Genomic DNA, 144,179 nt, shown 5'->3' with positions numbered 1-144,179 from the left:
GATTCATGTTTTGGAACCTTGTTTCATGCACAAATAAAATATATTGTGTGTATTTCATGTGTTTATACAACACAAATGCAAGATACCTCAAGATACATCATTGAAATAAAAAAATATTCTGAAATATGGAATAATGCGTTATCCAAAATTCTTCTGGTCCCAAGCATTTTGGATAAGAGATACTCAACCTGTAGTCTTGAATGGTGTGCAGCATGGCAGACTGGAACTTGAATTACATACTGGAGTTTTAGGATAGTGGTCTGGGTAGTACTCAGCAGTACTGACTTGTACTAGAGAAATACTTTACATGAGTCCTGAATGTAGTACAGCAAAAAGGTCTGGAACACGAAGCATTCAATAATGCAAAGGATCTCAGAATAGTGCTAGAAAAATGGGATAGTCCTAATCCTTGCGCCAGAAGATAGCAGCTGGTATCCCTTTGGAAGAAGAATCGCCACACTTCAATAATACAGATTATTAGACATAGATAAAGGTAACCAGCGCTTGGTGCCTGATGGAAAATAAACTCTATCAGGGAAGGTTGAATGAGATTTCCACCCTCTGTATGGGTCTGTGGTCTTACTGGCAGTGAACTCACATTAAAATACTAATCTCGCATACACAAAAAGGTTTCTTTTACCACTCTCCCCTTTATCGATCTCAGAATAGTGTTCAGCAAGGCTGGCTAGTGCTAAAGAAACATATGGCAGCTTGGTAGAACACGCTGAACTTTGGAGTCCAAATCTGAATTCTACAGACTGGAAATAGCAATCAGGATATAGAAGATGCTCTGGCAGTGACTAGAGGGCACAGAGATTACTTATATAGGGAGCCCTGGCTGCTGATAGGGCAGAGATCTGGACTAGAATTGGTTGAACAGTGGTAAGCTGATCTCAAGCAAGGTGGCACCCATATCCTGGCATGAAGTCAACAGCTATTATTATGGCTTTAAACATATGCTCCGTCTAGGTTAGTGATACATTGCAACAGTGGTTCTAAAACTTTGTCCTCAGGAAGATCCACATGTGGAGCTTATTATTTTACTTGATTCTGTGAGGAGACCTGCGTGGGGACCGACTTTGAGAACCTGTGCACTACAATGAAGCAACAGTGCTTTGTGCAGAAATGGGCTTTGATAGTCCGGCGGGACATAACTATTAAAATTTCTACAATAAAAAAAAAAGAGACAATGATGATGTAAGATATTAAAAACATAAACATTAGTGTGTTTGTTTTGTTGTATGTTCAGGAGTCTGTCTATAGTATTTGTCACACAAAAAAATGATATACAATTATGGGCTTAAGACAGGGGTAGCCAACTCCAGTCCTCGAGAGCTACCAACAGTTAACGTTTTCCATGTCTCCTCACAGAATCACAAGTGAAGTAATTAGCTCCACCTGTGGATCTTTTAAGATGTGTTAGTCAGTATCAAGTGCACCTGTGTATCTGCTAGGTGAATTGGAAAACGTGAAATGTTGTAGCTCTCGAGGACTGGAGTTGGCTACCCCTGGCTTAAGACTTGTTTTGAATCATTGTATTTAAGATTTTGTTTCTTTTTCTCTAGTTTCCACTTGGGATTTGGGGAGAAAAATAGTTAAAATAAAATTGTTATTCATGACATGACATATTTTAAAAGACATGCGCACATTCAGAGGAGAAGTGTGGGTATGACTGTAAACAATTTGTGATCAAATGACAAACTGTACTAAGGGAAAACAAGAAGAAGGCAAGGGTACAGGACTGCCTTCATGCCAGTTTTTAAATTGGTTGATATTAAGGGGTGTGAGTTTGTAAACAACCATTTGACATTTTTTCTCCATGGGTCTTTTACTTGAGTTTCACTTACTGTGGGGGTAGTAAAAAGGATGTAGCCATATTTACACCATCACTATGGTGTATGTGAGGACACCAGTACTTTAGGACGCTAGGGTGCCTAATATATGAAGTGCATAGTTGATAAAGTGTCAGCTTAAAATCAATAGCAGCATTATGCCGGCATTAGACCAAAGAAAAACAGAAGGTAAACAATCACCAAACCAACATTACTACATAAGGAATATGCTACAAATAGAGGGAGCTACTGTGCATTCCCCATGTTGTTCCTTCAGGGAATAACATGAATATGGTTTATAATATAAGAACTACATATGCATGGTACCATCTTGTTACTGTGTAAGAGCACCACAGTAGTACAGTATATGGCTGTGTACCACTTAGCTCCATAATAGACCTATTATATACTTGCGTCTCTTCTTTTTGAGGAGATTGAGGGCAGCCAATTTTTCCCAGGAAAACTTAGTCAGATTTTACAGCTGTGTTATTGAAAGTATTTTATCCTATTGTATTACAGTATGGTTTGGAAATAGCTTAACTAAGGATCTGAAGAAATTAACCAGGGTAGTACATACTGCTAAAACTATTATTGGCTGCGACCTGTCCACTATCTCAGATATTTTTGTAAAAAACTGTAGACGTAAGAGAGATAGCATTATGCGAGATCATTATCACCCTTACAATTATGCCTTTTCCTTTTTACCATCAAACAGACGGTTGAGGAGTATAAAAGCTAGAACCTCTCGTCTGAAAAATAGCTTCTTTCCTACCGCAGTGTGTGATTTTAACTTAAACTGTTAACACTGTTGTCTTCTGTTGTATCTCCTCTGGGACTAAGATTGTAATTTCGTTGTGTTAGCAACTGTGCTGGTTGTTTTTTACAATGACAATAAATTATCTTATCTTATCTAAATGTTGTTTCAGTATCCTGCACTGCTGCCTGCATCCACTTGCCGGCTTGTGAGCTGTACACCCAGCTCCGCCTCATCCTAATTAGTGCATATTACAGTTAGTATGATTGCGCCTTATCCGCCTTTAATAAACCACTCCGCCATCTTGTGAGTGGCTGGGTGCGTTGGTTTGGTAAAATAATCCCAAACCATACTGAATTGCAGAATTATTATGCTTCTGAATAAATTGTATTAGTGTGTTTGTGTTAAAGACGATAGATTGTAAGTTCCAATGGCGCTCAATGGTTTGTACATCTGTTTACGGCTATTTAAGAGTAAGCTCTTATTATTCTATGTTAGAATACAATTTTGGCTCTTTTTTTTAATATGTTTTTATATTGCATTAAAAAAGGTAAGAACTGTGACACTTGCACCTCTGGTATGCACACAGGAGAGTGAGACGTGAGAATGTTTATAGTAAGGGATTCCAACATTACATAAAACATTAGTGATGATTATTTCAAAGTTGAAAAATGTACTTGACAGGTTTTCAGCTTCCAGGTGGGTAAAAAGAAGTTTAATTGATAAACACATACATTTTGCAATGGCTATAAATGTATTCTCCCTTTGGGAGGCATTCCGCATTTTCACAATACTGATGCCAGGCAAAAAGTGTCATATGTGATCCTTAAGCAATGCAAATGCAGCAGAAGATACATACCACCCCCTAAATTAAATTTTAGATTGTATCGAATTACGATGTGATTGCAGTACAAGAGGGACAGTGACTGCAAACTGAGTAAGTCTAACCTTACTCAGGCTGCCCAACACAAGGTCAAGGAACCTAGTGGCAAAGTCCTTGGCCCAGCCACTCCTGGAAAACGGAGTCAACACTCCTCCTGCCCCTGTCACTTCAGCACCCTGTCTTTCTAACCTCCTGTCCTGTCACCTCCAGACCTACCCCCTTCATGGTCTCCTCCAATTTACTTTCTTCTACAGGGCCCGATTACAGGTTCCAGGTACACATGAAGCTCACATTGTAATACCTTGTAATGCTGCTGAACACGTGTATGCGCACTCAGGGACTTGCCATTCATACTGCCCATGTGCATGTAATGAAGGTTATCAACTGACATGTACAGTATGATCTAATGCTTGTGAAAAAGACATTGGCTTTATGCTGCCCAGCTGGCACTGTAGCGCACTGTACATAAAGTAATGGTTCCATCAGTAATTTACATTGGCACAGCCACCTGGCAGTCACCTTAATAAATTCACTCACCACAGTACATCGGGACTGGTGATACCTAATAAGCATGGAATAAATTAGGCCTTCATTTTATTCTATGGCTATCACCTGCAAGGTGCATACCCAGTCCTGGCTCCCTAAGCTGCAGCCTATTGGTTAAGCAGGCACTGTTCTTCTATAACAGAGTGTCTGCTCCATTGCACACTCCTCATCACCAGTGTAGCGTGATGGCTTCATATTATGAATCATGAATTGCACAGTGTAAACCCCAGAGCCTGAATCAGATGTAGCTGCGGCCCAGCAGACAGCAGCACATCCTGGATGATCATGTGTGCTGGGCAGCGCACAGCAGGAACTTTAACCCCCCGGTAGTGTGCGCCATGCTGGTGGTGTCTGTGGCTGCACCCCCAAACTACAGTGCTTTGGGCAGCTACCCTATCAACCTGCCCCTTGACCCAGCCCTGAAGAGCCCTACTGCCCAAAAACGCTCCCATATTTACTGGCAAAAATGACTTTTACCAATCTTTATTAAGCAAGTCATTAGAGTTGGATGCTTAAAGAGTCTAAAGACAAAAAGGTCAGATAGGTGGATTTCTCAGGAAATATGCAAATCTGGTTTGGCCTTTCCTGTATAAATGTATCTAAAATGCTATTTGTCCTACACGACCCAATATCACAACCTTGAAATTATTCCAGTGTTAAACGTATGAGGTTTTGTCTTCATTTAAAAAGTACTTGTTAATTATAAGCTCAAACGCAGCAGACGTTTTGTCTCCAGACACCCTGGAGTGTGCTCAAATTGCACAGTACGAGCCATTTCTCTCTAATGAAACAATCGGCAGTAATGTGCTGATGTACAGATGGGGTCACAGTTATTCCAGGAATAATCAGATTATTTTATAGGTTAGTTTCCAAACTGTATTACAGCATCATTAGAAAAAGTTTAATCAAGATGCTCTTATGAACAACTTATCTAAGTATACTGTAATTGAACCTAATATTACAGTATATTGGTATCTCAGTTTGCAGCTTGATCTTTATTAAAACTAGGTTATTTTCAACTACTGATCCTATCAGATGCTACTGCCTCCTATACTTTAAATAACTGTTTTACATGGGTTATTATTCTGTTAGCATGTACTTCAGACACTGGGTCAAGTAGCATCCTCACGCTGCATCCCAGGTACATGCATCAAACTGGTGTCCCTTATTCATGTTACATCACACAGTAGTACCACTTTACCTTATATACATTACTCCGCACATTATTCACATTATACCCTTAGAAATAAATCCTGAGAAAATATTGTATTTTAAGCACCTCGATTGCCACACTGCAACCCAGCACAAAGCAGTGTGTGCTGGGCAGAGGAGAAGAGCTGCAGCTGCTGCTGTCACTTAAGGGGAGGGGGCCCAGGGGCCCCTACTGGGCCCTTCCATCAGACTTTGGCCGGGGTAATTTGTACCCCCTACCCCTTTCTCTCGGCACCCCTGATAATACCACACAGTAATGCCCCTTACACATGACACACATTATTAATGTCCTTATAAACATAATGCCCCTTACACATATGCCAACCTTTATTAATGCCCTTCATACACATAATGACACACATAATGCCCCTTACACATATGTTGCACATTATTAATACCCTTATATACGTGACACACATAATGCTCCTTACACATATGTTGCACATTATTAATACCCTTATATACCTGACACACATAATGCCCCTTACACATATGTCGAACACTATTGCACAAACAACCCACCCGTTGACAGCACTCGCACAGCTGCTAACACTGTGACCTCTGCCTCTGCTTGGATACAGATGTTTCCTCATACATCTTGCCTCAATAGGCCATGCAGCTCCTGGCCAGTTCTGCTAATGTTGGGTGCCTTTTTTGCTGAAAATTCATCTTATGTGCATTGTTATGACCAGCACACACAATTAGCTTCTGAGGATTAAAATGATATGCGGCATGCCTATATTCTGTGTGCGACTGTGGCTGTACCTGCATACGGAATGCTATGTTAGTGATTTCCATGAATAAACTATTTCATATGCAGATACAGCCTCACTCACACACGGAATATAGGCATGCTGCATATCATTTTAATCAGCAGAAGCTGCTGGTGCCCCTAGGCATTCCAAATGCCCTAGGCATTTGCCTAGTTTGCCTATACCTAGGGCCGGCTCTGAAGATGAGCCCACAGCAAGTGTCTGTGTACTGCTTCTTCAGGATAATTTCTGCACTGCAGTTCCCGCTTCCTACCGCCCTATATCTCTATTCCCTGCCTACCTTACTGCATCTAACTATACCCATCCCAGCACATTGCATCTCTCTATCCACTCCCTGCATCTATCTATCCCTATTGTACCTCTTTGCGTCTCTCTTCCCCCTTCATCCTTCCATCTATCTATCACCACCCTACCACCCAAGGTCTTCCTTTTCCCATCCTACTGATCTATGTATATTTAGTCCCTCCATGCCACCCCTCACCTCTCCCTTCCATTAAGCATGTGAAACCTTGCTCTGCACCAGTGTGGTGCTTATGGGTGAGTCTGTAGTGCTATGTTTTGGGGTTTTTTTTCACATGTTTTCTCATTGCATGTTTTTTTCTCATTGGGGGAGGGGGGGCTGTTAAGATATTTGCTATGGGGCCCACAATCTCTAGTTATGATGCTGCATACTCCAGCAAGAGATATGCTGGTATAAGTTTAAGTGTTTATTAACTTTATTATAACCTTATAAAGCATGCCATTGGTATGGAAAATGAATTGGCAATCTATTGGCCAAATGTAATTGGTTGTGAGAATCAGAAAGTGAGAGATTTTGGAAGAGTTTTTGGTACTTGTTTCCTAGCATGGCCACACCGATTTGCATCGGGGTGATAGTGTCGGAAAAATTGCGACGGTCACATTGCATGCGACCAAATCGCATGCGATGCGACCGACCCGATTTTTACATTGAATCAAATGTGAATAGGGTCCCTGGGACTCTATTTTACATTGGATTCAATGTAAAGTATTCCCCAGACCCCCAATTTGACCCCCTCAACGCCACACCCCACGATTGACGCCAACCCGAAGCGTGGCGAGCGGCGGCAGTGCGCGTCCTCCGACCTTTTCATACCCCTACTATCCATGTCGGCGTGGAGTTGAGAATATAAAGTGTGGCGAGCGCAGCGAGCCACCGAGCCCGAAGCGTGGCGAACCCCGCGAGGGGACGCGTATAACTTCACAGGTATACGCGTGCGCTTGCCACGCTTCGGGCTCGGTGGCCTATGGCAAAATCGAGGGCATCGCGTCGGTCGCGACGGGGGCCATGCCCCCGATTTTGCCTTTGCCGGCAAAATGGACCTGATTTCAAAGGAAATCGGTTCCATCGCGGGCATCGTGTACCTTAACTTAAAGGTACACGATTGTGGCCGTGCTAGGAAACAAGTACCGAGTTTTTACATTTTTTTTAAAATGGCAATCATTTACATGGCAAAATCTACCTGATTTATCAGTGTGCATGATAGGGGAAAACTCTCCAAAAATCTCTCACCTTTTGGATTCTCACACCCTATTACATTTGGCCCTGTAGTTTTTATCTGTGGAGCATTCGCCACCCAGTGGTTAAACTGTGTATTGCATGGTGTAGTTCTCTCATGGAGTGGCGTACTTAAATGATGTGACTAGAACGCCATGGCATGCTACAAATGTGAGGCATGAAAACCACATTATGATAGATGTATGAGGACATCTGTATGTTTATAGGGATAAAATAATTAATAATTTCCAAATTAATAAATGTTTTGCATATTGTTTTGTCCATAAAGAGGCTAAAAATGAACAATTGACTCATTTAGGTTGTTAGTCTTTTTTGTGTTTTTACTTACCAGGATGAAGTGGGGATGCTGGATGGTGTGTATTCACTACATGCACACCAGGATGATTTGCTTCATAATCCACGCAAATGTGTAATGGACCAGCAGAGGGCTTCCTCCTCCTGTGCTGAGACTTTCATAGCACGTCAGCCATTCTTTGTTTGAGGACCCTCTTGATGTCCCCAAACCTTTCCTTCACATTTTTATATCCTGGCAGCAGGAGCTAACTGTTTTCACTGTGTCCTGCACAATGTCTACTTATGAAATGCAGGGGTCTTGTGTGGTAATACCTGCGTCACGGCAAGGACAAGAATGCAGTTCAACAAATGAGAATCTGACATTGTGCCCCATCCTTCTCTTGCCAGGTTCAGCACCCTCTTCTTCCTCCTCCCCAGCTCCCCATGCTCTTCCTCCTTAGTGGCAGACACAGGCTGCTGCTGGAACATAACATCCTCTACCCTCTTCTCCACCAACTCTCATGGAAGTAATGGCTGGCTGCCCCCCCACCTCCAGCAGAGTCTCAGTCTATGTTTAGCCAAACCTAACCAAGGGCCATAACCGAAAACCAACCAGAAAAATGTCAATATAATCAGACAAGAAGGGCGGGAACGCAGTATCCCCAGATAGATTCTTAGGAAGAGATTTTGTTGGGAGTAAAAAAAACCTATTCCCTCTATCATCCATCTGGGGGACGCTCGCGTCATTACATATGGAAATTCCCCAAAGCAAGCTAACAAAAAAGACAGTTTGGCAACGCGGGATTCCTTCAAACAAAAAGGTATGAAACGGATAAAACTTAGTGAAGGTGTGCACAGATGACCAGGTTGCAGTTCTGTACAGCTGTTCCACAGAGACTTCACGGCGAAGCGCAAGATGCACCTATGGCACATGTCAAATGAGTCCTCAGCAGAGAAGAAACTGTTAAATTCTAAAACACATAAGCCTGATGGATAATTGATGTGACCCAACGAGCAATAGTGTTATTGGAGACCAGCTAGCCATAATTCAATGCATCCACAAGGACCAAAAGACTCACTGTGCGGTGCAATAAAGCCATAAGAGTCAAGTAGATCTTCATAGCCCAAACAACAACCACCAATAAGGCCAGTGATGATGCATCCTGCAAAGACGAAGAATTTAGAGAAAAAGCCAGCAGAATGTAGATGGAATGTAAACACCACCTAGGCAAAAAGTAAGGTTCCTTCCCTAAAACCATGTTGTGAATGAATGAAAAATGAGAAGAGGTGCCTTGCAGAAAGCCCAGCAAGCAGATGCAAATGCCAAGAGAAGTACCAACTTCAAGGTTAGAAAACGCAAGTCCACCAAATCCAGAGGCGAATGGTGGCTTCTGAAGAGCCATAAGGACCAAATTTAAATCCCAAGGAGAAACATAAGGCACATATGGTGGCCGTCTCCTAAGAACACCCTGAAGAAAACAGTGGACATCCAGACAAAAGTCTCTGAAAAAGCATATAGATAGTGGCAGTTGCTCAATTGCTTAGTACAGGTCGAGTATCCCGTATCCGAATATCCGTTATCCGAATTATTCCGAAATACGGACATTCCAGAAAGTGAAAAAAAATTTTTTTTTTTGCTAAAAACTCACTGGGGGCATTTGTAACAGCATCACTGGGGACATGATATGTAACTGGCACTATATATATGCGAGACAATGATTGCTTGGCATTCAAATTCAGTGCTGAGGTAGTACACACATTTTTTTTCACGTTTTGAAACCTTGTTTTTTGAACAATTAAAATATATTTGTGTGTATTTTATGTGGTAATAAAATATATTTGTGTGTATATTATGTGTTTATACAGCATAAATGCAAGATACTTCAAAATACATCATTGAAATATTAAAATATTCCGAAATACGGAATAATCCGTTATCCAAAATTCTCCTGGTCCCGAGCATTTTGGATAAGGGATACTCAACCTGTAATACCATTCAGGTGCATGGAAATGAGGGGTAATACTAAGTAAAAACTCCATGGTTTCCCCCAGCTCACTGAATGGTATTAGTAACCAGTCTTGAACACTATATGATAATATAATTCAGAGATATTGGTTACATATATTTTGTGCAAAATGATGTGTATGCACCCAAGCCAACACTCTGTATATTGGGAGTCCCTAGCGTTATATCTGGGTGCATGGTGTAGAACCCCCCCAAAAAAGCATAAGCTAGAAAGCCCATAGTAGCACACCAATGCTGGGGGCATACAATCTGTGTTATCCACTCCTCGATGGACACTCCCATTAGGGTGAAAATGGACTAGCTAGTTTTACTTTTTCTATCCTTTCTGGATCCTTTAAGATGGTAGATTTTACACCAATGGAATTACCATTGCTTTTGCTAATATTGTAATAGGCATATAATAACCTAAGGTCCAACGCTTTCTAGGGCCTTGTACCTTTTGTATCAGTTTTCAACGAGCATTCTTTTAATTCCTCATTAAAATGAGAAAATGGGGGAAAAAACGCTCACCTGGGCCCTTTTACTTTTGAATACAAAAGTCAACTTCCATGCAGACAAACAGGTGTGATGCTGGTCTGCGCCTCATAGCGGTGGGCCTGAGGGGAGTCACAATTTTATTTAAGGAAGTGGCCATAATACAGGCCAAGAGGGGCTCCTCAGCTGCAGTGTGTTGTAGTAGAGCAGGAGAGAGAAGGGATGGTGTTTGGTTATTGCTTGACAAAAATGCCAATAAAAGAGTTGAAACGTTGCTACACAGCTACTTGTTTTGAGTATTATTTCACTCTCTATTTAGTCCAGAGTGAAATAATACTCTGGCTACAACCACTATACCCAAGAAACAGGACTCTTGTCTTTTTCGGGCTGCCAGACGAATATATATATATCTATATATATATATATATATATATATATATATATATATAGTCCACAGAGCAAACGCACACGCTGACATGTATAGGGGGATCAGGCACAAATACTCAAAGGGGCAGGGGAAAGAGGGGGGAACAGAAATAATGGTATTTAATCTTTCATCTTACAATCCCTCAGAAGCAGAGATGGCTGTTCTGAACAAGGGCTTGTCCTTTGTTCAGACACACACGCAGAAGCCATTTGAATGTGAAACAGAATTATTTCGATTTCACAGACAGCTGAGATTGAAGGATCACTTTCTGAGACAACCCAAAAAGACCCCTGATTCCAAACAGTTACCCTTCCGTGTAAAGAGTGATTTTGATCCCCCATCCCCTAATGCATCTATTGACACATTTATGCGGCTGGTTAAACAGGATGTTTTGCCCATTATCAAGAAACCTGTGAGATACTACTCTAATCTAACACAGGATGAGCAGCGGGCCATTAAATCCTTAAGGGATAATCCAGGTATTATCATCCGCCCCGCTGACAAAGGCGGGGGGGGTGGTAGTACTGGATAGGGAGTACTACATCCAGGAAATCAAAGGACAATTGAGTGACTCTAATTGTTACTCAAAACTCACCTATGACCCTACACAGAAATATAAGGGTGAATTCGACTCAGTCATTAAAATGGGTCTTATGAATAATTGGATAGATGAGTCGACTAGTGATTTCCTGGTGCAAGAGTTCCCCATTATTCCCCTATTATACTGTTTGCCTAAGGTGCACAAGTCTTTGGTCTCCCCTCCTGGGAGACCAATTATTTCCTCTATTGGCTCCATTAGCCAGCCTGTCTCGCAGTATATTGATTTCTTCCTGCAGCCGGTGGTGCAGGAGAGTCCGTATTTTCTGCGGGACACCACTGATTTTTTAAATAAACTCAGCGGGTTTGGCCAACCAATCGAAGGGTGTATACTGGTGACACTTGATGTCGCCAGTTTGTACACCAACATTGCACATGTTGAGGGAATAGGAGCGGTGCGGGAGTGCATCAGTGTCAGTCCAGCATACAAAGGTCCTCCCATTGATTTTTTGTTGTTACTACTGGAATTAGTTTTGAACAAAAATTATTTTTTGTTCGATAACGGATTTTTTTTACAGCGTCGTGGTACTGCGATGGGGTCAAACATGGCCCCATCGTATGCCAATCTGTTTATGTTCCAGTATGAAAAACAACATATTTTGTCCAATCCCATTTTTTCCAGGTTCATCAAATGTTACGTAAGGTACATTGATGACCTGTTCTTTGTTTGGACTGGCACTGATGCTCTTCTTAAGGAGTTTGTAATGTTTCTGAATAATATTCCTGGTAACATTAGATTCACCTCCAGCAGCAGCCCAGTGAGCATACATTTTTTGGACGTACTCATATCCATTAAAGATGACATGTTTGTAACTTCTTTATTCAAAAAGCCAACAGACAAGAATACTCTGTTACTCGCCAGCAGTTTCCATCCTCAGCCGCTAAAACGCGGCTTACCTTATTCTCAGCTCCTGAGAGCAGTACGCATCACCTCTGACGTAACGGCTCTGGATAGTGTACTTGACGACATGTGTCAACAATTTATTGAACGACAGTATGACCGCAAGGAGGTTACTGAAGCCAGAGCCAAATGTAAGGGTCTACAGAGGTCTGAGTTGCTATCCCCCAGGGTGAGGGACGAAAAGGAACAAAGGCTACACTTTGCGACAACCTATTCAGTGGCGTCAAAATCTATAAAGGAGTCCATTTTGCAGCATTGGCACATCCTACGCACCGATCCGATAATGGGAAAAATTTGTCAGTGTCCGCCCCTGTTCTGCTTCAAGCGAAGCCACAATCTAAAGCAGCAACTCACCTTCTCGGATATTAGCCCTAAAGTGGACCAGTCAAAAAATTGGCTCTCCAAGCCTGTTGGCTCACAAAAATGCTCCGGTTGTGTCAACTGTCGACACATGATAAAAACAAATACGTTTATACACCCCATCACAGGCAAGAGATATAGTCTCAAACATACTATGGACTGTGAGACCAGATATGTCGTCTATTTGATTAAATGCCCATGTAACAAACTGTACGTGGGCAAAACCATGCGAATGCTCAAGGAGAGAATAGGGGCACATAGGTCCTCTATAAACAAAGCCTATATAAAGATGGACACAAACACGCCTCCAGTGGCAAGGCATTTTGTGAACAGTGGACACTCGATCAGAGACTTTGCCTTTATGCCGCTGGAACATGTGCCCCCCTTGAGGCGAGGTGGCGACAGACATGCCATACTTATGAAAAAGGAGTGCTATTGGATATATGAGTTAAATTGTATGCGTCCAATGGGCTTAAATGAGGAGTTCTCATTTTCACCATTTATTCATTAAGATATTTTGATGGTAGATATCTGCACCGCTCCTAATAATCCCCTTTGTTGTAAATGCTATATTCAGATTGATGTGTTTTGTACATAGCGGAGTTATGTGATAGTCTGACGTGGGTCGCGTGACATTCAGTTTGCGAGTGACATGTCAGACAACAGCTATGAGATTCCGTTTTTCACATGTGGCATTTTTCTCTTTTTTGTCTTTTTTAATGTCTTGTCCGTGTATATATGTATGTGTATTCTTGTGGAATGCAGTTTTGTATTCCAGATCTGCCTTTATTTGCGTAAGTGACTGGCGTTTTTGGGCTACCATGGTTACTGTTGTACACTTGTGTCACTTCTGGGGACGGGGGAACCTATCTACTGTTCTCCTTCAACATTAGCTGAAGATTAGTTCCACAACGCCGTGTGCACTTCCGGTGCGCGGCGATGGAGGATACTGTCAGCGGCAGTGTGGAGGAGACACATGGAGTGGGCGTCCGTGATCCCTGTGATTAGCGCAAGTGGGAGCAGGTGAGTGTGTCCTGTATGCCCTTTAATACACAGGTCTTTTGCTCAGTATAGTGTCAAACCCTCTTGAAAAAGGTGCTGTTGCACCGAAACGGCCGTCGAGGAGACGGGAGTATTTACCTTGTATCTCTAATGCCTGATGGGTGATGTATACCATATTTATTTCGATCTGAGCTTGAAGATTTGCTTGCATTAAATATGCATTAAGAAATTTCAATTGGACTTCCTTATTTCCTGGTGCCGGTTGTTCTGTACTATTCAGGACTCTACCTCTATATATATATATATATATATATATATATGCAGAGAAAAATGGAGACACTCACCGGACTTGCTTGGAGCTTAATTTATTCTCACCAGTTTTTTAGTGCATTATAGTGGGTACAGGTCTCGGTCCAGTGCAGGACCTTTTTCAAGACCCCCTTCCTGCTCTCTCCAGTGTGTAACTATCCCAAGCCTACTATGGACCTTATATAGCAACCAGTGACACCTGACAGCCACTCCCCCACAATTAGGGAACATGTGTGGTTAATGAGAATCTGCAACATTCATAGAGCTGCACATACAGTATTCAAAACATCCTGATAAATGCCATCATTCCCATTCACATAAAAAAAGCGGAGCAGCCACAAATGTATTTACCTCATGTCCTAATCTGTACAGTATCAGCGTGTCCCCCGGCGTGCGTTCCGCCGAGCGGAAGTGCTGGGACAAAGCCCCCGGCGTGCGTGTCACCAGGCGGAAGTGCTAGGGCATATACGCGTCACTTCCGATTGCTCTGCCTTACTAGACTCTGTGGAGCGCACATCCATTTTCTTCTGCGCTCCACAGTGCGGGCGCTGTATGTGCATCAAGCCACTCTTTATTCAGGCGCATACCCTTACGCATTGGAACGCACAGCCATTAGTTCTGCGTCCCATGGCAACATGAACCATGTATACATAGCAACCTATTCATGTGAGTCTAATCCAATCCTATGTGTCACTGTGCTGGAGCGCACAGTCATCACTTCCGCGTTCCACAGGGCTACTCAGCCTTTATCTGGCTATCACTATAGCTAGATAGGACTAATGAGCCTTTTAGTATTATGGTTCACTGTATGCTATAACAAGGTCCATAATATAGGCACCACCACATTTAAACAAACATATAACATATACAATTAAAAACATCACACAGTGTATATACCAGACGCAATAATCACACTTTGTATATCATGAATAACTCTACAAAAAAGTGCTTAATCACAAAAAGACACTCATAGGGTTAACCTCATTACGCCCTTTTGGGGCAATAGTGTCCAGTCTCATGATCCATTTTGCCTCCTTTCTCAGAAGCAAAAGTCCACGATCGCCCCCTCTCTCCAGGGGGGGCAACCAATCAATGAGCATATATGTCATGGCCGACACCTGGTGTCTCAATTTGAGAAAGTGAGCTGCCACCGGCTTATCCGTTGCGGATGTGGCATAGGCAAGCCGGATTGAGGACCGGTGTTGGTTCATCCTCTCTCTGAAAGTCCGTATCGTTTTGCCCAAGTATACGAGCCCACAAGGGCATTTTAAGATATAAACAACATGGTCCATAGTGCAAACCAGATGATGTTCAATTTTAATCTTCATCCCCGAATGTGGGTGGCAAAACATACTACCCGTAATCAGGGCCCTGCAGGTCGTGCATTTCAGGCATCTGAAGTAACCTGTCTTCTTCTTCAGCCAGTTTTCTACTACACGGGTATACCGCATATTCGGACGCATGAGAATGTCCTTAAGGTTTTGGCCCCTTCTCGCCACCATCAGGGGGGGGGGGGCACCGGCTATTGCTTTAAAGGCAGGGTCGGTTGCCAATACTGGCCAGTGTTTTCTGATAGAACGAGTGACCTTATTTAACCCACTATCGCACTTCATTACCAGCGTCAGACGTTCTTTATTCATGCTGGTCTTTTTGGAGGCGTCTGGGTTTACGTAGATTCTTCTGTCTTTCACCAGGCTACGATCGATGTCACCAGTCTTATAACCTCTCTCCTTGAAGCGATCCTTGCATTCTTCTAGTTGTATCTCTGCTTGTGCAGGGTCCGAATTGTTACGAAGTACCCTCAGGAACTGAGAGACTGGCAAATTTGATTTTAGCTTCTCTGGATGGTGACTGCTCGCCCATAACAGGGCATTCCTGTCTGTTGGCTTTCTAAAGAGGGTATATTCCAGATGTGAATGTCTGTTAATCACAGTAACGTCCAGAAAGTCTATTTTGCAAGAGTCCGCATTAGCAGTGAATCTCACCGGACTTTCCAGTGAGTTCAGCTCACCCACCATCTCAAAAAAGGGCTCCTTTGTCCCCCTCCAGATTACAAATAAATCATCGATTAATCTCTTGTAATGCACTATTCTTTCAGCATACCTTTGCAAAATGTGGACTTCTTCATATTCCGCCATAAACAGGTTCGCGAACCCTTGCGCTAAATTAGAACCCATCACAGTACCAGAGGTCTGCATAAAATACTCCCCCTGGTACTGAAAATGGTTGAGCGTGAGTACTTTATTAATCATGTCACAAATAAACTCAGTAGGCGGTCCTTTGTATGGGCCACGCACCAATGCCCGTCGTACAGCCTGTATACCCACATCATGGGGTATTATCGTATACAGAGTCGAGACATCGAGCGTGGCCAATAAACATTCTTCAGATAAACCCACCACATCACGTAGCCCCCCAAGGAAGTCGCCGGTGTTGCAGATGTAGCTTCCCACCACCTGCACGCATGGCTGCAGATAGTAATCTACCAACTAAGCCAGCGGCTGTAAGATGGAGCCACATGCCGAGATAATCGGCCTCCCCGGGGGGTCCGTCAATGTTTTATGGATTTTTGGTAGGGTATATATCAGAGGGCATTTCGGGTTATCCACTACCAGAAATTTGTACAGTTGTTCATCAATCCATCCCCTAGATAATGATGATGTTAAGAGGCTATCAACCTCTTTTTTATGCGGGGCATAGGATTGTACTCAAGCTTCAGGTAGGTGTTAGGATCCCCCAACTGCCTCCTAATTTCTTTGTCATAATCAGTGGCATTCTGAAGCACTATAGCTCCCCCTTTGTCAGCGCTTCTGACTACCACTGACATGTTGTTTTTCAATCCTTCCAATGCCACCCTTTCTTTACCTGATAGGTTATCAAAAATGCGCTGGTGATGCAATCCAGTATTTACATCCTCGTCCACCATACGCAAGAATGTTTTTAAGCTAGCATTGGATGATAGGGGGTCAAAGGTGCTCGTTTTTTTTAAAACCACTGACCCACCACCATCTTGAACACTCTTATTCTCACAGAAGAATTCTTTTAAACGTAGTTTGCAGCCCATTTTATACTGATTGATCTTCCATTCAGTTTTATTAAATTTGCAGGTAGGAATAAACTTTAATCCCTTCATCAACAATGTTTCCTCAGCTGAGGAAAGTACATGGTCTGACAAATTAAAAATCAGTTGTTCTACCTTCCTCGACCTCTGCCTCCCGTACCTCCCACTCCTCGGGTGCGGTCTCTGCCGCCTGCTCTTCTCCCAACTTTGGGCCTGACGTCCGGGCCTAAAAAAGACCCTGTTGGACATTCACGTCCCAATGGGGGTAGGCTCCCCGAGGTGTCAGAGTCGGCAGAAGAGTCAGAATGTCGAGTAGTGGAATCCTGTTCCCTTCTGTAATTATGGGTTCTCTGTCTATATCTGGTATTTTGTGTTTCACCACTCAACCATCTATACACTGTATGATGTTGGTAATCAGATTCTACCGTCTCCCATTTTTTGCGTTTAAATGCAATTAAATCAGTCGTGTATTTTTCGACCAATCCTTGAATTTTAGACAACCAATCATCCGTTTTGTCCTTAGTGAGGGTGGATTTATGCTTTTTCTCAAAATCTTTAATTTCCACTCTCCCTTTTTTAAGCTCACTACCAACTTCTTCTATCACCAATATTAACAAATCTGCAGAGCATTTGTTTAAAATGCCACACCATTTGATACAAAAGGCAGAGTTTTTACGTCCTATTGTAGGAGCATTATTCACTCTGAAACCCCTCGGGATTCTCTTTTTCCTATAATATTCTGACAAAAATTGCCCGTGAAGTATCAAATCCACTTCACGTTTTTGCAAACGGGTCAATTTATGATGCAGATCCAGAGGGGTTTCAGCTGGTAGCTTGTCAAAATCAACTTGATCAAAAAGGACCTTATCGACCTCATCATCAGTTAAACTGACAAAAATACTCTCAGCCTCATTAAGGGAATTCTCATCCAGGAAACCAGCTAATTGTGACATACCTCCAAAGTCCAGGTTTTGCAACAAGCAGCTATTTTTAAGTTATTGCGTCTGGTTCACAAATACACACACATATATCAACATAAGTCTATATAACTAAATAAATAGCTACACAAACCAAAAAAATGCAGAAAACAATCATAAACTTTAACCAATCAAAAAGAAACATAAAACTAACATTGGGCAATTTATCCAACTGTTTTTAAATGATGGGGTGCCAATCCAGAGAAGCATCCAATGATTCCCTTAGTACATCCATATATTGGGGATAGCAAATGTGTCAACATCTGCCGGGGTGCCATCATCCAGAAAGTCCCAAAGATTTCAGGTACTTCCAAGTACATGCAGAGAAAAATGGAGACACTCACCGGACTTGCTTGGCGCTTAATTTATTCTCACCAGTTTTTTAGTGCATTATAGTGGGTACAGGTCGACGTTTTGGTCCAGTGCAGGACCTTTTTCAAGACCCCCTTCCTGCTCTCTCCAGTGTGTAACTATCCCAAGCCTACTATGGACCTTATATAGCAACCAGTGACACCTGACAGCCACTCCCCCACAATTAGGGAACGTGTGGTTAATGAGAATCTGCAACATTCATAGAGCTGCAAATACAGTATTCAAAACATCCTGATAAATGCCATCATTCCCAGTCACATAAAAAAAGCAGAGCAGCCACAAATGTATTTACCTCATGTCCTAATCTGTACAGTGTCAGCGTGTCCCCCGGTGTGCGTTCCGCTGAGCGGAAGTGCTGGGACAAAGCTTCCGATTGCTCTGCCTTATTAGACTCTGTGGAGCGCACATCCATTTTCTTCTGCGCTCCACAGTGCGGGCGCTGTATGTGCATCAAGCCACTCTTTATTCAGGCGCATACCCTTACGCATTGGAACGCACAGCCATTAGTTCTGAGTCTCATGGCAACGTGAACCATGTATACATAGCAACCTATTCATGTGAGTCTAATCCAATCCTATGTGTCACTGTGCTGGAGCGCACAGTCATCACTTCCACGTTCCACAGGGCTACTCAGCCTTTATCTGTCATGAGCCATACATAATCTTACGATCACTATATCTAGATAGGACTAATGAGCCTTTTAGTACTATGGTTCACTGTATGCTATAACAAGGTCCATAATATAGGCACCACCACATTTAAACAAACATATAACATATACAATTAAAAACATCACACAGTGTATATACCAGACGCAATAATCACACTTTGTATATCATGAATAACTGGTTGCTATATAAGGTCCATAGTAGGCTTGGGATAGTTACACACTGGAGAGAGCAGGAAGGGGGTCTTGAAAAAGGTCCTGCACTGGACCAAAACGTCGACCTGTACCCACTATAAATGCACTAAAAAATAAATAAATAAAATAATAAATTAAGCTCCAAGCAAGTCCGGTGAGTGTCTCCATTTTTCTCTGCATGTACTTGGAAGTACCTGAAATCTTTGGGACTTTCTGGATGATGGCACCCCGGCAGATGTTGACACATTTGGAGAGTGCTATCCCCAATATATGGATATATATATATATATATATATATATATATTGGGCAATAGTATCAGGCGCGCAAGCACATGCAGTATTCTACTTTATGAGCCCGTACTAAAGGCCCGTAATATCGTGAGATCTATGGTGATCACACGTTTGTGTGTGAAACAGCCTAACAACCAATGGCATAGTTTGCGCATGCGCGCACACTTGCCCATTTATCATCATAAATACCAGACTGATCCCATAGTATCGCGGGACCTGAAGAGAGCACACGTACTGTTAGTATACAGCGTGATGCGGCCCCGGACCAACTGCGCATGCGCGCCTTTTGCCGTCAGATATAATAGACAGGTAGGATTGATATAAAGACACCTGCAGTATTGCGGGAATTAACCAACACTCGCGCATGCGCGATAGCCAGTAAACACGGGAACCGGAAGTGCCATACATGGTCTTCCAGACTGACTAAATGCACTATAAATATGCACCAAGGAACTATGTAATTTAAACTCTCCTGATGAAGTCCGGCCCAGAATAAAGGGCATAAGTGACGAAACACGTAGAGGCCCCTACTCAATCACCTATTGAAACATTTCTATTGCTTTATGTAAGTTTTAGCTTATTTTTATGTTTATGCACTTTATTAAAAACTCCTCATTTTAATTTTAATTGGAGTTTCCTACTCTTTTGGGCAATTATCACTGTTGGAATAACTCTGAGGACTCGCTTGGGGGACCAAACAGAAGATCCAAATTCAAAGACAGCCCTAGGCATAGGCAAACTAGGCAATTGCCTAGGGGCGGCTGCCTCTTAACATTGGTGTTAAAAGATCAGTGGGGCATCCTTTTGTCAGTGCTACCGCTACTGTTTCTTAGCTGAACTAAGCGCCTGGAGTCCGCTCGCCAGTGCCGGAACAGTGGTTGGCTTATAGTTGTGGTGCTGCGGCTCTCGGTAGGACTGCTGCTCTGTATATTAGAATATGTCCCTAAGTAAAAATGTCCGCTTCGCAAGGAGGGCTGCTGTGCATAACCAGCAGCAGCCCCTCCTCCCATGGTCCTTTGCGGAGTCAGTCTCCAGGCGCTTGCATTGAGTCTGTGTCACCCGACTCATCACACTGCTTCTCCCACTGCCATGTAATAAAAGGTCAGGAGCAGACGGAGGCGGCGCACAGGCAACTCCTAATGCAGCACATCCTAATGACCGGCAATGTCAGTGCCCCCTCCCCCGGCCGGCTAGCAGTACCTGTGCTGGCCTGGGCTCCTTCAACACAAGTTTTTTTCAAAGGGGGCCACTTGGGGGGCGTTATTAGGCACGCCCCTGACTTTGCCTGTGTCCGGGAGGACTTGTGCAGCTGCAGCCCTGCGTACTGACTGATCGGTGACATGCTGGCTCTTGGCTGAAGGTAATGTAATGTGTGCACAGACTGGGATCCAGCCAGTGAGTAACTGTGTGTGTGTGATATATTGTAAGGGAGTTGGCTGTGTGAGAGAGTGTACTAAGTGAGGGAAACAGCGGGCCTGTTTCAGGATCACTTGCTAAGCAGCGTTCTTTTGCTGCTTAGCCCACCAACCTCCCACCCCTGTATAAAGAGTATTGGTCACTACGCGCTGTGTAATGTGACTATGGGTCACTCTACGTGCGAATATGCGTCTTTATGTGCTATGTAATGTGAATATGGGTCCCTATGTGATGTGTAATGTGACTATGGGTCACTGCGCGCTGTGTAATGCGGATATGGGTCACTACGCACTGTGTAATGTGAATATGGTCACTGTGTGCTGTGTAATGTAAATATGGGTCACTACACACTGTGTAATGTTACTATGGGATAATACGGGCTGTGTAATGTAAATATGAGTCACTATGTGCTGTATAATGCGAATATGGGTCACTGCATGCTGTGTAATGTAAATTTGGGTCACTACGCAGCCATTTTCTCAGTGGTCTTTGCCGCTGCTCTGCCATACTGAAGAGGAGTAGAATGAAATGGGGGCAGGGTGTACACCTGTGAGAGGGGTGCTGGATCAGAGATGGAACTAGCAGCAGTGCTAGGGGGCACCAGCCCAAATTTTGCCTAGGGCATCAAATTGGCTAGGGCCGGCACTGTCCAAATTGGATATCATCTGGGGAGATCCTGGTAACCAGCTTTAACCCAAGGAGGGACACCAATACTTTCATGAGCACTAATTTTCTTTATCATACGGTAAGCATATTTTAACACGGGTTACGGTGAAGTCACTAACCTACTACACCATAGAGCTCGGTTTCGCATTACTTTTTAGAATTTATCACAGTGTCGACACAACAACGTCCCACTAGGAGAATCATCAGCGGCCTCCTGGTGTTCTAGGAGAAGGAACGGTTCCTTCAGATCTGATAATCCAGATCTATTTTGGGGCAGAAGCGCAGGACAGTACCGACCCCTTATATATTTATATATACACTGGAAGAAAGAGACTGGCACTCAGAGGACTTTGTGAAAAACTACTTGTATTGGATTCATGACCAACGTTTCGGGGCTGTACCCCTTATATATATATAATTGGATGTGTTTTGGACTACATCGCATCAATTTGCATGTGATGCGATCCAAAGATAGTTCAAAAAGTATGTGCAGCACATACTTTTTGAACTGTGCGATGGGATGCACACAGAAGTGTGCTTACATCGCACCCGCAAAACATATGAGCACCATAGATAAAATAGGACAATACCATGTACATTATATACAGAAAACCAGGGGCTATGGAAAAAGGACCTGCACTTTTGAGCATACAATTTTCTGGGATCAGTATTTCCACAACAATTTAGCTAATAATATCCAATCATGCTATTCAAGCTGTACTATATAATAAATGCAGTAGAGTATGAAAGGCGTGCCTTTACTTTACTATCAGGGTAATCTCAGGAGCTGCGGGATGTATTCTTCAATATGGATCTGATCAGTGGCGGAACTACCAGGGGTGCAGGGGATGCAGCTGCTATGGGGCCCGGTGGCTGGGGGGGGGCCCGATGGACAGCAGGCACTCCCCTGCACCATGCTTAAAATCTTTATTATTTTTTTAAGAGTGCCGCAGCAGCTTTTAAGAAGGCTGAGCTGCACGGCGCACGCAGGAGAGTAAAGAGCCGGGGGAGAAACGAACACACCCACGCTGTCTGCTAGGAGGGAGGAGTGTTATCGGCGGTGAGGGAAGACTCCTGCCAGTGAGTGTCGAGTCGATATGCACGGACGCGGTGGTGGTTGGCTGTGTCCATGGAGGCACAGCCCCCCGCCGGCTGCCGCCAATACACCCGCTGGCAGCCGCCAATACCTCTGGCCTCCCCTCCAGCTGCCTCCGATACCCCTGCTCCCCCCGCCGGCAGCTGCCGCCGTTACCCCTGCTCCCCCCCGCCGGCAGCTGCCGATACCCCTGGCCTCCCCTGCCGGCAGCCCCCGATACCTCCGGCACCCATCTGTCGGCCATCGCCGATACCCCTGCCCCCCCCCCCCTCCCCCCTCAGGGACAGGTGCAGGAACCTTGAGTCAAGCAGATTGGGGAATAGGCTGGAAGCCAAACTTGTAGAGATAGCGCAACTGCATGTTGAATTTGCCGCTATCCATGAACTAATCACTGCTCGCTCCTGATTGGCTTCTGGTCTGTGAGCTGTGATTAGCTTCAGGAGAGCGGCAAATTCAAAATGCCGCAGCACTGTCTCTACAAGTTTGGCTTCCAGCCCAGTCCCCGATCGATCTGCTTGACTCAGAGTCCTAGGAGCAACAGTGTCAGCAATCTCCTGCATCTCAGGAGCTTTGTATATGGATCCACTGCCATGCCTGTCTTTGGGCCGGACACACCAGTCCCATTTTGTCCACCTCCTGATGCACCATTTTGTCCACCTCCCCTACAGCAACATGCCTGCCTGCCACCCACACCCCCCCTACTCCTATTGTCGCATGATTAAATGGACCCCCCCATGCTCTAACATGTACTGCCCAGCAGTAAGGCAATAGTCCAGAGGCCTATCGTAATCCCGCACCTGTAATCCCGCACCTGTGAAGCAGAGAGGAGCCACGGTGCCTGAGGAGCAGCTTGGGACAAGAAGGAAGAAGGATGGTAAGTTTGTAATTGCTTTGTAAGGCAGAAGGGGGCCATAGGGTGTGTCAAATAATGTGTAATGGCATTGCGGTGTGTCGCGTAATGTGTAATGGGCTTTGCGGTGTGTCGCATAATGTGTAATGGGCTTTGCGGTGTGTCGCATAATGTGTAATGGGCTTTGCGGTGTGTCGCATAATGTGTAATGGGCTTTGCGGTGTGTCGCATAATGTGTAATGGGCTTTGCGGTGTGTCGCATAATGTGTGAGGGGCATTTCCCTTTGAAGCGAGGCCACACACTTTTTTTTCCATTCTTTATTTTTTAAATATCTATTGGAGTGGCACATTTTTTACTGTTCCCAATACTGGTGCGCACTGGTAGAGACCTGAGTTGGGGGGGGGGGCCATTATAAATTTTTGCTATGGGGCCCACAAAGTTCTAGTTACGCCTCTGGATCTGATCACACACTTCTGTGATCTGGCAAGCCAGTCAGGTCACATTTCCAGAAGCTTCACTGCAGGGGGTGACTGGTCAGCTTGTGCATACACACATACACAGTAGCAGCAGACGGCATGCACATTCAGCTGTAATGTTGGTAATAAATCTGGGTAGTGGACGGACCACGTCTAGATCGATAATCACATGGTTGACACCACAAAATGCAAAAAAAAAAACTTGTGCAGATATGGACGATATGGACTGTCTATCATGTCTCGTCTAACTCCCGTTACCGCCGATCGAGACACTGTTGGCCATCTTTATGCATTCATGAGCGGTCAATCACGTAATTTTTGATCTAGATGCGGTTGATCCGGCAACAGTTTATGATAAATCCAGTACCTAAGGTGCTACCGCTTATCAGTGGTTACCTAGTGACCAGAATAAGGCATTTTATCAGCACTGAGAGTGAAGACTTATGACCTCTGCTAAGCAACTCAGATGTCAGAAGATGGTGGCATCTGGTAGACCAGGAAGATCTACTATGTGAGGTCACCTGTTCTAGAATGCTATCTAATTACCTGTCTCTTGTGGGTCTTAGTATTGGTGGGTTGTCCTTTTTATTCTCACATGACCAATACTAAGATGCTGGATATAGCCCATGTTGGTATCCAAGGGTGTGTTCGTATGCTCAGGATCTTATCTGCTTTCTGGTCCAGTTTGAGCCTAAGCTGTCCAGGGATTTCCCCAGTCTGGTATCGTACCGATTCACACTTGCTCATTTCTATGTATATACTGCAGGCCTTTTGGTAAGATACTCTAATGCTTTAGCTACTAATTTGCTCCCAGACGGTTTACCAACTCCGGTATTAGTAAGCTGATAGCTACTGTGCCACACCTTTGATTTGCACCGTTAGTTGGGTTATAGTTCTGCCTCTTATTATTTTGGATTTATTCTGCTAGTTTTGTCCTGTGGGTTCCCTATTCCTTATGACACTTCTTGTCTTGTGAAGCGTCCCATCGCAGCACTGTCCATTAAGACTATTACACATATGTGAACGCATTTTGCAAATAGATTAATGGAGGTGAAATTTGGGCTGACAGGACACTGGTGTTCAGTATACCGACACCAGAGTCCCATGAAGTACAATACCGGCACCTGGGTTTACTCACCACAGGTTACTTTTCCCAATCGGTTGGTGGTGCAGGCCACCAACCGATAGGGAATGCATATATATATATATATATATATATATATATATATATATATATATGTATATATGTGTGTGTGTGTGTATATAGAATCACACTCACCCAATCCACGAAGCAGCAGAAGGGGCAAAGAAGGACCAGTACACCTTTTGAAGTGCACAAAAAAAAAAAAAAGTGTGTTCACGATACAGAGTGCCAGGCTATTATCCATATATTCATCCGAGTCAGCATCCAGTGCAGACACGGAGCCACGGCACCCCCATACTCTTCTTGCCTTGAAGTGACCATATCCCGTTCTTCAAAGACCCATCTTTTTTCCTGAACAGTGGTTATTCGCATCCACAAACCAAGGAATGACAAACCAGGATACAGTACCCGGTTTCAGAGACATTACCCTCCCGGTGGGAGAATCATTGGTACTAACTGACTCTGATGCTGAGCAGATTTTGTTCACAGACAAACTCAAAGACGTGGGATCCGGAGATTCCATTGAACAACTTGTTGCACAACTCATCCATCTGAAAAAGAGAGAAGTAGATTTCTACCTCCACGGAGTTACTCTTTCAGATTACTTCCGCGAGAAAAAATACCCAGAGGCTTCCGGATAAAAAACATACCCACAATAGGAAGAACCAATCCTGACTTTTGCCGCAAATGGACTGCGGTCCTCAATAAATGCTCCTACGATTTAATCCTGCTAGTGGTTGAGGAGTCCAAACGTGAGCTGGACCTAGTACGTTCCAAAATCGATATCTTTGAACATTCACACATCAACAACATCAAAGCTGATAAATCAGCAGATTGGCTGGCCAAATTGACATCACAAATAGACCAATACCGCAAGGAATTGATAGATTTAAAAAAAAAGAAGTGTGAAGTGGTCAACCGCGACTACACTGAATACAAAGTGTACAGTTGGGCCTATAGCCGCGAAGGACCTGAATATAATCAAAGAAGAACCTACCGTCGTAGGCAACCATACGATACTGAGAGATCGAGTGGAGGCCAATCTTCCTCTGATACAGAATGTGCAGGGGCCCCAAACCGGCGAGCCCGGGGCAGAGGAGCACAGAGACCCCCTTTAGGGGTACTAACACGAGCGAGACGAGGCCCAAACGACGAGCTAGAACCCGGCGTGGAGGCCAGTGGGTCAGGATCGCGAAAAAGGGCAGCAACCCAGAGGACCTAGTCTTCAATCTCTCTGACAGAGAGTTAACAGCTGATGAACTTTCAGTTCTTAATAAAGGACTTTCTTTTGTTCCAACAAGCCGACCAGATCGCCTTGAAGAAAAAGTGGACCTCTATAAATTTGACAGACGTTTACGACTACGTGAATACTTTTCAGAGTCCAACAGCCCGTAGATGCCAGCACCTACTATAAAGAAAAAGTCCTCATTTGATCCCAGCTCGCAAAACATCTCTATCAAATCCTTTACCTCGTACATGGACAATTACATAGAACATCTGGATGACAAAACCTCTAACAGCAATATCAACATGACTTCAACTGAATCAGCAGCCCTAAAAGCCCTAGGATCCTACAATGACATCGTTGTGAGATCGGCTGACAAGGGGGGGGGGGGGGGGGGGGCCTTGTTGTCCAAAATCTTGTGGATTACAAAGCAGAAATTCGGCAGCAATTGGCAGATCAATCGATTTATTTGAAACTAAGAGGTGATCCAACAGCGACATACAAAAAGGAACTTGACCAGATTCTGCATGAAGCAGTGAAAAATGGAACTATCCCCGACAAGATTGGTGGACCTCTATAAATTTGACAGACGTTTACGACTACGTGAATACTTTTCAGAGTCCAACAGCCCGTAGATGCCAGCACCTACTATAAAGAAAAAGTCCTCATTTGATCCCAGCTCGCAAAACATCTCTATCAAATCCTTTACCTCGTACATGGACAATTACATAGAACATCTGGATGACAAAACCTCTAACAGCAATATCAACATGACTTCAACTGAATCAGCAGCCCTAAAAGCCCTAGGATCCTACAATGACATCGTTGTGAGATCGGCTGACAAGGGGGGGGGGGAGGGCCTTGTTGTCCAAAATCTTGTGGATTACAAAGCAGAAATTCGGCAGCAATTGGCAGATCAATCGATTTATTTGAAACTAAGAGGTGATCCAACAGCGACATACAAAAAGGAACTTGACCAGATTCTGCATGAAGCAGTGAAAAATGGAACTATCCCCGACAAGATTGGTGAAGCTCTAGAAATTGAATTCCCTAAAACTCCGATATTATACACTATCCCCAAACTCCATAAGGACCCTGTTCATCCACCAGGTAGACCGATCATCTCGGCCAGAGACTCATTGTACTATGTTGTGGCCCAATTCCTTGACCTTTTTCTTCAGCCCTTGGTGCAAAAACAACCCACTTACCTAAAAGACACTAATTCATTTCTTAAAGAGTTAATTAAGTTGTCACCCCTTGATCAAAAATATTTACTATGTACTGTTGACGTTGTTTCCCTCGATACCAGTATCCCCCATGATAGGGGATTACAATCAGTAAGGAGGGCAGTTGTTTCCAGTGAGTGCTTTGGTGGCCCTGATGTTTCCTTTTTTCTACAATTGCTTGACTTGGCCTTGTCAAGGAATTACTTTATGTTTGACGGTGAATATTATTTGCAGTGCTCTGGGGTGGCAATGGGTTCTTGTGTCGCCCCGAGCCTAGCAAATATATTCATGTATGATATAGAAAGAGATTTATTTTTTGCCAATCCCTCTGTTGCCAGATCCATCAAGCTATATCTTGGTGATATTTTCATACTGTGGTCAGGAGATGAGAGCAGCTTCCATGACACCATGAAATTGATCAACACGCAGGACCAATCCATTAAATTCACCTACTCTTGTAGCTTTGAGACACTCAACTTCTTAGATGTTAAAATAACAATAAATGAAGCCCGTGAAATAATCACCACTTTACACAAAAAACCCACAGACAGAAATACAATTCTGCATGGTTCTAGTCATCATCCACCTTCCCTCAAATGGGGTCTCCCCTATTCCCAATTTCTGAGAGCACGCAGGATTTGCAGTAATACTGCTGATGCTGAAATTGAAATAGACAGAATGACCAAAGACTTCCTAGTCAGAGGTTATCCATACAAACTCTTGAGGAATACTAAATTAAAAGTACTCAAGTTAGACAGGACAACGACCCTGAACTCCACTACCAACACTTATAATGACAGCAGGATTGTGTGGACCCAGCGGTACACCACACAGAGTGAAGCGCTGATGCAAACAGCGAAACGAATCTGGCCAATTGTTTCCACCGATAGGAATTTACCAGCCTTAAAAAATACTAAGATCTTGCCTTCTTACAGGAGAGGCAAGAATATCAAAGATAAAGTAGTACACAATGATATTAGCCTGTTAAAACCAACTGCCAATGTCCATTTCCTTAGCCGCAAAAATGGCAACTTTAAATGCCTAGGCTGTATTACTTGCTCCAACCTTGAGGTTGGTGACCACTTTTTCCATCCAAGATCTGGTGAAAGAATTTCGATCAAACATCCTTTAACATGTAGCAGCCGTTTCGTCGTCTACTATATAAAGTGTCCGTGTGGTCTCCTATATATAGGAAAGACCATTAGGCAATTCAAAGAGCGAATAGCCATGCACAGATCAAGTATCCGTGCAGCCTTGGATGGCAAAGGGTCTGACCAACCGGTGGCCAGACACTTTAAAGAATTTAAACATTCTCTGCCCACACTCAGATACAAAATTATAGACTGCATTACACCTAACAGAGGAGGCGACAGAGGCCGTCTATTATTACAACTAGAAGCAAAATGGATATATAGGCTACAAACAGTAAAACCACTTGGTTTAAATGAATATTTTTCATACACCTGCTTTCTGTGAATCTGCCTCATCCTAGCTTCAACATTTGATTCATGTTTTCCGTTTGTAATAAGGTGATTATTGATTACAGCTGTGCAGCCCATTTGCTTAAAGGTCATTGCACTGGTTTGTTCCGATTCCAATTAAGCCCATCATTTACCTCAGCCTGAGCAACATTGTAATTGCTCCTAGTCAGTTTGTGTCATACTGCTTTTCCCTCCGTTAGTGTCTCTATTTAATTTATAGTTTATCTCTATACCACGGACCACTTACTTTGTCTTCATAATATGTTCTAGCTACATAAGTATAATCATTGATGAGTCCGTTTAAAGTGAGTCATTAGAGCATTGTTATACACATGATACTGTTATCCTGCTACTGTCTGAAAATTTTAAATGTATTTGTTATTTTTGTATCACCTAGGTGATGGTAACTCACACCCTCTGACACGCCCACAGGGGGGAGTCCGGACCCGTCGACGCCCAGTCGCATCTATGACGTCACCCGGCTCCCTGCTGCAGCGTGTTAGAGTTAATTGTACAGCACGGGTTTTTGTCACAGCCACAGGCTATATATGTAAGTACCACTCTGTATTTCTTTTATGTCTTGATAAAGGGTAGTAACCCGAAACGTTGACAACTGCAGCTAGTGTGAGCTGTGTCTTATTTTCTATTTGACTGAATGTTGAAAGTGTCCAGAGTGCCTATTCGTTGCAGCATATACCTCCCCCCCAAAGGGACAGAGAGCACCGGACCACAGAGACCTTTAACAAGGAGAGTGCCAGGCTATTATATATATATGTATATATATATATATATATATATATATATATATATATATATATATATATATATATATATATATATATATATATATATATGAATCAGTGGGTCAGCGGCACTCCACCATAAAGTCCATATAAGAAGAATTCAAAAAGAGTTAGCAGGATTACTAGCAATCGCAGTGAATTGGATAAAGCCCTTGCCGACATGATTGAGAAATTTGTTAAAAGAGGTTATGCACTGTCACTTCTATTAGAAGCCAAGAAAAAAGTATTGAGTATCCCCCGTGACAAATTGTTTGTCGCAAAAGACAGGTCACTTGAACAAAAGAAATTTGTGTGGGTGAATTCTTACCATCATGCCAGTGATGCGATTAATCGATCTGCCAAAAAATATTGGCCGATTATCACTGGTGACACATCTCTCAAATCCCTTAGTGATCATAGAATGATGAATGCCTACACCAGGGGTAGAAATCTAAAATCATACTTGGTTAAAAACGATGTTGCACCTCTATTACAATCAATTGCACCAACCACATTTCTGGCTACCCCTCGTGTTGGATGCTTTAAATGTACGGGTTGTGTCACTTGTGGACACATGGTGGCAGGTGACAAATTCTACCACCCTTACTCAGGTAAATGCTTTAACATCAGGCAAAGGGTCACATGTAGTACAAAATTCGTCGTATATTTAATAAGTTGCCCCTGTGGTCGACACTATGTCGGCAAAACAGAGAGGGCATTTAAAGAAAGAGCAGCTGCGCATCGACATACCATCAAAGCCGCACTGCTGGCTGGCCACAGTGATCATCCGGTGGCCCGACATTTTGTACAAGCCAGGCATACCCTGGCTTCCCTGCGTTACCGTATTATTGAGCATATTCCAGAGAATAAACGTGGTGGTGACAGAGGTCTCCGTCTGCTACAAGCTGAATCCAGATGGATTTTCAGACTTGAGACACTTTCACCCCGCGGGTTAAATGAACAGCTCGGTCTGTCTTGTTTTATCTAAGTCTATATTCATGTATGTCTATCATGCTTCGGTCCTAATGTTTATATTACATTGAATTGCTTTATTTCGTTCACATTATTTTTATAACTGTAAACGGTCATTGACTTCTTGTGCAACTGTATTGATATGCTACACAGTTTGTTACCATGGTTCCGTAAATGCTCTCTTCTGATTTGTCTTTATTTATCACATGTTTTGTTCAGACACACCTCGCGTCCCCCACCTGTACGGGCGGATGACGTCATGATTAGACGCAGACCGGCCGGCGGGGAGTGGACGTGCACGTGTGCTGAGGGTATTTAGGTGAGTTATTTGTGTGTATGTTTTTGTATCAGCACGCAGACGAAAATGCAATAAAGAAGCATTGAAACGTTGGCATCTATTTGGGCCTGTCTGAGTCTCATTGGCTGAGTGCCACCTTCCAGCATACTATATATATATATATATAACCCCTTCATGACAGAGCCAGTTTGTGCCTTCATGACAGAGCCCTTTTTTTCAAATCTGACATGTCTCACTTAAGTGGGGATAACTTTTTTTTGCTTTTACTTATCCCAGTGATTTTGAGATTGTTTTCTCGTGACACATTGTACTTCAAGTTAGTGGTAAATTTTCGTCGATACAGTCTGTGTTTTTTTGTGAAAAATACCAAAATATCGTGAAAAAATGGAAAATTTTGCAATTTGCAAAATGTTAAATTTTCTGCTTGTGAGACAAATAATCATACCACTCAAAATAGTTAATAACTAACATAGACCATATGTCTACTTTATGTTTCCATCATTATTTCAACTTCCTTTTAATTTTTTTGGACACTAGGAGGCTTACAATATGAATAGCAAATTCTCAAATTTTCATGAAAATTTCAAACACTGATTTTTTTAGGGACCAGTTCAGTTCTGATGTGACTTTGAGGGACTTGTATGTGAGACACCCCCATAAATGATGCCATTTCAAAAACTGCACCCCTCACAGTATTCAAAACAGCATTTTGGAAGTTTGTTAACCCTTTAGGTGTTTCACAGGAATTAAAACAAAGTGTAGGTGAAATTTCAAAATTTCTTTTTTTTTGCAGAGTTTCAATTTTAATACATTTTTCTAACGAATACAGTAGATTTTACTAGAGAAATGTGACTAAAAATTGATTCCCCCAATTCTTTTGTTTTCAAAAATATCCTATATGTGGCCCTAGTGTGCACGTTGACCAAACCACAGGCTTCATAATAGAAGGAGCACCTACTTGATTTTGGAGCCTACTTTTTATGAGATTTTTTTTTAGGCACCATGTAGGTTTCTAGGCACCATAAGTGCTAAAAGTTAGGAACCTCCCCCACAAGTCACCCCATTTTGCAATCTACACCCCTCAGGGAATTCATCTAGGGGTATAGTGTACATTTCAAACCCCCAGGGGTTTCACCAATTTTGGTACAACTGGGATGTGAAAATGAAAAATTACATTTTTTTACACAAACATGCAGTTCTGGCTCAAAATTTTTCATTTTCACAAGGAATGAAGGAGACAAAGCACCCCAAAATCTGTGCCCCAATTTCTCCCGAGTACGGCAATGCCTCACATGTGACCAAAAAATACCAGTTGGGTGCATGGCAGGACTCAGAAGGGAAGGAGTGATTTTTGGATTTTGCAGCACAGATTTTGGTGGAATGAATGGTGGGTGCTATGTTGCACCAATACAGTGGAACCCCCCCACAAGTCACCCCATTTTGCAAAGTACACCCCTCAGGGAATTCATCTAGGGGTATAGTGTACATTTCAAACCCCCAGGGGTTTCACCAATTTTGGTACAACTGGGATGTGAAAATGGAAAATTACATTTTTTTACACAAACATGCAGTTCTGGCTCAAAATTTTTCATTTTCACAAGGAATGAAGGAGACAAAGCACCCCAAAATCTGTGCCCCAATTTCTCCCGAGTACGGCAATGCCTCACATGTGACCAAAAAATACCAGTTGGGTGCATGGCAGGACTCAGAAGGGAAGGAGTGATTTTTGGATTTTGCAGCAAAGATTTCGGTGGAATGAATGGTGGGTGCTATGTTGCATTAGCAAGACTCCCAAAGCACCAATACAGTGGAACCCCCCCACAAGTCACCCCATTTTGCAAAGTACACCCCTCAGGGAATTCATCTAGGGGTATAGTGTACATTTCAAACCCCCAGGGGTTTCACCAATTTTGGTACAACTGGGATGTGAAAATGGAAAATTACATTTTTTTACACAAACATGCAGTTCTGGCTCAAAATTTTTCATTTTCACAAGGAATGAAGGAGACAATGCACCCCAAAATCTGTGCCCCAATTTCTCCAGAGTACGGCAATGCCTCACATGTGACCAAAAAATACCAGTTGGGTGCATGGCAGGACTTAGAAGGGAAGGAGTGATTTTTAGATTTTGCAGCTCAGATTCTGGTGGTTTTTTGGTGGGTGCTATGTCGCATTAGCAAGACCCCCCAAGCACCAATACAGTGGAACCCCCCCACAAGTCACCCCATTTTGCAAAGTACACCCCTCAGGGAATTCATCTAGGGGTATAGTGTACATTTCAAACCCCCAGGGGTTTCACCAATTTTGGTACAACTGGGATGTGAAAATGGAAAATTACATTTTTTTACACAAACATGCAGTTCTGGCTCAAAATTTTTCATTTTCACAAGGAATGAAGGAGACAATGCACCCCAAAATCTGTGCCCCAATTTCTCCCGAGTACGGCAATGCCTCACATGTGACCAAAAAATACCAGTTGGGTGCATGGCAGGACTCAGAAGGGAAGGAGTGATTTTTGGATTTTGCAGCAAAGATTTTGGTGGAATGAATGGTGGGTGCTATGTTGCATTAGCAAGACTCCCAAAGCACCAATACAGTGGAACCCCCCCACAAGTCACCCCATTTTGCAAAGTACACCCCTCAGGGAATTCATCTAGGGGTATAGTGTACATTTCAAACCCCCAGGGGTTTCACCAATTTTGGTACAACTGGGATGTGAAAATGGAAAATTACATTTTTTTACACAAACATGCAGTTCTGGCTCAAAATTTTTCATTTTCACAAGGAATGAAGGAGACAATGCACCCCAAAATCTGTGCCCCAATTTCTCCAGAGTACGGCAATGCCTCACATGTGACCAAAAAATACCAGTTGGGTGCATGGCAGGACTTAGAAGGGAAGGAGTGATTTTTAGATTTTGCAGCTCAGATTCTGGTGGTTTTTTGGTGGGTGCTATGTCGCATTAGCAAGACCCCCCAAGCACCAATACAGTGGAACCCCCCCACAAGTCACCCCATTTTGCAAAGTACACCCCTCAGGGAATTCATCTAGGGGTATAGTGTACATTTCAAACCCCCAGGGGTTTCACCAATTTTGGTACAACTGGGATGTGAAAATGGAAAATTACATTTTTTTACACAAACATGCAGTTCTGGCTCAAAATTTTTCATTTTCACAAGGAATGAAGGAGACAAAGCACCCCAAAATCTGTGCCCCAATTTCTCCCGAGTACGGCAATGCCTCACATGTGACCAAAAAATACCAGTTGGGTGCATGGCAGGACTTAGAAGGGAAGGAGTGATTTTTGGATTTTGCAGCTCAGATTCTGGTGGAATTTTGGTGGGTGCTATGTCGCATTAGCAAGACCCCCCAAGCACCAATACAGTGGAACCCCCCCACAAGTGACCCCATTTTGCAAACTACACCCCTCAGGGAATTCATCTAGGGGTATAGTGTACATTTCAAACCCCCAGGGGTTTCACCAATTTTGGTATAACTGGGATGTGAAAATGGAAAATTACATTTTTTTACACAAACATGCAGTTCTGGCTCAAAATTTATCATTTTCACAAGGAATGAAGGAGACAAAGCACCCCAAAATCTGTGCCCCAATTTCTCCCGAGTACGGCAATGCCTCACATGTGACCAAAAAATACCAGTTGGGTGCATGGCAGGACTCAGAAGGGAAGGAGTGATTTTTGGATTTTGGAGCACAGATTTTGGTGGAATGAATGGTGGGTGCTATGTTGCATTACCAATACAGTGGAACCCCCCCACAAGTCACCCCATTTTGCAAACTACACCCCTCAGGGAATTCATCTAGGGGTATAGTGTACATTTCAAACCCCCAGGGGTTTCATCAATTTTGGTACAACTGGGCAGTGAAAATGAAAAAAATACATTTTTTTACACAAAAATGTACTTCTGGCTCAAAATTTTTCATTTTCACAAGGAATGAAGGAGACAAAGCACCCCAAAATCTGTGCCCCCATTTCTCCAGAGTACGGCAATGCCTCACATGTGACCAAAAAATACCAGTTGGGTGCATGGCAGGACTCAGAAGGGAAGGAGTGATTTTTGGATTTTGCAGCAAAGATTTTGGTGGAATGAATGGTGGGTGCTATGTTGCATTACCAATACAGTGGAACCCCCCCACAAGTCACCCCATTTTGCAAACTACACCCCTCAGGGAATTCATCTAGGGGTATAGTGTACATTTCAAACCCCCAGGGGTTTCATCAATTTTGGTACAACTGGGCAGTGAAAATGAAAAAAATACATTTTTTTACACAAAAATGTACTTCTGGCTCAAAATTTTTCATTTTCACAAGGAATGAAGGAGACAAAGCACCCCAAAATCTGTGCCCCCATTTCTCCAGAGTACGGCAATGCCTCACATGTGACCAAAAAATACCAGTTGGGTGCATGGCAGGACTCAGAAGGGAAGGAGTGATTTTTGGATTTTGCAGCTCAGATTCTGGTGGAATGAATGGTGGGTGCTATGTGGCATTAGCAAGACCCCCGAAGCACGGTGAAATGATGAACCTAATAATCCATAGATGTGTGGTATATTTTAAAGCACTCCTTTATACATAGGCCGGGTTTGTCGGGGCAAGTTTCACAGTGGAAAATAGTTTCCTTTCTTATTCCCTTTTTATAACAAACTTTGCACCTTTTTTGTGTCCTGCCCTTTCTTGCAGTGGAGGGGATTTCGTTGGGAAAATGCTGCCCTGGTACAATACGGGGGCCAGTACTAGAAGTACTGGGGCCCTCTGCCTGCTGATTCCCAAATGTTAGGCTCTTTATGACTTCCTCTTGAAAGTGCATAAATGTCCCCCTCTGGCCGGTAGAACGGAATAGCACGTAAGCGTTATACAGTGCCATCTGGATGATATACACGGCCAGCTTCTTGTACCAGATATTTGTTTTCCGCAGGGCACTGTACGGCTTTAGTACCTGATCTGAAAGATCCACTCCGCCCATGTACTTATTGTAATCTAGGATACAATTTGGTTTGGAGGTGTGGGTACTGGTACCTCGTACAGGGATGGAGGTGGTACTGTCTCCATGAATTGTTGTCAGTATAAGGACATCCCTCTTGTCCTTATATTTGACCAACAACATATTTTCGGTGCATATTCCCCTGCTTTCACCCCTTCTCATTACTTGGGCAATGTGCGTTTTGGGGAGGCCTCTTTGGTTCTTGCGCACAGTACCGCAAGCTGCTGTACCTCTTGAACCAAGGGCCTTAAACAGGGGGATGCTGGTGTAAAAGTTATCCACATAGAGGTGATAACCCTTATCCAGGAAGGGGTGCATTAAATCCCAGACAATTTTTCCACTAACACCTACGAGGGAGGGGGGGCATTCTGGTGGTTCAATTCTTGAATCCTTCCCTTCATATACCCTAAACTTGTGGGTGTACCCTGTGGTGCTTTCACACAGCTTATACATTTTTATGCCATACCTTGCCCTCTTACTGGGAAGGTACTGGCGGAATTTAACCCTTCCTTTAAAATGTATAAGGGACTCGTCGATACTAATACATTTATCAGGGATGTATAGCTCTGCAAATTTGGCACTGAAATGATCAATGACCGGCCTGACTTTGAATAGCCTGTCAAAGGTGGGATCATCTCTGGGTGGGCACTGTGCATTATCGGTGTAATGTATAAATTTATGGATTGCCTCAAAACGAGCCCGGGGCATGGCCATACGGTGAAATGGGGTGCTGTACAGAACATCTGTACTCCAATATTGCCTAATTTGTGGCTTTTTTACTATGCCCATATGTAACACCAGACCCCAAAACGTCATCATCTCTACTGCATCTACAGGGGTCCACCTAGCAAATGATGACGTGGGGTTTTGAGCAATAAACTGCTGGGCATATAAATTAGTTTGGTCCACCATTAAATTTATAAAATCATCAGAGAAAAATAATTTGAAAAAGTCAATTTCTCTGAGACCTGTTGAATCAAATTGGATTCCTGGGATGGCCAAAAACTCAGGAACCTGGGGCTCAAAATTGTCTGGTGGTGGGGTCCATACGAGATCAATTATTGGGGGGGGGGTCTCAGCTGCTCTACGGGGGCGTCTTTGAGGGGGTCCCTCATCATCAGAGGAGGAAGAGGAGCTTAAGACAAATCCTTCAAATTCCCCGCTTGCCTCACTGGCTGTGTCAGAGTCAGATGCAAGCATGGCATATGCCTCCTCCACCGAATACATTCTCCTGGATGACTGGGACGACATTTGGGATGACATTTGGGATGCCATTTATATTTTTGTGTTACTGGTAGTGAAATGTTTCAACACGTGTATAGTGTAGGGGGGGGTACAAACTTTATTTCAACCCAGGGGGTATGTAGTGTGTATTGTGTATGTAGTGCAGAAAAAAAAAATACAAAAAAATTGAAGGGTTCAAAAAAAAAAAAATGGAAGGGGTTCAAAAAAAAAAAAATGGAAGGGGTTAAAAAAAAAAAAAATGGAAGGGGTTAAAAAAAAAAAAAAAGGTCCTGCGCCAAAAATTGAGCACAGATGTTGGTCAGTAACGTCCGTCACTGAACAGCGCTCAAAGGCAACAGGAATTTGATCAAAAAAAAAAAAAAATAGATCAACCCTATGCCGAAAAAGCTGATCAGTGATGTACGTCACTGATCAGTGCACAGTGGCCACAGGACACACACAAAATCACAGTGTGTGTAAAAAAAAAATGTAAAAAAGACCCCACAGCACTCACAAAAAATAAAAAAAGGTGATCAGTGATGCGACACTGATTACCAGTGAGGGGCAGCAGGTGCACAACCTTTGGTGGTACTGACAGGTATATATAAAAAAAAAAAACCTCTGTACCCCCAAAAAGTTGCTGATCACCTCAGATATAGTGATCAGCACAAAAAGGCGGGGGCAGCCGACACAAAATTTAGCACTCTATCACTATCTCTCTCTATCTCTCACTATCTATCACTCTATGACACTGCAGCAGTTATATAAAAAATATATAGCACAATCTGTCACTATCTCTCTATCTCTCTCTCTCTATCTCTCTCTATCTATCTATAGCTCTATCACACTGCAGCAGCACAAAATATAGCACTAGGCCTCTCTATCTCTCTCTATCTCTCTCTATCTCTTTCAGTTATATAAAAAATATATAGCACAATCTGTCACTATCTCTCTCTCTATCTCTCTCTCTCTATCTCTCTCTATCACACTGCAGCAGCACAAAATATAGCACTAGGCCTCTCTATCTCTCTCTATCTCTCTCTATCTCTTTCAGTTATATAAAAAATATATAGCACAATCTGTCACTATCTCTCTCTCTATCTCTCTCTCTCTATCTCTCTCTATCTCTCTATCTATAGCTCTATCACACTGCAGCAGCACAAAATATAGCACTAGGCCTCTCTATCTCTCTCTATCTCTCTCTCTCTAACTCTCTCTAACTATCTATCTAATAAATCGCAGCAGCACAAGATGCAGCACAAGATGCAGCACAGGATGTCACAAAATGTCACAATATCAATGATCAATGATCAGGTAAGGGTTCTGGTCAGTATAGGCGGCAGGTGGGGCACGGTGACCGCACTGCACGCTTTTCCAGACCGGAATGGCGTCTGCAGTGCAGTCACCGTTAGTTTAAACCCCCCTCCACGGCTGTGATTGGTCCGTCGGTCCGACGGACCAATCACGGCCTTTGGGGGCGGGCGGGGTGAGGTGGGGTGACACCAGTGTCACCCTTACACCCCGCGGTGATTGGTGCTGTACTTTACAGCACCAATCACCTCCGATCCCGTGTCACCGGCGAACGTTATTCGCCGGTGACACAGGAAAACGCTGTGAATGGCTGTTCACACTGAACAGCCAATCACAGCGATCGGCGACGGGGGGGCGGCATCGCAGCCCCCCCTGGGCATGCAGGGACATGTCTGCTGTCAGGGACAGCAGACATCGTCCCTCTGTCACTGCGTCTCTAGACGCAGTGACAGTTTTAAGCCATGACGTATATATACGTCAACGGTCGGGAAGTACTTCCCGGCCATGACGTATATATACGTCAATTGTCGTGAAGGGGTTAAGATATGGCTCTTTCTTTGCCACTCTGCCTAGAAGGCCACCATCCCGGAGAAACCTCTATACTGTAGACATTGACACTGGCGTTTTGTGGGTACCATTTAATGAAGCTGGCAGTTGAGGACCTGTGAGGGGTCTATTTCTCAAACTAGAGACTGTAATGTTTCACATGAAAACTCTTTTTCTGGCCATTTTGAGAGTAAAATCGAATTTACAAATGTGATGCTCCAGATACTCAACTAGTTCAATGGAAGGTCAGTTTTATAGCTTCTCTAACAAGCACACCCATTTTCAGCTGTGCTAGCATAATTGTACAAGGGTTTTTATTAGTCTTCTAACGTGATTAGCAAACACAATGTAACAAAGCGTTTCAGTAGTGTTGGATTTACATCCTGGATTTACCTACTAATGCATAGATACTTTAGCAAGAGGAGAGAGGAGAGGAGTATACTGCCTACCGAGAAGGAATCCAAAGAACCCATTCTCTAGTCTAGCTTTCTTTTAATACAGCCATGATGCTGTCCACAAAGAAATGACAAAAATGACAATTCTTCAGTAAATACATTAGTAAATGCACCTCTGGGGTTAGATGCTTTATTTTATATTATATCTCCTCACATTGGCCTAGTGTTACTATACCAGAACAAATGTTATTGAAAACATACATGCAGATAACAGAACAATATATAATGGAAAACTTAAGCATGCAAAAGTACCCTATTGCAAAAGAAGTTACATCATACAATTATGTATATTGCAAACATTTTTCTGACAGTTCAATCTTTAGTCACTCATTAAACTTGCACCTATTTAAAAATATTTGATTGAATAAAATTATATTTTGGTCTAAAGTTTTCAGATCTCGCTTGATCCATATCTTAACTATTGAAAGCACTGGAACTTAGGCATTTCCTTGCAGGCTGGGGGTGTTAACAGGGATACGGATGAACTGTTCCTGACACTTAATTAATCTCTCCCGACACTCCATTTAGAAGGAATTCTGCTCCAATATGACACCCGTAGTTCCTCCAGCGAGGAATGGGTTAGTAATAAGCTGCTGTAGACACAAAGAGGTATCTTTAGTGCTATGAAATTGGTTGCGGCCTCTGCAGCGAAACCTGTTCTAAGTCTGGAATGCTCTGGGTTATAAGCTCACCACTTCCTAAATCTCCCCTTTGTCTACACTAAATGTGTAATGTGAGGCTGGAGTTTGGAAGGTGCCCATGAGGTGCAGCGTGTGGGGAAATGAGGGATGCAGAAGGATCATAAAATCTGCAGATGTTTTGGCAACACAGACAGCCTAGAAATGTGCCTAGTAAATTCAAGAATATACTTATTTTGTGAAACAATTTAAGAAGTTTGCGGCTAAAAAGGGCCAGCAACCTATCTTTATGCAACCTGCTTCCAGCTAATAAGAACTGTAGAAATAATTACCTAAATATCTTAACCTTTAGAAAATACTGGTTGAGGCCAGGTCAACAATTAGAATGTTGACATGGACAATAGGTTGATGTATAAAATTTCAACACAAAGTAATGTAAACATGGTCAAACAGTGGACATGTTTAGATTGCCAACATTTTATGTGTTGACTCCAAAAAATAATTTTTACATGTATTTTTAGTTTAGGGATAAAAAAGGGTTAGGTTTAAGCCTAGACTAAATGTGCAAAAAACAGTATGTCGACATCCTGGTATCAACATTTTCCTAAGTCAGTATGAACTTGTCATTATATTATGTTGACACACTGTTGACACATTGTAAGTTAACCCAGTGAAAACCTGTCTTTTTGTACTTACGCTCATGGTGCCATCACCATAAAGCACATTCCCAAATATCATGGGAAGTGATGGATTTTCTGGCCCATGAACATAACCTGGAGCTTGGTCATTCACCGTACAGTTCAAAATGGCCCCCTGCAACCTTTTTATGAAATTCTATCGAAATGAACACCTCTTTGGTAATATATTTGCGGTGAACGAAGTTGCTGTTACATTTTATATTTAAGATTTTTTTTCCATAATCCAAAACACATACATTAAGAGCTACAAATGTATGTCTTCTATATAATTTATTTTAGATATGACTAAATATAGAATTCCTAAATGTATATTGCCCAAGATTGCTATTTACACTGGCCAACCAATCCTATATAATATTATTATTGTATACCCTACTGGCTTTCTTTTGAGAAGAATTATTATTAGAATCATCTTCTATTATTAAGAAAGCACCACAGTTTCCATAGTGCCGTACAGGGAAAATACAACGTAGCAGTGAAACTTAACATATCATAAAAGGTATACATAACATACCATTGGAACAATACAGAGCAATAAACCAACAAACTAGGTAGGACGCGGGCAAGGGCGAGGGTTGGGTAACTCACTGTATCTTGACAAGCAAGTGGAGCTGAGTCACAGGGAGGGGAAGGCAGTTAAGCACTTAATGAGCCTGTACCAAAGAAGGTCGAGCACACAGAGTCAGAATTGCTGAAGGGGATGAGGAGACAAGAGCCATGGAGCAATGAAAGTGCCACAAAGAAGTGATGATGCTGCAGTTTTATTACCTTTACTGAAAACCACACTATATAATCATTTTCATACATTTTGCTGTTTGATACATTATCAACTTTTTACCAAAGTTGTATATCAGGACAACATAATACTGTGCATAACATTGTACAATAATGAACTTATAATATTTATATAGGGATTTTTCACCAACAGGACATAAGGCGCAAGATTGATATTTAGGGATGTATTGTTAATAAGAAAAATTAGATTACCGAGAAGAATGTGTTTTAAATAAATGTTATGGGGGTATCCAATTAGCTGCATTAATGTAATCTGCAATCACCTGTCCCTTGAAAAAACAACTTATTGCAGGTATGCGCACTCCTATTTAACTTATCCTATTGGAAAAATGTAGGTCAAAATAGGTAAATCAGCCTGTGTCCCCCAAAATGGCAAAGGAACATAGGATAATAGTATATAAGTATATTAGAGAGCATAAAAAAAAAAAAGGTTTTGGAGACAAAAATGGTGTTAAATAGATGCAATATGCATCTTTTAAAGCACTGAAAAAATATTAAAAGAAAGCTTTTTTGTGTAAAATACTGTAAATGCGCTCATAAAATTTAGGGTACATGAAAAGGAGTATAAGTATATATTTGGGTCAATTAAAGGCAATTTACTTTATAAAAACAAATCATTATTCCCACCTAGAAGTCCATAACTCATAGAGCCCCCAAGTATACCTGTCCAATATCTTGTAGGGTATGGATCATTAGGTCACCAGCATGTTGGTCAACAGTCATTAGGTCATCATGCGTCTAGGTCGACATGCAGGAAGGTCGACATGGGTTAGGTTGACTGGGTCATTAGGTCGACATGGGGGTAGGTCATTGGTAGGGCATGAAATACCGCCTGTCGGCACAAAAAAAAAAACCATTGTGAGGATACCGGGTTCCCCAATCATTCAGACACCGAGCCGATGAAACCAAAATAACGGTTTATTTTCCACAGCGCACACAAATAGATAAAAACAGGAACAAGAGGCAAATGTAGCATAGAAACATCCAGGTAGCAGTCAAAACAGGCAGTCCTTGTAGCGTCACAGTTCCAAACCAATTCCACAGAGCAAAACTTTGCTTATCCACAGAGCTGTGATAGCAGATTAGTCCTCCGAATTTTACAGGGATCCCCACCGCAACCCTATCACCTATACCACACAGCCGTGATAGTGCAGGAAACCTGTATAAGTCCACGCAGCACTGGACACTCCACACAGGAGTATAGTTGGGCCCACCCAGGGCAGATGATGCGTTCCACAAGACACCCAGGCAGAGTATGACCTCTTAGCCTAGGATCGGGACTAACATGAGGAGCTGGGCTGTGCAAGTCATTTTAATACCTTCCAAATTCCCACGGTGCTTGCACCATACGTGGGGTTTGCCCAGCTTCCTGATTGGTGGGTACAAGCCTCAGGTATATCCCTCCTTCAATCTACAGCTGTCAATCATCTGCTGCCCACCTGCTGTGTCAGGCTCCACAATGTCTGCTAGAGTTCAGAGATGTTCAAAGAAGTGCAAATAGAAAGAACAATCACAGGGTAATTGGGTTATGTCCTGATCACCCCCTGTGGAGATTGCCTTGGTTAGAGGCTGCATATAGTTTCTCCTGGGGTCCTTCCTGTATGACCATATAAGGATAACAGCATATGATATACAGGCTAAAGGTGCCCACACACTAGAACGATTTTTGGGCCGATTGGCCGATTTCCGATATATCGTCCAATGTTTTCTGATAATCGGTCGAAAATCGTCCGATTTCGGTCCGATGCGCGCTCCCGTGGATCTTTAGCTGAATTTTCTGATCTTACGTGCTGCACAAAAGATCAGAAGATTTAACAAAAGATCCATAGGAACGCACACGGGATCTTAAGAAAAATCTTTGGTAAAGACGTGCGCTTGCCTGAAATCTTTTGTCCAGGACGGACAAAAGATTTCAAGGCTAATTTATGCGCACATCTTACGATCGCAGATCTTTCTAGTGTGTGGGCACCTTAATACTATAGTTCTGGAAATACACACACGGGGAGGGGGGGGGGTAGTGACATAAGCATGATGTACACAGGGTACAGATGGACTAAAAATTACATTAATCAATACACATAATAGAATACCATAATTACAGCTTTACTCATGTTGATATAGACTCGTGTCGACCTAGACTCATGTCGATCTAATGGTTTCCACCTAATGAATGTCGACCAACATGCTGGTGACCCAATGACCGTATCCCATCTTGTACCCTTATTTACATCACTTTGGAGCATTTTTTCCCTCCAAAACTGACATCTCATTGTTGGGTAATTAAAAACTTCAAAGTGCTTAGGCTAATTAGTCATTAGGAGGATGTGTAAAGAGTTCGGAACCAAGTCCTGACATTTTTACTCAAAAATAGGGATTTTCCCCAACTTTTCACCTAGTCAGAGTAGATTAAAAGAAATTCACGATAACCCTTATAGAGAATGCGACCAAATGGATAGCTGCGATAAAGTGGGTGGCGAAAAAATATATAATTTTTTCCTGCAAAAATAGGATATTGTTCGTTTTTTTAAACCAAATCATACACATAACAAACCAAAACAATTTTATGATAAAAAATGATTTCAGCATGTAGTAGCAAAACCTTTCCATTAAAAACAATTGCATGGGGGGGCGTGGCTACGGCGGCAAGGGACTGAGACGTGCGGCGCGGGGGCTCCCTGGACACCCATCCTGAAACAACCTCCTGCTCTGGCGGTCCGCTCCCCCTGAGCGTACACATACCTGAGGTAACCCCCGCTGTACCCGGCGCGCCGCTCGAGACTCGCGGGCGCTGCTCCCGGAGCCTGGGGGCTGAGTGTGTAGTTTGCGGCCTGCTTCCCCTGATCTCCCCAGCACTTCCGGCCGTGCGAGGCTCCTGCGGCGACGTAGACGGGAGGGGGTGAGCTGCGGCTAGCGGGACGGGGACGGACATCTCCCCCCTGCTGAGTGACATATACCCGGGATAGCCCGGTGGCAGGCGCAGATAAGCCCTGTATCAGGCCGCAAATAAGGCCTTCATATCCTCTGGAGCTCCGGCGGCCATATTGGAGGTGGCAGGCTGTGGAACAATATCTATAGGAGCTATACAGCACCCTGCTGCTGTTTCTGAGTGTTGTACTGCAGTAGCTTGGCTGTGTCATAGCTGTGGCTGCAGTTTACTGTCTATCTGCACGCAGTTTGATGTGCCCGGTCATTTGGACTTTTAACCCCCTGTCTGCCACACAGAACTTCCTGCTCACTGTCTCTCAGCTCATCCCATAAACTACACTAAGCCCTACAGCACCCAGCTGTTACTCCTGTGTCCAATAAGAGTGGCTTAGCTGTAACATAACTGTGGCTGCAGCCTGCTGTCTAATTGCACGCAGCCGGATGTAAATTGTCATTTGGACTTTAACCCCGTGACCGCCACTGTCATACAGAACCTCATGCTTACGGTCCCTCAACACACCCTATAAACCACAATAAGCTCTGTGCTTCACCAAACACCACTGCAACTTAGCATCCTGACCACTGTTGTGGAGCCTGCCTAAAGGGTATACGGGAAGTTCCCACTCCTGCTTCCACTTACCATGGTGAAACAAAATCATACTCCTGCGGCCAAGCTGGCTAAATATGCAAGAGGCCCTGGGGCGCAGAATCAATCTGCATCTAATGTGGAGGACCTGCCTGATTCCGAGGTCCCAGCTGACCCCAAGGAACCGAATGCTGATGCACCACCTGAACCTGCCTCCTTACAGCAAATTCTAGATGCTATATCAGGTACGGAAAAAAGGCTGTCGGACAAGATCGAAAAAGTACAATGTGACCTGTCACTGCTCCGACAGGATGTGCAACGCATTCGTGAACGGGTGGGAGAGGTTGAGACTCGTGTTTCTACAGTTGAGGACGTGATTGATCCCCTAAAAATCACGGTGTCTACTCTGACACAACAGGTCTCTACTATCCAGAACAAGTTAATGGACATGGAGGGCCGCTTAAGAAGAAATAATGTGCGATTTGTTGGTCTACCAGAAAAGGAGGAAGGCTCAGCACCTGAGACGTTCCTGGAGGAATGGCTCCTAACAAAGTATGGTAAAGAATCCTTCACTCATCAGTTTGCAGTTGAGAGGGCACACAGGGTCCCTACTCGGCCTCCTCCACCCGGGGCCCATCCTAGGACACTCATTGCGAAATTTCTACACTATAAAGACCGAGACACAGTACTACGGTTAAACCGCACCAAGGGCCCTATGACCAGGAATGGTGTGAACATCTCTACATTTCCCGACTTCGCCATGGAGGTGCAAAAGGAAAGGGCTTTGTTTGGGCCCGTGAAGCGCAGGCTGAGAGATTTGAACCTCCCATACTCCATGCTGTTTCCAGCCAGATTGCGGGTGGTGGCAGACGGCGAAACAAAGTTCTTCAGCAGTCCCCGTGAGGCGGCGGCATGGCTGGACCGCTTTGCACCCGGTGCTAGACAGCTGGCCCCGGCCTGACTCTTCATATGACTGTGTGTGTATGGTAAAATGGGGTTTTTCAAATCTTGATAATGACACAATGTCTTCCTCTCTAATGCAAATGGGTTGGGGAGACTCTCGAGTTAAGTAGCTGTTGACATTGCCTTGCATATTTTTGATACTGCCGTTATCAGTTTGGTTTATATAAGTGATGCAGTTCCTGTTTGGTCTATATGATTATCTATAATCTATGCTCTGGGGGGGGGGGGTTGGGGGGATTTAGGGATCCTACTTATATGAATATGTGTCTGGGGGGCTCCCTAGCTTGTATTGGTAGCTATTACTTAATTGCCCTCAGAGTTTATTGGGGGAGGGAAATTTTTGTATTTGCTCTGTTCCGATAGTTAGTTAGTTGTTTAGGGATTCAAGTATGCCACTGTTTGGGGAGGTATACAGGGAGGGGGTGATTTATTGTGGGATTTTCTCAGTTATATTTTTTTCTATCTCTTTTTTCTTTTCTTGTCTATACTATGTAGAGTATCATGCATTCTATTTTAATGTATATTGCTTATACCGGGGAGATTCAATGGTTCTTGGTTGGGTGATGGTGATGCACCTCATAACCCAAGGGGACTATCGAGGTGACGATCCTTATTACTGTGTTGTGCTTTTCCCTCCATGGCGACACACCTCACTGTATTAACCTGGAATATCCGGGGAATCAATGATAGGATCAAGCGCTCCCTAATACTTAAGCTAATCAAACAATATGGCTCAGACATTACATGCTTGGTGGAGACCCATCTGGAAGGAAATAGGCTACTTTCATTACGTAGGCCCTGGGTGGGCTGGGCTTATCACGCCTCTCACACCACACACTCCAGGGGGGTTTCCATTCTTATAAAAAAGACGGTGCAGTTTGTATTAATTTCTGTTAAAACAGACCCTCTGGGACGATACGTTTTCCTGCACTGTAAAATACACTCCCGACCTTTTTTTGTTCTGGCAGTCTATATTCCTCCTCCCTTTAATTATGAGGTCTTGAGGCATGCTGTTACGTTTGTTTCCCAGTCACCTGACACGCCAGTTATATGCCTTGGGGATTTTAATAACCTAATGAATCACGGTTTAGATAAGTGGAGACCTCCTGGCTCTGTCCGCCTCGACGACTGCCCATCAAATTTTGCAAATTACATTACATCACTTGGCCTGGGGGACGCGTGGCGTGTTAAACACCCGGACGCGGTCCAGTTCTCCTGTTACTCCAGGACTCACCACTCCTTTTCACGAATTGACCTTGCCCTGGTCTCCTTGTCCCTGTTGCCTAGTATTGTGGATATATGCTACAAGGCTAGAGGTATTTCAGACCATTCTCCTCTCATGCTGACAGTGGATGTGGAGTGCCGGAGGGGACAGTCCCACTGGAAACTACATCCCTCATGGTTGCTCCAATTTGGTGAGACCTCGGATCTCCAAAATCTATGGGAGGGGTACTTTAATGATAATGCGGGCTCAGCTACTGTTCCAATGGTTTGGGAATCATTTAAGGCATATATGCGAGGCACCTTGATATCTAAGATTGCATCTCTCAAGAGGTCTGCTAGGGCTAGGGGTGAAGAACTGGATGAGAGGTGTCGGGACTTGGAGATTAGATATTTAGACAATGGCCTGGAGGGGACTAGAGTGGAGTGGGACCTGGCACAGGCTGAGTGGATTACACATTTAGAGGACCGAAATGCCCGTAACCTCCTATTTAGATCCCATCGCCTATATATGAGTGCTGATAAGACAAGTAGTCTTTTGGCACATTTGGTACATTCGGACCGCCCCGCAAACTCGGTTGCCCAGATCTATAGACCTGATGGTGTACTGCAGACCTCTACTGTGGATATAGCCGGAGTATTTTTTAACTTCTTTCAAGATTTATACAGTTCTAGACTGACATGTTCGGAGGGGGACCTCTGTAGATACCTAGGGTGCATTGAATTATCTCCGTTATCCACTGAGGCTAGAACTTCTTTGGATGCCCCTATTACGGTGACCGAGGTTGAGGTGGCGGTCCGCTCCTTTTCCGGGGGAAGGCCCCGGGTACCGATGGTATACCGGTGGAGTTATATAGGTCAAATTTAGACCTGTTTGCCCCCAAACTGCTAGATTTATTTAATAGTCTTTTTGACCTTAATGTCCTGCCAGACTCTATGTCGGAAGCGGTCATAATAGTCCTCCCTAAACCTGGGAAGGACCCCGAGTACCCGGATTCCTATAGGCCTATCTCCCTAATTACGACAGATACTAAAATCCTGGCAAAAATCCTTTCTATACGGCTAAATAGAGTAATTCTATCCATAATTCATCCGGACCAGACCGGCTTTATGCCAGGCATGTCCACCTGCACTAACCTGAGGCGCCTGTACACACATATTCAGGCTGTCCATATGGAAGAGTCGCATTCGGTTGTGGTCTCATTCGATGCAAATAAGGCCTTTGACTCTGTCGAATGGCCCTATCTGTGGCAGGTAATGAAACTTATGGGGTTTGGACCTCGGTTTTTGAAATGGGTGCAGCTGTTGTACCTTCACCCGATGGCCAGGATTTCTGTCAATGGCCACACGTCACCCCCTTTTCGGCTGGGACGAGGTACTAGGCAGGGATGCCCGCTCTCTCCTAGTTTATTTGCCATAGCAATTGAGCCATTGGCGTGTGTGCTCAGGAACCATCCCGATATAGTAGGACTAACATTGGGACAGAGAACTGACACTTTGGCGCTTTATGCAGATGACTTGTTATTGCTCCTAAAGGACTACAGGCTGTCTATGCCAATTGCCTAACAGATGATGGAGGAATTTGGTAGATTCTCAGGCCTTACCATAAACTGGGCAAAATCATCCATTATGCCCCTGCGGGGTTCCCCACCTCTTGACCCGGGTATCTCTCTTCCACTTCGCTGGGTTTCCCAATTTAAATACTTGGGAATCATTGTCACTAATGATAGCCACGATTTTACTCCTCAGAACTTAAATCCGATTTTATCCTATATTAAAGACAAAACTTCAGTTTGGAGCAAAATGCCCCTAAACGTTCTTGGCAGGGTTAGTTTGACCAAAATGATCATACAACCTAAGGTGCTATATGTTTTACAGCAGGCGCCAGTCTATGTCCCGGTCTCCTTTTTTCGACATCTGAATAGTTTGCTGTCCTCCCTGATTTGGGCGAATAAACGCCCTAGGATTAGCATTGATACACTTACCAGGCCGAGACCAGATGGGGGTCTGGCCCTGCCACAGTTTAGACTTTACTACCACGCTAGTCAACTTTCCCATATTAGACTTTGGATACAGGATAATGACCGGTCATCACTCCCCGCTGTATTCCTACATCACATTTGCCCCGAGGTGACACCCCTACAGTTATTATTAGGCGGCAAGATGCCCAGATGTGCTCCCCCATTGGTTGTCCAAGCCGTCAAGATTTGGCAGGAGGTCCAGCGGATAATGGGTTATACTGATGTTGACCCGGAGACTCCCCTCTGGCACTCCATGCAACTCTCTGAGACCGCGTGTTTGTCGGGTAGGCGGCTCTGGTCGTCTCGGGGCGTGGTGACTATTGGGCAGCTCTATGAGGCCAGTGTGCTGAAGTCATTTCAACAGTTAAAGGAGGAGTATGGACTGTCTCAGCTATATTTTTTTAGGTACCTGCAACTGCGACATGCCCTGGGTACACAATTTAACAATAGTCCCCCTGTATTGACACCTTCCCCGACAAGGACTTTTATAAGTAACTTGGGTCAGACTAAGACCATCTCTTTGACATACTCACTTTTACTGTCCTATTTACATAAGGACCCCCTGCCCACTCTGAAGTCTAAGTGGGAGGTGGATATTGGGCAGCTTGGGGAGGAAGAGTGGGAGGAGGCGCTAGCACTTCCCAGACATGCTACGGTCTCTGCGAGATTTCAGCAGGTGCAACTATTCATACTGCACAGGACATATCTGACCCCAAAAAAACTGGTGACCTTTGGAGGACGTGCCACCCCAGACTGTCCTAAATGCCACTCCCTGCAAGGGAGCTTTTGGCATCTACTGTGGGATTGTCCCTTGGTCTCCTCTTTCTGGGCTGGTGTTCAGGCGACTGTGGTTTCCACTGGGATCTCTGCTCAGGCACTGACCCCCAAGCTATGTGTACTGGGCAGTAGGGAAAATACCCCTCTTACCAATACAGAATGTCAGTATGTAATAAATCTCTGTTCTCTTGCGAAGGTGGTGATAGCTAGGCACTGGATGGCTGGTCTGGGACCTACATTGGTGGAGTGGAAGGCCCTGGTAAACACTACTGTACAGAGTGAAAAATATGTATATATGTCCCGCGGTACCATGGCTAAGTTTGAAAAAATCTGGAACAGATGGTTGGAATCCCCACACTCTACATTTCATTCATAATATCACTGGGTCCGCATTCTAGTAACCACATTGGAGATTGGTAGTTGAAATAGGGATGTGTCTGGACTAGGTTATTATTATTTCGCGCCGACCGGCTCCTACCTATCTATTCGTTAGGAGATGCTGTTTCAATGTGATGCTCTTTTGGTATGCGGGTTATATCCCCTCATCGAGGTTTGCATGATACCCTCTTTTCTTATATACTTTCTTTTCCTTTTCTCTTTCTTCAAATATTAGAAATTGATATATTGGTATAGATATTTCAAATGTACAGAACTCAGACATTAAGAGTTTAACGTTGTCTTTAATTCTATAAGTGTATAACACCATACATTTAATACAATTGTATGCAGTTTATATTCATGTTCGAAATGGATATGCATAATTATCTCTATGTGTTTGATCAATATGTTACGATGATCTGTACAGTTTTTATTTTATTGGCTAATAAAGAAACTTTATTTAAAAAAAAAAAAAAAACAATTGCATGGTGAGTAGGACAAGGAAATGGTACTTTAGACCTTAGAGGGCAAGCATTAACATGAAAATCTAAAGCTGGCCATACACTTGTGCGATATGGGCCCTTTTCACCCGATTCTGACACATTGTGCTGATAATCGGGTGAAAAGTGGCAAATCGCATGTTTTGTCTCCGATTCCGATATGATGTATGGTCCTTTGTGCATCAAAGTGGAGACGGAAATTGCAAGTGCTGCACGTAAGATTTACCAGCAGCACTTGATGGGGACACATATGATACACAGCATATTCAATCAGACCGCATATGGTGTATCGTATGCAATCCTGCCAACCTGTTCAAGGTGGATCACGTCCGAAGTCACACAAGTGTATGGGGGCTTTAAATATACATTTATCCAGCATGGGGCAAATTAATTAGCTGCCCCTAGCCTCACACCATGATTTGTTGAGGTAAAAATCTGTAGCCTCAGCTTAATATGTTCTGAACTTTACATGAGACCCTGTATGTCGAGCTTGGCTGGCAACGATGCACACTCAACACCGACTTTAAAAACATCCAAATGTAAATTTGAAAAGTATTCATATTTCGCAGACATTGTAGAAAATATATATATGATTATTATTTTACATCAATTTGTGCAGATAATTTGGTTCTAAGCTCTGATGTCTGCCAAACATCCACTTACTGGAGGAGTTACCCGGACTGTACGACCAGCATCGTCCCCCGAGACGCTGGGGATCTCCAGGCATCTGTCGAAACCACTTTCAGATTCTTTGTATCTTCTCATTTCCAGCTCTCATTGCCATGTTTTGGGTGGGCACCGGAATATCACGTCCTTTCCGCCCCTCCCTTTAATTTCTATCTATCAACAAAAAATGTTTCCATCACCCTTTCCATGATATTAATCCTCCTCTTCTTGCAAGTCATATTATATTGCCAGATTTCATTATGATTGATTTATGAACACAATACAGAGCATTGTTTTGTAGCAAAACTTGAAATCTATAGGAACAGTTTTGCAACCCAGGATTTGGTACATGACAGAGTGGTATTAAGACCAACTGCTAGATTTTCCAAATTCGTCAAAACTATATTTTATATAGAAAACATGCATTTACTGATATGTATATTTCATTAAAGTTGATTTCATTAGAATGAAGACAGAGTGCATTTATTAAAGTATATGGTAAAATATTCTCCTGGAAGACAGTAGCGATCTCACTGTCCGAGCACTACAATTCCTTTCATATACACTGATGGAATGCATTATCCCTTTAGAACACAGAAAATACTGCCAGTTAAACACCTGCCTGAATGAAGAAGTTTATATTTATTAATTTTTTTCCTGGCCCTTATGGCTTTAAACTTGCCTACAGTTAGACATGCAAGGGCTGGCTGAGCTCAAACACTCTGTGCTACTGTTCACCATCTAAATGTGACAGACCAACAAATCTGAAATTCATATTTGTGCTTTGACGGTCTCCAAAAGCTTTCTTCGGGACGACGGTAAATGAACAAGGTCACCCACAAGCATTATAAGGTTTATGCTAACTCAGGGGTTCCCAAACTTTTTGGAATCACGGCGCCCTAGGGCATCAAAATATTTTCAAGGCACCCCTAAGCCAAATGTTTCTTATCGTGAAATTCCGAAAAAATATATTAAATTAAGTGCAATGTGACAGTTATCTGGTGAGGTACATGATTTGCTTCTGTTTGTCCACATATATTATGATTGGCAGCCAAAAGCACTGGTTTTGTCTGGTACATTGACCATAAATAATATGAATCCTGGTCCACCAACCCAAGGCACCCCTGCAAGTGTCCTGAGGCACCCCTGCATGTGTCCTGAGGCACCCCAGGGTGCCTAGGCACACAGTTTGGGAACCACTGTGCTAACTGCTTATACTTCAATTCATTTTCTTCACAAATTATAAAGACTATTTAACACCACATATACAGATGGGGCAGGTCCCATCTTGGCAGGGGATGGCGATGGCGACGCCAGCCGCCATCCCCAGCCAGTGCCATCTGCATAACGAGAAGGGGAGCGCTTCCGACGGCGCTTCCAGCCGCTCCCCCGGGTCACCGCCGGCTTGTCGGCGGTAACCCGGGGTCCCAGCTGCCTGGCCGCACCCCCCCCCCCCAACCCTGTCCGTCTCCCTGAGGTGGAGACGGACAGGGTTCCCGTCGCCCCGCCAATGGAGATTGAGACGCGCACGCGCGTCTCAGTCAGATGGTGAGGCAGGCCGCTGGCGGATCGCCAGCGCTGACGTTCTGGCGATTTATATAAAAGGATCCCAACTAAATTTCCCCCCCAGTCTACTCACAACAACCCCAAGGCACTATACAAAATCAATATTACATTAAGTGAAATTTAGTAGTGACACTTACCTCACCAAACGCTAAAGTTGAAATGGAAAAAAGTGACTCTGATTAAAGTGCGCACAACAATCAAAAAGCAGCTAAATAATCAAATTGAAAGGTGCCGTTCAAAAAAACACCTGATACACACCGGATACAATATTAAAATGATATAAAGCGCTAATTAAGTTCCCAAATTATGGTGGATACCAAAGATAAGTGAATAAGGTAAAAGTCACCACAATTGTTCATCCAATGAAGGAATATCCTAATGGCATTCCAATTCAAAAGAAGTTTGAATTGGCAGTTCAAAGGAATTGAACTGTCATTAGGATATTCCTTCTTTGGATGAAAAATTGTGGTGACTTTTACATCAAATGCTAAAGTTGACCTGTTTAGAACTTTCTACTTTTGTTGATCCTCCATTAAAATAGTGTCCACTGTTTTCTATCTCCAACTAAAAGTAGAGCCTAACTTTATAGGATCAAACGATTCGACCTATGGCATGCATGCTCATACCCTCTGACCAATCACTTTCAGGCTTTACTCTCCACCAATTGCTCATAAATGAAAATAAAACGTATGCCATGTAGTTATGAAGAGCAAGTCACTGAAAAATTGGTAAGAAGACTTGTAACCAGTAATGCAAAAGAGAAGCTTGCCCATATTTTCAAGAAAACAATATGGTGGCACGGGACTACTGAAACAAATGGGAACAATTTATTACATTAATATCACTTTCACACTTTAAAGAAAGAGAACAACATCCACCTATTTTAATCATTAATAAGTATTATTTCCTTACACTAATTATTTTAATCTATTTCAGGGGATTTAGAGAATATTTAAGTAGCTAATGTAAAACATATTACCTACTAATTACTGGGCTGGTTGGGGGAAACCTATGTTTGGAACGATAATCTTATTTAGCAGCAGAATATTTTAACAAAGTGCTGAGTGCACCATAGAAAAGAACTCGCTCTCCTTCCTTTGTTCTTGAATCGTTGTATAACTTATAATGGTAGCACTGCATGTTTATCTTCAAACAAGATTTGGTATAATGTATACCCTTAAATAATAGTAGGCGGTGAGATGTCACACCCATGAAAACGCTGGGCATCCCCATGTAAATGGGCCCGTGATGCGGGGCTGGCAGCTGACGTCAGCTACTCGCTCGCTTCTCGAAAAATGGCACCACAGAGGTGTCTTAGGTCTGCGAGCGCTTGCAAAATCATTCAATGGTCATTTTGTCCCCGCATCCATTTGTATGTGTGCGGGGATATTTGGCGTGTGAGGAGGGGCGGCAGGTAGTGCAGGCGGCGTTTAATAATCCACACACAAAAATGCTGCAAAATTTGCAGCTTTGCTTGTGGACCAGAATAAGGTCCATTGTCATTTGCAAGCAATCAACAGTTTATTGTAGTCTGGACAAAATGTTAATAACCAACTAATGTACAATGCTCGGTTATATAATGCATACACGTTTATGCTTCAATAAAAAAAAAAGAAAAAAAAATATATTTATTGAGCCAATATAATGTGCCCCATAAACATCCATGTATAAAACTAGTGAACTGTATGATGACTGGAAGCACTATAAATACCTTCCAGAGAAACCCATCTTGCAGTGGGATCAAAGAGGCAGGATTCACTTCCTGCGACGTTTCTTGTCTGGTAAAACGTTCAGCGACTTTATTTCCTTGATGCAGGCGTCGAGCAGGAGATCAGCTTCACTGTATAACGGGCATTTCTGGGCAAGGTGCCTGTTCTGCAGAGTCAGCAACTCCTCTTCCACTGAGAGGATGGAAACAATTCCCATAATAAATGTACACCTACTATAAATTCTAAGGCTATTATAAATCACATGGCTGTCATCACTAGGAATAATGGGCAAGATTTACAGATCACACAATGTTCCAAAACCCATATTACACAATACAGTTCATTTGACAATTTTATAACATTTGCTAAAAGAAAAAAAATAACATTTGTAAATATAAATATATTTGTAAACAGGACTGGAGTTTATCAAAGTCAGACTATCAATGAAGCTAAAGCAATCTGCATGTGTGTCTACATGCTCCTAGGATACAGTACTTTCTGAGAAGGTGATAACGGAAGACAGTAGCTTGCCGAGGAATAGATAATTAAAAGATCAAACAATAATCGGGCGCAACAATAGTATGACGCAATTAGTTAAAGCTGATCGCAAGTGGGGTAATCACTTTAAAGGGTGCCCAAATAATATATTGCTTTATTAAAAAAATATACATAATAAAAACCATCAAGATAAGAAAATCTTTTGCAGTCACATATCAAACATATGCCAGTTAGAGAATGTTAATATTAAGCAAAAGTACTTAATATTGAATTGCTCCAATAGTATTCAGCGTTAGTGCCACTTATTCCCAACAGGGGTGTGTGGAAAAGTGCGCTATGCTACAAGCGCCAAGGACAATCGCACCAACTGTTATCTTAAGCACAGGTCCCTCAAGTAGCTGATATAATACTCCAGCTAGCACCTTTTAAGTGAAAGGCAATCCTTGCACTTCAGTGGGACGAGGCGCTACTGGCTGGTAGTACAGGGTAAGAGTCCCGGTTATTATGGGGATCGCAGAGATATCAGTGGACATCCTGAAAGCTGAGCAGTGAGATAATTGTGACCCTCTGCCGTCGAATGTCCAGCTAACAACCCTAGGAGACTAGTGTCGCTGATAATGAAGTATCTTAGTAATCAGAGGAAGGAGAAAGCTCATGAATAGAAGGTGTCACTCGGATGAAAAAAAAAAAAAAAAAGCATTTCCAGGGCTGGCAAAACAGCGCCTTGACACATTTCCCAAGGTGATATTTAGCCTACCCCAGAAATACTTTTTGTTCATCCAAGTGACACCTTCTATTCATGAGCGAGATATATTCTAGGAAAAGCACATAAGGAGAGAGGGCCTTGCTCGAGAAAGCTTACATTCTTGGTCATTAGCTTTAATTGCAGTAAATTCAGGGGTCAGCAGTGCTACATTACAGGCAATTTATTATTTCTTTGTTCTGTATTTATTAGGTAAGCCTATTAGAGAATTTATTCAGTTTTGACACCGAAAATCTTACAAAAATAAATGCTATCCGCTTAATAGTAGCTATAGTGAAGTATGGATGAGGTAATCGTTTGCATTACTGCCTCACAGCACTGAGGCATGGGGTTCGATTCCCACCAAGGTACAATGAGGAGTAGGATTCATCCACATGTCCAGATGTGGATAGCATACACAACAGGACTACAGGTAGGTTTATCAAAGACAAATAATCCAAAAACGCAACTTAGCAATAATGGACATATAACAAACATGACTAATTTAAAAGACATTAAGCTGTGAAGATCTGAGCAGCATGCAGAATTATTTCTCCCACATCTGTTTCTCTGCTCACCTCTCTGATGATCAGACATTGCCTGTGCCAACCCAGCTTGTGATTCCTGAAGTAATATCTTTAGATTTTTGGTTTCCTCCAAGAGATCTTTCTCCTTCTTACAGTAAGTGGCCAGTATATCCTCCGCCTCCTTCAATCGCATTTCCACAGATTCACTGCAAAGTAAAACTACTGTGGCTAATACAATCAACAAGAGCAGCAGATCTCAAGCATGGTGCTTCAAACTGTGGTACTTATGTAGTATCTGGGCGTCCGATTTTGTGATTGTATGCCTTACCTTAAGGCATACAATCAGATGCGATGCGATGCGATTTTGCATAGGATTCAATGTTAAGAAGGTCCTATTCATTTCCCCACTATCCAAGTGGGCATAGAGTTGATTTTATATAGCGTGGCGAGCGGACGCATATTTCTTAAGAAGTATTCTGTGTCCCCTCGCGGGGCTCGCTACGCTTCGGGCTCGGTGGCTCGCTACAGGTTTATATCCAACTCCATGCCCACTTGGATAGTGGGGAAAGGAAAAGGACCCCTTTTTCCCATTGAATTCTATGTTAAAATGGACTCAGACCATTTTAACATTGAATCCTATGGAAAAATCTTGACCATCGCATCGCATACGATTTGGTCGCATGCGATGCGATCCGATTTCTAAATCGGACGCCCAGATACTACATAAGTACCCAAACTGTTAATGGTCTGAAGCCAAAACGGAAACACATTCCTCTTGTAATCAATAATAAAGTTACATCTAATACCCCTTTCACACCAGAAATGCAGAGACAAACCCGGGAATTACATTCCCGGCACAAGCAGGGACATTCCCAGGTTGGGACCCATTCACACATGCTTTTGAAGCAGGGACAACCCAGGTCGGCACCTTTCACACTGAACCCTGGGATGACCCTGCATTTCTATGAAAATAGCACTGAAAATGGGCTTTTTTAGGCTCACATTAGATTATTGATTATTAATAATTAAGACACAAAACATTTGTAGTATTTCAGCCTTTGTTTACTTGTATAAAGCAAATTAAAATTCATATGAAAGCATCTTCCCCTCTAATGATTAATAGCTCTCTCACCTCCTCATTTGTCCAAGACATGGTACACATTGCAGGCTTTCAGGGGTTAAAATGCACTTCTGGGGTCTGTGGTGCTACAGAACATGCACAGTGTCTCCCTGCACTCTGTATTCTGTCTCTGGGCTTATCTGTGAGTGTCCACCACAACAGGAAGTTGCCCTGCTAGCAAATCAGCACTAGCAGAGGCAACACGGGAAGCAGGGACATGTCCCTGCACCTTTCACACCAGCCAGTAACCCTGGAAGGACCCGGGAGCAACCCTGCTACCTAGCAGGGTTGAATTGCCGGCAAATTAACCCGGGAATTTGTCCCTGGATCCTTTCACACCAGAGCTAGTCCCGGGTTGTTCCCGGACCCAGAAATATTTGTGTGCCAGCGCTTGCTGTTTCAATAATTACACGGTTCTCATAAAAATATATTTAATTAACGTATAAAATACATACATACATACATTTAATATGAAAATAAAAATAAATATGAAAATAAAATAGAATGCTGGTGAATCATTTATCGCTTGAGGTTATTCATATATGATAAAGTCCCGTAATAGGGGGGATTTATAAGCTGACTTATATTACCATCAATCCGTCAGGTATGGTTTTGAGTCCAGAATCTGTGACAACGGTGGTTCTGAAATGCCTTATGTTTTCAAAGGCTCACGGTTCCCTTTTTGTAAAGACTTCTCCTCCTCTGTGTGGATCTTTAGGGATAATGCAAACCCAAACGATTTTTCATCCAGTATGACAAAGGGGTGTCTGAAGGGTGTTGAACCAGGTCACTTTAGGATGGAGTCAGCAGGCAATATACAGCTCAACGCGTTTCCCCGGAATATCCTCCTCCGGCTTCCTCAGGAGCAAATGTGGTGTGTGAGCAGCCGGTTTCAGGCCTTGTTTACATGGCGACGTGGGAGGTTTTCCCCTCTGTGTGCATAGACGCTCCTGACGCGCCGGGTGACGTACCACGTTGCACAGGCACGTGGCGCCTGACGTGAAGGGAGGGGAGTGCGCAGGAGGGGGGAACCTTAATGACGCAGGGCTTACCCGAGTCACGTGTGATCACGTGACGACGGGTTGCCTAGCGACACATTGGACGCGACGGCGAGACCGCAGGAAGAATCCCGGCTCCTTCTACCGATACCGGCAATCGGTGAGGGGTAGGGACTCCCTGTCAGGTAAGAGCAGTCACCGAGTCCGGGCACCATCATGAATTGCGTTACGGTGGGCAAACTGTTGCCGTTTGATATATATATGCATTTGCATCCTATTTCCGGGTCATGTGACCGCCCGACACAGATATCTGTAACTACTAATTGCCTCTAACCTAAGATTACTTACATGATTTTTAAACGTATTGACCTAAAGATTGCCTCCTGATAGAATGTATTATATAAAAAGATTAGTATACACACGGTTCTCTAAGTTTAAATTGTTTTTATTATTATGTAACAAGTCTGGTGCACCTGTGAATCATTAATCAAATCAGCAGCACAGGTATAAAGCCTGAAACCGGCTGCTCACACACCACATTTGCTCCTGAGGAAGCCGGAGGAGGATATTCCGGGGAAACGCGTTGAGCTGTATATTGCCTGCTGACTCCATCCTAAAGTGACCTGGTTCAACACCCTTCAGACACCCCTTTGTCATACTGGATGAAAAATCGTTTGGGTTTGCATTATCCCTAAAGATCCACACAGAGGAGGAGAAGTCTTTACAAAAAGGGAACCGTGAGCCTTTGAAAACATAAGGCATTTCAGAACCACCGTTGTCACAGATTCTGGACTCAAAACCATACCTGACGGATTGATGGTAATATAAGTCAGCTTATAAATCCCCCCTATTACGGGACTTTATCATATATGAATAACCTCAAGCGATAAATGATTCACCAGCATTCTATTTTATTTTCATATTTATTTTTATTTTCATATTAAATGTATGTATGTATGTATTTTATACGTTAATTAAATATATTTTTATGAGAACCGTGTAATTATTGAAACAGCAAGCGCTGGCACACAAATATTTCTTTTTTCTTGTTTATCAATTGGGGCCTGACAAGCCCTGTGCCAGCAGCTAATTGATTGCGCAACACACAACTACTTCTTTGTTCCCGGACCCAACCCGGGAATTTAGGCTGGTGTGAAAGGGGTATTTTTTGCTCACCACTCCAGTGTTACCCAGTTAACTAATGATAAAGTGGAGAGCAATAAAGGACCAGCCAATCAACTCAAAACTGCAATGTTACAGGCTGTGCTTGAGGAAAAAGTTAGGAGCGGATTGGCTGGTACTTTATCACTCGTTAAGGCTTCATACATTTGGCCCACATTATTTGGATTGCAGATAAGAACCACTTGGCCCATCTAGTCTGTCATATTATTGAAAGACCATATTACCTGGAATCTGTGTGTGAAGTTTCTGTTAGTCTTTCCATTTCAGTGGTTACCGCCTGGAGCTGTTGTTGGGTTTCTGCCTCTTCCCCTAATGCTTCCTGCAGATCCAACACATGGGGCATGAGGGAGACATATCGTTCTCTACTTAAGTGTCTAAAGAGAGGGAAATTATGTACATTAAAATTGGCTACTAACATGCCATACATCAGTGTGACAATAGTAAAAGTTGGCCTTAAGCTGGAAATAGAGCAACCACAGGTTAGTTTACTATGGAATTAAAGGATATTCTTGAGAATGTATTGAGCGGGTAACAACAAGAGAAAGATCACCATGGTGACCTGCATAGCTCTAAATGTTGCATTTATTACTGCATTCATATCATAAGATTTATTGTATCCAATCTGTGATTGCTCCTATTCTTAGTGTTCATTCTAGCACCCTGCACATGTGATGTACCTGAAATGCCAACACGTGTGCTAGAAGGACCAGAGCAGGGACATCCTAGGCAGCAATGGGGTTGTCACAGGTGCAGGGAGCTAGAATGAAGACTATAAATTTACAGCATGGCTCAGACACACACATGCCTTGCATGAAAAAGTATTGGGAGTGGGACACACTAATATGATGCACAAAAAAGGGAACATGATCTTCTATTTAGAGAACATTTTTATTGCTGTACCTTTCACTGGTTTTGGTCTCTAGGTCATGCAGTTCAGCCTTTGTCTTGTTTAGCTGTTTCCTGTGTGACTGGACTTGATCAGAGAAGAGCTGAACAATTTTCTAGTGAACATAATTAGAGATTGAATCAAATACATTTAATATTGTAAAACTAAAAATACAGGAAGGACACACACACACAGATGTATATATACACATAACGCATATTATATATATGTACGCATGAGCTATGTTTGACTATAGCGCCAGGCTTCACTTTTGCAACTTTTCTATAAATAGCATGTTATTTGCAATATTTTTCAAAACCTTAGATATAGATAGATCAGTGGTCAGGGAACTCGGTCCTCATTACCCCACGCAGTGCAGGTTTTGCAGGTCTCCTCACAGAATCACAAGTGAAATAATTAACTCCACCTGCGGACCTTTTAATATGTGTGAGTAATTAGTACACCTGTGCACCTGCTGGGTTACCAGCTAAACATGCACCGTGTGGGGTAATGAGGACCGAGTTCACTGACCACTGGTATAGATGATATATTCGGTTTTTTGTGGCTGGATCTTTAAGAGTATTAAGTGAGATAGGTAATACGCATAATCAGTCCTCAGGTCTGGCAAAAGTAACCATGGTTACCAGTGATGATAATATGCATTTTTTTGAATGTGCAAATTAATATACAAAAAAAAAGTTTTCACTCTAAACCAGTGGTTCCCAAACACTGTTCTCAAAGTCCCAACAGTTCATGTTTTCCAGGTCTCCTCACAGAATCACAAGTGTCATTGAGTGATAAATAAAACTGTACACCTTCCCAGATGACCTGGAAAACATGAACTGTTGGGAGTCATTGAGGTCTGAGTTTGGAACCACTGCCCTAAACCTACCAATTCAAGTACACCTGAACAGTATGATGGACAAATTCATTGAGAGGGGTACCGCAAATCTGGTCTTGAATGTAACAAAGCTTGTCTGCATTGGGAGGGAGTCAAAGAAGATTTATTCTACTTGATAATCCATCTGTAAGAGTGTAGAATATATATTGTAAAGCTCTGTACACACTGAGTAATATATTGCTCAGTGTCCCGTTTTCATCAGCGATCTGAGATGGACTCTCTGCCAGGGAAACAGCTGATCACAGGAGCATGCTCCTCCGACCAGCGACGATAGTCGCATCGTATACACCGGGATATGGTCGCTGATATAGGCTAGAATCGCCCCATGTGTACAGGGCTTAAGACAGAGGTGTTCTCTGAGGACATCTGGTGACCTGGCAGGATGAAAGATTGTGTAGGTCTGGAAGAATCCTTACCCCCCTAAGCCTCAAGTGAGCTGTCATAACTTTCGTAAAGACACGAGGAGCCATGAAAAGCCCAAATTGCAGCACCCGAAATTGGATCTGGTCTTCCCAGATCGCAAACTGAAGGAAGCTATGAAATCCCCTGGTTGCAATGATAGAATAATGGAACATAGACATTCCATGCAAAATTTTGGGACTGGCTGAGGTACTTGAGTATCGGTTGATAGCAGCTATCAGCCTTTTGGACTAAGAAAAGGTTGGCATAAAGGAACAATGTCTCTCTGAGCTAGACTGGCCAGAACAATTACCTTGGAGGTCAAGAGAGTGAATGGACTCTTGCAGAGCTATTGCTTTTAACTGAACTGCAGGAAGGCCGTGGAAAAAAATTGGACTGGAGGACACTCCCTGAAGGTCAGAGTGTGGCTCAGGGATACTGCTTCTCGTACCCAGATGTGTCAGCTACCATGGCTATGATCTTCTCCAAATCCGGACCAAAAAGAATACCTCCTAAATAAGGAAAAGCCTTGTGTGCCTTCTTAAAGTCCTAGTCTGTGTGCCAAGAGCGAAGTCAGGTGGACAAAGCTGATATCTTGGAGGTAATGATGCCGTGTCCAGTGATGCCTCTCCGCTAATATGCATCACTAGAGACCTCTGAAGAGACTCTTTAAGGGCATCTGCTACTGATGGCCAAACAACCCAAGCAGACATCAGAGCCAAACGTGCAATTGTACCTGGGTGGGATTAGATAACCTTATAAAACATCTCCAGCTAATCTCTGAGGTAGATTCCAGGGAGCGGATAAAAAGCAGCAATGCACTTTGAGACCAGAAAACACCTGTTAGGAATGGACCAATCGTTTGCTATAAGTTCTGCAAGTTGCAGACTGAGAATTCCCCAAAAACCTGGTTTTGATGTTTGAAAATGGAGTTTGGGAGTTAGGGGCAGGCCTCATCCTCAATTAAATAGATCAGTTTAACAGTTTTAATTAAAGCGGCTACATCTGAGACAGGGATTCTTCCTGCACAGAGTTGGTGTCATCGAAAGAAACAGACACAACTTCTTCATAGTCAGAGGAAACCTCCGAGTCTAATGCATAACCAGACTGGGTGGAGTAGAGTTTTCCCATCTAGATGGTTTGTGTTTGGAAACGCAGTTTCTATCTAGCATCAGCTGGAACGAGACAGACTCCTACAATAAACCCTGCACAGTCTGACTGCATAAAGATATAAACAAGTATAGAGCAGACAGAGAGGAAGAAATACACTCAACTGAGTCAAGTGCACAGCCACATCCAATGCAAAATTAATAAAATGGACAGAGATTGCTCAAGCTAGAGCGAGCTTAACTATATAACCTGACCTGAGAGTGAGGTATACAGAAAGACGTCTCACTAAAGACTAGTGCCCCATTATTTGTCCCTGATGGTCTAGCGAAAGTGTGAGTCATCTGGACCCCTGCTGTCAGTGCCTCCAGGGCTCTTGGAAGACAAAGCCAACCCAATGCAGCGCCCTGCTTGAAGGGAGCTAGCATACATTCCCCCATAGCATTCGGCTTTGGTCCCTAGTTAGATGGTTTGAAATCATCGATGGCTTATGGCCGATGTTGAATACTTTTGCCATTGATGTGGGTGAAGCAAATGGTTTCTCTCCATCGATGGCACAGCAAAACCGAAGTTTTGCTTTTGTTTTTTTTTCAAAGTGCCGGGACACGGAACATAGCTCCGCCCCCAACATCCGTAAAGTCCCTCCCATGTGTTTTAATTGGCCCACAAGCCAATCAGTAAAACAAAATGGACAACAGTGGTTAAAAACATAGTTTAACACTATCAATGGCCAGTTGCAATGGCAACAATGCCCATCCCTAACCTTAGTGTTCTGTTAAGGATCAGGCCGAAAACAGTGACCCCCTCCGCCAGTGCTACAGTTGCGGGGAGGTTGGTGTATCCATTCTAATGGGGGCATGGTGCTGCCCATTCAAAAATAAAAAACTAATTAATTAAAGAAATAAAGACTGAGGATGGCAATGGCCTGCATGGGGCAGGGTATAGGGTTAAAGGAGCCTGGACTCTCAGGAATTGACAGTTAACTATTTGATGTCCACTCATTCCATATAGCCTATACCTAAGCATAATCCCTCTGTCCCCTATGGAAAGAAGAAAAAAACACTACAAATATTAGGGTTCATTCTGGTTGGCTCGCAAAGCTGCACAGCTACACACCTGCCGCACGCACTCCAATTTACCCCGCACACATGTGAATGGATGTTTTGCATTCGTAGCTTGCATGTGGGGCAGAAATCATTCGCTAGTTGCCTACCTTCAAATTATTTCTTTTTTTTAAATTGAGTGTTTTTATTGAAATAAAATTTTCCAGATAACTCAATACAGTACACCGAAAACTACAGTGTTATACAATAGTTATAACAGAGCATTACACATGAGAACATTGAACATGTTATTTTTTAGTAAACTTGAAGTGATTGACAACTCTATAAATCGGATGTATAGCAATAAAATTGACAAGGTACAAACAAACGAAAGCTTCTGATTCTTTTGTTGCGGCAAAGAAACTCATACTATTAGATCTCTACTAATTTGCATATATAGATTAATGGCATGAAGGAGAATGGAGTTATGAGCTGCTATGGAGTACAAATATCTTGTATGTCTGTAGCCGTAGCAAATCTCTAGGAATTCCATCCATCACATTTCTTATAGTAAGAGGAAAGTGCTCCTCTTGATCTGTAAGTAAACCTCTCGTGACCCGAAACCTCATTTACCGAAGCTCTCCAGCTATACACATTGGGGAACGAGGTGTCAAACCATTTTCTAGCTATGAGAACCTTCGCGAGGGTAGTCAGGCAAAGTACATATTTATACAGTAAAGGAGAGGAGGATTGCTCCATATCAAGTGCAAACATACAATATTTAGGAGCAATATTCGCACAGAGGACTCAGTAGCCCGAATATCTTCCCACAGTGCATTCCAGAATGCATATATCCGAGGACATGACCATAGCATATGCCAAAAGGAGCTGTCCGACCTTATTCCTGCTTTGTACACAGTGATAGGTGAACAACAGGCTCTATGCATAATGTAAAAGGAAATTTGTTGATATTTGAAACAAGGGGTCGCATTTGTAAAAGGAAATTTGTTCATATTTTACACAAGGGGTCGCATGTTTGAACACAGTATTTGCACCCACTGCTCCTCCTCCAGAGCCCCTACGTCTGACTCCCACCTGACCTTAAGGGAATCCAACGTGTTTATGCCTAGCTGATTATTTAAATTGGTGTAGACAGTGGATATCTGACCTCTCGTGGGCATGGTTCTAAGGAGGGATTTAATCAGTGAGCACAAAGTAGAAGGGGGAAGGGACCCAAATTGTGCATGTACAGCATGCCTAAGCTGCAGGTACCTGTAAAAAAAAAACTGTTTGAGAGTTGAAATTCCTCAGACAGCTTTTGAAAAGATTTAAATTACCCCACCCTCAAATAATTGGGAAAGGGATTCAAGGCCAACCCTTCTCCAAATATTATCAGAGGAGAGATGGAGAAGCTCAGGGTAACCCCACAAGGGAGTCTCGTCATCTACGCCCCGCCAATTAGAACAGTTATGGGCTTGCCGCCACACTAGTAATGCCTGACGGAAAAGGGATGGAAGGGTGGCCGGGGCCCTAGAAGAAAGGAGAAATTGAATAGGGGAGAGAGAGGACCCCACACACTCGGCATATGAACCCTGAAAGGTAGGGCCACATCGTTCCAAAATCCAATCGGCTAGATGTGCTAATTGGGACCTTCAAATGATTTCTAAAGCACTCTCTAGTGACTCAGATACGCGGCAACCTGGTACGTAACGAGGACGGGCAGCTGACATCTGGCAGTGATCGCGAAAACCCCCCAAAATTATGGGTCCCTTGGACCCCTCACTTACAAAAATCGGGGTCCTACTTGACCTTTTCTGGGTCCCAACAGAATAAAGCCTCCTCTCCCTTTCCTCAGCATACAGAAGCCTCCTCCTCTCTTCCATATGGCATATACCCTGAACCAAGGGCCAGCCTGAGCCTATTGTGGGTTGGGGGTTATCAATTGGCAATTTGCCCACTCACATAAAGCAAGATACACATATACTAGAAAAAGGCATAATATCGGAATAGGGACACCTGTGCTGCACCAATCAGGATTCTGCCCCTGTCCATTGTTTCTAGAACAAAATAAATAAGTAATGGCAGCAGGAACAGGAGGGATAGGGTTAGTGAAATCCCATCAGAGTATATAGGCTCCTCTCCTACAGGCAGCCCTGCCTGTTAAGAGTTAATTGGTGAGCTGCAGCCTCTCTGCAGCCTCTCTGCCAGCCATGCAGTGAGGGGAGGAAGGAAAAGTGGGCCATTAACAGCCAGAACTCAGAGCCTGGAGGAGGGGACAGTGACACACAAGAGAGTAGCACCACAAGGTAGGAGAGGAGGAGGGAAGTCTGCAGGCCAAGTCCTGCTAGCAATAAATCCCCTTACATGACACAGCCAAGCAGCCTGCTAAATGGTCCAAGCACCCCTCTTACCACTACTTCCTGCCCGGGTCTGCTCCGTCCTCACTGTCACACCTTCCTGGTTCTGGCCCCCAATGCTAGTTTCAGTTCCTCGTGCTCCATCCTCACACCAGCCGCAGCTCTGTTCCCCTGCTGAGCAGCTGCTTCTGGTGTTGGCTCTAGCCGCCTGTTGTTGAGGCACAGTGCAGGAGCCAGCTTACGGGGCTTAAATGCACAGCTGCCTATGACTCTGCGGTGACAGGGACCCTTTCATTTTCACGCCCAGCAGATTTGTGAAGCGGCCGTAAGTCACACTGTGTCTTCTCCACGGTTGCATCACAACTGAGGGGGAAACAGATCCCTCCGCCCTTGTCACACATATTAACATGGCGTACACGCCGAAATGGGTGGAGCGGGTCCCAGGGGACCAAGCCATTCATAAAAAATTAGTCCCTGGTGCTCCAAAGTGGGTAAAATACTCGCTATAGCGAGTATTTGCAAACCCTGCATCTAATGACGTCAGCTGCCTGACCCTGGCACCCGCGTCACAGCCGAATTACGACAAGAACTCCCAGCATTTTCATGGGGTCACCCAGGAAACGCTGGGCGTTCCCATAGGCGTGAGCCGTGCCTGCCTTCCCGTGCGAACGGGCCAGCGAATAAGCAATTTACTGCGTTCATTCACACAAAGAGCCTGCACATGTGCATAAATGCTTATGTGCATGAGCAGTAGCAAAACATCACTCCCTCGTGTGATGAGATCAGAATGATCTCCATTAGCCACATGGCATGTCCAGATAACGTCAATTCCGGTGCAATGTCATTGCCAAAACCGTGAGCCAGATATTGGACGGACATTGTGGAAATGTCACGGAAGGTCTGGCTGTAAGTATATTAATATCACTTTGCTCACTGTTACACTTGTGTGTCCTGACAAAGGGGCATTGAGTGAAACACTGCATTTGTGCCACCTTCTTTCTACTGTTGCAATTGGGGTGTGAGAGCCCCTAGAGGGCACCCAAGCCAGCTATTGTGTGGCTTTAAATGGTGGAGCACTGGATTCCTGGCTTTGCTATATTAGAAAACCTTTACAGTCAAGTATAATCATCCTAAAAGGTGTAAGCATTAACGAGGGAAGAAAGAAAAAAACTTGTAAATGACATCGCGCTAGATGCAATTCACGCAGGAGTTATGTGCAGTGGTCATTTAATTGTATCCCTCCCATATATGTGATGCTCCGTTCTGCAGTGAACATTCTGACTTAATAGTTTGCATGTTGATTTACCCCAGTGGTAGCCAACCCTAGCCCTCAAGAGCTACCAACAGTTCACATTTTCCAGACAACCTAGCTGCTGCACAGCTGCACTCATTAATCACTGACACATTTTAAAAGATACACAGATGGAGCTAATTAGCTCACTTGTGATTCTGTGAGGAGACCTGCAAAACATGCACTGTTGGTAGCTCTCAAGGACTAGGGTTGGCTACCCCAGATTTACCCTAACCACATAAAAGCTATGGATTTAGTGTAGATGGATTACAACACTGACTAAACAAAAAAGAAAGAATAATGACCTCTGATCCTAATCATAAGCACTGTGCAGATCTCCAGTTTGTTATTAGAAAAGTCTAACACAATGTAGTAACAGATTTTTCTTCTGCATAGATGTGAATGGTAGTGACATTTCATTTATTCTCTTCTTGCACACAGGTGTTGCTGTTGACAGCTCATGGCCACAGGTCTCACTCACTGGTACAGGTTATATATTGTGCATAGCGACGTCCCTCTGTGCAGTATAAATATTACCCTTAGTTACGAAGCTTTATTACAGTGTGCACATACCATAGGTACACCCATGGCTGGAAGGTGCATGCAACATGTCATACCATGCTACATAGAATGCACAGGTGTTGTCAGTGACACACAAGTTTTCCAGGGAACACTGGCAGATATCCTGTCAGATAAATCTGGTACACACAACTGAGCAGGAGATGAATACGGATGATAAATGGATGCTCTGTCCCTAGTTAAAGTCACCTTGAACAGTTTCTACAACAGTGTGTACATTTACAGCACTGAAAGAACTGTTTTCATTGAGATCTACAGTACTGGCCCATCGCAAAGAGGCTCCCCTATCAACTTGACACAAAATGATCTTAATGGTTTACAAACACAGTCCCTGTACTACTGCGGCATGTCCATTCCCTGGTCATGCTTCAAAATAACATTAACTGGTGTAACTCCAACCTCCAGCTCTGTCATACTGCAGGAGAAAAGATTTTCCTCATCTTCTGCTAGAAGCTGTTCTAATGTATCCATCTGAAAGAAAGAAACACATTTATCAATACTTCATTACAAAAACAGTTCCAAAAGGTATCTCATAGGTCATGGATGCGCTTACCCCTTTTACACCAAAATCCCTGGTCAGACCCTGGTCTTGGAACACGGGAGTATCCAGGGTCGGACCCAGCTTCATACCCCACACAGCACTTTGACCTGGGTTGGACCCAAATCTGCACTATTTACACTGAACCTGGGTCAGGGTTTTCCCTATGGATGCCAGGGGTTTGGGTGAGTAGTGGACTACCCTCGAACAAGCAGCACTAACCCTCTTCCTTCCACTTTTTTCTCCCATCCCAGTGCCCCCCTTACCCTCCTAAACCCCCCATCCTATCTTTGCCCAACTAAAAACCCCCATTCCCCTCACCCATTTCTCCTATCAATCACCCTCTCTCTTCCACCACCACGAATCCCCCTCCTCCCGGGTGCAGTGCAGCACAAACCTCCAACAAGGGATTGGAGCTGGTGGTGCAGGTTGGCTGGACGGCGGTGCGGAGGGAGGTGCCGCTCTCCCCCCTCCGGTGCAGCAGTGTCCGTGCTGTGCATGGCTCCGCCGCCCGCTCCTCAGGGATACCCTCCATGCTGGGGGCCACTGTGCTAGTCGGAGTGGAGGCGGCGTACAGAGGGCGGAGATGGCGGCTGCATAGGGGGATGACCTGGCCCGGCGCCAGTTATTCATGGCTCCCCCGGTGATGGACATGGGAGAGCTGCGGGCAGCAGGGCAGGAAATGGAGCAGCTTATCCTGGAGACCCAGGCTGAAGTGTGCCGGGAGCTTCAGGAGGCAGATGGGAGGAGGAGGCAGAGGGTTAGTGGCAGCACTAAAAGTCCCAGCTTGGGTCCTGCAGCCCGGCATAATGGGAAATGCATAGCAGTCCATGCTGGGACCATTTACACTATGTAGAAGCCGGTGTAAATGGTCCCAGCATGGGTCCTGCTGCCCGGCAAAATAGGAAATGCATAGCAGTCCATGCTGGGACCATATACACCGGCTTCTACATGGGTCCTAGTCGTTTTCAACTCAGGTCAGGACCTGGGTAGAGGTCCCGTGTAAATGGACACGGATTGACCCCATTAACACTGCCTCTGACCCGGGTTTTTTGGTGGTGTAAAAGGGGTATTATTTGATTGCCTTGTGGTAATCTGAAGTACATACTGAATTACTCTGGCTGTTCCAAACAGTAACATAAGGATACATCACACATGTGACTCCCCTCTTCTGAGTTTACCAAGCTTGTTTTATCCAGCTTTCCCTTCTTCGGCTACTAATTTCCATGTTACATACGGTGTTTGAAATTTACAGTTAGGGGGGTATTCAATCCCATCCAAATTTCCTGGCCAGGCAAAAAAAAATCAGCCATAATTCAGTCAGTATTCCACAACGGCGGTTTTCATGCGGTTTTTAATCCTTTTTGGCAGATTCCTTTCCATTTTTTTTGGGCAAATCAGAATGGGCGAAAACAGCCGCAAAAACGAGCGATTTCAAACACAGTATGTAACATGGAAATTAGTAGCTGAGGAAGGGGAAGATGGATAAAACAAGCTTGGAGTGGAGTGGAGCCACATGTGTGATGATGATTTGCATCAAATTTGCCAATCCATGCGGTTTTCACAGATGCTGGATTTTTCACCTGGGATCGAATACCTTCTTAAGAGTTGATTCGGTGGTAATTAATCTCTCTTCATGGATTTCTACATTTACCTCTCAGAATCTACAGGATGGCAAATACAGGGGTAGATGTACAGTATGAAGAGTCTGTATGGGATGGGAGGAAAGGGGGGTCAGCGCACATTATGTGCCCTAATGCCGTTCTCCATCATGTATGAATGCAGATGTGTGCTATACTCCTCTTCTTCTATGCATGATATAGATTGCCGATAGGCTAGGCAATAATTGCACAAACCTTCATAAATTTCTGTATGAAGATCGAACATTGAGATCTTCATGGGAGATCTTGCAATGCTTGTAAGAACTTGCAAATGCCTAGTGGAGATGACGGAAGAAGAGACACTAGGAAACTGTGCTGTGAGCTTTGGCAGGGGTTGCAGATGGGATATTTGTACATCTTGTTGGTACTGCTTTGCCTTGGTAAAGAAGCAAAGCAGGAAGAGCTATACTGGTGCATTCCATTTTATATGTATATGTCTGCCTAGAAATGGTAACATTTGTAGTACTCAGATCATACCCCACAACTTTAACTTTTTGGCCTGTACCGGTCAAAAAGGGCTTTGCACAGGTTTTCTGGGTCTCCGACTCTCCATTGAAAGTATAGGAAAGAGGGATGTCTTTCCAAATGTATTTATTGCCCATCAGATGTTGGTGGGTATGCTCAGATATGTGCATAAGATTGATAAATAAGGTGGTGGAGGTGGTACGGGGTCAATCCTCCAGTGTCAGGTATAAAGGTGCCCATACACGTACCGATTACCCGGTACTTTTTGTGCTAAAATAGCATTGTTGTGCATGCAATGCTATTTTAGCACAAAAAGTACCGGGTAATTGGTACATGTATGGGCACCTTTAGGAAGGATAATAGAAGGGGATTGTAGAAGGCCCTGCAGAAGGATGTTAGTGCATCAGATTCAGACTGGCACTGGTATGTGGATGAGATAAGGCAGGCATAGGGAACCTTTGGCCTTCCAGCTGTTGTTGAACTACACATCCCAGCATGCCTTGCTACAGTTTTGCTATTTGGTCAGGCTACAACTGTTGCAACAACAGCTGACGGGTCAAAGGTTCCCCATCCCAGAGATAAGGAGATATATGGAAATTGGGTTGCAGTGTCACACTACTCAGGTATCTGTATAAGGATAGAGAATTTGAAGCAAGTGTGCCCATATACACACAGACAGGCACCTACTCACTGGGGATTATATTTTTTGGTACTTCCTCATCTTTGCGGCCACCGCTTATGCTACTGAATTACGTTACTGAATTTACATAGTGTAAGCGTTCGATCGCTGCTCTTCAAGCTCGGTGGCTCGCTCCGCTCACCACAACTTTACTAAGGGTAATAGATGGTGGCGTGGACAAAGGATGGCATGGACACAGGGTGGTGGTGTGAAAGTTTCAGAATAGCGGCTAACCTAACTGGCATAAGCGGTGGCCGCAAAGATGAGGAAGTACCTTTTTCTTTTTGTCAGGAACCAATTAACAATGCATACTTTTACATTATTTTAAGTAGTACGTAGAGACTATACAAACTCCAGTAAGGACCAGGGTGGGACTCGAACCCATGACCTAGAATGGAACTGTATTGAGTAAATCAGGTCAGAGACTGACATTACCTGGTTATATGTATTATGTTGGCAAAAAGTTCTGTGTGCAAGCATTGTTAGTGTAACACGTTCAAGAACTTACATTACAGTATATTAGATCCGGAGACTGGCACTAACCAGGACGTACGTGAGCAGGGTAAATGGGACTGGCAATGCGCAGTAATTATAGGCATGGAGGCAGATACTGGCTACATTTATGTGTAGTAGTAGCTGCTAAGTACTCTCTCTTGCGCCACCTACCTGCAGTGCGAGACGCTCACGATCACCGGCAGCGCGCCTAAAAGTTTCATTCAAACAACTATCATAGCAGTATCCTGCTACGAGTCCTCCAGTCACAATAGAGACGCAGCTGTACCGGAAATGAAGGGACTTTCAGAGACCATTGAGTTTTACCATTAATATGCTACACTTTTGGAGGACCCGCGGTTACCATGGTTACAGTAGACGCTGATGCCCTGATTATCAATCAGTCACAGTGTGTCAGAGTGACAGCACTATGTGCAAGGGTTACACACACACAGTTGCTGCCCGGCGACAGCCAGCAGGGTAGAGCGATTTTCCCTTATGTGTCTGTGTAGATCTGTCACGATAGCCGGCATTCCGGTAAATTGCAGTAAATGGCATTTCCGTTGGTAGAACGGACGCTAAGATATACTGTGATTCATATAAGTGCCTGCTAGACATCCATTTTTTTTTTTTTTTAAATAAACTTCTATCAGTCTGTGCGTTTTCTGTCATCGTACATACAGGAAGGTCGACATGAGTCTAGGTCAACAGGGTAATTAGGTTAACAGGGTCATTAGGTTGACATGGGTTACGTCGACAGTCAAAAGGTCGACGGTTTAAAAAAAAATTGAATCGACATGTGCCGACAGGCGGTATTTCATGGCATACCATCCACTAGGCCGTGGTGGGAGAATAAAATAGTGTGCCTGAAGCATGGCGAGCGCAGAGAGCCTTGCAAGGGGACGTGGTGCTATGTTTCAGTGCCCATGTCGACATTTGGAACAAAAAAATGTGAAAACCCCATGTCGACCTATTAACCATATCGACCTAATGACCCCGTCGACCTTCCTGCATGTCGACCAACATGCTGTGACCTAATGATCCATACCCAAATTAGAGAGAGAACTAGACGGGGAAATGCATGTAATTATAGTGCCCATTATTGGGGCCAATTTACTATAGGATGGTATATACAATGTGATCTGGAAAGAATCTACCACCCAGGATTGCATTGCATTATGCAATCCTAATGGGCAAATTTATGTCCGGGCAGGGTTTTGGAGCCCATTCCTGCAAACTGCTCAGCCGGCAGTCTGCACATGTGCAGTCAACCCAGCCCCCAACTGACCACACTGCCCACTGGCAGTGCTGTAAGTATCCCATAATCTACAATGGGCTACCACTATCTCAGAATGGCGGTAGCTGCAGGACGCGATGCTGCCCGCTATAGGTACACAGGGCAGCATTTCCAACCCCCGTAGAAACCTTAGGGGAATGCAGCTGCAGATGGGACAGGAGGGGTCGCAGCAGATATTGGAAATTCCTGCAGTGGTCCCTGTCTTACATGCCAGTGGTCAGGGCCGCCGACAGGGGGAATTCGGGAAAGCAGCGCTGGGTTTACAGTGAAAAAAATTGACCAATTTGCAGTGAAAAATTATTTTATATAGCAAATGAAAATAAATATAAACAGTACATATAATCACATATAATATGACATAATAAAAAATATATATAAAAAGGAATTTAAAATTCTCACTCTTAGGGCCTTATTTTGGTTCACTCTTTCTGACAAAATCCTTATTAGATGGACAAAACCATGTGCACTGCAGGGGAGCATATGCAAAATGTGCAGAGAGAGTTAGATTTGGGTGGGGTTTTACTTCAAAGTGAGATCTATATTGAAGTGTAAAAATAAAGCAGCCAGTATTTTCCCTGCACAGAAACAAAATTACTCACCCAAATCTAATTCTCTCTGCACATGTTACATCTGCCCCCCTGCAGTGCACATGGTTTTGTCCATCTAAGAAGTATTTTGTCAGAAAGAGTGAATCAAAATAAGGCCCTTGGATTGGATGGGTATCTGGAGGGACCAATGCCCAGTTGGATGTCAGTCCGAATGGAAAGTGCACTTAACCATTACTCGTTCTGCTGTATAGGGAAAAGGCTGGAATGAGGGTGTTGTAAAAAGGAAATCCACCGGTCCTCTCTATTGGTGCGGATGGATGTTTGTGCCGCTGGAGGAGTCGATGGAGGGATATCCGTGCTGTGACCCTCAGGAATTCCTCTAACAATTAGGTGGAAGGCTTCTTATGGCTCGGTGCCCAATTAAAGTACCTCCTCTTGATGGTAGGATGTCACTTAGAGGTAGTGGTAGGAGGTGGGCGTCTGATCTCCAGTCTGGACTTGAAATTTTGGGGGGGGGGGGGCAGGACTCTCTAACAGGTGGCTGGGATGGTTGTCTGCTCACCCGGAGGGATACACTGCCAATAACCCCAGTAGCTTGCAATGGAGACGGCCAAGCTCTTGGTGCAGGGACACTAATCTCAGACAGGCGGCAATGGATGACTTGGCTCACCTGGAGTTAAGTGTGCTGAGTGGAGTCCTGAGGGGGGGAAAACGAAATAAAAAGTTCCCAGTTTGGAGCAGCAGTGGACTGAAGGTAGTTGGAGGTCCAATCAATAAGAGTGAGGAGCTGCACCTAACGCCGACAGGGGGTGCTGTGGGTACAACTGTCCCGGGCCTCGGCCTCTGGAGGTGCCCGGGCAGCTGCGGCATGGTGCAACCCCCCGCAGCCGCACACCGCCTCCCCCACTAGGCGGCCCCCCAGCCAGGCAGGCACAATACACAGTGCAACCTTCAGAGCGCCGAGCCTAAGACACAGAGGGGCTCTGCAGGCTGCATTGTGCAGTGTGCGCTCCCGAGGAGAGTGGAGTTGTGCAGGAACAAGGGCGATGCCGGGCCTCCAGGTAAGTAATGGTACTTGGGAGGGGGGGCCCCGTTTTGGTATTTGGGGGGTGGGGGTGCAGACATGATTCCTAGTGGCAGCCCTGCCAGTGGTCAATAATATTTGCTGCAAATATTAAATGACAAATGGGCAGCATAATTGTTACACTTACTGCAACCTTACAGATAGTTGTGGACTGGGATTGTATAACAGCGCTGGCAATTTATTGTCAGAATAAAGGGGAGCAGGGTCACAGCTCAAAGAGTCATGCTATAAGTCACTTGCATACCAGTGACCCGAACAGAGCGCCAGAAAGTGGAGCCTCTTGGCCTACCTGTCTACGTGAGCCAGGCAACAGAGCATAGTGCTTGTTCAACTGTGGTAGTTTTACATTAGCAGATTGGCTCATCAGGCCAGAAGTGTCAGGTGAGCAGTCCAACACTGCTTACAGATATTTTGCAACTCAGTGGCGTAACTAGAAATTGAACTCATTAACAGATTTTAAAATACAATTATTGAACTTATGATTCGGGGGTTGGATGGCAACACGTGATATCGGTACTTCTCATCGGAGAAATTCATCATTTCCATAAAGCAGCTAGGCCTGCAATCAGTAAGCTGGATACACACCTATAGGTTTGTCTGCCCAATATGTCTGGTGGAAAAAAGGGATGCCATTCCCGGGGCATTTTTTCAATCCCGGGATTCGGGATTGAAAAATGCTCAATCCTGGGATTTGCCGAATAAAAATAAATAAATAAAAAAGACCCCGCCCTGCACATGTCACTAGAAAGGCTTACTAAGCCCAACCCCCATTCACTGACAATCCTCCCATACCCCCTGTAAGTGACAGTGCAGTCACTCATGGCGGTGTCTGACCATCTCCTGCAGATGGACGGAACAGCGTGCATGTGGCCGGGCGTCCAGGACAGTGTTCTGTGCGGACAGGTATGGCGACGACCAGATTTTACACTGGTTGATATATCAGCCCTACAAACGTCTTTTATTGTATATAGTGCTGTTTGGGACCTTTATTTGATATCTTGAACACTTGGCAGATACTCCATGAAAGATCAGTTAATACTCAATTCTTCATCCAGTTACTATTGATAGCTATTTAGCTTCAATCTTATCTCTTATTCTTGTTATATAGGTTATTGTAACACCTTCATATTCCTTTTATGAAGACAAAAAACCCATTTAATTGACCATGCTAACGCACATAAAATGGTATCCGGTCCACACAAGTGAAAGGTTTACATGGAGATTGTCAACATACTGTACTGTATGAAAAAGTCAACACAAGTTTTCCAGGAATTTTTAGTTGTTACTTCACAATCCAAGTGGGCATAGAGGAGGAATATAATTGTGTGTCAAACGCTGCCGTGCCCAAAACATACCGCAGTACGCTTATCGAGATCCCGGGTCTGACCAGGCATAGTGGGCCAGAGTGTTCCTGAAAACAGGAGCATATTGCCCTCATTTTCTGGGAGTTTCAAGGCCAATTTCCTGTCCCAAAATGAGCAGTTCTGGGGTATGTTTTGGCTTACTTCAATTACGGATGCTGCCAACATTCTGACCGATGGTTGCAGTTGTGAAACTTTGGCTGCAGTACACAAATGCTAGCAGATGCCCCTTGCTACATTTTACAAAGATGCAGCACCGATGTGTCCTGCATCCATCTCTGAATCAGGCCCTTAGTCAATTACCATTTCTCTGCCCACTAGGGTATGGACAGATTAATATTGTAGGTTGTAAAGTTGGACATTTCCTTTTATGCTATAGAAGGAGGGGACCTCTGTAGTTCATTAGATTTTGAATTAGCAGCTTAAAGGTCCATACACACTGGGCCACTATGCCCAGCGTGTATGGACAGCGATGATCGCTATTAGTGTTGGGGGAAAGCAGCTCAGTGCATACACACTGAGCGGCTTTCCTGGCGATGATGCGGGAGCGCGCAGCAGCGCTCACCACTCATCGCTGGGGCATACACACTGGGTGGCTTTGAGCTGAAAGCCGCTCAAACATGCTGTTTTGAGCTGCTTTCAGATCAAAGTCACAGAGTGTGGGCCTTAAGTTGCAAATGATTTATAATCAGGTAAATGAGGCTTATCCAGGGCTAACCTTGTTCAATCTAGCAACTTCCTACAAACTTTTTACTCCTAACAGGTAACTTCCTCCAAATTATTTTCAGCTATAGCTTATGATGAAATGTTCTTAAAATATTTTCATAAGGCATACTGCTCTCTTTTTTAAATGGGTCTCACCCCTCAGGCATGTGATCAGGGTGGCTTTTTTCAGGCAGGACTATTTGTTTGCTTGTGTAACTGCCCCAATATCCACAGGTTTTGAATAGGCATTTGGAGGTTTGCTAATCATTTTAGAATGGCTCTCCCTTAATTGCAGAATGGGTTATACTGTATTTGGTATGCTCCCACACGCCACTAGCATGCGAGTGGGTGTGTACGCTTACACATCCGCTCCCATGCGGCCGCGCAGAGAAATTATTCGATGTTCGGTCACCATCGAATGATTTTTCGAGAGATAGGTCTGAAAAGGAAGTCTATACTTTTCAGATGGCTGCTCTCTGCTGAATTGGGGGCGGGCTGACATCATGTGATGTCAGCCGCCTGCCCGCCCCAGGCAGGCATTGACAGGTGTGCATTGACAGGTGTCTGCCCAACAATTCCATGAGCACGCCCACTGTTTTTGTGGGCACGCTCATAAAACGCTGCGTCCGCCTATTGCCTGCCCATCATTGATTGAACAACCTGGCGAGAGTGACGGTGGGGGTTTAACCGATCAGGTCTAAATTGCCCCCCATGTTCCAGATGCAGATTCAGGTGACCCCACACTTGTTTAGAGAAAAGTTGTTTCATATAGTACGTATCAAATTGGTTGAAATCTCTCTTCAAAAGGAAAGCAGCACTCAGTGATTGCTTCAAAGTGGGAGAGCTGTATTGACATTCCCCTAATGTTTGTTAGAGACGGATACTTTTTTTGAACCCATTGTTCCTCACTGATATCTATACTTTTTTTACAAATAATTGATCATATGATAACTGTTGTACCTCACAAATATATTTGTTATATATATATATATATATATATTTGTATATATGTTTCTTCAGGAATGTATCAGTTCTTACTGTATATTTAGTGATCTGCTTCACAGCGGCATCAAGGTCATGTACACACAGGGAATAGAGAATGTGTTCTTCGCACATTCCCAGCTACGGTGAAAAAGAGAAAAATCATACTGCTTATCTTTAATTATGGCATATAACTTACAAGATACAAAATGGTCTATACAATAAAGCTTTTTTTCCCCCCAGTCAAACAATAAAAAGGCTCTCATTTTGCAGACATATTCAGAAGTAATCTTCGATCTTCCTCTTTTTGCACGGGCTCTCTGCTGGGATTTCAAGGTCAACTTCCTCACAGGCCTCCAGTAACAAAGCTTCATCCATATCATCCCCAGCATTTTCCTGGGAGAACGACCTCTGGAAAAGATCGTAAATGGTTTTCTGTTTTGGGTCCTTTGAAAAGAAACATGGAGATGAAGGATAAATATTAGTAAACATTAGATCTGTATTTAATGGAGGGATGCTAAAAGTCTGTTCTACACTTCAAGAATTGCATTATCATTTCAACAGTATTTATCAAGCCATTGTTAATGTCTTCTGATAATGCATTATGTTCTATGTGGGGCTGGGAGGGCCTTGTTTGCCATATAGACAGACCATAAGCTATGTTGATCATAGATCTGCGGCCAAACTGGCTTTTCTGAGCTCTAGAGAAATTATTCTATGTCCTGACTTTCAGAAGTTGCTATGCGCCCCCTACAGTTTATTTCTACGAAAAACATCAGACCATTGTTCAAAACATCAGGCAATTTTAATACTTTGTAGGAAATATAAAACTCTGCAAGCATATGAGACTTTCTACAGAAAATGGAAATATCTGTATCCACAGTCCCCCTAGTGTTGTAGCTGGATATTCCTAGGGTCTCCCTGCAGATAAGGATGAGGTTTCCCGTGAGATTTTTTCTTAAAGTGTGTCACATAGTTGCAAGAGTAAAAATACAGTAGCATTGGGGCATATGTATTAAATCTGGTAAGGTGGTGATAAAGTAGAATGTGATAATGCAGCAGCCAATCAACTCCTAGCTGTCATTTTTCAAACACAAGCTGGTGTGTTATCACCTTTCACTTGATCACTGCTTTATCACCACTTTATCATTTTTCCAGGCTTAATACATCTGCCCCATTGTATGTACATTACAGTCCTTAATACTTTTTTTCAGGCCCCTCCTAGGGAATACAACTGTGCTAAGAACACCACTGTAAGTGTCACAATGGTGCGGAGAGCACACACCATGCTTTCCTGTGAAGTGGCAGCAGTCTAATACTGGAAGCTGCAAAATCAAATGGTGTTGGGTCACCTGTGCAGCTTATGTCCAATTCAGCAGAGGTAATATGTTTGTAAATTCCCTGTAATGTGTCATACTATCCATAAAAATGTACTGACGACAGCCAGCACTTCATGTTTTTGCCACTGTACGTTCTTCATATATCAGACAAGAATGAAAACACACATTTTGAGGTCACCACATTCATTCGTACAACAAATTACACAAGTGTGACATGGTGTGAACACAACCAACATCATTGCAGGAAAAAGTGTCAACTGTTAATTTATTATCCTTGTGTGCGATATGCAAAACACACACACACACACACACACACACACACACACACACACACTCACTCTCTCTTCATTACATTGTTTAGATAACTTTGTGATGGAATAGGAAAATGCAACATTAATGTTTTGTCTCTATGCTCAGGGTGTTTCTGAGTCTCGTTGGACATATGGCCTCTCCCCCCATGTTTCTGAGTCTCAGTGTTTCACCATCTTTATGAAGCTGTATTTGTCTGCAGTATGAAATTGCAGAATGGCATTTTAGTACCTAGACACCTCAGGGAGGATTTCACTGTTCTGTTTTATAGGTCACATCTTACCTTATATAAAAAGTTGGTCGATTCTGTTGTTTCTGAGAAATTAGCCTCAGACAGTCCAGCTTGGCCAAGTACTTTCATCTTTTCCTGAATCATTGGCCTGTTGGAAAGTGAGTAAACACAGCATAATGTCTATGTTAATAATCTATTAATTAATAAAGAAAATTATTCAAATTACAACCTGCCACAAATGCAGTTCCTATATCAATCATTACTGCAAGTAAAACAATCTAACACAAGACTGAGCCGAGTCATTTCCATCATTTCCTTACCACAAGTAGTCATCCGCAGTCCCTTTAGCTACAAGGTAATGAATATTCACAGAACTCGTCTGACCTATTCTGTGGACCCGATCTTCTGCTTGAATCAGAACCTAGGAAGAGTTTGTATGTGAAGAACTTTGATTTAAGACACCACCGGTACATATACAAGGGCTTCCATGGTCACAACATTTAGGAAACACAACCTGAAATCACCAAGAGGTGCATTGTTTTATACAGTAGTTTAATTAAAATATCTCCAATAAAGATCCTGTATTTATCTGTGCTCATTAATTCCACTTCATAAGACCGTAAACTTTATTCAATAGATTGTATCGAGAATTTGAAAGGAAATAGGGCACAATATAGAGATTAGGGTAATAACTAGGGATGTGCAGATCCGGATTTCAAATTGGGATCTTATTGGCTATCCGGCTGTCACATGTTTTGGAGCCAAAACACGTGACAGCTGAGATCCAGTTTTGAGATACGTGTAAATCCGGATCTGCACATCCATAGTAATAACTAAATGCTATTCAATTAATTTGTTTCCTAATGTTAAGATTAATCTTTATTTCTAATTATGTAGAGTGACGCTTAAAGCGGCAATATTTAGAAAGGCAAAACCAAACTGTTTCTATGGGATAGGTTCTAAATCCCGGCGGTCGGAATCCCGGCATTCAAAATCCTGACGTCGAAATCCCGACCAGGGGGGTCGTGGATCGCCCCTCCTTGCGGGCTCGCTGCGCTCGCCACGCAGCGGGATGTTGCCTCGCTACGCTCAGCACACTAATTTATTCTCCCTCTATAGGTGTCGTCTAGTGTCTTTTTTGCTGAAAATGCACGAGGACACTGGGACACCCGATGAGACTTTTATAATTTGATATATGACACTTCATATCATATATATTGTTGTGCACCGGAGTCCCTGAATATGTACACAAAGTGCTACAATTCTGCAGCCGCAGCTTTTTCCAATAAGTTTTGTTGTGTTCTATATACAGACTCGGTCACACACACATACGGTATACAAGTGACATTTCAAATTAATCAGCAATCTCCCCATGCATCCTAGTCACATTGCAATGCGAGTAAGAAGCATGTTCATCGAGAAAACGAAAGAAGCCCAACATTAGCAAAGTTATACGGGACCCGGATGAATCTCTACGCCAGCGGGTGGAAGTTACTAGAACATACGATCAACTGCTGGCTGCCTTCCCATACCAGGATGGTGGGTTTCCCTCTTCCTCCCCTTTAGGAGACACATGAAGAAAATGGACGTAACCACAGGAGGATTCAACTGGCACAACTTGCAAAATGGTTCATGTTACTGTATGCTGGGTCTATAAATGTAATTTAACCCCTGGAGTGGTGGGTTTTGCTGGGGCAGGGCAAACCTACCAGGGCAGGTTTGTCCTGCCCCAGCAAAACCCACCACAGAGCATAGGCTTCCTACCACCCACTTGTCCGGGCAACCTTCTCACCTTCGCTCCGGCATTTGTATGCCGGAGCTCCTCTGCCGCTGCCCCAGCTGTCAGTCACAGCGGTGACCACAGACACAGGCTCGGGGATGTTTAAGGCGGCTCAGGAGGACTCGGGCGCCTGATTTCCTGAGCGTACCCAAGTTCCGACTGGCCGCCCCGAACATCTCCAAGCCTGCCACCTGCTCCCTGAAAAATAATGGCGGTGTGGGCAGCGGCAGGGGAGCTCCGGCATATAATCGCCGACGCAGAGAGGTGAGGGGCAGCGACGGGAGGGGACGGGAGAGTCAGTGGGGGGTGCCTGGACAGGTGATGCGCCAGTGGCGCACAGCTGCAGGCACCACTGGCGCACACCTTGATATTAGTGGCATGCCCGAAATTTTGTGGGACAGCCCGCTGCGGCAGCGCAGCTGAGCCCAGAAAATTTCTGGGCATACCACTCAAGTGGTAAAAATATAGTAATCTACAACCATATTATTACCACATGAAATGACATGGTGGTAGATTCTTTATACATAAAATGCAGCACTGCTGGCTGCACAAATCAGGACCCTGTCTGATTTGCAGTCTCTCTGAAGCATGGGGTGGGATAGGAGGGGTACAGGTAGACGCATCTTGCCTTGTCATAAATTGGTGGAAGTGATTAGCGGATTTTCTCCATCTAACCTTGCTTAACACAATAAAAATAGCAATAAGACATTGCAGCACACTGCATTAAATCCTTGTTTCTGTTTGACTATTTGCCTGCCCACGTCAGGCTAGACTTTCCCTGACATTGGGCCTGATTCAGTTCCTGATGCTATTGGTGGCTATAGTATAATCTGAAACACCACCATATTTGCATCTGATGTGTCCAGTCAGAAACTGTCCTGATGCCAGCAGTAAATCCTTCCCATGCAGGCGACAAGATGTGTACTTTCTGCAGCACTCAGTTCAGAGAAAATAAGGAGACTTTGCAGCAAGCTGTAGTTTTAGCAATGGTTCAATGTATTGACATCATCATCAGGCATAAAGAATAAACAAGATGTTCTTTACCAAGGTAAAGGAAGGGTAAAATTGGGCCTTGGTATGAGGTTGTGTGACACCTTTCACAACCATATAGGTTTCAGTCTGATTTCTCACATGACTACACAAAGGAAATAGGAGACTACTTCTGTACAGCTGGCTGTCCCAGAGCCTCCAGGAATGTGGAACTGTCAAGCTTTGTTAGTGTACCAACAAAACATGTATTGGTGGGATTGTTTGACACAAGTGTGTGAGATCAGTAATTATGAAAGGGGTATATAAACCCACACTTTGAGACCAATGCTATCATCTGAAAGCAGTCAGCGAAATATGTCAGTGGGCACAGGAGCCTACACCCAAGCACCATCTCCTCGGAGTCCTCCATTTCATCCCAAAAAACCAATGGGCACGAGTACAGCACTTTATTACACCACAGAGTGGACATCTACAATGGCTAATGGCTGGAGGTCCCAAAAGAAATTCCCCTAGCTGCAGCTCCATTCAGCACTGGAACCGCACACCTGTGAGGACAACTGGACCCAAGCCTACTTGTTATTCTACCTTCCCTCAGTAATGACATATATATATCACTCAATCATTTTAATTTAACTCCAGTTTATTTTACATATATTTATTGAAATTTTTTATAAAATTGTCTATTTTGATTTCACAAACAATCCCACTATTCACCATTTTATTTTAGCGCTGCTTTAATTTGTTGTGTTTAGTTTGTATAAAAAGAATAAACAAAAGTGCTCACCTTATATCCCCACTCGCGTGTGCAGACTGATCCCTGGCGTCTCGAACAAGAAGAATGACGCCCACAGGTGACGTCACCTCTATGTCTGTTGCCATAGAAACCGTCCAAATAAAAATAATGTATATTACATAAGGCTGAACGGTAAATACATTCATAATCATATACAATCATCACACATATCATTTAAACATATTCTCACAAACAAAATAAATCAAAGTGAGTCAGGGTATTACAGTGTGGTGTTCTCAAGAACAGTCCGCTGCCCAAAGCATAATGCACAATAATGATACAGGACAACAATAATAAAGAGGGACTACCTCCTCTAGTAACCATGATATCCTGAAAAAACATGCAAACCCAAACGGTCATTGAGTCCCCTCGGTATAAGTGTTTGCAATCAATAAATCCAGTGGGACTCACATTGCAATAGTTTTAAAGATCTGTTGCTACCAAGAAGATAGTTTGGCACATGATCTGTAATGACACAAATTCCCCATGTTATGTCCTGCCTTGCAAAAATGCAGAACGACCGGCTGGTCACTCTGGCCCATCGTTACAAGCCGCCATTCTTTTACCAAGAGTTTGGTTGGTCTTGATGACATCATTTAAACCACAAGGGGAATTTCTGAGAAATACTATAAACCGAGTTGTGCAGGTTACCCTATGTCTAATGAAGAACTGTTTGCCACTGGAAGGATGGCAAAAACTTTTGCCAACTGTTAAGCTTTGACATGTAAGGCAGTTGAGGCACCAATAACACCCATTCTTACAACCAAGAAAATGCTGTTGCGGCACCTCAGTAGCTTTCTCTGACATTTAGTCTGCGAGTATATCAAGGCATGATATCCACATTTGAAAGGTTTACTCCTAAATAGTTTTAACAATTGGCCAGTGTTTTTTTACAAGCCTCCCTAATAGCTCCCACTGGCCACATTGCAGTTGTTAACTTAAGGCATCTTTGTAACAGGACCCTTTTCCTTACCTGTCACCTTTAAGAGATTATCTCTAGGGATTGCGAGTGCTCTCTCTTTGGCCATCAATAGATCCTAAGAAATTATTGATAATCCTATCAATCCATTATCCCGCAATAATAAGATCACTGCAAATGCTGCAGGCTCAAATAAATTGGGAAAATAACAGCCCATACAACGATTTTGGGTAGACGCTATATGCATGAAGTATGGTATTCGTATTGGTCTCCCTCTTAAATAAAGTGGTATTGACCCTGCCATCCTAAATTCTCACCTGAAGTATAAAAAAGTACCTTTTCCTGATTTTAAAGGGCTAGATGATAAATTGTGCTGCGTAATAAAGGTCTCAAAATGTCCCTCGGTACTGGACCAAATTAAAAATAAGTCATCTATATACCCAAGATAGAAAGCTATCTAGTCGTAATTGTAGATTTAAGCAACATTTCTCAACTTCCCAATCAAACCCATTAAAACGGGTAGTGGGCACGTATAATCCAAGACTAATCATCTTGGTTTCCAAATCCGTCAGTATATGAGAAGACAGGTTAAATATTATCGTTTACACTGGGAGGATAGCCTGTCTGGTCTTCATCGACCTCTGGCCACCTCATCTTGTAAAAAACAATGTTAAAACTGATAAGGATTTAAACCTTTCATATGTGGATATTATTCCTGGTTATACTTGCGGACGAAATGTCCCTGATTGGATAATGAGAACAGACATTACAGGTATTTCTACTGGAGGTGCCAGAACACAATTTTCTTGGTCATAAAAATGGTTGTTATCGGTGCCACAACTGTCTTACATGTGGAAGCTTAACAGTTGGCAACTGTTTTTGCAATTTTTTCAGTGGCAATTGTTTTTTTCGATGGGCCAGAGTGACCAGCCGGTCGACTGGCATTTTTGCAAGGCAAAGCATAACACGGGGAATCTGTGTCATTATAGATCATGTGCCACACAATCTTCGTGGTGGCAACAGATCTTTAAAACTTTAGCAATTTGAGTCCCACTGGATTTATCGACTGCAAACACTTACACTACTTTTTTTTGTGATATCATGGTTACTAGAGGGGGTATGTCCCCCTTTATTATGGTTGTGATGTATCATTATTGTGCATTTTGCTTTGGGCAGCGGACTAGTCTTGAGGACACCACACTGTAATACCCTGACTTACTTTTATTCATTTATTTTGTTTGTTACAATATGTGTGATGATTGCATAGGTTTATGTACTATTGTGTGTATTGTATTTATTGTTTAGTCTTATGTCATTTTGCTTGTTTTTATTTAGACTTCTATATGGCAACGGGCACAGAGGTGACATCATCTGTGGGCATCATTCTTCCTGTTCCAGACGCCGGGGATCAGTCTGCACACGTGGGTTGCCATGTAAGGTGAGCACTTTTGTTTTTTATACATGGTAATGTCAAAACATTGCTAAAACTGCAGCCAAAACCATAAAACAGTTAGCATTTTGTTTAAGTGAAATTTTTTATTTCCAGTCTACACAAACATTTTGGTTTGGATTTTTAGAAATTGTGAAATTCTCATGGTCTCTGAAAAGCAACTTTGCTATTGTTTCATTATGAAGCTCAATGCTCAAAATTGATTACCCAAGCACTGAGTCAACTCAAGAATGTCAAGTGGAGGTACAAGGGGTTAGATGATAGATTCTGACTTTTCAGATCTCATCTACAACTGCATGTTATGCATTACCCACAACAATTCAGCCAAACTATATGGAATGCTGTCTCTCTTCCATAATGAGATCTGCAACCCAATCATGAACATATCAGGTGGCTTCTATGATCCATGTGCATCTGGCGTTCGCTGTTTTATTGTGCAATGTCCAAATGTTTTTCTACCTCCCACTTTGATCTACTTTATTTTTCAGTAACCACAACACTTACCCCAGGGTTCCAAAACAACTCGGCAAACACCACTAAGTCAGCAGAAGACAGAGTCAAACCCATGTTAGCAGCTGTGATGGACAACACAGCGACAGAAACCTTGTCTGAGAACTGGAATTTCTGGCAGAGAGACTGGCGGTCGGCTGAGGAAGTACTGCCATCAATACGAATAAACCCCACGTTCTACAGAAGCAGAGACAAATTAAATGTTCAAATATTACGAATGTCCAGAATCTTAGCCCCCAAAAACATAACGTATGAGTAAGCATTATGTCTTGCTCTATCTAGGTTAGTTACGGTACCTATAAGTGATTTTTAGCTAACCCACCTTTAATAACATTATTTTCATTGCTTTAATCTTATTTTTTAATCTCCCCAAGTAAATTTTAAGCGGGTTGCAGAATAATGGGTAAAATGTCAGGGCTGTAACCCCAGAATAAGAAGTTAGCAGATAATGAAGATGTCCTTTTTTGGAGCAGCATTTCTGCAGCAGTTCTAGAAGTGTCCAATGAGGATTGTAGGACAGACAGATATTAGTGAGAAGGGTCTAAACTATGCAGAATACAGGTGGGGTACTCTCATAGATCTATAAATGTTGGGGGGCTTGATGTCACCAAGGAGTTCAGGGGTTTGATGTATTGTAGATAGATTGGGTTGGGAGATTAGGAGGAGCTGTGGAAGACACAGTAACCGTTACATATCAACACCAATAACAAAATTAGGTACTTGTGTAATATCACGGCGCCCGGCTACGATATGTTTTCAGCGTAGGCTAAGCTACGTTGTCAGCGTAGCCCAATGGCTGCCTAGCGTAGTCAGCGCAGTCACTCCGTGGGGGGTTGTGGGGGGGGGCATCACTTTTCTAGTGATGGGCTTCTGGAGCTGGTGTGTGATTTTCTCTCTGTGGACCAGATTAATTATACCTAGTGTGTTTAAGTACTGAGAAAGGATACTGCTTTACAGTATCTAAACTGCGAAATTCACTTATTGTCCATCGGTTTGGGATTAATCTGGCAAATGCCTCCATTTTTAAACCCCCACTATCCACGCCAGCCCGAAGCGTGGCGAGCGCACACGTTACACATCCTCCCGACCTGTTCATACCCTCACTATCCACATTGGCGTGGAGTTGATGTTATATAGTGTGGCGAGCGCAGCGAGCCACCGAGCCCGAAGCATGGCGAGCCCCGCAAAGGACACGGAACACATGTAAAGTAATCCGCATGCGCTCGCTACGCTTCGGGCTCACCACACTTTCTAAAATCAACTCCACGCCTATGTGGATAGTGGGGGTATGAAAAGGTCGGGAGGAAACGTAACGCGTCCTCTCGCCACGCTTTGGGCTGGCGTGGATAGTGGGGGTGTTTCAGGAACACATTCACACCTGTCATGTCAGCCAAGTTTAAATGGTCAATGGTGCCCACACAATGTAATAAGCGCTAACTGCGTGAGGCTAACTGCGTAACGCTGACTGACTACACTAACTGTGTAACACTGACTGACTACGCTAACTACGTAAGCACCGGCTGGCCGCGAAGGGGCGAGAACACTACATTACGCTGCCTAGAACCACCATCCGTTGTGAGGGCAGAGATCCAGATGGGGCCTTGAGTAGTAAGTAATTCCAGGTAAGGGGTGATATTGACTCCTTGCTTTTGTAATAAGGTTATCCCATGAGCGATTAGCTTTGGTATTGCCACTGTTAGGGTGCCCACAAAGCAGGACTCACGTACCGTGTACGTGCTTGCCCACGGCTCTGCTAGCACTGGGGAGGTGCTGAGGAATCTGTCCATGGAGGTCAGGGACCTGGCTGCAGCGTGGCGGTGATGTAGTAGTGTTCCCGTTATGCTGTTTTAGCAGCGCCCCGCTAAAACAGCCACACGGGGAAGCCCATCGTCGCCGTAGAAAATCGCTTAGAAAATGCCTCCAAATCGGTATGTGTGTAGGCCCTATTAGAGTGCTACCAATTCCTAGATGCAACAAAAGTATGTTTTAGAAGAAAGTCGAGGTTTACAATGTCTTGGCAGACATTAAAATGCTTAATGTACTTTGTTTTCTGAGGACAAAGGGAAAATAAATGTTTGTGTCAGCATTTTGTGTGATTATTGAAGTGGAGAGGGTTATATGAGGTTTGTGGATAACACAAGTGTATTAGTCACAGCAGTTAAACATTATAATGAAAGAAATATTCAACTTGCTGACAGGAGAGAGCAACTCAGATGTAACAGAATGGTTGAGCTTCACCCAAGTGCTAAGTAATGGGATCACTGTCCAATCTGGCCATAGAGGCAGCATTTAGCCAACATTATTTCTAGATGGCTGTACCTTTTCTCCTAGTTCTCCACAGACACTGTCCAGGACCAGCTTGTGATGGGCAAACACCAGGAATTTCTCTCGCCCACTCTCCAGCAGATCCATGATGTACTCTCTGCAAAAATTTGCTATTAAGACTAGCTTTCCATCTGTACATACCGTAGCATTGTAACCACATATTAACAATCAGAAAACATTGCGATTAACCCCTTTAGTGGTGTTTTTTTTTTTTAGGTAGCGCTCCCCACAGGGCAAGTTTTATATTGGTAGCGCTCACTAAAAAAAGCCACCACTGTATCTCCCGGGGCCTGAGCACTACATCAGCCGCTACCCGGCCCCCGGCTGTGTGCGGCGTGACTTTAGCAAGGTCACGCCGCACACAGCAGGGGAGAAGGAGGTGGGGCCGGGCAGCCAGAGCTGGGCAGTGACTGACACAGAGCTCAGCAGTGCTGCTCGGCACTAAGGAGCGCAACAGTGGCAATCCCGAGAATTTTCCAGGTTTGCACTGGAGCATAGCCTGGAAAATTATTGGGATTACCACTGAAGGGGTTAATGTGCTGCTTAGTTTTGTGTGAGGTATACAGTATATTTCTTTATTTCTAAAGCTTTCACTTAACATTTTTCAAGACCGATACGGGGTCCTTTTGGAATACATATCTTTTGGGGGTAGTTGCCTAGGAAAACGAAACCAACACCCAAGAATTATTTTCCTAGGTGTTAGTACAGCTTTTAAACATATCAGAAGCAATTAATGTTCCCTTGTTTGAACTTGGTACAGAATGGTAAGTATGGACATGCTGCAGCTGCTGAACATTAATTGCGGCTGATATAGGAAAATACATCTCATATTACAAAACGGCACTAAACTTCACCATTTCCTTTTGCACATACACATACACATGAAGTCTTAATCCAGCGCTTGATGCATATACCTGTAGCTAACCTGCCACATCTGTATGTTCTTTGCGTCTGTAATGACTGTTACGCTATAGCTGCCATTGGTAAGCCTAACTACATAGTAAAGTACAGCACAGAGTATAGTACAGAGCTGTGATTAGCTATACTGGTTTGCTAAGAACACAAATGCATCCTAAAGTTTATATAAGGGGGAAGCCTTTAAACATCTAAATCCACAAAGGCAGATGATGCAGCTAAATTCAACTAAAGCAGGCATTCCCAACCACGGTCCTCAAGGCACACCAACAGTGCAGGTTTTTGTGATATCCAGGCTTCAGCACAGATGGTTTAATCAGAATCACTCAGGTACTAATTAAGTCACCTGTGCTGTAGCCTGGATATCCCTAAAACCTGCACTGTTGGTGTGCCTTGAGGACCGTGGTTGGGAATGCCTGATCTAAAGCAACAAGAGTTTTTTAATGTGATCTAATAATGTTTAGGGCAGGGCTCGACAAACCCCGGGAGTCAGGTCGCCACGGCGCCCAGATTCTGCTTCCCGACGACCAGATTTTTTACGGTGGAGGAAGCAGAATCTGGTCAGAGTGGTGGCACCCCAGAGCAGGTCCGCCGTGGCTATTTCAAAATAGGAGCCGGCATCGCAAAGCAGCACTTCAGCCCCTGCAGCCCGGCCACCCCTCCCTCACAGCCCCAGCAGCCCAGTCCCCCTCGCATCCCGCCACGGCTGCATGGCCATCACTCGCTCACACGGCCACAGCATTCCGGCCAACCTGTCCGCACGGCCGCAACAGCCCAGCGAACCCCTCCGCACTTGGACACAGCAGCCTGGCCTGCACATGGCCGCAGCAGCCCGGCCAACCCCCACACACGGCCGTGGCAGCCCGGCCACCTCTCGGGTGCACACAGCAGCAGAAGCCCAACCATCCCCCGCAGATGGACCCAGCAACCGGCCACTCCCCGGCCCGCACACAGGCAGCAGCAGCCCGGCCACCCCCGCACATGGCCCTGGCTGCGAGGCCACAATGTACCCGGCAGCTGCCACACTAACCCCCAGTCGCTGTCACCACTAACCCCCAGCCGCTGTCACCACTAACCCCCAGTCGCTGTCACCACTAACCCCCAGCCGCTGTCGAAGCAGGGAGACTTCCTTCCCCTGGTGACCAGCAGCTGCTCAGCCAGAGCCCCTGGGGCTGGAGTAAGGGACCAGACCACTCCAAAATCACACCTCTGGCCTTAACTACAGCCTGCTGCCGGCTCCTTCCTACAGCAGTGCACCCTGGAAGTGTAGGAACTACAGAGACTAGGTGAGTGATAGTGCCGTACACAACAGCAGCTAGCTGTGACATCTGGGCCATGCACATGGGGGGTCCTGCTTACTCTCTGATGCCATAAACAGGTGATATGGGCCAGGTCACCCGGCAGGTACACAGGTGTACTCACTGACACACTTCCCAGGTACACAGATGTACTCACTGACACACTTGCAAGGAAGGTCGCCGGGCAGACTCACAGGTGAACTCATTACTCATTGACACTTCGCAGGTCACTCGGCAGGTACACAGGTGGACGCAGTTCCCACAGGTGTACTCACTGACACTTCCCACATCACCGGGCAGACACAGGTGTACTTATTACTCACTGACACACGTCCCAGGGTATTCAGCAGACACACAGGTGTACCCATTACTCACTGACATACTTCCCACATCACCGGGCAGACACACGGGTGTACTCATTACTTATTGATACACTTCCCAGGTCACCAGGATATGAAGCATTACATGTATCTTTTAGGGTTTAGCAGTTGTGCACCTTCTAATGCTAGCTACGCACCTGACTGATTTCACAAACAGCAATAGCAGAAACTAAAGGATGATCCGTAATACATATGATTTTGAGTGTACACACTATATACCCATCCCGAAAGAGGCAGCTCATTATGGCCTGTGGTTTAATATGTAATGGGTGCGTGACATGTGTAATAAGCATTACATTGTACATTTTTGGCGCATACTGTCCCTATTTTTAGTTTGTCTGGCTCCTACACTTTCATCCTGGCTCCTAGATTTTAAAGATATTTGTCGAGCCCTGGTTTAGGGGCTTCATCTGTAATAACAGGGTAAGGATGCAACCATTCTTCCACTTACAAGAAAGCAAATGGAAAAAAACAAAAACCTGGTGCTATAGTAATTGTACTTTCCAACTTCAGCTAGCCTTCTCTGAATAGACATGGTTGTTCTCAGCTGCAATACAATATATAGAACAATACAGTAGGGGATTTGCATAGGATTAAATCCGACAGCTCTGGCTCACTTAATCCTATTAAAGGGCTAGATGAGGATGGCTCTATCTGTATGCTCCAGGAATATGAAAACGGACCAGAATCTTCAGAAGCAGAGAAGTCAACTTATTTCAGAACCCGCTCCTCAGTCCCAATCTTTTCTTACTTTCTATTGAACTATGTAACAACTGGTGGCTGTATGATGGCCAATTAACTGTAATTGTTATGCACAGTATAATTTAAAGCAATGCTTATTAATGATTGGATGAATTATCATATGAAACGTAGACAGAACGCCACTTGTGACTATGGCTGTGGTTCTCAAACTTTATGAATCATACAGATGGAGCACCTATCATATAGCCGGGTCATGGCGATTCTATCGCCAATCACCAGGACCCGCCATCAGACAGGATGGGGGCGCGCGTGCATGATACGCTAACGCACCCCGTTCCGTCGGAGCCCGCCGACGTCTCCCCGCACCCAACCTAACCCTGCCCCTCTCAGTGAAGCAGAGACAGGAAGGGATTCCGCTCCCCAATTACGAAAGACAGGGACGCGCATCAGATGGAGCACCTCTCCACCAGCTCTTACCAGTGGAGGGGATCTGGCGAGGACTGAAGCTATATGAGAGGCAGTCCATCTGTAGCTCCTTGGGGGAATTACAATTTGTTTCACGGCACCCCTGGGCCAATAGTTTCTTATGAAGAAATTTAGAAAACAACAATACATTAAGTAAAGTGTGTGTGTGTGTGTAATCCTTATGTTCAATTATGTGGTAAGGGACAAGATTTGTTTACGTTTGGTCACATATTTTTTGATAGTAAGCTACAAGCACTTGTTTGCCTATCACAGAGACCATAAATAATTGTAATTGGTCCTGTACCACCAACCCAAGGGACCCCTGCATGTAACCTAAGGCACCCAGTTTGAAAACTACCGGCCTAGAGGGTAAATTTACTAGCGCTTCTACGATTGCCCATAGCAATCAATCAGAATCTATTTATAATTTTCTAGGATACAATAGAGCAATTATACACCGGACCTGATTGGTTGCTATGGGCAACATCACCTCTTTTTATTAGTAGCTTAGTAAATATACCCCTAGGAGTGGGTGAATTGACAGAATGGGTTATTCAGGGCAATTGAAAGTCAAACTTACGTGACACACGGGATCTTGGCTTCTGCTGTTCTGTTGTAGAAAAGAAGAAGAGCTTCTTTCTCTTGAACTTTCTGTGATAAGAAGACATGTTATAATGTGCAGAAAGGATGCAGTCACTTATATTACAGTGAAAATATTATTATTAATATTAAATGACTATGGTTAAAGACTAAAACACATCAACGGCTTTTAAAATGAGTAAATATTTGAAATTCTTACACTACAAAAGAGAGATAGTTGAAATGGCCCAATTCATATAATGTAACTGTGATTCCAATAGTGACTGTACCTTACAACAAATCCCTGCCCAATAAACTCACGTTCTTGAAGCCTTGTGCCATTTCCTTTGCAGCCGCAGCAAGTGCAGCCTTGGTCTTTAAGCTGATGCCTTCAGCGGAGATCACAACCATTTTGCGCTGTTTGGCCGGCAGCTGGGACAGAACATCGGATTTCAGTCTTCTAATCATTATGGACTCCTCAAGCAGCAGTTTGAGCTCACTCAGGTTAGAGGATCCAGAGTAATCCCACCCCCAAGGCATCTGAAAAGGAGAGACCATTTACATTCCCATGATATACTGCATTCCCAATCACTAATGTAGGCAATATCTAAGGGGTACACAGTGCTTACTGGTTTGGCATCACAGTAGCGGATTGCAAAGTCGTGAAAGCGAGGGAAGGTTGTGGGTCTGACAGCCGCAATCTGTGTATACAGCTCTGAAGGCCTTGACATGGCTGGCGTGCCCGACAGTAAGATGACTCTCTTTGCGTTCTGCAACGGAGAAAAACTACAATAGTCACTCACATTCTTTCCCAAGTACTTCCGTAATACAAACACTAAAGATACAACTGCACCACAAGGCTTGTGTGTTATATGTAGGTGCTCTGATCATGCAGTGTAGCAGCACCGCAGCAGAGATGCCTTGCTGTTGCTGGTGGCTTACTAGGTTTACAAATATTTGTACTGGGATCTCTGCATTACTATTATCATGTAGAATGTAGGTCTATTTTGCTGGTCTGGATTAACCCTTCACTTACTGTACATGCACCTTTAATGGACCCAAAAAATTATCTGAGAAACTAACATTCTGTGTATCACTGTTCTGAGGGATAAGAACATGACAATCCTTGTAGTGCCATATTGGAGAAACATGTGGTGCCTAAATTAACCCCCCCCCCCCCCCCCCCTTGGGCATACAAGCTCCCATTTGGAGTGTACATTGGTTTCTCGCACCTCAGGAGGTTGAAGCATCTGGGTTAAAGCACATGAGTTTCACTGAGGCATCAGACCGCTTGGGTCACAGTGAGTCATCAGAGTGCCTGGGTTTAACTTTACAGAATAGGAGGACCACACATGGACCTCATAAGGGCCACACATATAACCTTGAAGGGTCGTTGCTGACACAGTTTATCGGGACTCACACTGTGCATACACACTGTGTGTGTTGGCCAGCGTTTATGCAGAGCAATGAAGTGAAAATCGCTCAGTGCATACAGATTGAGCGATTTTCACCTGGCCCAGGGTTTTTGAGACACTGTGGAAAGTGGTTCACTCAGCTGGTAAAGCAGCTGATGGACAGTGGCCAGCGATGATGTGGGAGCGCGCATCAGCACTCACCGCTTATCGCCGGATAATACACAATAATGCCTTTAATGTACATATAGTAAGCACTACTAATTAGAATTCTCTGTAGAAGGAAATATACTAATGTCAGAGTGTTTAGAAGAATACAGAAGTTATTTAGGACTCATTATAATATTGCGGTTAGATCGTTATACCTTGAGAAGAGGCATTGCATATTTACATCGAGCAGTCTTCACATTCTTCAGAAAATGGGATTCATCCTTAAATGACAAGGGAACAAATCACCTTTAGGAGACGATCTACGGATCCAAATACTTTACAGTATATCAGAGTTTCCCAAACTCTGCCATTACAGTCCAGGTCTTAAGTATATCCATGATTGAGCCTAGATGACTGAATTAGTACCTCAGTCCATTTGATTTAACCATCTGTATTCAAGCATGGGCATCCTTAACCACTTGAGTGGTATGCCCATAAAATTTATGGGCATACCACAAATATCATGGTGTGCGCCAGTGGTGCCTGTAGCTGTGCACCACTGGCACATCACCTGTCCAGGCACCCCACACCGACTCTCCCGTCCCCTCCCGTCACTGCCCCTCACCTCTCTGCTCCGGCGATCATTTGCCAGAGCTCCCCTGCTGCTGCCCCCGCCGACATGATTTGCAGGGAGCAGGCAGCAGGCTCGGGGATGTTCGGGGCGGCGCGGGAGCACTCAGGAAATCAGGTGCACAAGTCCTCCCGAGCCGCCACGACCATCCCCAAGCCTGCCCCCTGCAGTCACTGCAGTGATTGACAGCTTGGGTAGTGGTAGAGGTGGAGGGGGTCCTCGGACAAGTGGGTGGGAGGAAGGCTATGCTCTGTGGTGGGTTTTGCTGGGGCAGGACAAACCTGCCCCAGCAAAACCTACCACTCAAAGGGTTAAACCTGGAATGTAATGGCTGAGTTTCAGAAACTATATAGTAAAGTAACATTCATTACATGTATCTGTTTTATGAAAGAATTGTTGCACAATAACATTAACCATCATTTCCAATTTGTTTCAGGAAGAGAAATTGGGCCTGATTCTGGTTGGCTCGGAAGCTGCGAAGATTGCAGCTTACAGAGCACTAGAGAGGCTGCTCCGACAAATACAATCTGTTACTGTTACTATTATACAGCTTCATCTATTAGTGTTACTTACTATTATACAGCCTCCTCTATTAGTGTTACTTACTATTATACAGCCTCCTCTATTAGTGTTACTTACTATTATACAGCCTCCTCTATTAGTGTTACTTACTATTATACAGCCTCCTCTATTAGTGTTACTATTATACAGCCTCCTCTATTAGTGTAACTTACTATTATACAGCCTCCTCTATTAGTGTTACTTACTGTTATACAGCCTCCTCTATTAGTGTTACTTACTGTTATACAGCCTCCTCTATTAGTGTTACTTACTGTTATACAGCCTCCTCTATTAGTGTTACTTACTATTATACAGCCTCCTCTATTAGTGTTACTTACTATTATACAGCCTCCTCTATTAGTGTTACTTACTATTATACAGCCTCCTCTATTAGTGTTACTTACTGTTATACAGCCTCCTCTATTAGTGTTACTGTTACTATTATACAGCCTCCTCTATTAGTGTTACTTACTATTATACAGCCTCCTCTATTAGTGTTACTTACTGTTATACAGCCTCCTCTATTAGTGTTACTTACTGTTATACAGCCTCCTCTATTATTGTTACTTACTGTTATACAGCCTCCTCTATTAGTGTTACTTACTATTATACAGCCTCCTCTATTAGTGTTACTTACTGTTATACAGCCTCCTCTATTAGTGTTACTGTTACTATTATACAGCCTCCTCTATTAGTGTTACTTACTATTATACAGCCTCCTCTATTAGTGTTACTTACTGTTATACAGCCTCCTCTATTAGTGTTAAGGTGCCCATAGACGGTACGTTTAACGGATCCGTTCGGCACTTAATTAGCACACATCGCATTGCATGCCTTGTGCATGCAGTGTGCATGCAATGCCATCCGATGCGATGTGTAGCTAGTACAAAAAGTATGTGCAGCACATACTTTTTGTACCGTACGATGAGATGCGCGGGAGCGCGCATCTCATAGTACAGAACGGACGGTCCGGGAACGGACCGTCTATGGGCACCTTTACTTACTGTTATACAGCCTCCTCTATTAGTGTTACTTACTATTATACAGCCTCCTCTATTAGTCTTACTGTTATACAGCCTCCTCTATTAGTGTTACTTACTGTTATACAGCCTCCTCTATTAGTGTTACTGTTACTATTATACAGCCTCCTCTATTAGTGTTACTTACTGTTATACAGCCTCCTCTATTAGTGTTACTTACTGTTATACAGCCTCCTCTATTAGTCTTACTTACTATTATACAGCCTCCTCTATTAGTGTTACTTACTGTTATACAGCCTCCTCTATTAGTCTTACTTACTGTTATACAGCCTCCTCTATTAGTGTTACTTACTGTTATACAGCCTCCTCTATTAGTCTTACTTACTGTTATACAGCCTCCTCTATTAGTCTTACTTACTATTATACAGCCTCCTCTATTAGTGTTACTTACTATTATACAGCCTCCTCTATTAGTGTTACTTACTGCAGGACTTGACAAATTTATTAAAAATCTAGGAGCCAGGATGAAAATGTAGGAGCCAGAAAAAAATAGTGACAGTGTGCGCCAAAAAGTGACACCATTATGCCTATTACACATGTCACACATACCCACATACCACAATGCCCATTACACATTATGCCACACACTGAAAAACCTTTTGCGTACTATACCACACACAATAATGCCCATTACATATACCCCACACACCTTAATGCCCATTACACGGTAAACCAAACACCGTAGTGCCCATTACATATATTACCACATGCCATAATGCCCATGGCATATTATGTCACAGTGCTGCTCACCTACATGATCATTGCTATGGGTTTGTGGCTTGATGCCAGGCAGGGGCATATTGAGAAAAAAATGACGGGGGAGCCTCTGTTCTCTGGTGCCTCCCTCTGCATAAGCAGCAGGTCCCCATGGTGGGTTATAATGTTCAATACAACAGCCAGCATTGTGGCAGCAGCGTCTCTGTAAGCAGCGGGTCCCTGTGGCTTGCTATCCTATCAACACTTGCAGCAGCCTTGGGTGCCCGTTTCAGACATGTAAAAAGATGGTGCCGCAGTGGGTTAAATTCAATATAACAGCCAGCACGGCGGCAGCCTGGCAGAGCGGTGCAGAACCCTCCCGGCTGCTGCTGCATCAGAGCAGGTCCGCGGCGCGCCTATTACACGAGCTAATCGGGAGCCGTGCTTGGGCTTTGAAATAGGTGCGCTGCTGACCTGCTCTGATACAGCGGCAGCCGGGAGAGTTCTGCACCGCTCTGCCGGGCTGGCGCCGTGCTGGCTGTTATATTGAATTTAACCCACTGCGGCACCATCTTTTTACATGTCTGAAACGGGCACCCAAGGCTGCTGCAAGTGTTGATAGGATAACCAGCCACGGGGACCCACTGCTTACAGAGACGCTGCTGCCAGCTCCCTGCCTTTCCCTGTCCATCTCCCGGTAGCCGGGAGAGTTGTGAACTGCGCTGTCCGCTGCTATTAAGCCACCACTCTTCCCGGGGGTTCTGCTTCCTGGCAAATCTGGTCGCCAGTCAGCAGAATCTGGTCGCCATGGCGACCTGGCCCCCGGGTTTTGTCGAGCCCTGACTTACTGTTATACAGCCTCCTCTATTAGTGTTACTTACTATTATACAGCCTCCTCTATTAGTCTTACTTACTGTTATACAGCCTCCTCTATTAGTCTTACTGTTATACAGCCTCCTCTATTAGTGTTACTTACTATTATACAGCCTCCTCTATAATGTTACTGTTACTATTATACAGCCTCCTCTATTAGTGTTATTTACTATTATACAGCCTCCTCTATTAGTGTTACTGTTACTATTATACAGCCTCCTCTATTAGTCTTACTTACTATTATACAGCCTCCTCTATTAGTGTTACTTACTGTTATACAGCCTCCTCTATTAGTGTTACTTACTATTATACAGCCTCCTCTATTAGTGTTACTTACTATTATACAGCCTCCTCTATTAGTGTTACTTACTATTATACAGCCTCCTCTATTAGTGTTACTTACTGTTATACAGCCTCCTCTATTAGTCTTACTTACTATTATACAGCCTCCTCTATTAGTGTTACTTACTATTATACAGCCTCCTCTGTTAGTGTTACTTACTATTATACAGCCTCCTCTATTAGTGTTACTTACTATTATACAGCCTCCTCTATTAGTGTTACTTACTGTTATACAGCCTCCTCTATTAGTGTTACTATTACTATTAGACAGCCTCCTCTATTAGTGTTACTTACTATTATACAGCCTCCTCTATTAGTGTTACTTACTATTATACAGCCTCCTCTATTAGTGTTACTTACTATTATACAGCCTCCTCTATTAGTGTTACTTACTATTATACAGCCTCCTCTATTAGTGTTACTTACTGTTATACAGCCTGCTCTATTAGTCTTACTTACTATTATACAGCCTCCTCTATTAGTGTTACTAAAGGTGCGTACACACGGGGGTGATTTTGTGCAAAATCGCGGGAAATATGGTCGCTGAGTGACCATATTGCCCGCAATGGGAGTGTGCACCGGTGATATATCGCCGGGTGCGCGCTCCAGTTTTTGCCCCTGTGGTGATCGCTGGGTGCAGGAACATGCTCCTGCGACCAGCTGATTTCCACTGCCGGGCTCCCCCCGGCAGTTTCTTTTTCATCAGCGACCATCTCTGGTCGCTGATGAACAGGAGAAACTGAGCAATATATTGCTCAGCCATATATGCTCAGCCATATATGGCTGAGCAATATATCTCCCCCGTGTGTATGGGGCTTTACTGTTATACAGCTTCCTCTATTAGTGTTACTTACTATTATACAGCCTCCTCTATTAGTGTTACTTACTATTATACAGCCACTTCTATTAGTCTTACTTACTATTATACAGCCTCCTCTATTAGTGTTTTTTTTTTTAATTCAATACTTTTTATTATTTCTTTTCATACATACAAAGAAACAAAACAACATTAATACATACATTTAAAATACCATTGTACCAGTTGATTATACAAGTTATGGAGCAGCAGAATAAAATATATTTTTTTTTTTTTATACATACTTGCATTCAATACATCAGTACATACTTACATACATATATATCTTTCTACATATAGTTATAGGTCATCTTATATTCCCTATTTGCAGTGTGCTATTCATTATTATATATGTTAGATTTTACAATATTTGTTTCTTACACAGTCCTTTCATTAGGCCATGGTATACCTTTATATTTAGCAATTTATTTCTCTCCCGGATCAATATATACTTATATACTCTAGTGCATTTTGTTTGCTTATTATTCACGTGTCTTATTTTTTATTATATATATTTATATGCTCTGGAGAATTTTTTTTTTTTATTTTAATATTAAAGTGTCAGTGCATTAATAGAAAATTTATGTGTATACATGTTCGTTTATATACATATATATATTTTTTTTTTTATTTTTTTTTTATTTTTTTTTTTCCTTTATTTATATTAGAGTGTTTTATTAGAGTGTCAGTGTATTAGTAAAGAATTTATGTGTATACATATTTGTGGTTTTTTTTTTTAAATGTTTTTTTTTTTTTTTTTTTCCTCCAAGATTTATCTTCAATATCTAATGAAAATTTCATACATGTGTTAAATAAACTTATTAATTTTAAATCTCACTGTGTCATCTCTCTTTGTGATGTGTTTATGTCTCTATATTGATTCAATTATTGAGGACTCATTGCTTATTCTGGCACTAGAAGAACTGCACCATCTATCCCATTTATTATGGTATTTATCTAACCTGTTTCTTGAACTGTACATAAATTTCTCATGCTTAATAAGGTCTTCCACCAGTATTCTCCATTTAATAACTTTAGGTGGGCTAGGGGAGAACCATCCCCGAGCTATTTCCACTTTTGCCATAGTGACCAAATTTAAAACATATTGGTTTAGTAATGGTGAGCGATCTCCTTCTATGTCAATACCAAACATACACACCCTAGGTCCGAATTGAGCTAATGATGGGACTGTGTTTTTAAGGTCTTCCCATACTGCCTGACAAAATATATATATTCCAGGACACTCCCATAGAAGATGCCAGAAACCTGCCCCCTCCACTCCACACTTTGGACATCTTGTATCATCTCTCAGACCTGCTTTATGCATCCCCATTGGGGTGTGATAAATTCTATGTAGTATGAAATAATGAATTTGTTGATACCTTATACTAGATGTTGCGTATTTTATAGATCTTAATATTCCATTCCATGTTTCTCTCGTCAGTGGGCCTATATCCATCTCCCATTTCACTCTTAGTTGTTCCAATGGAGTGGGGCACTGTGTCGTAGCGATTGCCGCATACACCCTGGATACTCTTCCTTTTTTTCCCATTTTTTGTAACATTACTTTGATTGGTGATGGGGCAGTTATCAATGTGAGCCCTTTAAATTGCCTTTGAATGGCATGTCTCAACTGCAGGTATCTGAAAAATGCTGCGTTTTCAATATTAAATTCTAACTGCAGTTGATTGAATGACTTAAGTGTTCCATTGTGATACAACTGTCCCATACTAATAATGTTTTTCCGTTGCCATATATTATCTTCTGAGATTTTCTCTAATTCTGGATATTTTTTGTTATACCATATAGGTGACTCAATTTCAATTTCCTCCCATTTCCAGAGTGCATGCGCCAACCTCCACACCATCAGTGCCTGTCTAAGAATATGTGGTAGGCCCACTGGGGAGGTACCGGAGACTAGAAACAACAATGGAGGGTGACGATTAGCAGTTTGTTCCTCTAAGAACGCTCGTGAGGTTTTCTCCATCGTGTTCTTTACCCAAGGTTCTAGCTGCGTCATCTGGGAAGCAATATAATAATTTCTCAGGTTCGGGAGTGCCAATCCCCCTGATGTTCTTTTGTTTTGCAATGTTTTCATTGATATTCGGGGCGATTTATCTTTCCATATGTAGGATGATACTATTTTTTCTATGGCTATAAACACGTGTTTTGGAATATACACTGGTGCATTCTGCAAAATATATAGGTATTTTGGTTGGACTATCATTTTGAACATATTAATTCTCCCTGTCACTGTTATTGGTAGCTTCTTCCATATATGGAGACGCTCTTTAAAGTTTGCTGTTACGGGGTCTACATTTAGTTCAACATAGTCCTGTGCTATCGGTGTTACCCATATCCCTAAGTATTTAAACTTGTGGGTCCATTTCAGAGGAGTTTCAATTTGTTTTATTTGAGGGATCTTTCCCGAGATTGGGAATATATTCGATTTTTCCCAGTTAATGCAGAGTCCGGAATATTTTCCGAACCTCTTAACTGTGTCTAGCATAGTTTTTAATGATTTCCCTGCATCTCTTAAAAACAGAAGCATGTCGTCTGCATACAATGCGGCGACATCCTCTGTCTCTCCTATTTGTATCCCCTTAATCTCAGGGTGTGCCCGTATCATACAAGCCACAGGCTCTATTGCCATAGAAAATAACATAGGGGACAGGGGACAGCCCTGTCTGGTACCTCTATTTAATTTGATTGAGGTTGAAGTATAGCCATTTGTTGTTATCATGGTAGTGGGCTGTGCATATAACAGTTTTATCCATTTGATAAATTGAGGGCCGTATGCGCACTTACGCAACACTGCCCATAAATATCTCCACTCGACTGTATCAAAGGCCTTGGCTGCATCCAAAGATACAACCAAGGCCTCCGTGTCCGTGCCCTGTCCCCTCTGTATATGGCAATAGAGTCTTCTCAAATTCTGCGTTGTAGAGCTGTCTGGCATAAATCCAGTCTGGTCTGGGTGTATTATGGTTGTTATTACATGGCTCAGTCTAGTGGCAATCATTCTGGCCAGGATCTTTACATCGGTATTTAATAAAGAAATCGGCCTATATGAGTCCGGGGATAGTGGGTCCTTATCCTTTTTAAGGATGAGTACCACCACTGCTTCTGACATAGTTGACGGCAATGTACCCCATTCCAGCAGTGTATTGTATAAATCTGTAAGGTAAGGGGTGAAAAAATCATTGAACTTCTTATACACCTCAATGGGAATTCCATCTCTTCCCGGTGCTTTAGAAGCAGGAAGTGTAGATATTGCTTTCGCCACTTCATCTGCTGTAAATGGTGCATCCAGCATTTGTGCATCCTCTTCTGAAAGAGAAGGCATATTAACCTGTTCCAGATACTCTTCTAATTCGGCATCTGTACCCCCATCCCCGGACTCATACAGGCACTGATAATATTCCCTGAAGACCTCTGCTATATTTTTTGAGGAGTATTTTATTTCCCCCGCCTTGTTTCTAATACAAGGTATTAGACTGCTACTTTTTTCATCTTTGGCTATGAATGCCAATTGACTTCCTCCAATATCAGACTGGAAATATTGCTTATGTTTAGTAAACATTATCCTTCTCTTTGTTTTATTATACAGATATGCAGCCCATTCCCTTCTGACATCAGTCAAATTTATTCTATCTACTTCTAGTCCTGATGTGATATAGTTAGATTCAGCTTGACTATAGCTCTTTTCTAAGTCCTGTTCCTCTTTTTTGCCATTTCTTTTTATTTCTGTTATTCTCTTTATAAATGTACCCCTTACTACTGCTTTAAATGCATCGTGTCTTATGGCCGGATTTTTATAAGTAGCATTCTCCGCTATACAGTTCTCCCAATTGCTAACTAGCTCACTTCCGGTGCCCATCAGGTCCAACCAGAAGGGATTTAACTTCCATGCCACTCTACCTCTATCGGCTCCCATATCGATTTTTAACAATACTGGAGAATGATCTGATATTCCTTGTGGCAGATATTTTACTTCCACTGCCACTGGTACCAACAAAGGAGATATCAGTGCCAGGTCTATCCTGGAGAGCGTATTATGCGTGGCAGAGTGGCATGAAAATTGCATCCCCTCACGATTCCTGATACGCCAGATATCAATCCAACCCAGTTCATTTATTAATTTTGAGAATGGTGTGGGCTGTACTTTCTCCGGAATCACAAACTGTTGTCCACTTTCCTTCCATTTATCAAAATTCTTACACATGACATTATTAAAGTCTCCTATGCAGATCACTGGTGTATCTGGAGATTCGGATATAAACTGTGCTGCCTGCCGGAGCACTTCATTACTGTATGGAGGGGGTATATATATTGCCAATATATATAATGCTTTAAAATTTACTATGGCTTTGAGGAACACAAATCTACCATGTGGATCAATCCAGTTCTTTTCTAGCTGGAAGGCCAGGGTTTTCTTTATAAGCACCGTAACCCCCCTAGAGTTTTGGGTGAATGTTGAATTAAATGTATGTCCTATCCAGGGTTTCTTTAACGCGAGAACCCGGTTACCGTACAGATGCGTCTCAAGCAGGCAGATTATATCCGCTCCATATTTTCGGACCTGGGACATTACAAGGGACCTTTTAACCTTGTTATTTAGACCCCTCACATTCCAACTTAAAATAGCATATCCCATCATTTATATATATATATTTTTTTTTTGTAGAATACCCATATTAATTATCAAACGGTTATACTTCATAGCCTTATTTCGTTTTTGGATGACCTTATACAACACACTATACATCTTCTTTCTTTTTTGGATGACCTTGTACAACACACTATTCAAAACACAACATACTTTAACTTTACAACATATACACACCCCCATCCCCCCCTCCCTAACCCACCCTGTATAACCTCCCAGTCGCAAGGTATACTTGAACCCCATCTTCTTTTTCCCTACACTAACCCTCCCTTAGGGATAAGGAAGGAATATCCTCCCTTAGCTATATTTAGCATGTAGAGTGTACCCCCATGTTTCCTCCTTTTTTTTCTCTTTTTTTTTTTATTTCTTCTTTTTCCCTTCCCCCTTCCTCCTTCCCCCAATACTGGGAAAAAAAAAAAAATACAAAAAAAGAAGAGGAAGAAGAGGGGGGGGGGGGGGGGGGGGACCAAGGAGAGAGATAAAAAAAAAACCAATAATACTACAGGGATTATGTCCTAAGATCTATTATGGTTACATATTTGTCCCTACAGAAATCGACCACAACCTCATATCCCCCCCCTCCCCCCTCCCCCCCCTAAAGAACCCCCACATCGGTGTCTTCTGCTCTTCTTCAGCTTGAAGCCCTTGCCAGGCTTTCCACCCATTTTTCTGCTTCCGCTGGGTTTGTAAAAAAATGCGTTAACTCATTATATACTATTCTCAATCGGGCAGGGTATATCATTGAGTATTTAATATTCCGAGTTCTCAATTGTTTTTTAACCTGCAAGAAGCCTGCCCGCTCTTTTTGTACCTCCAAAGCAAGGTCCGGATACAAAGATATTTGATGGTTATCGTATTGTATTTGTCCCTTGATCCGGGCTGACTGTAATGCAGTATCTCAGTCTTTGAAATGCAACAGTCTAGCAATTAGTGTCCTTGGGTGTGCTCCGGGCTTAGGAGCCCTCCCTGGCACTCTATGAGCTCTCTCTACAGAGAATTGTTTGGAGAATACTTCTCTAGGGAATAACTGCACCAGCCATTCCTCAACAAACTTCTCTGCATCCGTGCCCTCTGTACGCTCTGGTAAACCTACTATGCGAATGTTATTTCGACGTAATCTTCCTTCTGTGTCTACCAGTTTAAATTGGGTTTGTGTCATTTGCTTTGTTAACTCTTCCACCTTTTGCTTTAGTGGTAGGATATCATCCTCTAGTTGAGACACTCTTTTTTCTGTCTCTTCAACCCTTTCCCGTATTTTCTGTATATCATGCCTTATCAGCGAGACCTCAATTTGAACTTGGCCAATTTTCTCCATGACCTTTTGTTCTGAGGTAGAGATAGCTTGTAAGACCTGCTGCAAGGAAATGACCGGCTCATTGATAGAGGTATCTGCATGCGAGGATGGTGAGCTAGGTACGCTCTGTCCTGTAGATCTAGTGGACTGTGTAGGCCTTGCAAATTTTTCTAGTTTTGCAGCTGCAGCTGCTGCTGCTGCTGCTCCTTTTACCATATTTCTTTATAATATTTCAAAATATCTGAAAGGGTCAACGTATTTTTTGATAATTTTTTAGTGTGGCACAATTTTTTTTTTATTTTTTTTTTAAGGAATTTTTTGAGAAAAAAGGCCCAAACAATTATATGACATTTATATATACACAGTCTCAGCACAGCATATCTCGTTCAGTGAGAACTTTATAGAATTCTAATGCCTCCAATTGCGAACCTCCACTATGTCACTTTTAACACCGTCAGGGGGAGATATAAGACAGGTCACCGTCCAGAAATGTTCCATATGAAATTAATATATCCTATTATAGGCTTGCACAGTGTCCAGCCTCATTGCAATCAGCGAAAGGAGGCACAATTAATCAGGCTATATTTTCTGGGTGGTTCTTACCCTATTCCAGCCGTCCAGGCCTCTGCTTTGCCTCTCGGTTGCGCCCCGTGGCTTTATTCAGGGGTGAAGGGGTTCACTGCATCTGGGGTTCGCTGTTGCACCCTCGGTTTGGCTGGCCTTCAGGTAGGTTTGCAGGGGAGCTTCCTTCCGGTCCCTCAGTGTGCCGAATATCAATTACCTTGCCTTGTTTGGAGGCGATAGCAGGGTATCAATAATCCAGGTAGGGCCAATATATTCCTGTGCAGGGGGCTGCTAGTCGCAACCTGCAAGAAGATTATTAAAAAATCTTCTCCGGCTCCGCAACCTGCAGCACACTCGCTGCTCACAGTGTCCTTTTGCCTTATACTGATCTAGGGAGAGACCTGCCTGGTCACAACCTGCAGGAGGGCCTCAAGGACTCTCCCCGGCTCCGTGATCCAGCAGCCCTTTCTCCCTATCTCCAAAAAGAGGGAGCCCCAGTCCGGGCCACGCCAACGCCGGATTCACTCCCCCAGACGCCCGTTGTCCATTCAGTAGTCTGCCGGGTTCGTGTCTGGTTCTGTGGCAGGGGGACGCACTATATCCGACTTAGGTGCTGCCCCTCTCTCGGCGTCTCACCCGGCGTCTCCTCTGCCGGGATCGCGTCTGTTTCTGCAGCGGGGGGGGACACACTGTATCCGGCTCAGATGCTGCCACTTCAGCGTCTCACCCGGCTTCTCCTCGCAGCGTCAGACAGGCGTCAGCAGGCTTCCCGCTTTTCACTTCCGGGACGCTGGGTGCACGGGTTTACGACTTCCCCGCCTGTCCTGCTCCAGCACCTCCGAACGGCGCACCGGGGTCCGGACTCCAGGCTCATTCAACCAGGGTATTTCTTGTTTTATTCATCCGACATGCAGGCTCCATGGGGAGGGAGTTCACCAGGGACAGGATTTTCTGCAGGAGTCACATCGGGAGCTGCAGCGTCTTGCTGCTACTCCATGCTACGCCAAGCCCCCCTCCTCTATTAGTGTTACTTACTGTTATACAGCTTCATCTATTAGTCTTACTTACTATTATACAGCCTCCTCTATTAGTCTTACTTACTATTATACAGCCTCCTCTATTAGTGTTACTTACTATTATAAAGCCTCCTCTATTAGTGTTACTTACTATTATACAGCCTCCTCTATTAGTGTTACTTACTATTATACAGCCTCCTCTATTAGTGTTACTTACTATTATACAGCCTCCTCTATTAGTGTTATTTACTGTTATACAGCCTCCTCTATTAGTGTTACTTACTATTATACAGCCTCCTCTATTAGTGTAACGTACTATTATACAGCCTCCACTATTAGTGTTACTTACTATTATACAGCCTCCTCTATTAGTGTTACTGTTACTATTATACAGCCTCCTCTATTAGTGTTACTTACTATTATACAGCCTCCTCTATTAGTGTTACTATTATACAGCCTCCTCTATTAGTGTTACTTACTATTATACAGCCTCCTCTATTAGTGTTACTTTCTATTATACAGCCTCCTCTATTAGCGTTACTTACTGTTATACAGCCTCCTCTATTAGTGTTACTTACTATTATACAGCCTTCTCTATTAGTGTTACTTACTATTATACAGCCTCCTCTATTAGTGTTACTTACTATTATACAGCCTCCTCTATTAGTGTTACTTACTGTTATACAGCCTCCTCTATTAGTGTTACTTACTATTATACAGCCTCCTCTATAATGTTACTGTTACTATTATACAGCCTCCTCTATTAGTGTTATTTACTATCATACAGCCTCCTCTATTAGTGTTACTGTTACTATTATACAGCCTCCTCTATTAGTGTTACTTACTGTTATACAGCCTGCTCTATTAGTCTTACTTACTATTATACAGCCTCCTCTATTAGTGTTACTTACTATTATACAGCCTCCTCTATTAGTGTTACTTACTGTTATACAGCCTCCTCTATTAGTGTTACTGTTACTATTATACAGCCTCCTCTATTAGTGTTACTTACTGTTATACAGCCTGCTCTATTAGTCTTACTTACTATTATACAGCCTCCTCTATTAGTGTTACTTACTATTATACAGCCTCCTCTATAATGTTACTGTTACTATTATACAGCCTCCTCTATTAGTGTTATTTACTATTATACAGCCTCCTCTATTAGTGTTACTGTTACTATTATACAGCCTCCTCTATTAGTGTTACTTACTATTATACAGCCTCCTCTATTAGCGTTACTTACTGTTATACAGCCTCCTCTATTAGTGTTACTTACTATTATACAGCCTCCTCTATTAGTGTTACTGTTACTATTATACAGCCTCCTCTATTAGTGTTACTGTTACTATTATACAGCCTCCTCTATTAGTGTTACTTACTGTTATACAGCCTGCTCTATTAGTGTTACTTACTATTATACAGCCTCCTCTATTAGTGTTACTTACTATTATACAGCCTCCTCTATTAGTGTTACTTACTGTTATACAGCCTCCTCTATTAGTGTTACTGTTACTGTTACTATTATACAGCCTCCTCTATTAGTGTTACTTACTGTTATACAGCCTGCTCTATTAGTCTTACTTACTATTATACAGCCTCCTCTATTAGTGTTACTTACTATTATACAGCCTCCTCTATAATGTTACTGTTACTATTATACAGCCTCCTCTATTAGTGTTATTTACTATTATACAGCCTCCTCTATTAGTGTTACTGTTACTATTATACAGCCTCCTCTATTAGTGTTACTTACTATTATACAGCCTCCTCTATTAGCGTTACTTACTGTTATACAGCCTCCTCTATTAGTGTTACTTACTATTATACAGCCTCCTCTATTAGTGTTACTGTTACTATTATACAGCCTCCTCTATTAGTGTTACTGTTACTATTATACAGCCTCCTCTATTAGTGTTACTTACTGTTATACAGCCTGCTCTATTAGTGTTACTTACTATTATACAGCCTCCTCTATTAGTGTTACTTACTATTATACAGCCTCCTCTATTAGTGTTACTTACTATTATACAGCCTCCTCTATTAGCGTTACTTACTGTTATACAGCCTCCTCTATTAGTGTTACTTACTATTATACAGCCTCCTCTATTAGTGTTACTGTTACTATTATACAGCCTCCTCTATTAGTGTTACTGTTACTATTATACAGCCTCCTCTATTAGTGTTACTGTTACTATTATACAGCCTCCTCTATTAGTGTTACTTACTATTATACAGCCTCCTCTATTAGTGTTACTTACTATTATACAGCCTCCTCTATTAGTGTTACTTACTATTTTACAGCCTCCTCTATTAGTGTTACTTACTATTATACAGCCTCCTCTATTAGCGTTACTTACTGTTATACAGCCTCCTCTATTAGTGTTACTTACTGTTATACAGCCTCCTCTATTAGTGTTACTTACTATTATACAGCCTCCTCTATTAGTGTTACTTACTATTATACAGCCTCATCTATTAGTTATTTTTACAGAATAATCTACTGTTGATTTATGACTATATACCATTATGTTACAGCCTGACCCTTTAAGCTGTGTACACACAGGGGCGATATTGGCTGAAATCGCTGGCAATATGGTCACTGAGCGACCATATTGCCAGTGATTTGGAGTGCTGCTGGCGATAAATCGCCAGCTGCGCGCTCCCGTGTGCAGTCCCTAATGGTCGCAGGAGCATTCTCCTGCGACCAGCGGCTTCCCCCGGCGCTGAGCAGGAGGTCAGCGGAGATCAGCAGCAGAAGAATTCCCATCTGCTGCTGCTCCCTCCTCCGTTCGTGTGTGCAACCCCCCCCCCCCCCTTCATCCTCCGTTTGGGTCTCTCTCCCCCCCGCCGCGTGATAACAGCAAGCAGGCGCTGCTGCTCCCCTCGCTCCCTGACAGTAGCAGGGTCTCCTTTTCATCGCTGATGAAAAGGAGACACTGAGCAATATGATTGCTGGCAATATATTGCTAGCAATCATATTGCACCATGTGTACACTCCATTAGAGTTTAAATATTATCTAAAACTGTACACACGGTGCAATCTGGTCGCTGAGCCATTTTGGCTTAAAATCGCTCAGCAACATATTGTTCAGCAATATATTGCTCAGTGTACCGTTTTCATCAGTGACCAGCGATTTTGGCTGAAACTTGCAAGCTATTCTGTCTCATTCGGTCTCTACCTCATTTTGACTAGAAATCGCTGGTTGCTGGTGCACAGTGCATTGTGCACCAGCAACCAGCAATTTTTAGCCATAATTGGAGGAGCATGCTCCTGCGACCAGCGACCATGAAGGGCTGGCAGCGGGAGTGCGTTCCTGGCGATTTAACTCCCCCAGCACATGAAATCACTGGCAATACGGTCGCTCGGCGACCATATTGCCAGCGATATGTGCTGAAATCGCCCCCATGTGTACACAGTCCCTTGTGTCCTAATGAAGAAGAAGCGCTATATAAATAAAATTATTATTATGACACAGGCTGAATTATTATTATTATTATAGTATATTATACAGCCTCAACTACTCTGGGTACTTCCTATTATACAACAATATCTAATTCAGGTACTTGCTATTATGCAGCCTCATGTCTTTGAGATACTTACTATAATGATGACTTTAAAATTTGTTGTATTGAGTTTGCCCATCCTCCCAAGCAGGTCAAAGCTGACAATGTTGATGAGGCTGGAGGACTGGATGTTGCGTCCAGTTACTATGACGTTGATACTTTCAGGGCTCACAGAGGGCAGCCACCTATGGAAAGCCTAAATATACAAAGCCAAATTGTCTTTAAATGATCGGTAAAAATAAAAATTCCCAAAACAATCAAAGATCTCTGATTATCATCAAATGTATGTATGCTTATTGCATATACAAAAACACACCAACCAAAGCCAGAAAACCTATACAGTATGCCCTTGGTATGCTTACTGTAGGCATACACCCCACAATACAACACACCTGACATATCCCCCCCACCCCGCTCTAGTTGGCAATGGTGCCTTGACCCATTTATCCAGATAGGCAGTGCATCTTCACTGAAAGCACTACAGGAACCAAACAGGCAGTGGAGGGCTGTACAAAAGATGTTGGGGGCCTGCAGCATAGACTTACTTCTAGGCCACAGGAATTAAAACATTAGGGACTCAGCTTTTAGATTTGGGTGTAAACATCCTTTAAAGTAAGTAATAAATAAAAATAAAAAACTTTATTTGCAAGATAAACTATATTGGTAAGATCATTCGGTACTCTTTACCTAGAACGGCGCCCGTCGCGGGCATCGCGGGTACATTTATGCCTGCCCGCGACGCGACCGACGCGATGCCCGCGATTTTCCCATTGAAAACCATGTTAAACCTGAAAAATCGCGTCGGTCGCGTCGCGGCCGGCCATAAACGTACCCGCGATGCCCGCGACGCGATGCTCCCGATTTCCCATAGGAAGCAATGTTAAAAGCCGCGATGGACCCGATTTTAGTGTTAAATGCCTCAATCCACCCGATTTGGCCATAGGAATCAATGTTAAATGGGCTACAGAGCCCATTAACCCTTAAATGTCCCCCCAAATTTTTAACGCCACCCCACGATCAACGCCAACCCGAAGCGTGGCGAGCGCAGCGAGCCCGCGAAGGGGCGGCGGTACGCGTCCTCCGACCTTTTCATGCCCTACTATCCACGTCGGCGTGGTGTGAGAATAGAATAGTGTGGCGAGCGCAGCGAGCCACCGAGCCCGAAGCGTGGCGAGCGCAGCGAGCCCCGCGAGGGGACGCGGATACCTTCACAGGTAAGCGCGTCCCCTCGCGGGCTTCACAGGTGTCCGTGGCCACGCGGACACCTGTGAAGCCCGCGAGGGGACGCGTATAACTGTGAAGGTATCCGCGTCCCCTCGCGGGGCTCGCTGCGCTCGCCACGCTTCGGGCTCGGTGGCTCGCTGCGCTCGCCACACTATTCTATTCTCAACTCCACGCCGACGTGGATAGTAGGGCATGAAAAGGTCGTAGGACGCGTACCGCCGCCCCTCGCGGGCTCGCTGCGCTCGCCACGCTTCGGGTTGGCGTTGATCGTGGGGTGGCGTTAAAAATTTGGGCGGACATTTAAGGGTTAATTGGGGCTATTTGGGCTCTGTAGCCCATTTAACATTGATTCCTATGGGAAAATCGCGGGCATTGAGGCATTTAACGCTAAAATCGCGGTCAATCAGGCTTTTAACATTGTTCTCTATGGGAAAATCGCGGTAATCGCGGGTACCCGATTTTGATGTACCCGCGATTTACCCGCGATGCCCGCGATTACCGCGATTTTACCCGCGATGCCCGCGATTTCAATCGTGGGCGCCGTTCTAGGTAAAGAGTACCGATCATTCAGTACACAGTATGGGTAGTTTACAGAAGCCCCACAGTAAAACTACATAGAATGGGGCACGGAGATTCCTTACCTCTGCCCAGGTAAATCTGACAGATGATGGAGTAACCACCAGCAATGGCCACTCTGTCATGTAATAGGCAGCAATGCAGATGGCTTGGATAGTCTTCCCCAAGCCCATGTCATCAGCTAGGAGAAGCCGTCCATCCCGAGATATAGCAAAGCTGTTAGAGACAAACAAAAATGTAAGAACCATAGAGGATTTTATGGCAGACCATCAGACAATTGTATGCTGTAACAATAAGAAAGCTAGAGAATCAATGGCTACTATATACCTATTGCGGTGACATACTGTAATTCAAAAACAGGCAGCAATCCTCTTCATAGTAAGTTATGTTTTCTGGCAGATAATACAGCGCAGTGGGCTATAACCTTCTGTAAGGACTATGGAGTTCAGAGCCTAATTGAGATGTAATACTGATATTTACGGAGTTGAGCGATTATTGGCTGACTGAGCATGCTTCGTCATATTGTGCATGCTCCACGGAACCTTCGCAATGGTGCTCAAAGTGAGAACTTATTTGAAAAGTGATTGAAAGTCTGGGACCGTATGGGGAGTTAGCGGAGAGTGGTGGTAAAAATGAATGTGTGTCGCAAATGTTTTTAGAGAATGCCTCAGCATACAACTATAATCCCATGTGCACAAAACATGGCACCAGCATCTCATTTCCTGCATTCAGGAGCAGACAAAATAATGTGCAATTCAGGAACGAGTTATTAAAATCCAAGCCTGCAGGACAGCTCAATATTAAGGAATAGATTTTCAGCACCAGCAGTAATGTTAAGAGTGCCCAGTATAATATATATATATATATATATATATATATATATATATATATATATATATATATATATATATATATATATATATATATATATATATATATATATTATATATATAATCCAACAAGCAATGGCAGCACTCGTAGAATTTGCAAAAAAGTATTAATGTATCACAGCATAATAAGGTGCAAAGGTGTACCAACGTTTCGGGATAGCCGCCCATTTTCAAAAAAAGAGCAGTTACTCCTCTGCACCTTGAAAAGGGGGGGGGGAGGGGGGTCGGCTACCCCGAAACGTGGGTACACCGTCTTTGCACCTTACTATGCTGTGATACATAAATACTTTTTTACAAAGTCTACGAGTACAGCCATTGTGTGTTGGATTGTAATTATTTATTGGAAGGCACCGCAGCAGGACATCCTATTCTAGGGACAGAGTGCCGGTCCTCTCTCTGGAACTGGATCTATATATCTATTATTATTTTTTTATATGCACACACACAGTACATACATAAATACACCTGCAACAAATGATTTCACTGTTAAAATGGACATTCATTGCCAATACACACAATTTTGTTAATACACATGGTGCAGAGATGAAGGATGCATCAGCCATATTTCAAAGATTTGTACCCCCTCACAGACTAGCACCAGTTACTGTGGATAATGGGACATGATCTAATACATTTAACTAAATTAGGTAAGCACCAAACCACGTCACCTGGCTAAAATAACTGTACATATTGGGCGGTATTCAATTGTTTTTCACCTGCATTTCAGCTCGCTATCCCCAGAGGTAGTGAGCCGAAATGAATGAATTCATGTCTGAACTTGACCATAATGAGCATAATATGCGCAAAATAGATCAATTGAATATCACCCTACGATCACCTGTCTCTTAAGATCACCTGTCTCTTGAGTTTGGGTGCAATATAACAATTGAATACCACCCACTGTATCTGGTTTAAATGGATAATTTTGACAGTGGTTCTTCACAACTCATTTTGTGAATAGCGCAAGATTCCAGTTCTCACCCACACCATTGTCCTACTCACACAGAAATTGGCACATACCTTACCCCCTCCCTCTGAAATGGCATCAGGCTGCCCACAAGCATGGAATCCACCACAGATAAGTCAACTTCTGGGATTTCACCGCGACTTACAGAGGATTTTTCAAACTGAGACGCAAATGCCTGTACGATCGGTTTGGGAAGAGGTTCTACCTCCACTTGCTGTATGCCCCGTAGTGCTTCCACTGCAAGACAACCCATAAAAATACTCTGGGATTAGGATTTGGTGTAATAACAAAAAATTATGCCAGACATGTGAAAACGTGCAAAATATATTCTTCACAAATGAAACCAAACAGTAGCCAGTAGGCTCTTAACAGGCCTTTCATTCTTCCAAAAGATATTTAATAAAAAATGACAGAACTATAAAACTAAATGATACACTTACCTCAGTAGTAGATTATTAAAGTGATCAAGTAGCTGCAAAGAATTCCTGATTTATAGTCAACCTGATCACCATTTTTATAAAAGGTATTAAATTCCAATTCATGCTTCTGATTTACCAGTTTCTCTTGATAGATGCTGTACACTGAAGGTAGCAACGGCTACCCACTCAGAGGCATTTGGGGGGGGGGGGGGATTACACAGGAGGGTTGACCAGACATACCACACTACTGAGGCAACAAGGTCAATTAAGAGACTCTTAAACTGTAAAACCTATTTAGGTTACAACCTATATTCAGACCTTTTGACCTTTCCATTGTCAACCTAATGCTTGTGTCGACCTTGACCTATTTCACGTGTTGACCTAAGCCATGTCGAAGTTCAATGGTCGACTCAATATGGGTCAACCCACTGACTCGTACCCCATTTTGCTGGAAACACCCCTTTTTTTCCCCTTCTGAACTTTGTTGTATACTGTGGATATGAGGATTCCATGAGAATGGATGCCCCAACTCCTCCCTCACTATCTCCACCTCCCCCAGAAACAAATGTCTGATGCTAAAATAAAGTTATGCTTTCTACTTATAAATACAAGAGGCCTTATGGGAAATAAAAGAAAAATGGAGGTGGTTGAAAATGGCATTGTGCGGTAACTAGGGTCTGTAGTAGGTGCTGACTGTCATACAATTTTCATATAAATATGTTTATACATTTCAATAGCAAATCAAACTTAAAGGCATAAAAACATGTTATGTCTCCAGTTACAATCACTGCTGAGTGCCGCCAGACTGTTATTACACAGTGGTAGATTAATGGAATTTCCTAGAGAGCAATGTTCTGTTAATGTTTGGTACAGCCACTTGGTGGTGCTAAAAGTTCTGCTTGTGCCATGCACTCGCAATGTCATTTCAGCACTTACTCCAATAAGGACTGATGCAGGTGAAAGACACTGACAGCCCCAGACATCGCACTATTGTTTGTTTTAGACTTTCCAGAGTATTATGTTGGCTAATGTGTCTGCAGTCCTTTTACAAAATGACAGGTATAATTTCTGCATCTAGACAATACTTTCTGAACGTCTATCCATTGTTAATCTAATACGCAATTCTACACCCTTTGTGAAAGCAGCACATTAATGTTAATGACTGAAGGAAAGCAAATTCTCTCTTTCAATAATCTAGGACAACTACAACTTACTATTTTTGATATCTGAAAGGTGACTTGAATGCAGAATGTCTCATCACATCAGAGGGGCATGGCATATGATGACACTAAGTACATCAAGGCACCCCTGCTCACGCAGAGGGAGAGAGTTATCAAATGAGAGAGAGGGAAGGAGAGAGAGAGAGAGAGAGAGAGAGAGAGCAACCAATCAGCGTCTGTCATTTTATAGAATTTGCTAAAAAATTATAGCTAGATGCCAATTTGTTGCTATTGGCAAGTGCTACACTCTCACAGTTGTGATATATCTCCCCCTCTGTGTTTTAAGTGTGTGTGGGGGGGGGGGGGTGGTTTGATGATGTGATTTGTGCAAATCACTGCCCATCCCAGTCTAGCTTGCACTCATGCAAGAACTGTTACGGGAGAGCTGTCTAGAACTCTGAGCGGTCTGATTCCATTTTGGACAAATGGACATTGAGGAAGATTTGGCAACTATATTTTGGACCCCATAAATGTCTATACAATAACTCATCTACAAATATTAACATTAGCAAAAGTGGGTAAATTGCAGCCTACAGCCTAGTCGCCATGGTGGCCTGGTGGTTGTGGTCATAGGAGGCTACCAAATCTGTGTCCTGTAAAAGAAAAGAGTCTGGTAAGGAAGAAAACCCTGTATGGGACTCCACAAGACCGCTGTAGGTGTCCTGTGCTATCTGACACTGAGATGTTAGCAGCAGATGCTTAAAGTTCTGTAAAGCCCCATACACACTAGGCAACCCTGGCTGCGACATATATAAAGTGTACACGCTGAACGATATTGGTATATGATATGTTTCAGTGATGTCACGGGACATGCTGAACATGCCATTCTTTTGGCTTTATAGACAAATTCATGTAAAATATTCAAGAAGATTCTGCGCTGCAATAAAAAAAAAATAAGGCAAGACTGATGTATAAAACAAACATCTATATTTATTTATTCCATTAAAAAAAATTCCAATTTCAGGGGCGTGGCTTGGACGGATAGGTGAGAGGACGTGCCTGGGGACTGCTCCGTAGATATCCTGCCAACTGATCCCGCCCCAGGGACTGTAAATCTCTACCTCCAGTCTACTTACCCTCCGGAGCCCCTTCTGTATCTCCTGTGCTGCCCGCTGGTCTCCTACGATTCATCCATGCGCTGATCTTCCACGCTGGGCCTGCCGCACTCTGAGCTCCCGGGCGCCATCTTGGATCCTTTCTCCTCTCCTCTTCTACGCTGAGGCACGGTCCGGCGGGTGAAGCGGCGGCAGTGTCTACTGTGCGGGGCTACTGGGATAAGCAAACCTGCCTGTTTGAAGCTCTTGCTGGGCGCTATTCCCGATCCTCTGCCACTCCTGGGTTGAGAACTCCTGCTGCCTCATACAGTTGCTGTCCGGAAACCCCTGGTGAGTGCTGGAGCCCAAGTACTGCTGGTCCCCTGCTGAACGGCTAGAATCCTACTCTGGTACCTCTTTGCTGGGAGCCTCGTGTGTTGGGGTGATTAGTGACGGTGGCTCTCTGTTCTTGAGCGGTGAGAACGGGAAGCGGTCTCTTTTGGGACATACTGCCGTGGTCCGCGCAGAGGGTGCTGTCACCATCTTGCATGCGTGCGCCCTGGACTGGGGCACTCATATTCACCTGTTGCTACACAGCTGGGACTTGTTGTGACTACTAGTTTCTGCCCTATACTGACACTCCAGATTCCCCACCAACTGTCTGCTACTCCTTATGCTGTTGGTGGTGTGCTAGCCGCCACCAACCTACTACGTGCCAACTATACTGATAATACTGTTTCACCTATTCTCCCATATATGATAATGGAATCTCAGGTACATCTTATTCTGCATGCGATATACGCTTCTTCTACCAGACTGCTTCTACATTTGGATGAGATTCGAGTGGGTACCCTATCCTCTTCCAGCAACCATGAACAATGTGATGCAGTTGTTGAAGGAGATATATCTGTGCCTGGCGAAATGATGGTCCCATCTGTTTCTCTGCCAGATTCTTTCCCGGATGGATATGCCCTTGCTGACTTTTCCCAAATTAAGAATATTGGTTGCAAAACACCCGCAAGCAATGATTGTGTCGTTACTTCTTCTCAATCTCCTTTCCTGCTATTAATGGCCGTGATGGGATCCCGGATATGCTGCCTGGATTATTCACGAGTATCTGGGACTCAACATCCTATTGTCATAGAGGTATCTTCAATGCATATTCTGTGATTTTATACCATGCATTCTGTAAGGCGAATGCATTACTGTTGAATATGATGGTGGAGGAGTTTTGCGCTTTGGTCCATATACATATACGGTCCAAGTCCACTACCCCCTGTCATATCCTGCTTATAATATTCAGTAACTAGGGGGAGGGGGAGGGGGGGGGGAGTTGACTAGATTAGTAGAATTTAGGATAGAGGGGCTGTGGTTTGGGATCCAAGTATGCCTTAGTTGGGGGTGGGTTGTACAGGGTGGGGGGGTTATAGAGGTGGTTTGTTTTGGGCTTTTTGGGGGGGACTCAGTTTTATGATTTCCTGCGTGGCCGGACACCTATATGTGTAACGATCTTTTCTCCCAGCATAATGTTTTACTCTTTCATTTTCTGTTTTTAGTGGGTATTATGTTGACAGACTATATTTCTCTACTAGTTGCAGCCTTGTCGTACTTTAATGCGACACACTAACTTGAATATATGTGCATTATATATCCGCTCTTCTATATGATCCAAATGGCGCCTTTGGGTCCGGGAAGAGTAAATATCCTGTAATGAAACACGTTTGCCTGAAATGTTCACACTTAATATATTTTCTTTTATGCGTATAATATTCTGTCAATAATATTCTGATTATTTTTCACTGTATAATTACCATACATCTGTTGTCTTATTTTATGTGATGAATCTGGTGTCCGTGCCTCCTACAATCCATGTTTATACCGGGAGTTTTGTTTATTATATCATAAAAAAACTCAATAAAAATTATTGAATAAAAAAAAAAAAAAATCCAATTTCTTAAATAAAAAATATAGACATATAAACATATACATCCTAAATATGACATCATAAATAAAATTCAATTGCCGTGGACTATCCCCCATATGTTTATTGGCCCTGGCTGTGCCAGGTCCTTACCAAGGGCATGGGGCATATTGTTACAATGAGCTGAGTGCCGGCTACCACATCTGTAATTATATATATATATATATATATATATATATATATATATATATATATATATATATATATATATATATATATATATATATATATATATATATATATATATATATATATATATATATATAAAATGGAATGTATTCAATGCCGCAGCGAGCGGCCGGCGAGGGGGTTAAACAGCGAGGATTGCTGAAAACCAGCGATCCTCGCTGTTTAACCCCCGCGCCGGCCGCTCGCACTATTCAACGTTGTGGGGGAATCCTCGCCGTCACAGGACGGCGAGAAATCCCCAAAACAGCGAGACCCGCGGCTGCTGCAGAAAACTCGCAGTTTTTAGCCGCGGGTCTCACTGCTTCTGGAGCCGCATCCGCCAATTCCCCCTCGCTCAAAAAACGGAGCGAGGGGGAATTGGCGGATGCAGAGGCAGTGTTGAATACTGTCAGGGTGAGTGGTGACAGCGAGCAGGAAGCCCTGCTCGCTGTCACCACTCGCAAACAGCATTGAATACATACCATAGTGTATCAGATGAAAAAAAAACTATCAATGAAAAAAAAAATTAAACAAAAGTTCAGGCAATGTTAATATGAAGGAAGCTTCCATTTCACATAATTTGCATAAGTACTTTCATTTAAAGCTTATTGTCCCCATGGAAATCAATTGTGGTTGTAATCAATGAATAGTTTGCTGTAAGCACAATTGGAGTACTTCGTCTTCAGGATGTATTGGACCGGGTGTAAAACAGAGACACTGTTGTAGGTAAGGTCTCAGCTTTGTGCTAGTTGCTGACAGTAGGTAGTTTACAATGGACAGCATGGTGTCCATTCACGCGGGACGGCCACCGTCCGGCCGCAGCCAGATATCACCACTGGAAGGGACCGCTACCGGGCTATGGCCATCCCTACCATTGTAAACTGTGCACAGCACGGCTTCTTGGCTGTGCAGGGTTTCGCCGGCCGGCGACTGCCGGTGTGTGTGAAGATTGTAAGCTTGCAGCAGGGCCCTCTAACCTCCAAGTCTGTCTGTTGTTACCCAGTTTGTTTTATCACTGTTTACTATTGTAAAGCGCAACGGAATCTGCTGTGCTATATAAGAAACTGTAAATAAATAAAGGGGCCTATAATGGTGTGTACACACGGTCAGATGTGCCTTCAGATACTATCCACGATCCGATCAGATCGGATCGTGGATAGTATCTGAAGGCACATCCGATTTGCATACAAGTCTGACTATAGTGCAGATCTGCACTATATAGTCATGGCAGACAAGACTTTCTGCCTTGCGATACGTAAACGCGCATCGGAATCGGATCCGGATCTGAAGGGTTAAAACCCTTGCGATCTGCATCTGATTCCGATCCGATGTTGACTATATCGTCAACATCGGAAGGCAAAAAGTACCGTGTGTACACACCATGACTCCTCAGAAGGGTACTGATGACAACGGTGATGGACAGGCTCTTCAGTCCGTAATGGCCAACAGATGCATGAGTGAAAGTGTAATAACAGGGGGTCCTGTAGTAGTTCTCCGATGCGATTTGCTCCAACAGGGAGCTTTATGAAACTGTTACAGCCAAATGGACCTGCATGGTTCAGCACGGGAGGGGTTGTTAACGATGTGCGGGAACATGCATCATCAATGATAATGTGTGTAAACACTAGACAATATGTTTGAAGATATAGCTCAGAAGCTCCTTTCTGAGAGATAACTTTTACAATATCCTCTAGTGTGTATGGGGTCTCCATGCTTCAGACTTCAGGTTGAGATCTGGAGAATTTGGAGGCCAGTCAACACCTTGAACTCTTTATGATGGCCCTCAAACCCTTCCGGAACAACCTTTGCAGTGTGGCAGGCCAAGTATTCTGAGGCCACTGCTACACTTAGATAGGTGGTATGTGTCAAAGTAACACCCACAAGAATGCCAGGAAACAAGGGGTACATTTACTAAAGCTACTAAAAATGAAGAGATATTGCCCATAGTAACCAATCAGATTCTGTCTCTAAATCTATTTTGCATACTAGAAAATGATAGAAAGAATCTTATTGGTTGGTAAAAGAAACCAAACATTTTTAGAAGCTTTAGTAAATTTACCCCTATAGCCCTGTACACACGGGGCGATTAAAGCCACTATCGCTGGCTAAATGGTTTCTGAGCGACCATATCACCAGTGTGTTTTTTGTGTTGTGAAAGATAAATCTCTAGGAGTGCACTGCCGCAGTTAGCCCTTAATGGTCGCTGGTTGCAGCAGCGTGATCCTGCGATTATGGCTAAAAATTGCTGGACGCTGGTGCACAATGCACTGTGCACCAGCGACCACAGATTTCTAGACAAATGAGGTAGAGACAGAATGAGACAGATTTGCTTGCACTTTACAGCAAAAATCACTTGTCGCTGATGAAAATGGTACACTGAGCAATATATTGCTGAGAAATATTAAGCTAAAATTGTTCAGCAACCATATTGCACCATGTGTACACACCTTAAGATACCCAAAGCATCCCACTGCCTCCTTCCCATACTGCATCCTAGTGCCATTTCTTAGCTAGATCAATGATGCACACGCACCCGGCTTTCCACATGATATAAAAGAAAACTTGATTCATCCAATCATGCCACCTTCTTCCATTGCTCCATGGTCCAGTTTTGGCTCAGACATGCCAACTGTTAGAGCAATTCAGCAGTAACAGGGGTCAGTAAAAGTACTCAGTCTGTCGCTATGCAGCCCAATACATACAAAGCTGGACTGGACTGTATGTTCTGACACCTTTTTATCATAGTTAGCATGAACTTTTGAAGCAAGTTGTACTACAGTAGTCCTTCTTTGTGGTTGATTTTTTAAACTTATTGATGTGTAATGGGCCATATCTATAATCTCAAACCTGTATATCTACCTAACGCTCTTTTTCCAATTTCAAATTAGTAGTCCTTCTGTTGGATTGGATGGCTAGCATTTGACCACCATGTGCATCAATAAGCCTTGGGTTGGTTCACTTGTTATCCTTCGTTGGACCACATTTGGAAGGTACTAACCACCACATAAAGGTAACACCCCACAAGACCTGCCATTTTGGAGAAGCTTTGACCCTGTTCTCTAGCCAACACAATTTGGTTATTTTCAAAGTCGCTCAGATTCTTACGCTTGCCCATTATTCCGGCAACCAGCACATTAACTTCAAAAACTATGTTTACTTGCTGCCTTATGTATTTCACCCCTTGATATGTATTTGACCATTATTACGAGATAATCAATGATATTCACGTCAACTGTCAATGGTTTTATTGTTATGGCTGGTTTGTGTAACTACTGTGTACACACTGGCCAGAGTGTACCATCAAGATATAGGAGAGCAGCCTCCATCACAGATATATTGTGCCGGATGTGCAACACAGCCAAAGCCCAATATATCCGTGCATCGTTCTGTGGACGGGCGATCCATCAACAGCCCATACAGCCGCTGTAGAAGCCGCCAGTGATTGAAAGCATAACGGGCGGGTGCAGCCCAGTTGTGATGGCAGTCACGATGGATCAGATAGTGTGTAAGGAGAATACGTTACGCAATCCAAATATATATATATATAGATAGATAGATAGATAGATAGATAAAGAGAATAGGGGTGCGCTAGATGTACCACTTCGTGCCTATACATACAATAAATAAACAGTAATTTTCATAAAAAACAGGTAAACATTTATTGATGGTTTATCCAGCAGTAAAAAAATTGCATGTTTGGAGTTTTTTCAGAAAGATGCCACATAAATTGTAGATCCGCGGCCCAACGCGTTTCGTCCCTTAGGACTTCATCAGGGGCAAATGAATCAATCTAATGAGGAGAAATCTCCTACGCGGTCAGTAGGTGGGAAAATATTTTTTTTTAATGCTTTTATTAGAATTGCCTATTACGGTAAATAAATCTCTCAGGCTAAAACGCTCTGTCCACAATAAAAGATTTGTACCGCCTCAAGATGAATGTGGTCTTTTATGACCGGAAGATGAATTTGCATAGATCAGCTGAGGAATTTGCATAGATCAACTGAGGAATTAGTAACAATGTGGTATTCTTCAGGTTCTAGCAGGTTCTAGCGGGTGTGTCTATACAGCCATTGGGGTGAAGAGATGGTCTCCAACATCAATAGTGAATTCACACATATACAAAGTGGGGTATCTCTCTGTTCACAATAAATGCAGTTTCTTAAAAACATCTATACCAGGTATCAGGGGGTCTATATATATACAGATCAATTGATCTGCAGATATGTCTACGAGTGTGTACCCAGCTTTACACTATCATTCAGTGCGGTTTAACCTTAGATTTGTATATTTAGTTTAAATAACTACGTAACAATCTGAGTTGTGTATTTATTGTACCTTGTTATTAATGGAAAGAGAAGGTCTCCATATAATTCAGAACTTAGTCTGTTCAATCACCCCAACCCCCTACTTATTAATTCCAAATTATGGTGTCAGAAAAGGTAAATTTGAGCGGTTTGTCTCTGTATTTAAAAAATAAAAAAAACTTCCATTCTTTATACCATCCTACTCTAGGAAACCACAATCATTTTTTGAATTCCTTTGTACTGTGCAGAATTTCCTTCCATTTTTATTTTCCAGGGTGTCAGCGTGTGCTGCCAGCATGTGTTCCCATACAAGGGCTAAACAGCAACAGTCTCCCCTCTCCAATTCACAGCGTCACACTTTTCAGGCATCTGCAGCCTCTCATTCACTGTTTCTTTTCATTTTTGCATGTTCTTAAAAATAAACATGAAAGCATTCTGCGGTGCCCGAAGCCCAGACAGAGAGAATGCGGATACAGGCCATGGAATGACATCTCCTTTCATTCCTACACAAAGGCGCGTTCCGCAGCCAACAAAAGATTACTGCTAATCAGCTCAAGTTCTACAGTTTCATCTTTTTTCATTGAAAGTGACAGAAAACAATGGCCTGCTGTAACATGCACAAGGCATCATATTCGCAGATACTGCAGACATAATTAGAACAGTTTTGAATCATTGGAGGGCACTTAGGAATGCATTGTACGGTAGATCATAAATGTAGCAAAATCTGTATATACTAATTAGTTAAGAAATGGACCATCTTTCAGGTACTGTTGATTAATAAAGTTTGCGTCATCTAAAATCATTTTGTAACCTGCAGTGACATTTGGGAGTTGACACAGATATTCTTTTAACGAAGTGGGAATTTTCAGTTTAATAAAGTGTATTCAATAGTTGACTAAAATTTTACAGCAAGGTCATTTTAGGATTAGCCAGAATATGTCATACAGAATTTGGGATTCAGTTACACAATACAACACAAAAAGGCAGCGATTGAGGGCATGATCGGACTGGCCCTCAGATGTACTGGGAAAATCCCCACACCTTTCTCTTATGTCAGGTTTCAGAGTAGTCAAAGGATACATTGTTATACCCTTTTTACACCTAATAGCCGGGTCGCACCCAGGTTTTTGAACCAAGCTCCAACCCGGGTGTGACCTGTCTTTTGACCCCTTTTACACTGCGTCCCCACCCGACATAATGCCAGGGTGGTGACTTCACCGGAGGCGGAGCCTGTGACAGCACTGGGAGATGACAGTATTTTCCAGCGCCAACTTTTCCATTGCAGTAAATAGGTCCCATTGACCTGGGTTACACGTTTACACTACATCCAGGAACATTTGCCAGGTTGAAATCCCGGGTCTCACAACCCGGTTTAGAGCGTTTACATCGCCTGCAAACCTGGGTTTTTCTACTCTCCCATGCAAAAACCCAGGTATTAGGGCTGGTCTAAAAGAGGTATTACTCTACTAGAGGGTCAGTTTCACGGTCTCTAATGGCTGGCCAAGTGTCTGTGGTGGGTGGCCAAACACATTGTGATAACTGGATACACCACTTAAGCATGGGCCCTTCCCACAGCATCCCCCCGCTGGGCCCTTCATATCCCAGTCTGACATGGGTTGTGGGGCTATGCACCTAGATTTCTACCTTAATGCATGGCAGTTTTCTGCAAGATGTGGGCGTTTGGGGGAGGTGAGATGTCTGCAGAAGGTCACGGCAGAAACTGGCAGTTGTTGAGGGAACTAAAGCAGTTCTTTCCCATGTGTGGGGTGGGTCACACTGATCACAAAAACATGCTGAACCTAAAATAATGGACATGGCCAATGTGTTAGCAGGTTAACTGCTGGCCTAAGTAACTGCAATAGAGACTGCATACAGCAAATCTCTGAAATCTTCCCCAAGATGCAGTTCACCTATGGTGACAAACTAGTAGCAAAAATTCCCAACTTCATTGTGTGACACACATAAAATCAAATGTGCTGTAATTTAAAACATCCTACTGCAGTATATACTGTACTGTTTACAACTATATAGTGTTCCCTCTAATGTAGGGTACACACCAGAACGATTAGGGCTCAAACCCATCAATCTGGATTCAATTCCAACCGATTGGATGTAGATTGGGCATGTTTTTTTGCATGTTTTTTTGCATGTTTAGATCCGATTCCAATCCGATGCGCGTCCCCGCTGTCATTTGGTCGGTTTACAGATCCTATCTGCTGCAGGTAGGATCAGTAAAAGATCCATTCAACTTTATACAGATTCAGATCGGATTGGGATTGGATCAGATGCAGATGGTTAGCAGATTGTGTGCTCCAACAGATCGTATGACCATTGCCTGATCTGCTAATGATCTACTGACAATCAGGATTGTTCTGGTATGTACCAGGCATAAGCTTCTTTTGCAGGATGCCACACCTGCCTATTTTTAAAACCTCAAAATGCACCCTTCCCTTTTTGTGTGTGGCACTGAGCGCCCTTACACTGCCCCCCATCGCGCTGACATGCCACTAAGAACTTTTGATGTGTGCCATCATGTGTAATGGGTATTACGGTGTATGCAATAATGTGTGATGAGCATTATGATTTGTGGTATAATGTGTAAGAGGCATTACAGTGTGTGCCATAATGTGTAGAGTGAACACTAATTATCTTATGTAATCTGAATGCATTTAGAGTGTATACTTACCTTGTGAAGATTCTCAGAAGCAAAAGATACTTAATAAAGACCATTTTTAAAAGCCCATCAAACTCCCTGGCGATAGACCCTGCAGGTATCTTCTCAGAGCCAAATGTCATTCAGAGGAAAGAAACTTGCAATCAACTGCATATCAATGATTATACAGACAGTTATAACTGAGAAGATGGATCACTAATAACCCTATAGGAATTAATGACTTAATAGTTAAAGCCCATCAAAATGGCGGCTTAGACTCCACCTGCTCCTACCTCTAATCTCTGTCTTCACAGCTCCCTCTCTCCATATGCAGCAAGTTTGAAACATCATTTTGCTTTCACTTTCTTTTAAGGAGTAATTTAGTTTGTTGAGTGGCCTCTAGTGTTTACGGGCAGTATTTCACCTCAGAGGTAAGTAGTGTTCCCGCTAGGCTGTTTTAGCGGGGCGCTGCGCCCTGCCCGATTTCTAAAGGGCAAAATGCGCCCTGCCCCTCCAGCAGCGCCCCGCTAAAAGAGCCTGCTGCCTGACTAATGTTGTGCCCGGGGAAGCTCCAGGCACCGCAATCTCGGCGGCGCTAGGCTTCCCCGGCAGCTCACGGACTACGGAGGAAGCCCGGGCACGCCCGCTTTGGTGACGCGGTGGCCTCCTCTGGTGACGCGGCGGCCCGGGCACGCCTCCTCTGGTAACGCGGCGGCCCGGGCACGCCTCCTCTGGTGACGCGGCGGCCCGGGCACGCCCCCAGCTGTGACGTCGGTGTGCATGGTCCGCCCCCCAGCGCCTTGCCCGGTGTCACTCCTAGAGTGAACACTAGGTGAGGAGTAGTTAGCCTTATCAAGTTGCTGTTGTGCACACACAGCAATATCGCATTTTTCTTCGGCGGGATGATTCCTCTTTAAATAGAAGTTCTATTCTTTTTGTTGTCCACTAATTTACAGTTTTCCTGAGTTCTATATCTTAGACACATAATTAGTGCAATTTTCTCATCTGCTAATCTTACAAACAAATGGAAATTAAACTATATAGCTCCCTACTGTTTTCAATTGCAAAATCATCATTAGTGGAAGCTGTTTAGAATTTCTGACCTCACGCCACTGAAATTTCTACAAATATGGACAATGGCAGAAACAATGTGATAGAGGTTTATGACATTTCAGAGAATACGGTTCAAATGGAATTATGTGGTACATAATTGCAGCAATTTCCCTGCTTATTACAATATGCTCTTTTATAACCGGAAAAGAGATTACGGAGCAGTCCTGGCCAGCATAAATCACAGCATATCCTAAAAAACAGTCTGACAGTGCGCTGGGCTCGCACCAAGCAGGGGATGGTAAGAAGCTTCTCAAATGGTTAACAAATTAATTCCCAAAATAAACCTATATTTCATTAGTTTCATTGAGCAGTGTAAAGGTCCATACACACTGGGCGATCATTGCTGGGGTAAAGCCGCTCAGTGCTTACACACTGTGAGTGGCTTTCCCCCTGCCCGGCGCTGTCAGCAGGGGGGGGTGGGAGGCTTTGCATAGTGCAGCACTATGCAAAGCCATCCACAAAGCCGCTCATCTGCTGGTAATACAAGCAGACGAACGGCTTTTCCGGGATGATGCGGAAGCGCGCATCACCACTCATCGCTGGGCCGTACACACTGGGTGGTTTTGAGCTGAAAGCTGCTCTAAACACCAAGTTTGAGCGGCTTTCGGCTCAAAATTGCCCAGTGTGTATGGGCCATAAAGGTATCTCCAGCAGCCAGATAGATAGATAGATGTACTTAGCCTGACTGGCCCTTGGAATATGAAGAACTCCATACTTTGATAAAGGTTCTACTGAATACCTAGCACAGACATCAGCATAAGCCCCTCATCCCAACATATTGAATATAGTTATTCTAACACTGTGTTAAGAAGTGACAGTATTAGCATAAGAACATGTAGTGACGTAAACCAATGCAGACACGAGGAAAAGCAGCAATAGGTTATAAGTATCAGACTTGCTGTCACCTTTAAACTGGTTTTGTGAAGTGAAGTTTAAACGTAGAATTTGACAGCAGATAAGAACTAATTGGCCCAACTAGTCTGCCCCTTTTTTACCTTTTTGTTACCTCAGCTATTTGTAACCCAAGTATGTTACAACTATTGCGCTTTAATAGCCTCTACCACATCTGAGGCTATTCCGCCTACCCAATACCTTTTCTGTAAAGTAATTTTTCCTAAGATTTCCCTTATTCAATGTGCCTCCGCTATTTCCGACAGGGAAAATAGCGGCAGCTCCCTATTCAATGTTGTCTTTAGCGACAGCATTGAAGCGGGATCACGGCAGAACGGGCCCGACTTTAGAAGCTGTTGGGCCTGTTCTGCCGATAACGGCCGTGGATTGTCGCAATCCCGGCCGCAGATCGACAATCCACGGCCATTTTCATGGCCATGCCCCCTTTGCAGCAATCGGCAGGCGGGACATTGAATCCCGCCTGTCGTGCAGCTGTCGTGCTGACCGCAAATGGGCCAGGATCACGGCTGTCGGGAGGGATTGACAGACGTGATCCTGAACTGAATACCCCCCTATGTGTTGTGTTCTAATACTTCCTTTGAATAATGTCTCCCTCCTGTACCTTGTTAAAACCCTTGCTATATTTGAAAGTTTCCCGTTTCCCTTCGCTGCTGCAACTCTCAGTGTAATTGCAGGACCACTGGTGCTTACAAGCAGTTATATATACATAATGAAGCTAGATCGCTCAGCAAGATCACTCGGCACACAGCAATGTGTCAGCGATCCTGTGCTGAGCGATCTGTCAGGGCCAGTGTTCTCCGGTGAGAACACTGGCCCTGACTGGTGATCTGACTAGATTTATCCTGCATGCGGGATCTTAATCACCCGGCAGGGCCGTGCATCCCTATCACTATGGTCCTTACACACGGAGCGATGCAGGGTCATTTTCTAAGAGATCTAGTCAGATTGCTAAGAAAATGGTCTGCAATTGCCACGTGTGTAGGCCCCTTCAGAGCTGCTCTCAGCCACAGTAAATGAAAGTTGTCTGTGGCCCTGGTCCCTGTGCCAAATAAGCGAAACTTGCAGAGCAGGTGAGCTCAGCGCTTCTTGGACTCTGTTGTAGAGATGACCACACACTTATATTCAGATCAAAAAGAGATCCATATGCAGTCTTCTCCCTCCTGACCTGCAGCATCACTGGTCCTAAACATCAGGAAATGGGGATGTGTTGACGCCTCTATCTAATACATGGGCACAGATTGTACAAAGTGCATGTTTCAGTTTGAAATAAAGTTTGTCAGCTCATACTGGCCACTAGTTTATATATTCTTTAGTTGTACAATGGACTGTGACATCAACTTAACTAAAACAGGTTACAGACCGTAAAGTAAAAAGTTGTAGAATCAAATGGTTTACGAAGCAACACATTTGATGAGAAAAGCAATGTAATATGGCAACTAGAGAATCGCCTATACCATAGAATTCTCCGGATTAAAGGAAAAATCCCGCTGCCCCCATATTATGGCTAAAACAATATGTCTCTGCAGTTGCAGTATGCAAGTTTTTTTGCTATTAATTTTAGGACAGAAGACAATACATTCAGAATATATAGAAGGAATAAGAACATATTTACTTGACGGGCAAATTGCAAACATTTAAATGGGTTACTGTACTTCAGATCAGTAATTACATTTACAACACATCAGAGTATGAACAAGTGCTATCTCCAGAACGTGTACAGGTTATTAATCTTGTCTTTTTCTTTACAACAAAGAGCTGCAAGAGGTGTCTTCAAGGTTAATAGATAATTATTTCATAAGAGCTACATGAAAGTATTCCAATAAAACAGATGTTGAATAATTACCCTTTTTGTATACAAAATAGCATTTAAGCAAAAAGAAAGAGAAGCTTACTCAGTTTTTGGTAATCCTCCAGCAAAAAGCTCCATTTTCTGGTCTTTGTGTCTGTAAATGAAGAAAAGGAATAAAAACTTAGTGAAATTCTATATGGGATATATAGCCCCCTATATTTTGTCAGACTTCCAAATTTCTATAATGGGAGAGGACTTTATGACGCAGTGTGCGGCAAAAAGTGCCATTATGGCTCTGCCCCCACAGTATTCACAGTAGTAGGGCTATGATGAATAAAAACACATCACCAGATTTCCTGCCATTGACACCAAGTCTCCCAGGGTTCCATGTTGTACTGCACATAAAGCAAACATATAGCTAAACCGAAGTTCACATTTTCTGTGTGGTACATTTGCACAGAGCCTGATGAAATCAGCCGGACTATTCATGAGTGTTAATGAGCCTGTTTTGGCAGGAGAATGCTGAGTGTGCCCCTCCAACTTTGTGACTTCAAACTATGATCCTACTGCCGCCCATTACTTGAGATCAGCGTTCAGGCTGCCTCAACAGCTGCTGTACCAGAATGGATGCAGAACCAGAACAGATTTTGGGAAGAAAAATGTATGTCTTTATTAATAACTAGCTGAGGTACCCGGCAATGCCTGGGTTCAGTTGTGCAATTAGCATTACTTGAACTTTATCCTTCTTTTGTTTTAAGATGAACTGCTCACCATGCCCATGGTGTGACCGGCATACATCTGTCTGTGGTGAGCATTTTTTTTTTCTTAAACCCCATGTCCTCTACCACCTTTATGTTATGCAACTCTGCCATATCTTGCATCCCTGACACTCTTTGTAATGGCCAGACCCCTTTTTGGGAACCCCAGTGGGGTTGGGATTGGAGATATAAATGGCTGAAACCCTAATTTGAACCCAATCAATGTCCTTTACCCCTTCTATGTTATGCAACTTTGCCATATTTTGCTTCCCTGACCCCACAGGGGTGCTAGGGGTGTCTTACCCCACAGTATTTCTTTCCAGATTGTAAATCATAGGTGTACCAAGTTTGGTGTAAATTGCTCTAGAGTCTATACATTCCACAGTTATGCTGGAACATACAGTATACACACACACACATAAAAAATAAATAAATATATATATATATATATATATATATATATATATACACACACACACTGTATACACACACACACACACACACACACACATTAGAATTAGGCTGTTCAACATCACACCCCCCCTAGGGGGTCAATTGTGTTTTAAATATTTATAAAAAATGTTGCGCTTTATTTTAATTAACGTCCTATAACAAACATTAGTTTTAAACCCAACTATTTTCAAAGCTTTGTCTTTAAGCTTATTTCAGAAAACAAAGAAACCCACAAAAAAAACTAAAATGTGCAGATCTTTTAAAACCAAATACAGCCAAGGCTTCTGGGGACAGGTCCTCTTTTGTATTTGTTTTGTTTCCATACTGCACTGTTGTGCAGGCTGCTAAATGTGGCTGCAATGTAAAACACAGTAGGTGCACACAATTCACCTCTCCTTTCAGGTCAGGTCTGAGTTACTTGTTACCTTCTCAGGAGAGTTTCTCTCTTTATGCACAGGCTGCAAATCCTCATTGGAAACAGACTCATACTCTCATACATTATTTCTCAGCCCTGACAAGGCTTTTTAATGGACACAACCATAATTCCCAAAGCTATTTAAGTCAGTGCAACTCCTAGTGGGCATATATCACATACGGTGATGACAGACAAACACTTCTGATGGTCTGGAAATTAATATTTAGGCAATGATTAAATGTGCTGCAGGCTTTTTAATAACATCGTGTTCTCCCAGCTCAAATAATTGCTCATTTCAATGAGAGAACTGCAGCTGGTTTGTTTTGTCATTCTAATACCCCTTTCACACTATGGGGTGTATTCAATGCGGCCAGCGAGGGGGTTAAACAGCAGCAACCCTCGCCGCTTAAACCCCGCGCCGGCCGCTCACTGCATTCAAAGTTTCAGGTAAATCCTCCCTTTCAGAGGACAGTGATGCTAATGCCGAGAGACCACTGAATTTAGCCGCAAGCCTCGCTGTTTTAGCGGCCGCATACACAGCTTCCCCCTCGCTCCCAAAACCTATGGGGAAAACAGAGTGGTCAAGAGCAGACTCGGAGTGCCGGGATTGAAGACTCATCTTGACCCTGCTGGGTCATATTGCCGGGTAGCCGATTTGAAAGGGGTATAAAATACAAACAAAAAATACATTTCAAAATGTCCACAAAATACCAGAAACAGGAAATCAGGTGCTTACCGTAATTCCGAGAGCTCATCTGTTTAAAGAAAGCAATAATCTCTGCATGATAGCCCACCTCCACTTCAAATCGAGAACGAGAGATAAGAAAAGTCCTGCCCCTTAGAGTGGCATTGGGTCGCTGCCAGCTATTGCACATAGCAAGCAGGGTATTAATGATGGCACCTCCACTGGAAGATAGGGGTGCTGTGGGCATCGTCACATCTTCCATCCCATCTAGGGGTTTAATAAGGACATTCTGCAGCCGCTGTACTTCGCTCACTATAAGGAAAGAAACTCTGTTACCCCACAGGATATTGGGCCTAATTCAGCATGGGTTACTAATCAGAGAATTTGCAATTCGCTCGTTCATAGAAAGACTGTGTGTGTGCACAGCATTCGCACTGCGTAAGGAACACCGCAATTAGCGATAATATCCGTATGCAGTTTGAGTGTGCATGTAAAAACGCAGGCATGCCCAGGCGTTTTTTGAGTGGGTCTCTTACTTCAGCATTGACCACTTCCAGAATGGTTCTGTAACAGATTAGTGGAAGCCCTAGTCTGGTACAGATGGAAAAAAACTCTTCAATGGTTGATTATTGCGAATGGATCTAGGAATGCATCACTATTTGCGATATATTCGTAATTTAGCAAGGTGCCGTTATTCTGCCTGTCTGCGGCAACTTTCTGATAGCAGACAACTGCTTTTACTTTACCTAGGGATCCATGCTGAATTAGACCCATCGTACGGAACAATGCACTCAAAGATATACAGTAATACACAGATTGATGATTAATGATGGTGCAACACAATGCTATAAAACGGCAATGCCTTGTTTACCGGGGGTTATTCAGACCTGATCACACAGCTGTGAATTTGCAGAGCAAGCAATGAAATGGCTACTCATGCACAAGGCTACCCTGCGATAAAATCCAGCATCTTTTTTTAATCGCTGGTCGCTTCCTGTTAATCCCCAGGTGATTAACAGGAAGCCAGTATGTGTGTGTCACAAGGCGTTCTCTGGGAGTGTCAGGAGTAATGCAGGCATGTCCAGGTGGGGTCTGAGATGTAACCACCATTCTCGATCCTTTTGTCTGAGTAGGCACTTGGCTATCACAGACTAAAATTCATTCCATGGCGAGTAAATTGCGAATGGATTTGCAACTGAGCGGATGCCTGTGATATTTTTGCAGTTTATTCGCAGGCTTGCATGCGGTGGGATAAAACTTGTGTCCACATTTTTCATGTCAACCGCATCCCCTAAAAACAAGGTGAACACAGGGCGCTGCTAAATCGGCCCGCAGCGATCAGGTCTAAATAACTCCCGTTGTTCATAACATCAGCCAGTGTGTGCGCACCTTAAGTCCACCAACTGTGTTCTTAGAAAGCAGAATGTTAGGTAGAAAATCCTGTAGCAAATCAGAGCTTTAAACATGCCGCCCGATCCAGTGGATCAGAGCGACATATGCGGCACATCGTCTACCCACTAGACGATGCCTGGGTATGTGGGCAGGGTATGAGTGGAGAGGAGCCCAGTGCATCCTCAGAGGCTCACATGCTTTGCTGTTCTGTGCCTGATCCTGGCATCCACCATGCATGCCCATCATTTACCTTGTGGAGACCGTGGACCCTAATGTTGGACAGCTTAACTTTTACACTGCATTTAAGATTAGAGTTTGAACATGCTTTTATAACACCATCTAAATCTCTGCACGTTACATCTGCCACCTGCAGCGCCACATTCTTTTATTCAGATACAATGTTACTTGCTCTCGTTTGCTTCACTCCCAACTTAGTCCAGCCCCCTTCTTCTGGTAAATACAAGATTACATTCATTGTCAAATAGCATAACTCCACGTCAGCCAGACAGAGTTCCTGTCATGGAGTATGGACTAGCACCTCTGGGAATGTTACACAATGACATACTGTAACATTGCAGCTCTTCGTATTCTTGTGTCTATATTTTAGGTGGTCAGAATGATTTCTGCACGCCACATCCACTTACTTAGAGTTGTATAGTCTTCCAGGCTGAAATTCCACATTTTGGTTGCGGGATCTAAAACACAACATAAAAAAACAAAACACCTGGTCAGCCATAAACTTACAGCTTACAGGAAATCAATATTACGGCTTCTTCAAGTCTTATAAATCTCAGTTTGTGCAGTTGCAGCTGTGACAAAAATTATTTGCTGTGGCCTAAACAACTAAGCAAAGTCTCTAAGCGGATAGTGATTATACCATAGAGTGTGTTGTAAAGCAGGAAAGTCATCTGATAACTTCAACACAATGCAGTAGGAAAAAGAAACACAGTTCAAATGCTTAGAAGAAAACATAAGTAATAGTATTACTCAGGCTGCTTTCTAAAATTGCCCCTTTCGTAAATATAATTTTGCTTTTGTATTTGTCCAAGGGAATGATTTGGAGATGGATGAATAATGTTTATGACAGAGCTGTAGGTATTTTCTATGCAAGTGTTACATCTGCTTGCACAGCTCCATTCACCACTTCTCACTATATCAGACACCACAATGGATAACAGAGCATTTCATGAAGTATGATCATTTAATTGTTCCTAGAAAAATGTGACTTTTAGGAATAGTGTTCACTCTAGGATTTTTTAGGGCAGGGTGCTGACCACCAGACGCTTTTTTCAATCGGGAGGGCACATTTTATATTACAAATTGACATAAGAAACAAACAAAAAACGGTACTCTTTACCAAGAACGGCGCCCACGATTTTGATCATAGGCATCGCAAGGTAAAAAAAATCGCATGCGATGCGACCGACGCGATTACCGCGATTTTACATAGGGAACAATGTTAAATGGCCCACACACCCCAAATACCCACCCTGGGCCCCCCTAATTGTTAACACCACCCCACGATCAACGTGAACCCGAAGCGTGGCGAGCACAGCGAGGGGCGGCGGTACGCGTCCTCCGACCTTTTCATACCCCCACTATCCACGTCGGCGTGGAGTTGAGAATAGAAAGTGTGGCGAGCACAGCGAGCCACCGAGCCCGAAGCGTGGCGAGCGCAGCGAGCCCCGCGAGGGGACGCGGATACCTGTGAAGCCCGCGAGGGGACGCAGATACCTGTGAAGGTATCCGCGTCCGCTCGCCACGCTTCGGGCTCGGTGGCTTGCTGTGCTCGCCACACTTTCTATTCCCAACTCCACGCCGACTTGGATAGTGGGGGTATGAAAAGGTCGGAGGACGCGTACCGCCGCCGCTCGCCACGCTTCGGGTTCACGTTGATCGTGGGGTGGCGTTAACAATTGGGGGGGCCCAGGGTGGCTATTTGGGGTCTGTGGGCCATTTAACATTGTTCCCTAAGTAAAATCGGGTCAATTGACCCGTTTAACATGCGATGCGACCGACGCGATTTACATTTTAACATGGATTTCTATGTAAAATCGCGTTGGGCATCGGTCGCCCTTCTAGGTAAAGAGTACCCAAAAAACATATATAAAACAATTGCACACTGCACCAGCATTACGCCCATTAATCATAGTCATACTCTGCTATGCCCATTACATATTCTGTCATAATGACAATTACACATTATACCACACACCATAATGCCCATTACACATGATGGCACACATTGAAAGTTCTCAGTGGCATGTCAGTGTGGTGGGGTGCAGCACACAACACAGTGCAACACACAAAAAGGGCAGGGTGCATTTTGAGGTTTTAAAAAATGGGCAGGGTGCCGCACCCTGCAAAAAAGCTCAGGAGGAACACTAAGGAAGAAACTATGTACACATTGGGGAGCATCTACAAATAACAGGATTCATTTGGCACATTTAGCAGCACCAAACTTGCACCAGTGGGTGGTATTGGGAATATACAGGTGCCCATTTACCACTCCTATCTCATGAAGAGAGAAGGCTTAAGGTACCCTTAGTGTTGACTGCATGCTCAGGTACTAATGCACTCTACTAGAAGCTGTATGAATGTTGTTGGATACTGTATTAGAAACACAGACGCTATGCATCTGTGGCATCTATTTCTGCATAACATACAAGTCGAGAGTCCGAACTCAGAGGTTTTTAAAGGGGTAGTTATTCACAAGGCAGAACCATGCCTTGTAAATGATTGCCCCTTTAAAAAAAAAAGGTACTTATTTCCTAGCACGGCGCCAGCGATTTTAATTGCATTGATCGGGACCTAAAAAATTGCGTTGATCGCATTGCATGCAACCAAATCGCATGCGATGCGATCAACGCGATTTTTACATTGGAATCAATGTAAAATGGTCCCTGAGTCCCATTTTTACATTGGGACCAATGTAAAATACACAGTACACCTCAATTTTTATTGCATTACCCCCCCCCCCCCCCCCCCCCCGTATGGGTGAAATGCCCCCCCCCCATTGTTAACGCCACCCCAGTATTGACGCCAACCCGAAGCGTGGCGAGCGCAGCGCATTATTTCACAGGTATTACATCCCAGGTATTACATTACATCGCGTTGATCGCGCCGATCGCATCGCATGCCATTATAATGGCATGCGATGGACGCGATCAACGCAATTTCATCCTTGCCGGCAATAAAGGCTCTTAATTGACAGAAAATGGCGTCCATCGCATACCTTAAGTTACCTTAACTTAAGGCATGCGATTAACCACGACGGGCGCCGTGCTAGGAAACAAGTACCAAAAAAAAAACTTTCTTAGCTCAGAGGCTATTACATTTGGCCACATGTGTCTTTTAAGGATCTATGTGAGGGTACCTTTTGCACTAATTGGGGGTCCATGAGCTCAAACTTGACCTTTTGCCAAAACTTGTGTATGTCCTAGACACTATCCATATCCAACATGAACCATTCAACTATGGAGGAGGAGGGGGGATTCAGTTGTTTTGGGCATCAAATTTTCTGTCCCCACTTAAAATGTCCTTCCTAAAATGGCCTCACAGAGACTATTATTTAGGATGCTAGAGGATGTGGCTGTTTTAGCCATTTTACAAACCTAAACCAAAACTGCCTGGGAGCGTTCTGCATGTTAATTCTTTTTTTGGTACTTATGTATTATCTGGGCTCCCATGTTAAATGCACCCCATTTTTTCATACCCCTACTATCCAACTACGCATGGAGTTGATTTTATATAGTGTGGCGAGCGCAGCGAGCCACCGTGCCCGAAGCGTGGCGAGCGCAGCGAGCCCCGCGAGGGGACGCGGTCTCATAAGAAAAACGGGAGCCCAGATATTACATAAGTACCCTTTTTTTAATGCACCGCCCCAATCTCCCTTCACTTTAGACTAACCGAGCAAAAACAATTGCATCACCCCTAATGTGATTCAATGTAATGTTGTAGGTCCAATAGATACAAATTGATCAGCCACAGAAAATGATTATATAATTGTGACCAGATAACCATGCTCCAGTGAGCAATTACAGGTTTTTGATCCACTGAATGTTAAGTATTACCTTTTAAAAATACGCAGTGGATGGGTAGTGGTACTCACTGTCACCACCAATCTAGTACATTACCCCTTGGGGCCAAATGTATTTTTTTAAAGCAGCAATCATTTACACTGAAAAAACAGGTTAACTTTGCGATGTAATTGATTGGCACTTTAAAAATGGGAAAATTCTCCCAACATCTCTCACTTTCTGACCCTATTGCATTTGGCAACTGGAACCACTTACTTCCACCCAGGCTCATACTTCTGGCACCTACTTCTGGGTATGCAAAAATTCCAAGGCGTGAGCAACACCAAGAGGGTGAAACCAGCCATCGCAGGGCAACAAACTAGTGATAGGAAAGGTGTTAGTAAGTGTTAATAAGAAAGAAGCAAAACGATGTGTTTGGTGTATTCTTATTAACACTTTACCTCTCACTAGTGTGCTGCTCTGGGGCAGCTGATGTTAGTGTGACTTCCTTGGTGGGGTCCCTCCCCCTGTACTTAAACATAGTGTTGGGGACTCACCTGGACACTGATTGGTGGGGCGATATATTTTTTTAAACCACAAATGTTGCCATAAAACTCAATTTTGCTTTATCTTAGAATGAAGACTTCATTATAATTACTACAGTGTGTGTGTTGGAATTATATTTTCTCTTTTTGTGTGGAACTCCAAGTCTTAGCATGACTCTCTTCATATTTGTAAATGAGGGTGTGCAGTCCAAGGCCCCCTTAAAAACAGAAGCAACCTACCTTAAGCATTGGCCATATCATTCCTGCTGCTAACATTCATATCACCTGACTGTGCCTCTACTCTGTCCATTGAGCCAAACTACTGTAGTACTGCCCAGCTTCTGGTTAGCTTTAAGATCACATTGAATAATGACATTAAAAGAAAACTTCATTAACTAACATAATAATGTATTCAGTCAGTCTGATCCGCAGTATGATAAATAGAGAATTGTGTGGCGTACTTACCATAGTTTTTAGTGGGAATAGTTTTGAACAAGGATACGATTTCCGCATTGTATCCTACTTCAACCCGGAAACGACCCTCTGTGTGTTTGACACACCTCCCTTTTGTGACAGACATATTTTTTTTAGGGGGTGCAGCTACTAAGGCACCTCCACTACCGAACTTCTCTCTCCCTTCCGTCACTGCCCTGTTATCAATAGTCACGGTGGGTTTGACACTGGTTGTCGTACCATAAAACTGAGACACGTTTGTTGCATTCTTTATAGGTCCAATGCCGGCTGTAACATTTCCAGAACCAGAATGCACTTCAGAAGCCGTTTTTACATCTGCAGTCATTATGCTATTAGCAAGATGGCCAATAGCGCCCACAGAATGGGTCTGTGTATTTACCACAATGCTATTGGTTTGCAATGTTCTACCAGATGTGTTCGGAGTAACATTTTCAGGTCTCGTAGGGTTGTTTTTAAAACTATTGCTAGGTTCGACTTCTTTACTTGTTAATGATTTATCAAATCCTTGTTGCCTGTCCTGCGGCTGACTCTCCCCCAACCGCTGTACGTTCGAAGACTGGCTGTCGGAGGAGACAGACGTGTTCTGCTTAATTCCATTCTTCTGGGCAGCAAGTCTCTCTGCTCTCCTCGCTAATGCTTTCTGTCTATTCTCTTCAATCTTTCTCTTCTGCTCCTCTGTAAGACAGACTGACATCTTCTCCGATTAGCCCTCACCACAATTACCTGTCACAAACTGGAAGAAAAGAGATCTTAGCACTTGTGCACATAGCTAAATGCAAACAAAATCAATTTACAGGATTGTACCACTGAAAACACTTCTATGCCTCATTTCCAAGAAAAAGTTCCACTTGAGGTTACAGATTTCATATTTTACATAGAACTTAGCATACCGCACATAAACGGCTTATAACGTGTATGATAGTCAATAATCAGAATGTGAAATATCTTACATACAGCAGAGGATAGGAGGGTCAACACTGCAACAGAACAAAAAAGGAGCTTAATACCAAGTTTAAGGTACAGTTCTATCAGGTACATTATGCAAGCCCAAATCATTTAATACACTTTATATATAATAGGGCACCACAACTGATACCCAGCACGGTACATAGGAGCCGATTCAGACCCGTTCATATAGGTCCGAATTCGGCCCCATTTTCGATGGTGGGAGTTCTGTGTATGATCGATTATTCGCATGTGCAGACACCCTTTGCGAACACCGAGTATCACACTCGCAGAGGTGTTCGCACGGCAAGGGGAGGGCCGGGTAGCTGCAGGGGAACACCCCATGAAAACGCTGGGCATTTCCCTGGACGGGTCGATGCCTGCTTGAGGCGGGCAGCTGACCCACATGACGTCAGCGCCCACCCCCTTTTCATAAATCGGCGTTGGAAATAAAAGTCAGTTTAGACGGACTATTTCCGAAGGCGAGAAAAATCATTCAAAATCATTAAAATCATGTAAATTTCTCCCCCCTTCAGCTGCATGCGAGGGGATGTGTTTTTGTTCACGTCCCTTTGCATGCTAGTGAACGTGACGTCAGGAAGGTCCCGACAGAGAGCCGGGCGAGACGACGCAGACCGCGGGTAAGAAGGGGGGGCAGGTTAGGTGGGGGGTGCCGAATAAACGTGCGGCGGGGGGGGGGGGGGGCGCTGAATAGTTAGTTACGCCCCTGTGTCAAGTGCCTTGAGGTCCGAGTTTGAGAAACCCTGCTCTAATGTATGAACATGTTCTTTCCTAAAACTTTCAATAAATATATGGTTATTCTTTTGTTAACACCAGTGCCAATGTAAAGATGGATAAAGTCTGATAAACTCGATAAAGCATTTGCAATTACATCTGCTCCATAGGAAGATAAGAGGTAAAATAGATGAATACCCACGTTGTACAAATTACAGACGCATGAGAAACCACCCAGGTTATATACATTACAGAGGGATGAGAAACCACCCCGGTTATATACATTATAGAGGCATAAGAATCCCCCTATGTTGTACACATTATTCAAGCATGAGTATATACCCATTCTTGAATAAGTTCAATTATACAGGGATGGGTATGCATACCAACAGGTTCGTAAACATTATACTAATATATTAGTATTATCCTCAAGATTCTAAACATTATAGAGATATATATGCTCCCCCATCTTAAATAGATTATACAGAGATCAGTACTCTCCCCCAGTTTACGTTACACAGTGCATGCGGTAACAGAGAGGTACAATTATGGCGGAATACACTCCCCAGCACATGATCTGTACTGAAGAAGAGCTTCCAGTCCCCGGCCACATTCACACTCTTGATAGTTACCCGATTTATATTCACCCGCCTCGCTCCCATGACAGCAAAACATCAGTATTCCCCGCCTGCCACGATCAGACGTCATCATCCGGGCGACAGCGCTGAGGTGACGTCAGTAGAGCAGACAGTCCGGACTGCATGATCACTACTGGCGCGTTTGCCCTTTCTTCCTCGTAATAATTGATTGAACTGTATAGTATTGAACTGTCTGCCGCCTTTAGCGGCAGATTTGATTCTTCTCATACTGTATACACAATGTGCAAGCGTCTGTCTGACATTCAGGAGGGATAGAGTAGATGCTGTTAATGCACAACGTACTAATAACAATGAATGACTTTATTAATTCCACAGTTTAGATTTGAACCCTTATGAAATACATATGCCGTAGTTACTCAGGGGCTTATTTCTTACGGTATTTTTTTGGGCAATCCTCCGTACGAAAAAAATAACTTTTTAGGACTATGGTTGCAAGGTCCCTGGCTTGTGTTCTGTTTATTTCATAAAAATGGGCCAATTAAATATCCAAAAAAACAGCTAAAGCATAGGTGTGCGCACATTGAGTGTTAGGGGTGCACAGGCACCCACTAATGCTGTGCCCACCATTATGAACACCTCCCTGCCATTAGCAATACCAGCAATAAGTTTTACCAAAGACTTTTGCTTTTTAAAACTGTATTCCATTAAAAGAAGCGCCCATCAATCAATTATATGCGTTTTGCCTTGTTAATTGTACTAGACCATTGTTATATCACTACATACCTGCGTCATCCATATATTTGCTTTTGACTATTAGCATGTACTGTTACACAGAGTAATTACAAAATAAAAAAATTAAATAGGCAGGAGATTATGGTGTGGGCTGAGAGACGTTTTATATTGTAGCGAGTGTCAATAGATGATGGTAGACACGGCTGATTGGCGGTGTTAGACACACCCAATGGGCGGTGTTATGCAGGCTACACACCACGACGACCCGCTCACGATGCACATCGTGAGCGGGTCGTCAGTGTCTCGTCCGACCCGCTCACGGTGACGCGGGGGGGCACGACCCGCTAGCGATGTGCACCGTGAGCGGGTCCGATCCGATGGTGACCCGCACCCGGCTGTATGGTTGTCATTCAGATCCTACCTGCAGCAGGTAGGATCTCAATAACGACCGACCCGCGGGACCGCACATCGGATCGGTATCGGTCCACACCAGGACAGAAAAGGGCCCAATCACCACACAAACTTCATCCAATTGGTCGGAATTGGATCTAGATTGAGGGGATCGAGCCCTAGTCATCCTGGTGTGTACCCAGCATTAGACATGCCCAATAAGTGGCGCTAGGCACACCCCTTTGACGCCTATGAGCTAAAGGTATTACCCCCCGGGCCCCTGGTTCTATCCAGGGACACTGGGGCAGATGTATTGAGCCTGGAGAAGTGATAAAGTGTAATGTAATAACGCAGCAGCCAATCAGCTCCTAACGCACATTTTACATATACAATGGCATTTTACACAATAACAGATCTCTGCCTACCTCCCAACTTTACAGGAGGAGGGACGGACACCCCAAATTTGGGGGGCATGGCCTGTACTTGCAACGCCCCCATTTCTGCCGCTGTTTGGGCATGCTAAGTGGCTCTGTGAGCTGCTGGCTATGCCCCCAGCTCCTCTGCACGTTGTGCGCATCACGGGTGATAGGGGGGACTCCCAACTAAACACCCCGCCCCCACAGTACACTGACCACCCCCGGCGGGAAGAGGGAACATCCCCGAAAAACAAGACAGTCCCGATAAAAGTGAGTGGTATGTCTCTGACCCAGTTGTACCTTTGTGAAATTTTGTAAATGTACAACATGGGGCACTAGGCTGCACGGGGGGGGGGGGGGGGGGCATACAATAAAGGGCAATGCTGCGCCTCTTTGCAGGTCCCTCCCTGCAATGTGCCCACAATAATTTGCTGGCACATCTATAAAGGCACAGGCCGGCCATCTTAGGGGTCGCAGACGCTTTGTGTGACATCTCAATATGTTTTTGTTAATATATTTCAACTATATGCAATGTCTATTGATGTCTATTGTCTATTGACGTTATTTATCTATAATGTCTCAAGAAAATATTGTTTAAAAAAAAGAATGCAAGCTCTCACGAGCAGGTCCCTCTCTCCTCATGTACTTTTCTTAGAATATATCTCTGCCACCCTGATAATTGCGTCAGTATCCTTTCCACCGCTGGAACTTTTTTATTTACAATTTACTTGTCTAAATTGCATTATACTGTAATTCATAATTTTCTTGTTTTTCTGTCATCTATGTATCCTTAGGCATTGCGGAACCCTTGTGGCACCATATAAATAAACAATAATAATTATAATAATAAATTCAATTTGTGCTGTACCTTGAACTTGTAATGTAAATTAAAAAACAGGATGCACTTACCATTTTAAAAATCTCAAATCATGTTATATATTATTGTTCAAGGAATAAGCACAATTTCAATTCTGCTCTCAGGGCCTGATTCAGACCCATTTGCTGATGTCTGAAAAACACCGATTTTCGGACATCTGCGCACGCTCCGGTGATCAAACACTTAAACTGTATAAACAAAAAAAAAAACACATAAAACGCGCTGGTAACAATGTATATAGATATATATAAAAAAATACAAATATTTATTATACTAAGATGCATTGGCCAGTGATGAAATAAAATATAGAAAT

At 43.5% G+C, this 144,179-nt stretch overlaps 2 protein-coding genes across 2 annotated transcripts; both read right to left on the bottom strand.

Moving 5' to 3' along the window:
* Nucleotides 1-54,247: 54,247 nt before the first annotated feature.
* On the bottom strand, nucleotides 54,248-77,005 carry LOC146021226 (uncharacterized). Its single transcript, XM_083155021.1, has 7 exons — nucleotides 76,832-77,005; nucleotides 72,722-72,850; nucleotides 69,112-69,183; nucleotides 61,050-61,150; nucleotides 60,374-60,523; nucleotides 56,901-57,055; nucleotides 54,248-55,274 (listed from the first exon to the last, which is right to left on the bottom strand). Exons 1-7 carry the CDS (start codon nucleotides 77,003-77,005, stop codon nucleotides 55,129-55,131), a joined length of 927 nt encoding a protein of 308 aa, XP_083011147.1. The 3' UTR covers nucleotides 54,248-55,128.
* Nucleotides 77,006-78,685: 1,680 nt separating this feature from the next.
* SMARCAL1 (SNF2 related chromatin remodeling annealing helicase 1) lies at nucleotides 78,686-141,627 on the bottom strand. Its single transcript, XM_083153682.1, has 17 exons — nucleotides 141,485-141,627; nucleotides 139,164-139,905; nucleotides 134,779-134,829; nucleotides 132,794-133,054; nucleotides 130,535-130,585; nucleotides 114,892-115,075; nucleotides 113,047-113,197; nucleotides 111,219-111,377; nucleotides 95,288-95,353; nucleotides 94,140-94,280; nucleotides 93,832-94,050; nucleotides 93,512-93,582; nucleotides 89,166-89,268; nucleotides 86,841-87,023; nucleotides 80,725-80,825; nucleotides 80,456-80,552; nucleotides 78,686-78,970 (listed from the first exon to the last, which is right to left on the bottom strand). The coding sequence occupies exons 2-17, from the start codon at nucleotides 139,864-139,866 to the stop codon at nucleotides 78,803-78,805; spliced, it is 2,709 nt and encodes a 902-aa protein (XP_083009808.1). The 5' UTR covers nucleotides 139,867-139,905; nucleotides 141,485-141,627; the 3' UTR covers nucleotides 78,686-78,802.
* Between the last annotated feature and the right edge of the window lie 2,552 nt (nucleotides 141,628-144,179).

Source organism: Crinia signifera, chromosome 7 (assembly GCF_055691185.1).
Source record: "Crinia signifera chromosome 7, ASM5569118v1, whole genome shotgun sequence".
Taxonomy (NCBI): Eukaryota; Metazoa; Chordata; class Amphibia; order Anura; family Myobatrachidae; genus Crinia; species Crinia signifera.
The sequence above is the reverse complement of the archived record's forward strand: the minus strand, read 5'-3'. Positions and strand labels throughout refer to the sequence as shown.

Coding starts and splice junctions, on each gene's coding strand:
- LOC146021226 (XM_083155021.1), bottom strand. CDS start 77,005: ATGTTGGCAGCATCCGTAATTGAAGTAAGCCAAAACATACCCCAGAAC. Junction 61,151..69,111: donor GCAGTATGACAGAGCTGGAG/GTTGGAGTTACA, acceptor TATGTTCACTAG/AAAATTGTTCAGCTCTTCTC. Junction 57,056..60,373: donor ACTTCACACACAGATTCCAG/GTAATATGGTCT, acceptor TTTACTTTGCAG/TGAATCTGTGGAAATGCGAT.
- SMARCAL1 (XM_083153682.1), bottom strand. CDS start 139,866: ATGTCAGTCTGTCTTACAGAGGAGCAGAAGAGAAAGATTGAAGAGAAT. Junction 94,281..95,287: donor ATGCAATGCCTCTTCTCAAG/GTATAACGATCT, acceptor TCTCCGTTGCAG/AACGCAAAGAGAGTCATCTT. Junction 80,553..80,724: donor ACTGCGGATGACTACTTGTG/GTAAGGAAATGA, acceptor ACTTTCCAACAG/GCCAATGATTCAGGAAAAGA.